General features: G+C 37.6%; 1 protein-coding gene and 3 long non-coding RNA genes across 4 annotated transcripts; 2 read left to right on the forward strand and 2 right to left on the reverse strand.

Annotated features, from left to right (window-relative positions):
- The first annotated feature begins 6294 nt into the window (after positions 1-6294).
- LOC130013252 (uncharacterized) lies at positions 6295-78833 on the forward strand. The gene is made up of 5 exons (XR_008788633.1): positions 6295-6421; positions 16481-16614; positions 19721-19771; positions 35724-35829; positions 78742-78833. It is a non-coding gene; the product is annotated as an uncharacterized LOC130013252 (long non-coding RNA).
- On the reverse strand, positions 43489-44730 carry LOC126825414 (uncharacterized). Its single transcript, XM_050555100.2, has 2 exons — positions 43937-44730; positions 43489-43849 (listed from the first exon to the last, which is right to left on the reverse strand). Exons 1-2 carry the CDS (start codon positions 44723-44725, stop codon positions 43571-43573), a joined length of 1068 nt encoding a protein of 355 aa, XP_050411057.1. The 5' UTR covers positions 44726-44730; the 3' UTR covers positions 43489-43570.
- Positions 60198-61133, reverse strand: LOC126825486 (uncharacterized). The gene is made up of 3 exons (XR_007682011.2): positions 61051-61133; positions 60632-60723; positions 60198-60287 (listed from the first exon to the last, which is right to left on the reverse strand). It is a non-coding gene; the product is annotated as an uncharacterized LOC126825486 (long non-coding RNA).
- A 10453-nt stretch (positions 78834-89286) lies between the features above and the next one.
- On the forward strand, positions 89287-91300 carry LOC130013101 (uncharacterized). The gene is made up of 3 exons (XR_008788454.1): positions 89287-89349; positions 89582-89645; positions 91171-91300. It is a non-coding gene; the product is annotated as an uncharacterized LOC130013101 (long non-coding RNA).
- Positions 91301-144179: the final 52879 nt, after the last annotated feature.

Consider the following 144179-nt stretch of genomic DNA (forward strand, 5'->3'; position numbering starts at 1 on the left):
GTTTATTGTTTTTTAGTTAGTTGTTCATTGAAAGTGAAGTTTTCAGTGGCATGATTATTCCAGAGAATTCCTTACGTATTTCGAATTACTAATTTCCGTGTCATTTTCTGTGATTTTCTTGAAACGCTTGTGATAACTAATATGTTTTCGAATTCTTACAAACTTTTCAAATCTGCTATATTTACAATAGAATGTCAGTAATATATACTGAGCGACATGGAAAACGCATCACTTTTTTTCCCAAATATTTTATTACTAGGTGGTTTTGTATGTATAATATTATGCAATACTATGAACTATTGTTTCACACAATGCTCCCAAACGCAAAAAATATCGGCCCGTGTGCAAAAAAAAAAAAAAAAAAAATTGCATGAGATGCACATGAAAAACCCAATATTCACGTGCAGCATTGTGTGTGAGCCCTTTAAAAACATGTTTTCAACTTAATGTGCAGTACATGAACTGTGAAACGTCAATCTGTCGTAATTTGTTGTTGGACGTGTGAAGGAATCGAGCTAGAGATGCCGAGACTTACTGAAAATCAACGGAATGAAGCCATGGGATTGTCCAGGGATGGCATGTCTACACGTGCTATTGCCAGACACTTCAATTGTCATCAGTCCACTATTGTAAGGTTGGTGGAACGTGTTCGAGTTACTGGATCAACACGTGACCGTCAACGTCCTGGTCCACAACGCGTTACAACCCAGGCTCAAGACCCCTAAACCCGGGTCACTCATCTGCGTGACAAATTCCGCCCAGCGACTCGAACAGGTGCAGCAGTCTTCCGAAGACAAGGACCAGTAAGTGCCAACACCGTAAGACCACGTCTAAGAGAAGTAGGACTCCGTGCACGACGACCTTATGTTGGAGCTATCTTCAGGTGTCGTCACCGTCAGCGGCGTTTGATATGGGCTCAAGGACACCAGACATGGTGAAGAGTAGACTGGCAAAGTGTGCTCTTCAGTGATAAGAGTCGCTTTCATCTTTATCACGCTGATGGCCGTCAACGTCTTGGGGAACGTCTTGCAGACTACTGCGTCTTCCAAACGAATCGATGGGGTAGGGGAGTGTAATGGTGTGGGGAGGCTTCACATTTCATCACCGGACCGCCCTACACATTTGCAGGGGTCGCGTTAATGCTGTAGCCTACCGTGATGATGTCTTGCAACCAATTGTTGTTCCGATGTTTCGAGCGCACCCACAACTTCAGCACTTCCAACAAGATAAGGCACGTCCGCATACCGCCGGTTTTAGTATGGACTTACCTGGCTGCTAACAACATCAATGGCTTGGACTGGCCAGCCATGTCTCCGGACATGGCGCCGATAGAACATGTCTGGGATGAGATTGGGCGCCGTCTGTATCGGAGACCACAGATGCACACTATTGCTGCACGGGTGCGTTGAGATACTCATAGGGTTAAAAAAAAGTTCACCAAGTAATGTTTATAAATATATTCTTGAAGGAGACATGGGTGGCTTCAAATAATGGTATACATAAAAACAAATCGAATGGGCCCTTTCCTAAAACGAATAAAATTTCAAAATACCCTAAAATAGTGAAACTCAGAGACAAAATGCTCAATATATATCAATAAATGTGCATATATCTAGGACATTAGAATTATATATTTTATGTGATGATTACACATTATTAAGTAAGTAATGTTTTATTGCTGAAAGTTACGTAACTTATATCAAATACAATGAATAAATAAATAAATATTTAATGTAAAGGTGATAATGATACAAATAGTACAGAACAAGTTAGAAAAGTATGTACAGTTCTAGGGAAGAATAGCTTCGTGAATAGACTGACGTTTAATCTATTCTATCTATCTATATATATACTATTCAAAAAAAGTAGGGGATATTTGATTTTTAAGTGTTATTAAAGTCATCTAATGAAACTGACGAAGAAACAAATGACAAAATGAAATGAAGTTCTCACATTCATCGATTTATTCCAAATGATCGTTAGACTAAGTAAGGCACAGACTGACCATTATAAGGGTAAAATGATACCCGGGGTCAAACAGCAAAGTTACCACAGCATCACAACCAAGTCAGTAACGGGTAAATCCTCCTCTGTTTGCCAAACAAGCATTGATCCGACGTGGCATACTCCTAATGAGACGTCTAAGGTCATTTTGGTCCAGATTGTCCCATTCCTGTTGCAACGCAGCAGCAAGTTCTTGGACATTGGCAGGACGTTGTTGACGTTGACGTAACCTCTGTCCAAGCATGTCCCAGACATGCTCGATGGGGGAGAGGTCTGGACTCAGTGCTGGCCAAGGTAATGTGGTGATGTTCTGTTGTTGGAGGTAACCTGTAACGATCCTGGCCCTGTGACATCTTGCGTTGTCATCCTGGAAGATGAAACGGCGGCCATGACGTCGTGCGAACGGCACAACATGGACTGCCAAGATGTTGTCCCGGTAGTACTGGCCTGTAACACGCCCTGCAACAACATGTAAAGCCGTTCTTCCAGCAACAGTGATGCCTCCCCACACCATAACAGAACCACCCCCAAATCGATCATGTCTGATGACGTTAACGTCTTGGAAGCGCTCGTTTCGACGACGCCACACCCTCCTACGTCTGTCCAAAAAATCAACAGTGAACCTTGACTCATCTGAAAACATCACATTGCTCCAGCGTCGATTATCCCAGTGTTGACGATCCCTACACCAACGACGTCTTGCCTGAATGTGATGATCTCTCAAACAAGGGATCACGCGAGGACGTCGGGCGCGAAGGTGACCCCTATGCAGTCGATTCCGAATCGTCTGGCCACTCACTCTCACACCAGTGTCTGTTTGAAGACGAGCGCTGATCTGATTTGCTGTGATGACACGATTTCTCAAGGCCAAGGTACGGATAAATCGATCCTGGGCTTGAGTTGTCGACCTGGGCGTGGTCTGTCCTGTACAGATTGTGTATCACGGTATCTGGACCATAGCCTGCTTATGACAGACTGAGAAACATTCATCGTCCGCGCCACAACCGCCTGTGTTGTGCCGATCTGTAGCATGCCAAGGGCACGTAACCTTTCATTTTGGGTAAGCCGACGCATATCAAAATTTGTTTTCTGGGCACTAAAACAATTAAACTGATGTTTCCACCCTGGAATTCAATGCCACAATGACTGTAACATTCAAAGTCAGAGTCGTGCAAATCTTGGGTTGGACCCCCATGATGATCCCAAGCATCACCTGCATTCCATGCGGTAGCTATTGGTGCATTTGGGCGTCACATGTAACTGGAAATGTTTCTTCTGTTAGGTTCTATAGTGACTTTTTTCGTAGTCATTTGCATATTTTAGTATTATGCCCCCAAAATCAAATATGCCCTACTTTTTTTGAATAGTATATTTGTGACTGTCGTTTGTCTGTCTGTCTGTTCGGGGTTGGCGGCTACACTAGGTCTGCCCCGAGTCTGAAATTTGGGGTATAGGGTAAGCTCGGACCGGGGAGTAACATAGGCCAGGTGGCGTTAGTCTACCACTTCCGGTTTCGGAGTTATGACCCCCGAGCGAAGCCGGTCTGTTCGGGGTTGGCGGCTACACTAGGTCTGCCCCGAGTCTGAAATTTCGGGTATAGGGGTAGCTCGGACAGGGGAGTAGCATAGGCCAGGTGGCGTTAGACTACCACTTCCGGTTTCGGAGTTATGACCCCCGAGCGAAGCCAGTCTGTTCGGGGTTGACAGCTACACTTGGTCTGCCCCGAGTCTGAAATTTGGGGTATAGGTCTAGCTCGGACCGGGGAGTAACATAGGCCAGGTGGCGTTAGTCTACCACTTCCGGTTTCGGAGTTATGACCCCCGAGCGAGTCCGGGTATCCTGCTGGTAAATGATAAATGTATATATTTTGCTAATGAGTTTAAAATAACTGGTGATGTGGAGGACATAATATCTATAAATTTTTGGAGTGAAGTGCGATTTCTATAATAAAAAGGAATAAGCTGTTCTCTTAAATCTTTATATAATGGATATAATGTCGCGAACAGTATGTTACTACACATTGTAGCAGTTTTCTCCATAATTTTGCCCCGTTTATAACTTCCCCCTATCCACAGTTTCTTAAAATCGGTATGTACAGATTCTGATGTTTGTTCGCTTCAATAGCCTAATCCCTTCACTGACAGTCCCTCCTTTGTTTTGTTGAGGGAACAAGAGCTGCTGGGCCTCTGAAGCCTTCGGGGGGCGACCGAGGGGAAAGGTGCTGATTTAGTCGCAGCCTTCCCGAGCCCTTCGATGATAGGATTGTCTTTCGCAACTTCACAAATTGCACAATTACAAATTCTGAAAGGCATTTGGTTAAACCTGGTACCCACGGAAGGCAAAACAACTTGAGAGAAGTCAAAAGGCTCCGGTAGATCGTCGATATTATTCTCCCCCTGTTCAATTTTCGGGTTAGAATTTGACATCGTCCACATATTGCTGAGGGGAAACGATATAGTATATTTTGATGCTATCGAACCTTTTCGAAAACACGCAATACATACTTTGTATCTATTTTCCTTGTGTGACAGCGCGTCTTTCGGCATATCTGACAGTAGTAAGTTGGGCTTGTTATTATATAAATGTACAAAATGTAATACTGCAAACAATTATATATAAGTTGGGTCAGCCAGGAAACTTTTGTGATACTCACGCAAGCCAGAAAACATATATATTAACCCGGTGAAGAAGCTATTTTTGGAGAGCAGATTCCGCACCTAAATGTAGACCGCGCCTAGCTGTAGCTCTCATATGACACTATAGGTGAATGGGGGTGTCAGTCCGGAATATTTTATGATATCAACAATTATTATTCCGAATCCCAAAAATCGGACCAGACGTTGAAGGCCCTGGTAAGGCTTCGATTCACAATTCCTATTGTGATATGATATATTTATTTTGGTCAATGCCCCCTAGGCCCTTCGTATTTTAATATATGGCTAAGAATTGACTCTCCGGTAGATAATATCGATTTTGGACAAATAGAATCGTTTTTGAAATGGACTCTGTGTATTCTTTATTGTAAAATTATATGCAGGGGTCGCGTTAATGTTGTAGCCTACCGTGATGATGTCTTGCCGTCTGTATCGGAGACCACAGCTGCACACCATTGCTGCTTTTTTAGATGCTCTTGTCCAAGAATGGAACAATTTGCCCCAGACCTTCTTTCAAACATTGGTAAATTCCATGCGACGTCGCTGCACAGCGTGCGTAAGAGCCCGTGGAGGACACACGCGCTACTGACATCTGTGTCGCTGTGTCGTACTTTTGGTTTTGACCCCTCTGACTTTGTACCGTTGATTACAGATTAAACATCCATAAGTGTACAAATGTATTGTTATTGATGTGTTCCCATTTGAATATTATTCACAATAAGAAGCAAAATAAATAAGATATGTTTACAGGATCATTTTGTTATACGAAAAACTAAGTGATGCGTTTTCCATGGCGCTCAGTATATATTACCCATTACAATGTATCCTCTTTAAGGATGTTTCATAAGTATTGCTTTCTATTTTTTTAAATATAAGAATAAGAACCATCGTCGGTGCCAGATCAATTTATTAAGAAAAATACAATTTCTTAAACTAGATCAGTCGTTTATTGATCTTAGTTGTTCATTGAAATGAAATGAAATGAGGTTTAACGTCCTGCTGTTCTGCTCCGAACTGGGCTAATGAAGACGGGTCTACGCCATACAGTGTGCTATGAGGGAAATTTTGCCTGGACAGCGGCACTACGGCCTACTCTTATATGGAATTCCAACTGTAAAGGGATCTTTTACGTGCATTCCAATGTATACATGGAAATCTCGGTTTTTCGTCTCATCCGAACGACTAGACAGCTGTCGTTGTTAGGCCCTCCGTCCTGCATCACTGACACGGGGTACCCACGCTGGAAAATCTGGATGAACTTTCTCGGCCAATGCAGGGATCGAACACCCGACCTCCAGGCTAGCGAGCCAGCGTCTTACCCACTTAGCCATGTTCATTGAAAGTGAAGTTTTCAGTGACATGATTATTACAGAGAATACCTTACGTATATCGAATTACTAATTGCTGTGTCATTCTCTTTGATTTTCTTGAAACGCTTATCGAATTCTTACAAACCTTTCAAATCTGCGAAAATGTAATGACGCGTACCTCTTATGCTACCAGAATCAGAAATCATTTACCTTTCGTTAAAGCTGACATAAAATGCAATTTCAGATAATGTAACAAGATTTATCCTTCAAATTATTTTGTCAAAATGGTATTTAAGTAAAAGCTGCCATTCATTTGTCCTGATTTTGTTTAAAGCAATGTACATTTTATTATTTAGCTTTAGATGCATGTTCTGCAGCAGCTACCCCATGTGTAAACACATTTACTGTTTTACAATCTTCAACAAGTGCTACTGATGTACATCTCATGTGCGGGTATGTCCACAATAATTTATAACCTTAGTTTTAATGATGGACAATGTGGTATATATTTTTTAATGCTATGTATTATATAGTGTTCTATGAATTAACATAATTAAAGGCAGGGACGTGGTGAGTGGGTTTGTTAGATGAAGGGCAGAATTTTGACCTCGATATTGATGGTTAGAAATTTAGTTATCCCTAGTTGTCTGATGTGTCAAAGACCAAGAAGATATCAATAGAAAGTGATGTGAACTCGTACATGGACAACACCCACAGACGATCAATGAGATAACCATGTGTGCCTGTATTCTGCACAACCTCATTCTTCAAAGGTACTCATTGGCGACAACAGATGTTGACAATGAAGATCAAGTAACACACTACCTTCGGCCTGGTTCATGGAGGGACAGTGAGCAGATGGAAGGTCTGAAGTCTTTGTCTGGACGCTTCTACCAGAAAAGCAAATAACTAAGGGAGTACTTATCCTACTACTACTCATCATCAGCTGGTGCATGGCAAGAGAAATTGGTCAACCCCTGAAATGTGTAGAACTTGAGAGTAGTATCAAAACAGATATCAAAACCCAGTGAAGTTGTGAGATAATGTCTCTATAACAATTTATCAATATTTTAATAAACACTGTTCTTTGCCATTCGATTCATGTGTTGTTAATACCTATTTAGTTCAAAGTGTGTGAACATTATCTGGTCTCGTTGCAATAGGGTCATTGTATACATTTGTTATTGAAAGGTAGATTACAATACTGTTATTTCTCACAGAGATAATATATGATTATATATATTTGATAACAAGAACAAAGTCCAGTAAAAAGTAATAAAACTTTTATTAAAATAACATACAAAATAAAATCAAACTGCAAACTCAACAGTTTTCATAATACGAAATTAAGAAATAGCACCAAGTAAATAAGACTGAACACAAACAGAGCATTCTGAAATGAGATGGAAATCACATGAACCTGGTTATTTATACAAAACGTTGTGAAAACGTGGAGGCCTCTGATTGGTGCGGCGTCTGTGAGTGAAGAAAACCTGCCAATGAGTATATGAGAGTAAACTATGAGCACCAGTGAGTAAATTATAGGGGCGGGAAGAATTCCTGACCACTGGCAGATACCTACATCAACCCATGAGCACCATTGCTGATCTTCTCGTACCAGTGATGAATCTTGCGCACCAATGCGTGACAGTTCGTGACATATTTTCCATTGACACTTGCACGCACCGGGTACGCATAGTTTGCGAAAATGGCACGCCCTGGAGTGCGTGGCATGAGCTTGGACAAATCCAAGGTTTTGGGCAATAAATAATAATAATATAATAATGAGGTTTTATATAGCGTCTACTCCATGTTAACACATGCTCAAAACGCTTTTTGTAATGGCTCTACTGGTAAAACTGTCGAAACAGGAAAGTCTTTAGTGCGGATTTAAATTGATTAAAAGTTTGTTGATTCTTGATCTGTTGTGGAAGTTCGTTCCATAATCCAGGACCAGCTGAACTGAAAGACCTATACCCATATGACTTTAAATTATATCTTGGAACAACTAGTGACTGTTTATTTTGAGAGCGAAGTGATCTAATAGGGCTGTAGTCATATAAGAGTTCAGATAAGTATTGAGGAGCTGCATTATTGCGACATTTATACAATAATGTTAGTGTTTGTATTTGACTCGCGCCTCAGCAGGTAACCAGTGTAAAGAAGCCAGCACATTCTGGATGTGATCAAACTTATGTGTCCTTGTTATTATTCGGGCTGCAGTATTAAGAACCTTTTGGATCTTGGCTAGAAGTGCTTGTGGGATTCCACAGAGTAAACTATTACAATAATCAATCCTTGATAAAATCAGTGATCTCACAAGTAGTTTACAAGCGTCAGCAGTGAGATAGTTTCTGATGTTGCATATACAGCGTAGATGATAGTAGCATGTACGGCATACCTGAGCGTCCATTGTCAGAGAAGGATCAAATATCACTCCAAGGTTTCGAACATTTTTGGAGAAATGTATTTCTGAATTACCAATGGTGATTTTAAGATCAGGTAGTAACTTGAGTTGTTGTGATGAACCTACTAAAAGAGCCTCTGTTTTATCGTCGTTCAATTTTAGTTTGATCGCTTTCATCCACTGTTTAACTGCCAGCGAACAGTCAGTAGTTTTTTGTAAGGCATTTCTGATTAGCATAGGACTAGACACACCAATGAGTTGAGTATCATAGCCATCGATCACAGACCCTAAAGCGGTTGTATAAAGAACAAAGAAAATGGGTCCTAAAACACGGCCTTGCGGTACGCCACAGTCAAGTTTAAACGGTAGAGATTTAGCCTCACCAAGTAGAACTGTTTGATGTCTATTACTAAGATATGATGTGATCCATAAAAGCGGTGTACCGGAAATCCAAAACTGGTTTTTAAGTCTATTGTATAGAATCTGATGGTCCACAGTGTCGAACGCTGCAGATAAATCCAAAAGAGTCAAAGATGCTACATTCCCTGTATCCACTGCACACTGTAGGTCGTTGAGGACCCTCAACACAGTGGTCTCAGTGCCATGGTGGGGTCTGTAAGCAGACTGAAACTTATCCAACAACTCATATTTCGAAATATAGGATTGAAGACGAAGATTGACAGCTCTTTCCACAATTTTGGAAAGGAATGACAGGCTGGATACAGGTCTATAGTTTTTGAAAATATTGGGATCAAGAGACTCCTTTTTTATTAGTGGTCTCACCACCGCCTGTTTAAACACCGATGGGAAACATCCAGTACTTAAACTTAAGTTGACTAATAAAGTAATAACAGGAAGCAGAATGTCTAGAAGTTGAATGAGTAGCTTGGACGGTATCGGATCAAGTGGACATGTCGTTTTGTTGGCGGATTTGATGATCTTTAAAATGTCATTCTGACTAAAACTCTCAAACTCGTTGAGTGACACGACACCAGTCAAGTTCACGGGTGTACACGTATTTGTATCACTAAGGACTCCATGATCAGTAAACTCCTTTCTAATTTTGTCAATCTTCGAGGCAGAGAAAGAGTTTGCCAATTTCTCGCAATCCTCTGAATGTGGCTGAGTGGCTGTGGATTTGGTACCAAGCAATGATTTCATGAAGGAATGACACTTATCAATAGAGTTGACATCTTCAGTCAGTTTTTCAAGACAGTAGCGTGACTTAGCCTCTCTGATAGTTTTAGATACTCTGGCTCTTTCATCGTTATATAATTGCCGATGTACCTCAAGATGAGTAGACCTCCATTTCCGTTCAGCCAAACGACGACTTTTCTTTGCATCGCTTACCTCGGTGTTATACCAGTTAATACCAGGTCGAGGTATAATCTGTCTTGTAACGACAGGATGGTGAGCAGCGTCGTGTTGTACAGGACAGCAAGGTCCTCTGGATCTTGAGGAGGGTTACAAACTAGGTCAGATGGAGCAAGGTCAGCGCGGAAAGAATGGGACGCATAGTTTACGACTGTTTCCCGCGATGGTACGCATAGTTTCCGTCTTGGTACGAACTTTAGCGTACCACGATTGCGTGAAAGTGTCAATGGGGCATATCCCTATAGATACTTAGCGTTCCGATTCAGAGTTATGCCCCATTGACACTTTCACGCAATCGTGACAGTGCCGACCCAAAACCTTGGATTTGTCCAAGCTCATGCCACGCAATCCAGGGCGTACCATTTTCGTAAACTATGCGTACCCGGTGCGTAAAAGTGTCAATGGAAATTATGTCACGCACTGTCACGCACTGAGGGGTACTCAATGTCACGCATTGGTGCGCAAGGTTCATCACTGGTACGACAAGATCGGCAATGGTGCTCATGGGTTGATGTAGGTATCTGCCAGTGGTCAGGAATTCTTCCCGCCACTTGACGTGTGTCACTCATTGGTGCTCACAGTTTACTCATTGATCCTCACAGTCTACTCACTGGTGCTCATAATTTACTCACTGGTGCGCATAGTTTACTCTCATATACTCATTGGCAGGTTTGCTTCACTCACAGACGCCGCACCAGCTGATGATGAGTAGTAGTAGGATAAGTACTCCCCTGTGGGTGTTGTTGCATGGTAGTAGAGAAACACCTGAACCTGAAAGGATAATATAAAATATATAGTAATTACAGATTCAAAGCTATTACAAAGCTATACAAGGTTATAAAACATATCAACATGCTTACCTTTGAGACAAGATCCCAAATGCATTCTCTACAACACGCCGAGCACGAGACAACCGGTAGCTGTCAATGAGCTCCCTTTGATCCAATGAACGGTGTGAGTAGGGTTTCATGAGCCATGTTTTCAGTGCAAAGGCGTCGTCGGCAACAAAGTGGTAGGGGACAGGCCTGTCATCATTGGGTAGGGACGCGGGTGGAGGCAGTATGGCCCTCTTGTTCTCAACAGCTTCATGTAACGTACAGTTGCTTCATGTTCCACCATCAGAAGCTCCACCTTCCGTTCCAACATCAAGGTACAGAAATTGGTACCCAGCATCAAGCACTGCAAGAATCACGATGCTATGAAAGTTCTTGTAGTTAAATTAGAAGGATCCGCCCGAGGGGGGGTTCTTCATAGCAACATGCTTGCCGTCAACGGCTCCAGGACAGTTGTGGTAATTTCATCTGCTACTAAAACCTTCAGCAATAGTCTTCCACTGGTCTTCTGTTCTAGGACAAACTATTACTTCTGGCTTGTAGGCCTTGACGATAGCTTTACATACTTCTGGTAGAAACTTGCATATAGTGCTAAGTTCAACTCTGAAATTGTATTGGAGACTTGCATAGGAATCGCCACTGGCTAAGAAGCGGAGTGTGATTGCCAACTTCAAGAGGTTCTCTCATAAATGTTTTATTCGTCTTCAGGTGTGGGGTCAACTTTTCAATCATCTCTTGAAACAGTTCGGGGGTGATATGTAGGAAGTTCCGGTAACCTCTGCGATCTTCCTTGTGTAGTTCCGACAATAACTGGTCATAATGGCCAATATGTTGTCTCCTTGTCAACCATTGCCCCACCCAGAGTCTCCTGACTTTTCTTTTCTTGCTGCAGGCAGACGTTCTGTCGGTGTCAGGTTTTGATTGTAGAACAATATTTCTAGGAAGATTAAAGCATAAAATAGTTATCATAAATGCATATAAAGAGACTCTAAAAAGGAATACCATAGGGACACCGGAAAATAGGACAGCTAGTGTATATGTTAAAGAGGATTACAGCGAAAGGGTCAGAAATTGCAGGAAGAAACTGGGAGCTTTTTTAATGAAAATAAAAGACGAAAATCCTCACGAGAAGGTATCTTTAAGCTATGACAAACTGATCTAACTTAACCGAGCCTTTGTTTACAATGAAGAACTGAACAGTATTCTGGCTTGTGATGGGAAAGGTGTTCCGCATGAGCTCACCATTGAACAATAGGGGTGTGGCCAAGGCCTGAGTAGTACATCATTTATTAACACTTTTTCACTATTTTCACTAAACATTAACGGTCTTAAAAGGCATGTTAATGAGAATTTTGTACATATGTTATCGCAATGCGATGTAATTAATTTGTCAGAAACATGGTGTAAGCACTTAACTGAGTTCACAAGCCTATTACCAAATCATGAAGCATTCTCACTTGTCAGAGAATACAGGGGTAAAGGTAGATTATCAGGGGGGATTATTGTATATATAAGGAGAAACCCATTGTTCATTTATTCAATCGAATAGAACATAATTTAGATAACGGTATCTATCTTATAGCTAAAACCCCAATAAATGTTACTCTATTCTGTTTTGTCTATATACCACCCGAATCTTCCGTGTATACTAATCCCAACGAGCCAAATGGAATTGTGAACTTAGAGAACAACTTGTTGTCCATAAAATCAAAATATTCGTTCAATGATATAATAATAGCCGGTGATCTTAATTCTAGAGTAGGTTCAGAACAAGACTTTATATTGGACGATTCTGTTGATTATTTATGCTGTAAAGATAATTATGATGTAAATACATTTGATATTATCAGAAAGTCTAAAGACACAGTCGTAAACAAATATGGCATCTCGCTTTTAAATATGTGTCGCGCGTTTGATATTCACATTCTCAAAGGCAGAGCTGGTATGGATAAAGAGGGTAATTTCACATTTATATGCCATAATGAGGAAAGTGTAATTGACTTTGTGATAGTCTCAAATACAATCTATGAACGTATCACCAAATTTGAAATCATGTCCTTTTGTGAATCTGATCATTTCCCAACCCTTTGTGAATTAACCTACAGCACCCACACGATTGATTATGCCATTTCAGAAGAACAGGTTGTCGTTCACAAGAAATTCCGATGAAACAATTCCAAAAAATCTACATTCCTCCAAGCTTTGTCAAACAATGAAAATGATTCCAGACTATTACAAATTCAGTCAAAACTTGGCGATAGCCACATTGATGAGGCGGTAACTAATCTTACCGAAATTTTACAGGATGCAGCAGACTCAATGCAGACCAAACATACGAGTGTCACAAATTCTAAAACTCAACCACATTGGTGGAATCACGAGTGTGATGTTCTAAAGACAGAGAAATACAAGCTTTTAGACATTTTTAGAATTACCAACTCCACAGGTGATCTAAACAATTACAAAAAAGCTAAAAGTAAGTTTAAGTTAGCTTGTTCGACTAGAAAGAATCAACATGAAGTACACAACCCATCACCTATAATCCCGACTAACACTAATGAATTATGGGCAAGCGTTAGGAATTACGTTAAGTCAAGTAACATCAAACCTAGCATAACATCTGCAGATTGGTTTTCTCATTTTGAACGATTACTGAATTCCAACAAATTTAAAACTGATGAATCTCTCGATGAGCTTGCTAAAAAGACGATTGCTGAACACATACCTGTCTTTGACGAGCTTCTGGACTCCGAAATTGGTGTCTCTGGGATACGAAAAGCAACAACTGAACTCAAATCAGGAAAAGCATCTGGACCAGATGGTATACTAAACGAGATGATCAAATGTGCTTTAGAAATTTTGCTACCGACCCTATTATTACTGTTTAATCAAATCTTACAATCTGGCCAATTTCCGATAAGCTGGGGGAGAGGCAGTTATTCAGCCTATTAATAAATCGGGAAGTATTCATGATCCTGGAAATTATCGTGGCATATCTCTTTTATCTGTGATAGGTAAACTTTTTACGAAAATATTAAATACAAGATTAACGAACTGGTGCCTAATTAACGATAAATTATTTGAGGAGCAAAGTGGATATAGAAAAGGGTATAGCACGGTTGACCAAATCTTCACTCTACAAGGTCTTATACAAAAGTACGTCACGAAACCTCGAGGTCGTCTGTATGCCATATATGTTGACTTTTCCAGAGCTTATGATGGAATACAGCACCATAGATTGCAATATGTGCTACTTAAAAACGGCATTAATGGAAAATTGTTCTGTGTCATCAAATCAATGTACCAACAGCTAAAATCATGTATACGAATTGATAAAACTAGAGTCACGGAGTTCTTTAAGTGTAATATTGGTATTAAACAAGGGTGCATGATTAGTCCTTTATTATTCACTTTATTTTGAAATGAATTAGTCGAAAAGTTACGTGTTAGGATGCCAAGGTGTTTTTGTAAACCAATCTATTGACAATATAATATCACTATTATATGCAGATGATATCGCTGCTGTAGCAGATACTGTGGCAAGACTTCAGTTTCAAATTGATTGCATACATAATTTCTGTATAGAATACGGAATTAAAATTAATCCTAATAAAACTAGAATAATTGTGTTCAGACGTGGAGGGGTTATAAAGTCGTACGAACGTTGGTATCTCGAAGGTAAACAAATACAATGTGTCAATCATTATAAATACCTGGGTATCTTCTTTACTCCGAAAATATGTTGGATTCTCGCGACTAACACCCTCGTGCAACAGGCTAGAAAAGCAACGAATATGCTTTATGTTACATTGTTAAATGTGACATTGGTGTAAAACAAGCCTTGTTTTTATTTGACCGAATGATACTACCGATTTTGAGTTATGGTTCATGAGTTATCATAAGATCGACTCCATTGAAAAACTTCATTTAAAATTCCTAAAATCCATCCTGGGTGTAAATTCAGGTGTCTGTAATGCAGCAGTATACGGTGAAACTGGACGATTACCTCTTTATGTACATTATCTGTGTAGTTGTGTCAAATATTGGCTAAAGGTGCTGCATTTACCGGACTCCAGATATCCAAAAGCAGTTTATGATATGCTATATAAGCTAGATCAAGCTGGAAGGTCAACTTGGGCTACACAGGTTAAAAAACTTCTTCATGAATACGGATTTGGATATATATGGAATCAACAGGGTGTATGTCAGTGGTTTCTTATCATCATTTAAACAGAGATTGTCTGATTGTGCTCGTCAAGAATGGGCCAGTGAAATTGGAAGAAAATCGAAACTTGATAATTACAGATTATTCAAATATGATTTACTCTATGAAAATTATTTATCTGAATTGATAATTTATAAATATAGGAGATCTTTAACGAGATTTAGGTGCTCAAACCATGACTTAGCCATTGAAACGGGGCGCTGGGGCAATATAGCCAGGGAAAACAGAATATGTAAATATTGCCAGGTAAATCTCAATATATCTGTAATAGAAGATGAAGTCCATGTTATTGTTGAATGTCCTTATTACGATAATTTTAGATCAAATTTACTCCCAAATATTCAAAATCAGAAACTTTATAAAACGAGTAAGAGTATTTTTATAAACATCATGACAAATAGGAATATATGTAAAAACTTAGCTATGTTTACTCACAATGTTTCCTTGTATCGTAAAAATTTATAAATCAAATGAATTATGTATAATACGGTGATTCTGCTATTTATTTTATAACCTATCTTGTTGTTTTGTTATAGGTTAATATTTATCATTATGTTGTTCACTCTACACATTGCACGGTTAATTATTTGATATTGTATATTTTACCAAATGTATTTAGATGTACTATGGGCCGGAGGCCTAGATTACTGAAATAAAAATAATAATAAAAAAATAATAATTTCCTTCACTTTCATCTTCTTCCAAAAGTAGTAGACCAGCAGCTGCTGTAAGATGTACGTTTTGCAAAGTAAGGTTCCTTTCTTCAAGGTCTCTGGAGTTCATCATTTTGAAGAGTTGCCGACGGAATGCACCATATCCCAATATATTTCCTTTATATTTCTATGAAGCGTGCCAGTGCGTGCCACAAAATGACTCACAAAATGGTCACGCATGCTTAAAACTGAGTACACTAGCGTAACCAATACCTGACAGTACAGGAACTGGCGTATCATAACGCAAGTGCGCGGTCACCTGCGCAAACTGTGCGAAAACTATCCGCAGATATTGCGTACTGTAAAGGGACAATGATGGACGATGCGAGACACATGAGAGACAACTAACATGGTACGAATGCGCAGCAGTGCGGACAGATTTTGCATACTATGAGCAAAGGTTGGTCAGCAACGGCACGAACTATTTGATTGACAGGTGATATCCATCCGTATTGGTAAGCATTAATGATTGCCATTGCGAATTCAAAATGCGTGAAAGTGTCAATGGGCCGAAAATCACGTGAATGTGATAAGATTTTATCGTTTTTAAGTGGTTCATTTTAAATTTGGTATGAGGCACTGGGCTCAGAGATTTTCAGCATTCTATGACCTTCTCTTCCAGAGACATATTATATGTCTGGAAAAGCTTGTGGTCAACATCCAAGTTTTCTTTTCTGTAAAGCTACTGTCTACGGTTTTATTTTGTGTTTGAAACATGGCTGCTGTGTCGTCGTATTTAAAAGCTTCCCGCTGCTATCTTAATGTAATTTAGACGAACATGCTTTTTGGTAAGACTTTTTATCTGTATATTATGAAAGTCTGTAGCCCTACTTGTCTTTAACCTAACCCTTAATATACGTATGTCTTTAACCTAACCCTTAATATATGTATTTGATTATGCAATATCTGGTGTATTCACTTTTACACGCTGACTGGAATATAAATATGATTTCTTTGTAGTGCCGTTGATACTTTATTAGTATGCATTGACACCACAACTTCATTTTGCAACGCAAGTGCAGCAGAACAGCTGAAGTCAACAATCACAACGCTGGTGGAAGAGTACAAAAAAGATCCATTCAACTGTAACCAGTGTACGTATAGTCGGGCAGAACTATGGTAGAACCTGGAAATTGTATACAAAGTTTTTTTTATGGTGTCCTCTTTCAGAATCTGCCGGGTGAACCTCGGTCACCCTTGAGCGTTTTGAGAAATTCAAGATGGCGTCCAATACGGCCGCCACATCAAATAATCCCCAATAGCTACCATAGTTAGGGTGACCCACCATAAATAAATATCTCGACAATTTCGCCACAATATTTATATATATGCCAAGCCTCAAATCAGTTTCACACAATTATAGTCACTAAATAAACGATCATGTTGTACTTAATAAGCTATGACCATTAATCATCTATAAATAATAGACTGAAAACTGGTTCCATGTGTCGTCCATAACATCCAGACACTTTTGAGTAAAAGATAGGTTACGTGCCCTTGTTTTGAAATTAGTCTCGCTTAACCAGTCTATCGACCATTCTAGGGCTGATTGACAGGTCGGGATAATCCAGACTACTTTTTTACGAAACATAACAGAAAGCTAGAACAAGAAATTGAATTTAGAAATGAGCACGTTAGCTAGCTCAACAATTGTTTTAAGAAGCTTGTAAAAGTAAAATGAAACTACTGCTAGTATCATGTTCCTGTCTAACCCGAGTGTTTCTGAGATATTATTTGTACTAAACCAAAAGATGCCGCTCTTAACGGTACAGTTAATGATAAAGCGATTTAAAAAATGAAACGAACGTAATTTCTAAATCTGCTGTAATAACCAAGAAGCTTAATTTTACTGCTATTCAAAATCGTCAACAATAATTTTTTTACGGTTGTAATAGTTGATAGATTTGTAGAGAATTGCACGGGCCATGGCTATTTATAGTATCATACTGTCAGAAAGTTGGCCTCGACACGGCGAATGTGCCCGCTTCAGTGGTAGTCTCGAACTATCAGCGGTTGACTGTATTTCTGTAGGTGCGTGGGTCACACTACCATAGTATTTATTTTAGGATGATAATTTTGGTTTCTGAGGTTAAGGAATACACTAAAATCATTTATTATGTTGTGTGGTGATTAGATGATAGTAAAATCAAACATGCCAGACAATATGCCCCTTTAACTCGTTAGCAGCGGTTGAGGGCGATTATTTCACCGTACCAAACTATATCTAGAGACAAACTATATATTTCTGGTCATAGGAGCGTATGAGGGATATGATAACACCACATTACACCCCTATCAGGGGCTCCAGGGCCACATGTGTCGGTACTGAAAAGGGAGACACAAGCTGTTTATTGAAAATTTAAAAAAACAAATTCTACCCGCAAAACAGAAACATAACCACCACAAAACTAGGTAATATCCAGTTTAATCGTTTAGTCGTGTTTCTGGCTGCAACCTGTGACAGCACAAGCGCAAAATATTGTATATTCTAAGCCATCCCTACCTAGTGCAGCTACAAGCACACGTACTACATGAGCTGCCACTCTTGTATCCACATCTGATGAGCCACATGGCAGACTCCGTCCGGAGCAAGTTTACCGGTTGTAATGTTTTCAATTTAGTGTCCTTCTCCCAGCAATACAGTTCCGGATTAAGTTTAGGTGGATTCCGATCTTCCAGTGAATGCCACTCAATAGCTTTGCGATTACATATTTTTACGTTCGCTACACATGCATAATTCGTTGGAGCTAGACTACATTGTTTAGGTGGAGATGGTGTCGATACATTTCCAGTTTGGGATGTCTATACCCCCAGTGTGTTCCAGTCATCGATTTCCAAAAGCCCGGTCCATATCAAGCTTACAGTGAAATCGCCAATCGAGGAAAGAACAATCGTTGACATTGGTCAAACTACGAAGAAACACATTTCAATTATCATTGAAATCCTGCCAGCTCATGCTCTTACTGGATGTGACACGATTACATGCGGCTACGCCGTGGGGAAAGGAACAGCTTTGAAAGTGGTTAGAGCTTGATTGTATTCTCTCTCACTCGTCGGGGTAATAGACACGCCAATAGAATCATTGCTTACACAGACCACTGTATTTATGTCAGCTTGTTATGGACATGGTTCTAGAAATATGTGTCTGAAACACGCTGGAGGGTGTGGACATTTAAAACTGGAAATGTATCATCATTATTCCCCACCCAAACCATGTAATCTTGCTCAACGATTGATACATTTGCAGAGAAAGTAAAAAGAGCTCATCACCAAGCTATTGTGTGGCGTTCACTGGAAGATCGGAATCCACCGGAACTTGATCTGGAACAGTATTGCCTGGAGAAGGATACCAAATTGAGAACATACAACCGGCCAATTTGCTCCGGAATCTGCCATATGTAGATGCAAGAGTGACAGCTCATGTAGTACTTGTGCCTGTAGCAGCAATATGGATGACTTAGAATATACAGTATTTTGCGCTTGTGTTATCTCAGGTTGCAGCCACAAACACGACTAAGGGATTAAACTGGATATTACCTAGTTTTGGGGAGGTTATGTTCCTGTTTTGCGGGTAGAATTTGTTTTTTTAAATTTTCAACAATCAGCTTGTGTGTCCCTTTTGAGTCCCGACCCATGTGGCCCTGGAGCCCCTGATAGACATGTATATGGTGTTATCGTATCACTTCCATGCACCTATATTCAGAAATATATTATTTGTCTCTAGATATAGTTTGTTTTGGTGAAATAATGGCCCTCAAAGGCCGCTAACAAGTTAAAGGGTCATATTGTCTGGCATTTTGAATATTGCCATCATCTAATCACCCCACAACATAATGAACGATTTCAGTGTATTCCTTGACCCCAGAAATCTACGGTTAGACATCAAAATTATCATCCTAGAATACATACTATGGGAGCTATAGGATGGGATTTGATGTGGCGGCCGTCTTGGACGCCATCTTGAATTTTTCAAAACGCTCAAGTATGACCGAGGTTCACCCGGCAGATTATATAAGAGGACACCCTAGGCTACTAAAATCAATCATAAAAAAAAACTTTGTATACAATTTCCAGGTTGATTTGAAATATTCGGTTTGGTGACCGGACTACTATATAGGCTTTCTTGATAAGAGTTCTCTTCAGCTAAAAGCAGATTCTTTAATTTATAGATTGTTTAATTAATACATTTCTGCTTTACAGTCAAAACTACTACACCGGTGACTTCGACGTCATATCCTTTACTTCCAACTGGTAAGTTGATTTTATTTATCTCATTCACAAGCATGTTTAGTTTTAATTTTATCTCCAGTTTTATACGCCCGTATTTCAGTCTGGGCGCGTTATGCCATAGAATCAGTTTAGGAGCTGGCCCTGCAGTATGTTACGAAAATAGCATCTTTAGCAAACCATATTTCATTTAACACCATATTTAGACCCTATCATGAGCATTTATATCTGCTCAAGACTAAAGTTATTCCATCATTCGGTATTCGCATACAACCCCTTTTGTCTGAGGCTGGTATGAACCTTGAAAGTATTGCGATGCGAACATCCCTTACTTTAGGACTCCACCGTGGGCTATATCTCCTCCAAAGATCGTTTTCGATTTTACGCAACATAAAAAGAGAGATACTAGCTCCATGGCGATTTCGAGAGCTACATAAGGTCTAAATATGGTGATTAGGCTCTAATTTATACAGATGGATCGAAAGCTGGTGATCGGGTAGCTACGGCTACCGTGACACCATTGGCGACCATTTCCCTTCGACTTCCACCTGCTGCTTCCATCTTTTCAGCTGAGCTTCAGGCCATTTTTCAAGCCTTGAATTCATTCAGTCTTCATCACAAGTAAAACACATATTTTCGGATTTTTTGTCCTCTTTACAAGCAATTAATAACTAACAGCTTGATCACCCATTAAAAGCAGACATTTCTTGTCTGCTTTTATCTTACGAGTTAATCAGCAAGGACATTGTTCTTTGCTGGCTCCCCAGTCATATGGATATCAAAGGGAATGATCAAGCAGACTCGGCTGTCAAGTCTGCTTTAGATCTTCCCATATCCGAATTTTTAACACCATTCACCGATTTTTAATCATATATAAATCAATTTGTAACATGGACGGGAAATCTTCCTTTGTTCTTTTCGTTGATTAACTAGACATGTTCAATGTTATTGCTCTCTTTTGCTGGTTTACACTAGTTTTAGTAGAAATCATATAGAGAAGTGGGGTGGGTTTTCTGTGCAATAACAAAAGGCATGTTGATCAGGTGTCAATGTTACAAGTCATTTATAGCACGCTTCATTCATTCATTCGAAAGCCGTAAATATAACTTATATTCGGCCGATGGCAACGGTATTGGGATCTTGCAGACACAAATAAACTTCATCCCATCAAGCCTCTCTAAGATGACTGGCCAAGCTTCTATAGTACGAGCAGGAGAGATGAAGTTGTCTTGTGTCGCTCTCGCATAGGTCATACGTTTTTAACTCACATTTTCATCTTTAAGAGAGAGCCTTAACCAGCATGTGAACACTGTCATGTTCCTATGACAGTGAAGCCCATTTTGATTTAGTTGGAAGCATCTCAAACATAGAAGATCAAAGTATTACCGTTGCCAGTCACTACATCAGTTGTTTGCCCAGCCGGTTCTATATTGTAAAGCGCTAGATTTTTAAAAAGAAACAAATTTTTATAGAAAATTTTTTGTGTATTTAGCTGATTTTCGCTTTCATGTTTTAAATATATATACATAAAGTTTGTGATATTTTTATATATATATATATAAAACGAATGATATCAACTTAGCTAAAACCTCTCCTTTTTTGATTGCTAAAAGCTGGTGAGCCCAAAAGCGTAAAAAAATGGGAAATGGTACTCTGTTAGTGGAATGTGCTAAAGAATCACATGCTACTTCATTATTAAAATCAAAAACATTCCGATCAAAGTTGCACCGCACAGCTTTCTTAATTCTTCAAGAGGTGTTATTCGGTCTCAGGATTTAGAAGGCAGCTGTGAGGAAGAGATGCTTGAAAATCTCGCCTCACAAGGTGTTACATACGTCAAACGTATTTCCATCCGACATAATGGGAATATTATCCAAACCAACACCTATATCCTGACCTTTTATAAACCAGATCTTCCTAGGATGATCAAAGCTCGTTTTCTTGCCGTACCAGTTACCCCTTACATCTCAAATCCATTGCGTTGTTTTCATTGTCAACGCTTTGGACACAGTAAGTAAAAATGTATGTAAGGGGAAAGCGGTGTGTGCTCGATGTGGACAAGATGGTCACGAAAGTACATCTTGTCAACTCGATCAACATTGCATTAACTGCAAAGGGCCTCATTTAGCTTATTCTAGAGAGTGCCCAATATGGAAGAAAGAAAAACAAGTTCAACAGGTCAAAACGGAGAAAAATATATCGTATCCGGAAGCTAGGAAGTTGTGCTGCAAATGCAGTCTAGCCGAAGGCCACTTCTATTGCTAGCCAAACGCCTGTTGAATTTCCAGCCGCGACAGAAGTTTCCTCGTCAAAAGAAACAAAACCTCATATTCTTCCAAAACCCGCAATTGTAACCCTCAGCACTCAGACTGTTAATAACTCCTCTACCAAATGTTGAAATCCACCCAAAACCAACAAGATCAAGGAACGTTCTGATAAAAACGTTCCTCGAAAATTAAATACCTCCCGTAGTAGGAAGGGTGACGAGTATCCTGTCCTAACCTTTAACAGGTTCGGGATTCAGGACAATCTTATGGATGTTGTTGGAAGTACATGACCCCTAACAACATCATAGAAGTCAAGTTAAACCTCCCTGAAAATGGAATTGTCGTGGTCTTAAACATAATTTTAATGAAGTTCAAATTTTAATTCAAAAAGAAACTTTTTTAAAGAATTCAGATATCTTATCTCTCAGACATTTTGTTGCTTATCATCATTTTGCTAATAATGATGGTAGAGCACGCGGTGGTGTTTCCATCGCCCTCAACTCGCCTTTGCAGGCAGTTGCAGTTAGGGTGACTCTACATATTCCTATCACAATCTGCTCTGTATATTTACCACCAAGTCTACATCTGAACCCTAGAGATCTTGATGACCTTGATGCACAACTTTATTATTACGGGAGATTTCAATGGTCATCATTCACTCTTGGGTAGTCTACTCTGATCAATCGGCTTTGGTTGTTTTAGCTCTGTAGAATGTACATTTTACATTTCCAATGCTTTGTTGATTTTTAAACTCAGGAAGTTTACATTTGTGTCCTTAGTACATTCTACAGAGCGGCGGCTAGGGTCAATCGGGTTAGATAAGTATTGAGGCCATGCACCGGATATCACCCAAACCCCAGTCAATAACAAACAGAAACGTCCGAAACTTTTTTATTAACCCATAGAAAAGTTTAAAGGCATGGCCGAGGTTTCTCTTAATTGAGAATTCAGATATCTTATCTCTCAGACATTTTGTTGCTTATCATCATTTTGCTAATAATGTTGGTAGAGCACGCGGTGGTGTTTTCATCGCCCTCAACTCGCCTTTGCAGGCAGTTGCAGTTAGGGTGACTCTACATATTCCTATCACAATCTGCTCTGTATATTTACCACCAAGTCTGCATCTGAAGCCTAGAGATCTTGATGACCTTGTTGCACAACTTTATTATTACGGGAGATTTCAATGGTCATCATTCACTCTGGGGTAGTCCACTCTGATCAATCGGCTTTGGTTGTTTTAGCTCTGTAGAATGTACATTTTACATTTCCAATGCTTTGTTGTTTTTTAAACTCAACAAGTTTACCTTTTTGTCCTTAGTACATTCTACAGAGCGGCGGCTAGGGTCAATCGGGTTAGATAAGTATTGAGGCTATGCACCGGATATCCCCCAAACCCCAGTCAATAACAAACAGAAACGTCCGAAACTTATTTATTAACCCATAGAAAAGTTTAAAGGCATGGCCGAGGTTTCTCTTAATTGAGAGTCCCTCTACAGACCTTTCAATAACCAAGGGCATTGCTGGCTTGGAATTCTCTTGATAGAATGTGCTAAGGAACAGCATGCTACCATGCTGATTAAATCAACATCCTTAGCAGACATACCTATCAAGGTTTCACCTCATAGGTCATTGAACTCCAGTAGAGGCGTAATTCGCTGTCGGGATCTTGAAGGCAGCAGTGAGGAAGAAATGGTAGAATACCTTTCTTCTCAAGGCATGTCACATGTACAAAGAATTAGTGTACTTTGAGGAGAAAAGATGATTCCTACAAACACCTATATGCTCACGTTCAATCGTCCCGACATTCCATAGACTCTCAAGGCAGGCTATCTTAACATACCCGTTGATTCGTACATCAGTAACCCACTACGATGTTATAAATGTCAGAAATTTGGACATAGCAAAACCGCCTGTAGAGGTAAGGACACCTGCGCTCGCTGTGGTCATGATAGCCATGAGAGCACCACCTGCCAGGCGGATTTGTGTTGTATTAATTGCAAGGGTAAGCACTTTGCTTACTCTCGCGAATGTCCAATATAACAAAAGGAAAGAAATAATTCAACAGGTAATGTCTGAGCGTAAAATACCATATTATGATGCTCGAAAGCAAGTAGACTTAACTGCGCTTTCCCGTTCCATCTCAAGGGAAATCTTTTGCAAGCGCAGTAAAAGTATCTACCAAAAGCATCTCTGTTCAGACAGATATAACCTGGCCAAGTAAAGGGAAAATGTCTATCATATCATCAGATCATGATAAAGGGGTATCGAGCGCCTCTCAAACAAAAGAGAGCTCGATCGAAACTATTTCTTTGACTGGCGAGGGTTCGTCCTCCTTGCCTCAATCTGAAGTTGTTGGGATCGTTCCTAACACTTCCTTCCAGAACGGCAAGGTGTCATCTCCCTCGCCTCCCCTTGAAGCTGTCATCCTTGATTCCAGTTCTACTGGATTAGGATCGCAGTCAAAGGGTAATCAAAGGAAGAAAATTTAGCAAAGTTTCGAGAGGGAGGGATCTGTCTCTCTCTATAATAGATATGGGGATGATCTGATGGACGGTATTGCCGTATTGGATGTCCATAAGGACCCACGTGGTAAGCCGTCAAAAAATAAAATTCCCTGACAATGTTAAATTACATTATTCAATGGAAATTTTTTAAATGAAGTCCAGTTATTAATACAAAAGCACAATCTTTTAGCTATTTGTTTACAGGAAACTTTTTTTTACGGAATTCTGACACTTTGTCTTTTAGACATTTTGTTGGTTACCATCATCATTCAGTTGGTGATGATAGAGCTCATGGGGGGGGGGGGGTCTATTATTCTTAATGGAGATATCCTTCAGGGTCAAGTCACCCTCAACTCACCTTTACAGGCAGTTGCGGTAAGAGTGACTTTACATATTCCTATTACGCTCTGTTCTATTTATCTTCCACCAAGTTTACATTTTAATCTCAGAGATCTTGATGACCTTGTTGCACAACTCCCCCTCCCGTTTATAATTACGGGAGATTTCAATGGTCATCATTCCCTCTGGGGTAGTCCAGATGATAACAACATAGCGCACTTCTTTAACATTAATAATTTGTGTTTGTTAAACGATGACTCGCCTACTTATTTACATCCTGCCACAGCTTCTTTTTCTTTCCTAGATCTCACCATTTGCTCTCCGGTCCTGTTTCAGGATTTTACGTGGAGAGTAAATGAAGATCTATGTGGTAGTGACCACTTTCCTATCTTAATTGATAAAAATGGCCCCTCTCCGGTCGAAAGACCGCAGAGGTGGAAGTTGCATAAGGCTGATTGGGCTCTGTTTGAATCTTTGTGTCTGTTCTCTTTTGATGCAAAAGAGTTAGAAGATGCAGATAAGGCCATGGCCTTATTCACGTCAATTCTTCAAGATATGGCTGAGCAGGCGATTCCAAAAACCACGACTGAACCAAAACGTTCCAATAAAGCATGGTATAATGACGATTGCAAATCCGCTCTAAAAGAGCGTGACCGTATCCTGAGACGCTTAAAGAAACACCCTTCCATGGAGAATATTGCGGTATACCAAATGGTCCGGACGAAGGCCCGTAGAACCATGCGTCAAGCAAAGAAGTCTTCGTGGCAAGGTTACGTCTCTAGGATCAATTCCCGTACCACATCCAAATCGGTATGGGCCCGTGTGCACAAAATTGCACGAGATGCACATGTGTGAGCCCTTTAAAAGCCTGTTTTCAACTTAATGTGCAGTACATGAACTGTGAAACGTTAATCTGTCGTAATTTGTTGTTGGACGTGTGAAGGAATCGAGCTAGAGATGCTGAGACTTACTGAAAATCAACGGAATGAACTCATGGGAATGTCAAGGGCTGGCATGTCTATACGTGTTATTGCCAGACACTTCAATTGTCATCAGTCCACTATTGTAAGGTTGGTGGAACATGTTAGAAATACTGGATCAACACGTGACCGTCAACGTCCTGGTCCACAACGCGTTACAACCCAGACTCAAGACCGCTACATCCGGGTCACTCATCTGCGTGACAGATTCCGCCCAGCGACTCGAACAGGTGCAGCAGTCGTCGGAAGACAAGGACCAGTAAGTGCCAACACCGTATGACGTCGTCTAAGAGAAGTAGGACTCCGTGCACGACGACCTTATGTTGGAGCTATCCTCAGGGATCATCACCGTCAGCGGCGTTTGATATGGGCTCAAGGACACCAGACATGGAGAAGAGTAGACTGGCAAAGTGTGCTCTTCAGTGATGAGAGTCGCTTTCATCTTTATCACGCTGATGACCGTCAACGTGTGTGGAGACGTCTTGGGGAACGTCTTGCAGACTGCTGCGTCTTCAAAACGAATCGATGGGGTGGGGGAAGTGTAATGGTGTGGGGAGGCTTCACATTTCATCGCCGAACCGCCCTACACATTTGCAGGGGTCGCGTTAATGTTGTAGCCTACCGTGATGATGTCTTGCCGTCTGTATCGGAGACCACAGCTGCACACCATTGCTGCTTTTTTAGATGCTCTTGTCCAAGAATGGAACAATTTGCCCCAGACCTTCTTTCACACATTGGTTAATTCCATGCGACGTCGCTGCACAGCGTGCGTAAGAGACCGTGGAGGACACACGCGCTACTGACATCTGTGTCGTACTTTTGGTTTTGACCCCTCTGACATTGTACCGTTGATTACAGATTAAACATCCATAAGTGTACAAATGTGTTGTTATTGATGTGTTCCCATTTGAATATTGTTCACAATAAGAAGCAAAAAAAAAAAAGATATGTTTACAGGATCATTTTGTTATACGAAAAACTAAGTGATGCGTTTTCCATGGCGCTCAGTATATTACAGCATATCATCTTTACTGATTCTCTGTCTTCTCTTCCATCAATTAATAATAAACAGCTTGAACACCCATCAGTAGCAGATATTATCGTCTGCTACTATCTTACGAGTTCAACAGCAAAGACGTTGATATAAGGGGGAATGATAAAGCAGATTAAGCTGCCAAAGCTGCTTTAGATCTCCCCCCCCCCACCCCAATCACCCTTTTTAGTACCATATCGCGATTTTAAATCATGTATAGATCATTTTATTTATGGCCGCTGGCAACGGGCTTGGCACAAACAAACTTCATCACATTAAGCCTCTCCTGTCGCTCTCATATAGTTCAAACATTTTTAACAAATATTTTCATCTTAAAACGAGAGCCTCAACCAGAATGTGAACACTGTCAATTTCCTTTGACGGTTAAGCACATTTTGATTGAGTTGAAGCATTTTTACCGTTGTCAGTCATTACATCACATGTTTGCCCAATTGCCCAACTGGGTTTATATAATAAAGCGTTAGACTTTGTAAGACTTTGTTAGACTTTATATATATATTAGAATAGTTAATTAAAGCTGCTCTTTCGTTATATATAATTGAAATTAAAGATGGCAAAATAAAAATTCATTTTTATGCTAACGTTTTCAGACATTTATTAAACAATAATTCAATTAACAATAGTCTATGACGTCACAATGTCATAGTTACATGATAAAATTATTATACAGGCAAGGGTAGTTATTTCTTAGCCTTCAAATATTCAATCCCACCACGGTCTTTATTTTATTTAATTTAATTATTCTCGTATTTAGAATTAAGTTTCGGGTGGTACTTTTCAATAAAATAGCTTTCCTTTGCCTCCAAGAGGTCGTTGTTTTTGCTATAAGTCTATATAAAGGAAAAACACTAAATTTGCCCCCACCACATACTTCAAGATGCTCACTGAGCAGGATCATCCTGTATTTTGGTTGAAGTATGTGCTGTCGATGGAGGTTCATTCTCAAGCTAAGCATTATTTGGGTCTTTCCTATATACCTCCCCTTGCGTCCCCGACACGCTATAAGGTATATTACATAGTTGGATTGGCAATTCATTGCCTGTTTGATATAAACAGTATATCATCATTAATTTTTATGGATGATCCCTCAATGATAATGTTACAGGTTACTCATTTCGAAACTATTGGTATTGAAGCGACTGAATCATATTTAAAAGATGTTATAATCCTACCTAGATTGGAAGGTTGCTTTAGACTGTTGATTATATTTGTTTTTCTCAATATTGTATCCACTGTCAAAAGCCTTGCTGATGTCACAGAACACTGCTCTTGTATACGTTCCGTGATCTATGGCTTGACAAAAAGTGTGAGTTAAGTCAATTAGTTGATAGATAGCGCTATCTCCCTTTAAGAAGCCACTTTGAAACGAAGTTAGTATATTGTTTTCACAAAAGAAGTTAAAGACATGCTTATATATGCATTTTTCGAATATTTTTACAACGATGCTTAATAATGATAGAGGTCTATAGTTTCCGCATTCATGAGGAGATCCTTTTTTGAAAATTGCTACTACATTTGCTGATTTCCAAATTTCGGGGACTTTTTTATGAGAAAGGGACAAATTAAAAATATAGCAGAGTGGTTCGCTTATTTCATTTACAATAGTTTTTAATATTTTCCCACTGATATCATCAGGGCCTTTAGCTTTTGAAGTATCTAAACATAGAATGATATCTTTAACTTCTTTTGGGCTTAGTACGATCTCTGTAAGAGAGTTTAGGTTTTGTTGAAGAACAGGCAAGTTATTAATATTGTCGTTAAGTTTGGATTGGTTAATAAAAAAGTTATTTAGGGCGTTCGCCTTGTCCAGTGGTGTAAAGTGGGTGTGGTTATTTACTTGCAGAGGTGTCAGTTCGTTGTTGACCGCAGGTTTTGACTTCACAAATGAATTAACTAAATTCCACCAATCCTTTGTACCGAAGGTAGCTTTATTGTTAATTCTACCATCTAGTCTCTCAAAATAATCTTTTTTGCTCTTCCGTATTAAAGTTATGTGATCATTTCTAATCTTGCGAAAGTTTGCCCAATCTATAGGATTCCCAGATAATTTTGCTTTTTGTTTTTCCGTCTTTTCATTTTCCTAATTTTAGAATTCATCCATGGTTTATCATTTGGTCTTATTGTTACTAATTTGTTTGGAAAATTCTTTTTGGCTAACTTAATTAACTCACTTGTGAAGTCGAGACACGCTTTTCATCAAATAGATCGTACCAAGCTACATTAGATGCATCCAAGATAAGGTTGTCGTGGTCCATGTTCCCATAATCCCAAATAATTCTTTGAAAGCTTTTATAATGGGGTGAATTAAATGCTAGTCTACTAAAAATCGGACAATGGTCTCTACAAAAATTATCAAGGCAACCGGATTCGACTATAAAATGTTTCGAATTTGTTAGAATTAAATCAATAAGACTATTTTTCCCATAATCATCATGCCGAGATGGTTCTTTGATAACCTGGTTAAGATCTAATATAATCATAGCATTATGTAAAAAAGTATTCTGCTTTGCTTACATATCAATATTAAAATCGCCGTAAATAAAACAATTAGTAACATCATCAGATGCGGCCAAAGTTATAGACTCAACTATAAGGTTATTTATGAGATTTGTGGAATTTGGCGGTCTATAAAACGTTCCTATTAAAAATACATTATTTAAAGTTTTAACTTCTAACCATATAACCTCTATTTCGTCAAATTCTAGATCATGGCGTCTTTTAAAAAGTAGTGAATTTCGAACATAGACCGCGACACCGCCACCATGGTTATTTCTGTCGTTGCGAACAGGGGTGTTATATGAGGGTATAGAAATAGATGATGAAAGGATATTTTTGTCAAGCCATGTTTCACTTACCGATATGATGTCATACTCAGAAAGTTCAGCTGAAATTAAGTCAATCTTGTTTCTAATGCTCCTTACATTCAGGTGTACGACAGATATGTGATTAGGTGCAATAGGGCCAGGGTTCGTTTCAATATCACCAGAGAGCTTTATTAATATAAGTATTAAATATATTTTCAAAAACATATAGTCCTGTATAAAATATCAAATTTACTGATAATACTTCGCCTTTGGAGCCAATGGCGAATTAAAATATGTAATTGAGCAGCAGTTGAGACTAGTAAGGGAATAAGTAAATTTGAAGCTAACGGTACAGTTGAATGGAGTAATTTATTGTTTCCAGTATGTGTATAACGGAACGGCACAAATATATACACACATCAATGGTTTTATATATATACATAACTGAAAATAAATAAAGACGAGCGGTTTCTGACGGCACAGGTTTTGTTTGAAACCCCACTAGGCCATCCCTAAGTGACATTTCCATTTTGTACTATATTTAAATACACGCATATATAGTTAAAGTTGGATATATATAAACACCATGTTAGCTGAAAAAGAACAAAAAATAGTCAATTATATGTAGAATATTACAAACTAATATCAATGATTATACGAATATCATTAACCTGCCAAGTTGTGCGCTATATTAATAATAACAGTAATAATAAATGACAATAACTAAGATATCACCATGTAATAATAACAGTTATAATACATACTAATAACTAAGATATTATGATGTAGTAATAAGAGTTATAATAAATACTAATAACTAAGATATTATCATGTTATACTAACAGTAATTATAATAAATACTAATAACTAATATTGTCAACAGTGATTTAGCAGTTAAAGACAAACTTTACAGTAACCTGAGAATATAATTGCAGCAATAATAGTTCGATATTTGCTTAAGTTTGTCCCAAATAAAATAAACACAATACCTAGATGTAGCCCCATATATGTATAATTGTTTTCAATTCTTCATTTTTATGACATGATGCAATTCATATAACTAAAGCAATGTCTTATAGATGTATGAAAGTTTCCAGCTTAGTAACTTCATTAAAATTTAACAAAGCACGACAGCTATGTCAGAAATTATCTGTCAATAATAGCACAATCTAATACATGAAAGGGTTCATATACTTAGTAGATATGTGAATGGAGTGTCACCCTTGCGGCTTCGTGCATGCATAAAGTCTACCAAACAATTAATAATACATGATGAATAATTTCAAATTACATTGACATATCATTTTTGTACAGATAGATAGAATGATACAGTGGCATGGCCGGTTATGGCAAGGGCAATGCCCCTGGCTTCGTTAACAAAAACATTTCTCTTAAATTAGGAGAGAAACTAATACTTATGTAATAATTTCAACTGACACTGACAAAACAATGTTTTTACAATTGACAATGACATGACATTTTAACAGATGTTTTAAGTACTTGACAGTGGTGTTGCAGGACATGACAACTACAATGTAGCTCACAGTTGCAAGCAAAACAAATTTCTAACAGTACCGATTCACATTGACACAACCTTTTTAACATATAGATATGAATATAATAAAAAAATAAAAAAAATAAAAAAAAATAAAAAAATTTTTTGACAAATAATGATCTTTTTAATTGACAGTAGTATGGCTGGGTGTGTCACTGACAATGTCGTTGACAATTGTGAGCAGAGCAGTCTTAAGATATAACTAATACATGTTAAATATTTTCAATTGGCAATGTCGTGATATTGATGAATTTAACAGTGGCATGACAGGACATGACATGACTACAATGTCGCTCACAGTTTAATACAAAAACAAGTTTTATTAAATTAAAGGAAACCCATTACATGCTAAATAATTTCTACTGGCACTGGGATAATGCTATCTATGTTTGATTAGAAATGAAATGACAGTTTTGACAGATAGTGATCTTCGTGTTTGACAGGGACAATGTCCCCGGCCGGTTATGACAAGGACAATATACCTTTGCTTCGGTAATAAGTCATGTCTGTTAACTTAAGAGAGAGCTAATACTTCTGAAATAATTTCGACTGAAATGGCAAAACAATGTTTTCAATTGACAATGGCATGACATTTTGACAAAATATCTAGGTCCTTGACAAATGGTATGGCAAAACATGGCAACAACAAAGTCGCTCACAGTTTGTAAACAGAACAACGTGTTTCCGACTGACATTGACGTAACTGTTAAAAATCTAATAAATGTTAAATATTTTCAGTTGGCAATGAAATGACAATTTGACAGATAATGACCTTTATACTTGACAGTAGTATGGAAGGATGTGACACTGACAATGTCACTGATAATACATGTTAAATATTTTCAATTGGCAATGAAATGACAATATGACAGATAATGATCTTTATACTTGTCAGTAGTATGGCAGGATGTGACACTGACAGTGTCACTGACAGTTGTGAGCAAAGAAGTCTCTATATAACTAATACATGTTAAATATTTTCAACTGACAATGTCTTAGAAATTTGACAGATAATGATCTATGTATACTTGACAGAGGCATCACAGGACATGACACCCCCATTGTCATGTCAGTTGTAAACAAAGAAGTATCTATTAGCTTAAGAAAACCTAATACGTGTTAAATATTATCGATTAACAATGACATGACAAATATGAAAGAAAATTGCCTAACACCCCCACCCCCTCCCCCAGCGTTATAACAAAAAATATTCTATCAATGTGGATCATATCTATAACATGTAAAATTTAGGTGAACACAATCTGTTACAAGTGTTAATATTGTCTTCATGATGGTAATACGACAGTTCTAATTTAGTACAAATGTAATCTATATAAATCAATCTTATCTGTAAGTAATTTTATTGGTATAATCTTATTGGTATAGTTTAATATTTTGATTTTCAACCGCATGAGAATTATTAATTCCACTTTTGTAGATTAACTTGACAGTTATAGTAATGTCAATTGTTGTTACTTTGTTTTAACAATCTATAATATAATATGCTATTAACAGTGACATGTGGTAGAATAGGGGCTACCAACTTATATGCTTAGTTATTATAAGTGTTTGCTTATTATAAGTATTATCTAATGGCAGGCATATTATCAACCTGACAAATACGTGACATATGACTTGACATGACCTGACACAGTGATGACATGCCAGAGCTTTATAGTAAAAATGATTATCCAACCAATGTGTTTAGCATATTCTAGAACTTAGATTAAGTTTTCTGAAATATAGTCTAGTATAAATTATATTATATTTGACAATAACATGGTAATTATAACCAACAATTATAAGACTACTAATAAACATCTAGTGTTTCGTGTGCGTTAAGTGGGTCGCCAATTTTGTAGCCTGGTATATCGCTTTTCTGGTTAATTCGAATTGGATCACTCCCTTTACCATCCTTTAAGAACTCTCGGAAATAAATCCTTCCATCAAACGTCCAACAACTATGCAGATCTTTGGAGCGATATGCTTTTCTAGCAAGACTAAAAAGATACGATCGTCGTCTTGTCAGATCTTCGTTTATGTAGACTGTAGGATTGTTTGCACGGAATATTTTCAACTTTTTACGATCACTCATAAGTTGTCTTTTGTGTTTGTAGCTAGATAGTCGAACAATAATTTGGCGGGGCCCATTTTCCGTTTCTCCCTTTGTATTATACGGGATTCTCTTTCTCCCTACTCGATGACAATTTTCTATATGACCGTGACCAAAACTAGGACATACACAGTTAATTATTTCAAGGGCAACATCCTCTACATTTTCATCTGCATTTTCACCTACCCTATTTATCCGGACACAATTCCGACGACTGTATTGCTCGAGTTCGTCTGTATCATTGATGATTTTTTGTTCTAGATCCAGTGCACAGCTTAGTAACTGTCCCTTTAAGTCTTCGATTTCCTCTTTTAGGGGTTTAATGAAATCTTTTATATTTTCTTGCAAGAGTTCTTTAATAGAGAGCTGTAGAGCTTTTTGGACATTTGGTAGGCACAAAGCCTCGACAATTTTTTCTGAGATTGAGTCAGCGGTGGAATTTAGAAAAACACTTTCCATGGTATCGCTATCATCAGGTAAAAGAACAGAGGTGGATTCTGGTGTTTGGTTAAAGTTAAAGGTCTTTGGAAGGGTGTTTTCGACTAAGGTTTTAGGGACTGTATTCTCTATATCATTAGGTTTTGATAAGGACGTTCCCCGTAGCTCACTTTGGGTTAACATTGATTTAATTCCTCTTTGTTTTTTAGGTGATTTCATGTTGTAGAGGGATTTTGACATTCTGTAGATAGCCTTCTGCATATACTTTGGAGAAACAGAGTGGAGGCGTTTCTTACCTTTCGGTTTAGAAGAGATTGGAAGCTCGTTTCGACCTTTTTCTAGAAGCCCAGTCAGGGTAGAAGTTGCCGAATTTTCAATATTGCTTTCCTCCTCTAACATTCTGTATATCACACTGTGTTTTCTTCAGCTGTGGTGATGAGGCGATGGTTACACAAACAAGTATGGCGGACTTATCCAAACACACTAGACTGTCTGTTGTTGTTGTTGTTGTTCAGAACACGAAAATAATGCACACACTATATTATTTGAAACTAGTTTGTACGGATGTAATATATTTTGAATTTATAACTATCCATATATGCACGTGTAAAGATCTCTTAGTAATTTTGTCACAAAAGGGACAGAGCGAAGATTCGTGACTACAACCTGTCGGCCATCTTGTCTTTTAAGATATTGATGTGTATCGGGTTTTTTTTGTAATACACATCAGTTTCAATAGAGCCGTTCGCGTGTAGCTTAACTGTCACATCCAGAAAATTTAATGTGGTTTGACTCTGCTCAATTGTAAACTGAATACTGTCATCTATTCTATTTAACATTTTATGAAGCAAATTTAGTGTTTTTCCTTTATATAGTCTTAATAGCAAGAACAACGATCTCTTGGAGGCAAAAGAAAGCTATTTTATTGAGAAGTACCACCAGAAACTTAATTCTAAATAAATTTTTGAAAAAATTTTTTTTTTTTTTTTATCTAAGTCTGGTAGAATGTGGTACCACACAGGCACATAGGTAGGCCTGAGAAGAATTTTTTGACAAAAAATTTTTTTTTTCTATGTCCAATATCTTGTGGAACTCTTGTGGTAAAAAAAACCCACAGACCCAAAACGCTGTATCGAAAATCTTGTGGAATGTGGTACCACACAGGCGTATAAGGAGGTCTGAGAAGAATTTTTGGAAAAAATTGTCCAATTTCTTGTGGAACTCTTGTGGTCAAAAACACCACAGTATAATATTTTGTAGAATATATTTTCCCCACATCTTACAAGATGATAGGATGAACTAGTATTGTTTCAGCGAAATAAAGAGAAAATATTTCATAAATATTTCATTGTCCACATTTCCAAACGCCCCCAAACCTTGCCATGTCTATGTCTCGAAATAATCACCATATGTTTTCGCAATATATCCCGGTTGGAGGTGACGTGCCATTAAACCATATTTTATTTCATTTGTTTGCAGACGGTAGTGCACTAGAATGTCAATAAAAAAAGTCATTAGAGAAGATAGAACAATCCTTTTTCCGATTAAAAAATCGAGAAAGACCTCTTATGAATACCGACACACCTACTCCAAACCTCTTAACTTCCCAGTAACCCTACGAGATTATTAAAGAACCCGATAAACTTACCCCCAATCTGGCAACTATCAATATAAACAAAAACTAAGGCTCCTGTGATATAATTTATATTATACTTATTTGTTTTTACTTAATATTTATTTACGTTATTTATTAACTGATACAACCATATACTTATTTAAATATTGTTTAACTTGTAATTTTTATAACAATATGCTTTGAGTGGGCTACTCTAGAATTTTTTAAACTTGTGCCAGATCCTTTTGATATGTGTCAATAAACTGTGATTAAACTAAAACAGTATTAAAAATTTCCACTATTTCAGAAATGCCATCTGGTGTGGAACATTGTGCTGCGGGGGCAATGTCGTGTATTTTGAAATTCCAGAATGACGAAAGGTCTGCTAATGGAAACGTAGATGTTGTTTGCATGTAGGTTAATCTATATAGTTATATTCTAGTTTTCATTTCACACTCAAGTAAGAGGTTACTGGCTTAGTTTTTTTTGTGGTATAGTAGCTGATGACCAAAATCTGGCATTAACGCGACAACACTACCTTTTTCAGAATGTATTTGTCATTATTTTACTGTCCATTTACCATACATATTGAGGCCTAAAAAATTTCTGCAAACTTCTTTTTCTGCCGTTTAATTGTATAGTATGTTATCCTCAATTTTCCCAAAACCGCCCTTTCAAATCCCCGGTTGTACGTGACAAGGTTTAGGGTTACCTGTTCACCTCGTGGGTTTTCTCCCATTGCTAAAGATCTCTAGGCGCGGACGAATTATTGAAATAAAATTAAACCATATGTTAGTCCCGAAATGATCTAATCTGTGTTGGGCGGACGTTAAACCCATCTCTCTGTCTGTCTGTCCCTCTCTCTCTGTCTCTCTCTCTCTCCCCAAAAACCGTCTAACCTTTCGATCCAGAAATAACAACCGGTCCCTAAAGTCAAGTTGGCCGAAAATAAGCTGGCAGACAATGCGACGGGTTGCCAGTTGATGATACCCTGGTGTTTATCGGGTAATCCAGTATTTTTATAGTAAGATTGGTTGCCTATACTTTCCAATGTGAAGCCTCCCCACACCATTACACTTCCCCCACCCCATCCATTCGTTTCAAAGACGTAGCAGTCTGCAAGACGTTCCCCAAGACGTCTCCACACACGTTGACGGCCATCAGCGTGATAAAGGTGAAAGCGACTCTCATCACTGAAGAGCACACTTTGCCAGTCTACTCTTCTCCATGTCTGGTGTCCTTGAGCCCATACCAAACGCCGCTGACGGTGATGATCCCTGAGGATAGCTCCAACATAAGGTCGTCGTGCACGGGGTCCTACTTCTCTTAGACGACGTCTTACGGTGTTGGCACTTACTGTTCCTTCTCTTCCAACGACTGCTGCACCTGTTCGAGTCGCTGGGCGGAATCTGTCACGCAGATGAGTGACCCGGATGTAGCGGTCTTGAGCCTGGGATGCAACGCGTTGTGGACCAGGACGTTGACGGTCACGTGTTGATCCAGTAACTCGAACACGTTCCACCAACCTTACAATAGTGGACTGATGACAATTGAAGTGTCTGGCAATAGCACGTGTAGACATGCCAGCCCTGGCCATTCCCATGGCTTCATTCCGTTGATTTTCAGTAAGTCTCGGCATCTCTAGCTCGATTCCTTCACACAGATTGACGTTTCACACTTCATGTGCTGCACATTAAGTTGAAAACATGCTTTTAATGGGCTCACACACAATGCTGCACGTAAATATTGGGGTTTTCATGTGCATCTCGTGCAATTTTTTTGTGTGCACACGGGCCTATATGTTTTGCGTTTGGGAGCATTGTGTGAAACAATAGTTCATAGTATTGCATTATATTATACATACAGAACCACCTAGTAATAAAACATTTGGGGAAAAAAAAGTGATGCGTTTTCCATGGCGCTCAGTATATATATTTTGAAAGTTTTTGTTACATAAAGGTTTGAAAACTGAACGAGCCTGTCTTATTCCTACAGTGACGCTTATTATAATTTTAGCAAAACACCGTTACACGCCCTTCCGAAGTTCCGTTTACCGGTGGCTCGTGATCAGCCAGGAATTGATCACTGGTGGCAGAGATGCCAAACTCCCCATACCCCAAACGCGGTTACCCCTTCAAGGAAACGTTACAATTACGTAAAAATGTAAAATTCTGGAAAGATATTAATTGTAATTCGTATATATTAGATGCTATTGAAAATGGTTATAAGATTCCTTTTAGTGATGTTCCAGATTTTAAGTTCTTAAGAAATAATAGATCTGCCTTAGATAATTCAGATTTTGTAGAAGGGGCTATTAAAGATCGAGAGAGAGAGAGAGAAATGGGGTTTAACGTCCACTCAACACAAACTAGGTCACTTCGGGACTAACACATGGTTTAATTTTATTTCAATAATTCGCTTGTGCGTAGGGGTCTTTAGCAGTGGGAGGAAACCGGAGGACCCGGAGAAAACCCACGAGGTTGGACAGGCGACCCTACTCCTTGCCACGTACAACCGGGGATTCGAAACCACGCCAGTTGACTCAATGACAGACTTTATGGTACAGCGCGCACGTGCTAACCATTCAGCCCCCCCCCCCCCTAAAGATTTAGAGGTAAGGGGTCTGGTGAGTAGATGTCAAGTTCCTTCAAGAGATGTTAATCCACTATCAGTGTCTATTCAGAGCAATGGTAACAAAAGGTTAATTGCATCAGAACATAATCATGATGTATTTTATTCTATATAGATATTGGAGTGTGTGTTTGATATCACGTATTTTGAAATATGTGGTTGAATGTAAAGCTTATGGTACAGCGAGTTTTTGGCCTTTGATTTGTCCGAATGGTTACAAGTTTATATCTGTTATTAAAGATTGGGTTGATTACCACGTACAAAAGAGTTTTATACGGAAGCCCATTAGGGTCAATTAAATGAAAAAAAAATTCTGACTATCTTGTAGTTACAAGATAGGCTATCTTGTAGTTACAAGATAGCTATCTTGTAATAATTACAAGATAGGCTATCTTGATATTACAAGATAGCTTACAAAATAACTATCTTGTAATTACAAGATAGCTATCGTTATTATAAGATAGGCCAAAATCACCATTATTCACCAGCATGGACGAGAAATTAGAGCAATTCTTGTACAATAGGGGACTCACTAAACGAGAAATGGAGATAATGGTGGAGGAAAAGGTAGAGATATAATGCGTATTTTCAAGTATTTGTCTAGTATTGGTATTTGTCGTTTCATTTTATCGATGGGTGTGGAGCAGTTGACGGAGTGGGAGTTACATCATTACAATCGATGATGCTAGAAGCACATATTTTAATATTAATGTAATAGAATGTATACGAAGTGATTTATATTCAATTCTTAAATTCTTATTGCAATTTATAATCAGTTATGTTAGTTGAAATACTTGAACTGTCCAAATTGAACGGCAGTCGTTTCCGCCTGCTCAGGCCACACTACAAGTTTATTTTTAAATGATAAGTTTCTCGTTTTTTAACCACCCATTACTAATTACTTCCACATTGTCTTGTAGGATATTTTTGTCTTTGTTCGATGCAAATCGCACCCGAAACCGTAGTGTACAGATTTCAAAATTTTTATTGCGTCTTTAATATTGGATATTAGGATCCTATAATTTCACAGCATAATAACAACATCAATATTAATTGAAATGGGCCAATATTGAATTCTAATTCGTGATTTTAATTTCGAATATTATGGAAAATATTGAGTAACAGGTTTAGCTCCTTCAAATGGTCTAGGCTTTAGGGAAATTCTGCACAAATTGTCCTTATTAATTTCGTGCGTGTTAATATAGAGAAAAGCGTAATGAGGCGGCTTTTTCCTTTGACCTTCTCGTGCACGGCGGTGTCGCGATATGATTAACTGGGCATATTTTTATTTATTGCATACTTTATGGTCCATCCAAAATCTTTATCTTCTGACATTGTGTTTATAAATTAACAGAGAAGCCATAGAAGCAGCTGATGATAGCCCACTTGCTAGATTTATTTCAAAACAAGGCGATAGAATAGCGGTAAAGCAATTTTGTTCTTCAAAGCCTAAAACAGACAAAAAGCAGAAACTTCTGGACGCTTTAAAACAAAGACTTTGCGATCAAGGTGAAAGCAGATCGACTTCTAAAATGCCAAAAAACGATGTAAGTGTCCGTTTGAGTGGAAATACCCACGCTTCTAAAAAATCCCGGAAAATAGAAATAGGGTGGTTAAATTACCATAAAGAGGATGATGTTTTCAAACAAATACGGAAACTGTCAGGAGGCGGGACGAGGAAGGTTGATATATTAAAAACTGCAACAAAATCTGACATCATTGAAAAGGCCAAACAGCTTTTTTTGTTGATGGCAAATCAAAACTTGGCAGAATTGAAGATTTTGAGATTTCTCTGAAGAGGAAGTTAATACCGAAGATACAGTTGGTAAACTTTATGAACAAACTGGTATGAATATTTTACGTTTTCACATGACAACAAAGGCTAAAGAGGATAGTCAAACTGGAATAGGGACAACATCGCCTAAATTTACCTCTAAAAAGAGACGCGAGAGAACTTCATCCAAATTTCCTGTGATAGCGGATGATGATGTATCCACCAAGACACAAATAACTACCAGTATCACCAACAGTAAATGCATCTAGTTCAACAAGTATTGCAAGTTCTCTGCCAGATGTTATTGATGAATTAGAATTTTTCGAGTCTCCTTTCCATTGGGATGGAGGATTTAGGAATGAAAATATTACAACAGAGAGTATGACTGCAAGCACCTCTATCACTTGTTCACAAGAGGAACCTAGCCCAATACATTATCAAGATGAAGATGTTTCTTTTGAGTTCCAGTCATCACTCCCAACAGCAGCTGGTTCACAACTGCCACCAACATTAGACTTTTTAAGTGACGACGATTTGGCCCAACCCGAAGACCGTTCCACGCCGGAACCACCAAATTCACATGAAATGACCATACGCAGGGGTTCCACATCGCTTTTTGAGATAATTTCTTATTTTAAGGATCCGGAAATAGCCACCAAACGTATCACTGTTAGTAGGGTGCTGCCGAATGATCAAATGGAAATGGCAATGGACACTGGTGGGGTGATAAGAGACATGCTAAGTGAATTCTGGGAGCATGTTTATGATATGTGTACAGTGGGGCGCGAGGCAAAGGTCCCTTCCCTTCGACATGACATGGGGACGATAGAATGGCAGGCAGTTGGGCGTTTATTGCTGTATGGCAATAACACAACAGGATACGGGCCTGTAAAACTTTCAAGAGCATTTGTTCTTTCCATTATTTACAAACAAGAAGTAGAAAGTTCTACTTTGATGGATGATTTCTGGCATTTCATAGCTGAACCAGACAAAGATGTTTTTCAACAGGCATGTGAAACCTTTCAGTTAGTGGACATTGATGATTTGCTAGAAAGCTTAGATTCGTATGATTGTAGAAATCGCCCAACAGCAGAAACCATCAAACCTATACTCCTTGAAATTGCGCACACTCTTCTTGTACAAAAGCCCACTTTTGTAGGTAACTGCATGAAAGAAGAATTGTTGAAAGCAAAAGTTGACCGTAATAAAATAGACGAAATATACGGGACTATTACGCCTACAGCTAAAAAGGTCATAGGATTACTCCGATTTCCTGAAACCATGAATGCCATTGAGAATGACGTTGCTAAGGATCTCAAAAGATATATAAAAACCATAGATATCGGAAAACTAGGCCAGTTCATGAGATCCTGCACAGGGTCTGATCTCATGACAGTTAAAGAAATAACAGTTGAGTTCACAGCTTTAACAGGGTTAGAACGGCGACCTACCGCCCACACATGTGGTTGCGTGCTTCAACTGCCAAGAGCATATGAAAGTTTTATGGATTTCCGATATGAATTTGACAGCATACTCAGCCATAATATTTGGATCATGGATATAATATAATATTGTTGATAAATGATAACATATCTTACAAACAACTTTTAATTACACACAGTATTATATTGTAGTAGTTATTTGATTCGTGTACACGGGCACAAAGAAAGTAGCGTGCAGTATAATTTTTGTTTTATTCAACAGAACTGTTTAGGGTTATCAATATAAGAGGACTTTATTAACTATTTAAATTTTACATGCATACAGCAAATGAAAAGGTTGCATTAATTTTGATTTATGTTAGTTACTCATTTCGTACTTAGAATTTGTTAATAAAGTGCTGATTTAAATTCTTCACATGGTCTAAATAGCCAAGAGGTGGCATCGTCTAATCTAGCTGTCATGATTTCAAATCCAGACTAGTCAGTTTACTCTTCATGCATAAGTTACATGCTGTTTTTGCCTCATATAGAAATTTGGAGGGAAGGGGTGGGACATATTCCTGAAGCATTGGCCCGAGAAATCCCTCTCTGGCCATTGCTGGATTGGCTTCTGATACTTGAGCTTTTGAGGGAGTGTGACTATTCGTCCCGTTCAATCAAATATATCCCAAGTACAGCAACTTGGCAGCCCTTCGTTTCATCTGGGGTCTTCCTTAAAACTTTGGACAGTGATTTAAGCTATTAAAAACGATGGAAGTATTGTTCGTCTCCAAACAGAATTGTTTACATTGTATCCATTTTGATGGCTTGGTTCGTCACACAATTAGTTTTTTTTGCAATATTCTGCTATCCACTGGTTAATTGGGTGTAATAAAATCGTGAGTCATGACGTAACGTTATGTAAACATTATTTGGTCCAATTTGGGACTCTGTTTAAAGCCTTATGATATTGTTACGTAGTTAGCTATTGGTTGTTAATAGGACTAATGACCAGTCATAATTTAGAACAGAAATTAGCTTCCATTACAGCAGTGTTAAGTGGGTTTAGCTCTAATCAAACGAAACACTGCGAGGAGTATGAAGGTGGGGCTGAAACTAGATTTATGTCGAGCATAGGCTATGCAAATTGTTATTGGGGCCTTTGCCTACGTTGTTTCCCAAAATCACACTTTGGGACATTCTTACTTCCATTGTATATGTTGCCCCTGGCTTAGTTCTGATTTCCCACGAACATGTGGGAACACCTATCATTCCCGGCAAATGGATGTAACAAAAGGGTGGACCCAGCCTAACTCATGCATATTTATTCTAGCCCTTGAAATATATATTGCGTTTTTAGACATTGAGAGAGAGAGGGAGGGAGAGAGAGCGGTTTAACGTCCACTCGACACAAACTAACATTTGGTTTAGTTTAAATTCAATTATTCGCTTGCGTGTAGGGGACTTTCGCATTGAAAGGAAGCCGTGGGACCAGAAAAAAAAACCACGGGGTTGGACAGGTGACCCTACTCCTTGCCACGTACAAGTGGAAATTCGAAGCCATGCCGTTTGACCCAATGACAGACCTTGTGATCAAACGCGCACGCGTTAACAGTTCGGCCACCCACCTCCTGCGTTTTTATATTATAATGAAAAAATTGGATTTTATGTCATATTTTTTTGCTCCATCCGAGGTAATGGGTTGTGCTATGGGGTAAATGTTGCTCAGAAATCGGCAATACGGCTCGCTCTTACGGGTATTTGGTTTGTTTTGTACCATCCGAAGAACTATGCACTGTTCCTTGTCATCAGCCTCCCCCAATCCCCACAGGGCCCTGCACAACTGACACTAGGAAACCTCGCCGGAACTTTCTTGGTGACCCTAAGCCTTCGAGGTTAGCGACCCAGGTTTAGTATTGTGATTTGGGGATTTTTATAACATTTTCTATGATGTATAAGCTGGTTGTATATTTCTTGTGTCCCAACAGGTCAAGCAAATGTAATATATAAAAACACAAGTAAACTTAGAAATCTGAAGCTTGAAATGTAGATTTTATCTTCATATTTATGTTCAAGTCTAGCGGAGCGATGCGAAACAATTTTCGTAATAGCTTTCTTAGGTTGGGACTTTATTGACAAATGATTCAGCCAGGTAGGCCTAACCGATAATGTGTATTAGTAGAGTACTTTGGCTATTTTAATCCCTTCCGTTTGACAACAAAGACTTTTGGAAATAATAACTTCGTTTATTTAAAGCACAAAATAGGATATAAATCAAGTATTGCTTAATTTAAGTCTAAATCTCTGTAAATAGCCATTCGCAGATTTCTATAAAGCTGTACGGCTCCTTGGCGATCCGATGCGGGGTGCCAGTAGTTCTCGTACATGTTCAGCAATATCCTCGTCACATATGATACCACCCCGAAATCTACATTCTCCAGCACAAGCATTCATCATATGTTCACTGACTTCGTGAAGGTAATTATTTGTGCCGTACAGCGCTGGTAATGAATACATGACCAGTGGCCTAACATGTGGGCAGTTCTGGTTCTTTGTAGGCCGTATTTGATGGGTATTACAGGTTTTTGACATTTCATCGAGATCTTCCTGAAAGAGAAACGAAAAGCATATAATCAATAATAACCATCAATAATTATGACTATCGTCATTGTAATCTATCGGGGCATTACTCACCTGCAGTACATGAAGAAAACAAAATTGAATAAGACATTTATCAAGAAAATAGCCATCAAACATTCCATCATCAGCCAAAGAACCCAATACATCCATCCATGACTGGACACATTGTTTTCGAACCAGGTTCCAAAACATTTCAATTCTTTGGTTTGCAGTACTTCTTCCATAAATAAATGATTTTCTTTCCGTCATAAAATATTGCATGTGTGCCACATGTTCATTCTCAGTACAACGATACCCTCTCATCAAAAACGGACACCCTTTTCTTTCACGGACTGATTCGATAAAATATCCAGCAATAACTTTTGGATCATTGCTAGTCTGAAATACATTGAGCCATATAATACACCTGGAAAATCTGTCCATACAGCCATTGATACACAATCCGTATCGTTTTAGTTTGTCGTCGGAATCCAGATGCCACAGATAGTTTGGCCCTTTGGCGTAGTATTGTCTTCTCTTTAAGCGTTTAGACAAACGCAGCTGTACACCAACAGGGTCAAGGATTTGCAATAAAGTTTGAACTGTGTGTCTCGAAATGTTTAACCCATTATGACGGCACTGTAGATGCAGCCAACGGTATCCTCCGACCTGCCCCCCAGTTACATTCAGTTTGTTTTCTATGAATAAAACAACTCGGAGAAGATCAGAATAGTTCTTTCTTCTGTGCAACCGATTCACTCGCAGAATCCTTTTCAATGTACTCAGACTAATTATAATGGAATGGGCCTGAGCCAACATTGACAATATGTGGCTATATTTTAACCCCAAACTGAAGTGAAACATACAAAGTCTGGATCTGTCATCCATTTCCGATAACTGAAAAATAAAATAAAACATATTGTATACAAAACCGTCTATTCCTATCCACCAGTTCATGTTACAGACATAGTGGTACCATTTTCGCCCCCAGTCGGCGTAATATATATACGTTATTAAATAGTGGTGCGATTCTCCTCCCCAGTTGGCGTAATATACTATTCAAAAAAAGTAGGGGATATTTGATTTTGGGGGCATAATACTAAAATATGCAAATGACTACGAAAAAAGTCACTATAGAACCTAACAGAAGAAACATTTCCAGTTACATGTGACGCCCAAACGCACCAATAGCTACCGCATGGAATGCAGGTGATGCTTGGGATCATCATGGGGGTCCAACCCAAGATTTGCACGACTCTGACTTTGAATGTTACAGTAATTGTGGCATTGAATTCCAGGGTGGAAACATCAGTTTAATTGTTTTAGTGACCAGAAAACAAATTTTGATATGCGTCGGCTTACCCAAAATGAAAGGTTACGTGCCCTTGGCATGCTACAGATCGGCACAACACAGGCGGTTGTGGCGCGGACGATGAATGTTTCTCAGTCTGTCATAAGCAGGCTATGGTCCAGATACCGTGATACACAATCTGTACAGGACAGACCACGCTCAGGTCGACCAAGGGCGACAACTCAAGCCCAGGATCGATTTATCCGTACCTTGGCCTTGAGAAATCGTGTCATCACAGCAAATCAGATCAGCGCTCGTCTTCAAACAGACACTGGTGTGAGAGTGAGTGGCCAGACGATTCGGAATCGACTGCATAGGGGTCACCTTCGCGCCCGACGTCCTCGCGTGATCCCTTGTTTGAGAGATCATCACATTCAGGCAAGACGTCGTTGGTGTAGGGATCGTCAACACTGGGATAATCGACGCTGGAGCAATGTGATGTTTTCAGATGAGTCAAGGTTCACTGTTGATTTTTTGGACAGACGTAGGAGGGTGTGGCGTCGTCGAAACGAGCGCTTCCAAGACGTTAACGTCATCAGACATGATCGATTTGGGGGTGGTTCTGTTATGGTGTGGGGAGGCATCACTGTTGCTGGAAGAACGGCTTTACATGTTGTTGCAGGGCGTGTTACAGGCCAGTACTACCGGGACAACATCTTGGCAATCCATATTGTGCCGTTCGCACGTCGTCATGGCCGCCGTTTCATCTTCCAGGATGACAACGCAAGATGTCACAGGGCCAGGATCGTTACAGGTTACCTCCAACAACAGAACATCACCACATTACCTTGGCCAGCACTGAGTCCCGACCTCTCCCCCATCGAGCATGTCTGGGACATGCTTGGACAGAGGTTACGTCAACGTCAACAACGTCCTGCCAATGTCCAAGAACTTGCTGCTGCGTTGCAACAGGAATGGGACAATCTGGACCAAAATGACCTTAGACGTCTCATTAGGAGTATGCCACGTCGGATCAATGCTTGTTTGGCAAACAGAGGAGGATTTACCCGTTACTGACTTGGTTGTGATGCTGTGGTAACTTTGCTGTTTGACCCCGGGTATCATTTTACCCTTATAATGGTCAGTCTGTGCCTTACTTAGTCTAACGATCATTTGGAATAAATCGATGAATGTGAACTTCATTTCATTTTGTCATTTGTTTCTTCGTCAGTTTCATTAGGTGACTTTAATAACACTTAAAAATCAAATATCCCCTACTTTTTTTGAATAGTTTGAGCACTTTGTCTCTGAATTTCACTATTTTTAGGGTATTTTGAAATTTTATTCGTTTTAGGAAAGGGCCCATTCGATTTTTTTTTATGTATACTATTATTTGAAGCCACCCATGTCTCCTTCAAGAATATATAAACAAACGAACAACATGGCCGCCAGTAGTTAGACTCCTCTTTGTGAGCTTTAATAATTAGTGAAAGTGATTAAATAACACATAATAACTAAGGTATTGAGATAAAATCCATACACCCTGAAGTGCCTGGAGTAATCAATATATAAAAGTAATAGGAAAGGGCCCATTCGATTTTTTTTATGTATACCATTATTTGAAGCCACCCATGTCTCCTTCAAGAATATATAAACAACCGAACAACATGGCCGCCAGTAGTTAGACTCCTCTTTGTGAGCTTTAATAATTAGTGAAAGTGATTAAATAACACATAATAACTAAGGTATTGAGATAAAATCCATACACCCTGAAGTGCCTGGAGTAATCAATATATAAAAGTAATAACTCATATTGAATTAAAAGGACCTTTGAGAGAAAATCTCCATCGACTGTGAAAGCTTGCTTTGTGAGCAGCCACCTTTGTTGTTTATGTTTTGTGATTTCTTTGACTGACTCAAGTTTAACAGCCAGACCCTAAACTAAAGGCAAGCAACATCAACTTATCAGTGGTATCATATACTTTATTACTATTAAATCATTACTATCAATATCAATCAAGACAGGAAAAGAAAGGGTTCCACTTCCCCATTTCAAATCCAAATAGACTTACTCTTGGCTACTGGTGTTAAAAGCTGTAATTTAAAAAAAAGTAAACTCCAGCAGAGTACAATTACCAACTTCATGTCTGAAAACATTGAACCTAACAACAACTACGAATATTTAGAAACCACTATGAGTGACGCGGAATCCCCAATAAATGACAAGCCTGAAAACTCCATCCCTCTTTCATCCACTCCAGTCCCTGATGAGGCTTTTTACCAGCACACTAAATGCAGTTACCCTGGAATTATCCAGAGGATTTGGGAAACCAGAGGTCCAGAATGCCATCCGACCTATGATAAGACTTATTCTGAGAGGAGAGATGGATAAATATATTGCTCCCTTACGAAAGGAAATAAATGAACTAAAATATGAGATTTCGTCTGTCACACTGCAGCTAAATGGCATGTTAAATGAACGATGTGATGACTTGGAGCAATATGGTAGGCGAAACTGCATCCGGATAAGTGGTATTGCTGAAACAACAAACGAAGTAGTTGAAAATAAAGTAATCGAAGTCCTCAAAAAAGTTATCCTAGCCATAACACCCACTGACATTGAAAATAGTCACAGGGTTGGTAAACCTGTCATGGGAAACCCCAAAAAGGTTATTGTTAGACTGTCTAGTTATAAAACTAAAGTATAAATTATGCATGGCAAGAAAGTCGTTAACTCAGCAAAAGATAACATATATATAAATGAGGACTTAACACGGTACAGAGCTCATATCTTTAAAGACACTAGAAAATCATTCAAATCAAACTTAATCAATGGATGTTGGACTCGTCACGGAAAAATCTTTATCCGTGAACGAAAACCTGATGGAACAGATGGTTCTATAAAACGTATACACAGTATAGTTCAAATTCCTGGTTATAAGTCATCGGCAGAGGAACTACTTCACTTCAACTTGAGCCAAAATATCCAAAGTGAACCGGAATCAACAGCTGTTTAATTAATCTTGTGATCCACCAGCTAGCTCCCCCATAAAATACATAGTTAATATTATTAAGCTTTCATATGTATTACATATGAAAGCTTATTGTTTCTGTTAAGATTATTATTACTATTATTATTTTTTTTTGTTTTTTTTTTGTGTTTTTCCTGCAAATCTTATATCTCAGAATCTAACCGTGGGATCTTTCTGAAACTTTGACCTACCCCCCCAAGAATGGGTGGTGGCTTTGGAATAGGTATGTTTTCAAAACGTTTTACACATCCGAAATCACCGAATTTTACGAACGAATGCATTTGACCTACATTGCCGTAACTTTGTGACTTTTTGACCTATTTTACTAAAAAAAAATTCGTCGCTGTGATTTCGAACCGGAAGTTAAAATCAACTTGACAACTTCTTTAATAGTTGCACCATTTTCATGAAATTCAGTATATAAGTAGATCTTACTGATACAACTTGAAAAATGTCATTAGAAATTTTCCATATTATCTCCCCTTGATGAAATTAGGGATCAAAGTTTAAAAAATAAATCAACGAAATATAGGTCCGATTGCCTTGAAATTGTATTTCTTTACTAGTTACGACACTACTGATTCGTACACAAAAAATGGAGTTTGTAGCCCAAACCGGAAGTGCCACCATCTTGAAATGAGAAATATCGCTAAGGCTTTTTTGATATTTTACTTACAGACAAGGGGATTATATTTTCTAAATCCTTGTAGGCAGTAGAATTTTGATTCAGGTCAACTGATGGACGCCATTTTGAATTGAAAATGAAAAATAGTGAAAAATCCACATTAATGGGCTTGAAAACATACACAATTGGTCGTGACTTAAAGAATGTGTCTCCTATTACCGAAATTATTACATTTCAGGATAGCCTGGATCATGGTCGGGTGTTTGGTATTTGAATGTTTCAAAAATTCGAATTTCTCCTTTGATGTTTTCCGTGCCGACAAGGTTGTTTTCGAGTTTAGCTGGTTTTGAATTCGCGCATGCGCTACACAGGAACCAACGGTACCATGAGTACTAAATTCCCGCGAGCAACTTTTCACGTTGGTACCTAGGTACCCTGAAAATTACAAGGTGATACCTGCATTCGTTCAAGTCGTTTGTTCTTGTCACCTGCCTTTCCTCGTTACGGCTTCCATGAGGAGAGAAAAGTGGAATATCGCCGTGACACCAGCACCGATTGTCCGAAAACCATGAAATTTGGACACAATACGCCCATTACCACCCCGGACTCTGTGCTTTACCCCCATTTTGATACCATTAAAAAAAAAGAGTTTTAGCAAAAAAACGATTTTCGGAATTTAATATTGGTTTTAACCCTCCAATACCCAGACATGATATAAGCTTACATATTATTATAATCCCTATGAAATATTTTAATTATTTACTGCTATAATATGAATTATCACTTATTCCCCGTTAAATAAATATCGGTCACCGGGTGCAGCTGTATAACTTCAAGGACCCTGGCCTCAAGTCAATTTACGGCTTCTATGATGGGGAAAAAAGTGGAATTTCGCCGTGACACCGGCACCGATTGTCCGAAAACCATGAAATTTGGAAACAATACGCCCATTACCACCCCGGACTCTGTGCCTTACTCCCATTTTGATCCGATTAAAAAAAAAAGAGTTTTAGCAAAAAACCGATTTTCGGAATTTAATATTGGTTTTAATTAATTTTGAAATTGCAAATTCAAAGAGATTTTATCGCCTCTTCCTTATGTGATAGGTATTGGTACTATACACATTATTCTTAAAAGACAATTTTTTAAAATGACCGTAACGATGTATCGACACTAGAAACCGAAATCGCCTATTTTGACTGCTGATGCATCCTTCCGGTGGTCCAAATCTCTGGAATTTCTAGCGGTTGGCTGCGCCGCGATGATATTTATCACATATTAAATTGAGAAAATCCTCAGATATCAAGAACAATAAAAATTCGATAAAATACGGCAATTTTTTAAGCAAAAAACCTTTGATTGTTGGGGGTGGGTTTTGAATTTATTTTGAACGTTCTCGGAATCCAACACTTTTCTATTTTTAATATGTGATAGCTAGAATCCCAAATTTGAAGGCAATCGGAGCACAGGATCGTTGCCTGGGTAGAGCAAATCAACCCGGTCGCGAAAATTTACTCATACTTCAAAGTGATTATCATGTTGTGTTATGATCGCCATGTTAGATCAATCTTAGTCCCTGATCCACCGTCACCTACCAAACCACTCCGAAATATACCCAAAATCCCAAAATCGACCGTAATTTCTTTTTACTTCGCGCATGCGCCACGCTGGAACCAAAGGTACGTTGGCTACCAAATTCTGGCGAGGAACTTTACACGTTGGTACCTAGGTGCACTGAAAACTTCAAGGCGATACCTGCATTCGTTCAGGTCGTTTGTTCTTGACACGGTTCCTGCCGTTCGTTTTTTTCCGCCATTTACGGCTTCTGTAAGGGCGAAAAAAGTGGAATTTCGCCACGACACCGGCACCGATTGTCCCAAAACCATGAAATTTGGACACAATACGCCCATTACCACTCTGTGACTTACTCCCATTTTGATCAGATTAAAAAAAGGAGTTTCAGCAAAAAATAAACAACCGATTTTCGGAATTTAAATTTGATTTTAATTAATTTTGAAATTCCAAATGCAAAGGGATCTTATCGCCTCTTCCGTATGTGATTGCTATTAGTACTATACACATTATCCGTAAAAGACATTTTTTTAAAATGAGCGCAACACCAAAAACCGAAATCGACTATTTTGACTTTATCATACATTAAATATTATATGCCATCGGTTAATTTTTATACGCCCACATTGAAATGTGGCCGTATATTGTCGTCGCCGCCGTCCGGACGACTAAAGTTAATATCCGATTACTTTAAATTTATACACAGTGTTTAAGGTCATGAGACGAAGACGCCTATTGATTTTCAGCGATTTCCGATAATTACTGTCAGAATTATGGTCCTTGAACACTTCAAAAAATCTTGTGCACGCTCTAGAGGTTAAATTCAATATCCGATTGACTTTAAATTTATACACAGTGTTTAAGGTCATGAGATAAAGAAGCCAATTGATTTTCAGCGATTTCCGATAATTACTGTCAGAGTTATGGACCTTCATCACTTAAAAAAAATCTTGTGGATGCTCTAGAGGCCAAAGTTACTGTCCGATTGACTTTAAATTTATACACAGTGGTTAAGGTCATGAGACGAAGTAGGCGATTGATTTTCAGCGATATCTGATATTTACTGCAAGAGATGTGGCCCCTGATCACTTCAAAATATCTTGTGGACGCTCTAGAGGCCAAAGTTAATATCCGATTGACTTTAAAGTTATGCGCAGTGTTTAAGGTCATGACACGAAGATGCCTACAGTATTGATTTTCAGCGATATCTGATATTTACTGTCATTTCCGATAATTACCGTCAGAGTTATTGCCCTTGATCACTTTAAAAAATCTTGTGGACGCTCTAGAGGCTAAATTCAATATCCGATTGACTTTAAATTTATACAGTGTTTAAGGTAAGAAGCCAATTGATTTTCAGCGATTTCCAATTGAATCCTTTGAAAATCACACCTAACTCTAAAACTAAAGGCAAGAAACGGGCCGGTTTACATTGAAGCACAACTAATTCCTGTCCTGCGTACTCTGTATATAATATACGGTTTTCTAAATATGCCTTGGATGGTAGCCACAAGTCGACAATTTTTGTTTTGTATTTTTCCCATTTTGTTCATAAGGTAAATGTAATTTTTGAGATACCTGATGACATTTATACTTATTGTTTCAATAGATTCTAATAAACCCCTTTGCAGTTAATATGAAAGCTTTCATATCTGCTATGCAGATCTAGTTATTATTATTATTATTTTTTTTTGTGTGTTTTTCCTGCAAATCTTATATCTCAGAATCTAACCGTGGGATCTTTCTGAAACTTTGACCTACCCCCACAAGAATGGGTGGTGGGTTTGGAATAGGTATATTTTCAAAACGTTTTACACATCCGAAATCACCGAAATTTACGAACGAATGCATTTGACCTACATTGCTGTAACTTTGTGACTTTTTGACCTATTTTACTAAAAAACAATTCTTTGAGTACCTTGAATCACTTACTTCAAATCTGCTATTTCGGATTTTCGAATTTCAAAAATTCGTCGCTGTGATTTCGAACCGGAAGATAAAATCAACTTGACAACTTCTTTAATAGTTGCACGATTTTCATGAAATTCAGTATGTAAGTAGATCTTACCAATACAACTTGAAAAATGTCATTAGAAATTTTCTGTATTATCTCCACTTGACGAAATTAAGGATCAAAGTTTTAAAAAAAATCGACGAAATATAGGTCCGATTGCCTTGAAATTGTACTTCTTTACTAGTTACGACACTATTGATTAGTACACAAAAAATGGAGTTTGTAGCCCAAACCGGAAGTGCCACCATCTTGAAATGTGAAATATCGCTAAGGCTTTTTTGATATTTTACTTACAGACAATAGGATTATATTTTCCAAATCCTTGAAGGAAAGCCCATAAAATGTAGGCAGCAGAATTTTGATTTATGTCAACTGATCGACGCCATTTTGAATTGAAAATGAAAAATAGTGAAAAATCCACATTAATGGGCTTGAAAACATACACAATTGGTCGTGACTTAGAGAATGTGTCTCCTATTATCGAAATTATTACATTTCAGGATAGCCTGGATCATGGTCGAATGTTTGATATTTGAATATTTCAAAAATTCGAATTTCTCCTTTGATGTTTTCCGTGCCGACAAGGTTGTTTTCGAGTTTAGCTGGTTTTGAATTCGCGCATGCGCTACATAGGAACCAACGGTACCATGAGTACTAAATTCCGGCGAGCAACCTTTCACGTTGGTACCTAGGTACCCTGAAAATTTCAAGGTCATACCTGCATTCGTTCAAGTCGTTTGTTCTTGTCACCTGCCTTTAGTCGTTTTTTTTTCTGTCAATTTACGGCTTCCATGAGGGGAAAAAAGTAGAATTTCGCCGTGACACCGGCACCGGTTGTCCGAAAACCATGAAATTTGGACACAATACGCCCACTACCACCCCGTAATCTGTGCTTTACCCCCATTTTGATCCCATTAAAAAAAAAGTTTTATCAAAAAAACGATTTTCGGAATTTAATATTGGTTTTAACCCTGTAATACCCAGACATGATATACATATTATTATAATCCCTATGAAATATTTTAATCATTTACTGCTATAATATGAATTATTACTTATTCCCCGTTAAATAATTATCGGTCACCGGGTGCAGCTGTAGAACTTCAATGACCCTGGCCTCAAGTCAATTGACGCTTTCTATGAGAGGAAAAAAAGTGGAATTTCGCCGTGACAACGATTTTCGGAATTTAATATTGGTTTTAATTAATTTTGAAATTGCAAATGCAAAGAGATTTTATCGCCTCTCCCGTATGTGATAGGTATTAGTACTTTACACATTATCCTTAAAAGACAATTTTTTAAAATGACCGCAACGATGTATCGACACTAGAAACCGAAATCGCCTATTTTGACCTTTTTTGACTGCTGAGGCATCCTTCCGGTGGTCCAAATCTCTGGAATTTCTAGCGGTTGGCTGCGCCGCGATGATATTTATCACATATTAAAAGGAGAAAATGCTCAGATATCAAGAACAATAAAAATTCGATAAAATACGGCAATTTTTAAGCAAAAAAACTTTGATCGGTGGGGGTTGGTTTTGAATTTATTTTGAACGTTCTCGGAATCCAACACTCTTCTATTTTTAATATGTGATAGCCAGAATCCCAAGGTACATTCTGTGCAAATTTGAAGGCAATCGGAGCACAGGAACATTGCCTAGGCAGAGCAAATCAACCCGGTCGCGAAAATTGGGTCATTCTTCAAAGTTATTATAATATTGTGTTATGACCGCCATCTTAGATACACCGTTACATACGAAACCACTCCGAAATATACCCAAAATTCCAAATCGACCATAATTTCTTTTGACTTCGCGCGTGCGCCGCGCTGGAACCAAAGGTACCATGACTACCAAATTCCGGCGAGGAACTTTTCACGTTGGTACCTAGGTGCCCTGAAAAATTCAAGGCGATACCTGCATTCGTTCAGATCGTTTGTTCTTCACATGGTTCCTGCCGTTCGGCTTTTTCCGCCATTTACGGCTTCAGTAAGGGCGAAAAAAGAGAAATTTCGCCACGACACCGGCGCCGATTGTCCGAAAACCATGAAATTTGGATACAATACGCCCATTACCACCCCGGACTCTGTGCCTTACTCCCATTTTGATCCGATTAAAAAAAAAAAGAGTTTTAGCAAAAAAACGATTTTCGGAATTTAATATTGGTTTTAATTAATTTTGAAATTGTAAATGCAAAGAGATTTTATCGCCTCTTCCGTATGTGATAGGTATTGGTACTATACACATTATCCTTAAAAGACAATTTTTTAAAATGACCGTAACGATGTATCGACACTAGAAACCGAAATCGCATATTTTCACCTTTTTTGACTGCTGAGGCATCCTTCCGGCGGTCCAAATCTCTGGAATTTCTAGCGGTTGGATGCGCCGCGATGATATTTATCACATATTAAATTGAGAAAATCCTCAGATATCAAGAACAATAAAAATTCGATAAAATACGGCAATTATTTAAGCAAAAAACCTTTGTTGTGGGTGGGTTTTGAATATATTTTGAACGTTCACGGAATCCAACACTCTTCTATTTTAACTTCGCGCATGCGCCACGCTGGAACCAAAGGCACGTTGACTACCAAATTCCGGCGAGGAACTTTTCACGTTGGTACCTAGGTACACTGAAAACTTCAAGGCGATACCTGCATTCGTTCAGGTCGTTTGTTCTTGACACGGTTCCTTCCGTTCGTTTTTTTCCGCCATTTACGGCTTCTGTAAGGGCGAAAAAAGTGTAATTTCGACACGACACCGGCACCGATTGTCCCAAAACCATGAAATTTGGACACAATACGCCCATTACCACTCTGTGACTTACTCCCATTTTGATCAGATTAAAAAAAAGGAGTTTCAGCAAAAAATAAACAACCGATTTTCGGAATTTAAATTTGGTTTTAATTAATTTTGAAATTCCAAATGCAAAGGGATCTTATCGCCTCTTCCGTATGTGATTGCTATTAGTACTATACACATTATCCGTAAAAGACATTTTTTTAAAAATGAACGCAACACCAAAAACCGAAATCGACTGTTTTGACTTTATCATACATTAAATATTATATGCCATCGGTTAATTTTTATACGCCCACATTGAAATGTGGTCGTATATTGTGGTCGCCGCCGTCCGGCCGGCTAAAGTTAATATCCGATTACTTTAAATTTATACAGTGTTTAAGGTCATGAGACGAAGAAGCCTATTGATTTTCAGCGATTTCCGATAATTACTGTCAGAATTATGGTCCTTGACCACTTCAAAAAATCTTGTGCACGATCTAGAGGCTAAATTCAATATCCGATTGACTTTAAATTTATACACAGTGTTTAAGGTCATGAGTTGAAGAAGCCAATTGATTTTCAGCGATTTCCGATAATTATTGTCAGAGTTATGGCCCTTCATCACTTAAAAAAAATCTTGTGGATGCGCTAGAGGCCAAAGTTAATGTCCGATTGACTTTAAATTTATACACAGTGGTTAAGGTCACTTAAGTAGGCGATTGATTTTCAGCGATATCTGATATTTACTGCCAGAGTTGTGGCCCCTGATCACTTCAAAATATCTTGTGGACGTTCTAGAGGCCAAAGTTAATATCCGATTGACTTTAAATTTATGCGCAGTGTTTAAGGTCATGACACGAAGAAGCCTACAGTATTGATTTTCAGCGATATCTGATATTTACTGCCATTTCCGATAATTACCGTCAGAGTTATTGCCCTTGATCACTTTAAAAAATATTGTGACGCTCTAGAGGCTAAATTCAATATCCGATTGACTTTAAATTTGTAGTGTTTAAGGTAAGAAGTCAATTGATTTTCAGCGATTTCCGATTGAATCCTTTGAAAATCACACCTAACTCTAAAACTAAAGGCAAGAAACGGGCCGGTTTACATTGAAGCACAACTAATTCCTGTCCTGCGTACTCTGTATATAATATACGGTTTTCTAAATATGCCTTGGATGGTAGCCACAAGTCGACAATTTTTGTTTTGTATTTTTCCCATTTTGTTCATAAGGTAAATGTAATTTTTCAGATACCTGATGACATTTATACTTATTGTTTCAATAGATTCTAATAACCCCCTTTGCAGTTAATATGAAAGCTTTCATATCTGCTATGCAGATCTAGTTATTATTGTTATTATTTTTTTTTATTTTGTGTTTTTCCTGCAAATCTTATATCTCAGAATCTAACCGTGGGATCTTTCTGAAACTTTGACCTACTCCCCCAAGAATGGGTGGTGGCTTTGGAATAGGTATGTTTTCAAAACGTTTTACACATCCGAAATCACCGAATTTTACGAACGAATGCATTTGACATACATTGCTGTAACTTTGTGACTTTTTGATCTATTTTAGTAAAAAACAATTCTTTGAGTACCTTGAATCATTTACTTCAAATCTGCTATTTCGGATTTTTGAATTTCAAAAATTCGTCGCTGTGATTTCGAACCGGAAGTAAAAATCAACTTGACAACTTCTTTAATAGTTGCACGATTTTCATGAAATTCAGTATATAAGTAGATCTTACCGATACAACTTGAAAAATGTCATTAGAAATTTTCTGTATTATCTCCCCTTGATGAAATTAAGGATCAAACTTTTAAAAAAAATCAACGAAATATAGGTCCGATTGCCTTGTTATTGTACTTCTTTACTAGTTACGACACTACTGATTCGTACACAAAAAATGGAGTTTGTAGCCCAAACCGGAAGTGCCACCATCTTGAAATGTGAAATATCGCTAAGGCTTTTTTGATATTTTACTTACAGACAAGGTGATTATATTTTCCAAATCCTTGAAGGAAAGCCCATAAAATGTAGGCAGTAGAATTTTGATTTAGGTCAAATGATGGACGCCATTTTGAATTGAAAATGAAAAATAGTGAAAAATCCACATTAATGGGCTTGAAAACATACACAATTAGTCGTGACTTAGAAAATGTGTCTCCTATAATCGAAATTATTACATTTCAGGATAGCCTGGATGATGGTCGAGTGTTTGGTATTTGAATATTTCAAAAATTCAATTTACGGCTTCCATGAGGAGAAAAAAGTGGAATTTCGCCGTGACACCGGCACCGATTGTCCGAAAACCATGAAATTTGGACACAATACGCCCATTACCACCCCGGACTCTGTGCTTTACCCCCATTTTGATACCATTAAAAAAAAAAGAGTTTTAGCAAAAAAACGATTTTCGGAATTTAATATTGGTTTTAACCCTGTAATACCCAGACATGATATAACCTTACATATTATTATAATCCCTATGAAATATTTTAATTATTTACTGCTATAATATGAATTATCACTTATTCCCCGTTAAATAAATATCGGTCACCGGGTGCAGTTGTACAACTTCAAGGGCCCTGGCCTCAAGTGCATGGGACCAACTCTACATTTTCTGAAATGTCAATAAAAGCCCTGGAATGATTTCATTTTAAAAAAATAATCAGAAAGTAAATCTATTTTTATTTATATGCTATTTGTTGCCAGAAAATATATTTTGTTACTAGTTTAATTCAAATTTAAAAATAAACAATATTTTTTCTGAAAATCAATGTCGAAATTTAGTGTATCATATATGATACAATGGGTCTGAGGCATATTTTATTGATATATAGAAATTAATGCAGTGTTCTCATTATGTGTTAAAAGAGTGCCAGTAATGTCTCGAAATTCAGCCATTTGTGCATTTAGTATATCAAGTATATGCGTGTATTACAAATCTCTGATTTGAGTGATTTGTGTACACCCCGCTCCCCCCCCCCCCACTTGTGTCACTATCATGTACATATCAATTCTGCTGCCAACCCACCCACGCGAACATGACTAAATTATGAAACATTGTCTAGTCGTTTGTATGTTACGACAAAACGAGGCCAGTGTGGCTCATTTGTGCAGAACGGAAGGCCTTGCAAGGATTAGTGTCTAGTCGTTCGGATGGTACGAAAGCCCGAGGTCAAAGTGGTTCCCCGTTGGCAGTGGTGAAGTATGGAAGGCCTAGCAAGGATCTGTGTCTAGTCGTTTCGATGCGACGAAAAACGACCGTCCCCTCGTCCATGGTACAAGGATTAGTGCCTAGTCGCTTGGATGGTATGAAAAACAGAGGTCCCCGTTCTCTCCCTTTGTCCGTGGTTCTTGACCGAATGCCCGACAACTAACTTTGCGTGCAGTTTTTTGGGTAGGACGAAAAATTGAAATCCTGTGTGCATATTGGCGTGCACGAAAAATAACCCTTGGAATTTTAAGCACCCACCCCACCCTCGAACAACGCTTAACATAACATTTTGTTTTCACTACCTACATTGTAAAAATTTTTTGATTTCAGTAGTGAAATGACTACAAAAAGGTTACTGACCTATGTATAGCTCCCTTAATTTACACATAAACTGACCTAAAACTGCACTGCACATATAATAAACCAATTCCATTGAAATAAAGGTGAAGTCGTACCGCATAATTATATGATTTGATGAAACCCAACTGCTACCTGAAGTTTCTCGCCTATCGAAGTTATAATATCCGCCGGTGTCATGGCGGCTCGCACCTTATAAGAATCATTGCTTTGAAAATGTAGAACGCATAAAACAAAGAAAAACTGATCGGTAACTAGTTTAGTGGTCCAGTCTTCACTATAATTTGTGATAGAATTACTTATTTAAAAAAAACTGAATGATGTAAAAATAAAAGTGGTTGGAGTGCCCAAGTTTAGATTTGTCATTGATTTCATAAAGGTGTTAGGATACTGTGTGATTCAACATGGCGGCCGAGGGGTTTAATATGATATAAGTACGAAATACATGTACATGTAGTACCAAATGGTTTATATGTATGAGAGTTAAGGTTAGGACTAAATTTCTTGGGGAAGTAGGAGGCGACTAGTATGTGCCTCTCTTTAGTGGACCGATGTAAGATTGCCCATTGTTTTAACTGGACGGGTAGGCCTATTCACCTTCAGTTATGTGTCAATGTCAAATAAGCGGCTTCTTATCAACACGGTCGGCTCTGGGCCGGTTTAATTCTACGTATCTCTCGTAGCTGAGAGAAAAAAGATTTTTTAGCCGTGAGAATATCTTCCGTCAGAGTGGTTGTTGATTCATAGATTTTAATAACCCCTTTTGCAGTTTATATGAAAGCTTTGATATCTGCTATGCAGATCTAGTTATTATTATAATTATTATTATTAATTATTATTATCAACAGCTGTTTAATTAATCTTGTGATCCACCAGCTAGCTCCCCTATAAAATACATAGTTAATATTATTATTATTATAATTATTATTAATTATTATTATTATTATTATCATTATCAATACTATCTTAGTTTATATCCCTTATACTATATGCTATTGTTAACCGGTGTGAAATGGCTAGTCCCAAGTAAATTATAACTAACTCGCTCTCTGATTAGATAAACCCACAGGCCAAATTATATCGGTTCATCCCAAACTCTATTAATCAATCATGCAATTGATTTATTCTGTTAGCAAGTAAAATAATCCAATCAATAACTTGACAGTCACCAACTAGACTGACCTTCTTAAATCACAGTAGACCCTACTACTATGGTAATACATGTACCTCTAAATATCATGAATTAATTAAGCCATAATGATCTACAAATTAAGAAAATTAATTGAGATGGCCGAATGGTTGAACCACATATCCACCTTACTAGCACCTGATCAAACCAAGAGCGCAACAGCCAATGAAAGTTGTTTTTTGTTGTTTTTTTTACCAGCACTTAAGCATACCTCAAAAGACGAGCATCATAACTTACCAATCTTGTCTCCAAGTATTCATAAATTGTCCACAAATAGTCCCTACTCTCTTGTTTTCAGGCCCTTAATCAAAGCTAGTATGCTTAAACCATGACTTATCTGAAACAAATTTACACTGTACGAATACATGAATGAACTATGACTCCTTTGTATAATATGCATACTGGTATTTCCTGTACCCAGGCCAAATTAGATTGCCTGTTTTGAATCACATATTGTATTATCCATTATGGTATAACCTCTAAGTATCGTTATTTAATTAAGCCATAATAATCTTTAGTTAAAACATAATAATTGTGATCCACCTTACTAGCATCTGCTCATATCCAAAAGCACAACAGCTAATGCAAGCTTTTATAGGAATTAGCAATCTTGTATATCCGATTTAAAGCCACTAAGTATGATTCATGATTCACCCCAAAAGAAGAGCATCATAATTTTACCTAAACAGTCTCTCAGTAAGGTGTAAACAATGGTTCTACACCATCATCTTCATCCCTCCATTCAAAGATACTATGTTCTAACCTTGATTTATCTGAAACCAAGTTAAACTGCGTGAATTTATGAAAGAAATATGGCTTCCCTGTATAATTTCTCTATACAAGCATTAACAAGACCTAATCAGCTCGCACATTTCAAATCAGGTTCAACTTCCTTTTATGGTATAACCTTTAAGTATTGTTATTTAACTAAGCCATAATAATCTTTAGATAAAGCACATTAATTGTGATGACTGTAATACATCAACCTTCATATCCACCCTACTACCATCTGATCAAATCCAACAGGTCGACAGCTAATGCAAGCTTTTAAAAGGAACAGGCAAATTCACTTATCCCTAAAAAGGAGCACCATACCCTACCAAACGTGTCTCCAAGTAAGGTGTTATCATGACTTTCTATGGGACACAGATAATCAATCGGCTAACGATAAAACAAATTCTTCTGTACTTTATTGCAGAACCAATTTTACCGTGAAAACTACAATAAAACATAAAACAACCTCTAAGTACATGTAAACAATGTAAACAAACATGGAGACAAAGCATAAGTTAACTATGATAAACAAACCAAGTTGCCATTATGTAACAGTTGACTTAATAATTTAACAGTATTTCTTGTGGCAAGACCAGACGACATGACCAAATTGAGACGACCAACTTGTGAAATACAACTTGATTTACAATTACTTTCTTTTAAAAGCTATCTATCTGATTTAAATTGTTAAACATATAATTATATTGAACACTTACACCATGCAGCTCTTATCATATCTTATCATAGTTTAAAACTAATGTGTTGTAATAACAACACATACTGAAACAGTAAAACAGTCAAAACATGTGTTTTTCAAAAGATGGAGTCCACAAAACATTCTCTCCAAGGGAGATTACTCCAACCTACAATTTCATCATACTAGGATTAAGACCAGTAATTTTCGTCATATGCACTACACTTCCCGCCTGACAATGATAATTTGTCACTTATAAAACTTACATAAAACATTTACATTTGACAAATAAAACAACATATAATATTAACAGTTAATATAAAAGCTTTACTAGCTTACACTGAAAATGTTCAAATAGTCTTAATTTGATATTCAGTAGATTTATATTAAAACAGTTACTGTTCACTAACCGAAACTATCAATTCACTAATGTGACGAGTGCATACCGCGGTTTTACCATCTTTGCATACGCGAACCTGTACTTTTCGCACAATGTCATCGTTACTCTTTAATGCATTCACGACTATACCCATAGGCCATATGTTACAATGGATATCCTTTTCTCTGAGTAGAACAATATCATTCTCCATAATATTTGGTTTGGATTCTAACCACTTTCGTCTTTGCTGAAGACAACACAAAAATTCCCCTTTCCACCTTGTCCAAAACAAATCTGATAGAAACTGAACTCTCTTCCATTGTGCTTTAAACATGTCTTTGGTATTGAATTCACCTATGTCAAACGATGGACATGAACCGGATTTTTGTGTTAGTAACATGTTTGGTGAAAGAATGAACGGTTGTTCGGAATCACAACTAACTGGTACTAATGGTCTGGAGTTAACTACAGCAACTTCAGCAAAGAATGTAACTAATACTTCATGTGTAATTTCTCGATTACCATGTTCCAGCATAATACCATTTAAAACTTTTCTCACAATTTCTATCATACGTTCCCATACGCCACCCATATGTGACGCATGGGGCGGATTGAATAACCACTTACAGCCTCTGTTGAAAAGAAAGTTGCTTACTTTCTGGTCTTCGACATTACACAACATCGATTTTTAAAGGATCTGTTACAGCCCATGGACCAAACGTGTCTACACCCACTGAGCTGAATGGTGGACCTGGGATCAATCGATCGGCTGGCAAATCGGCCATTCTTTGTACCTCTAACTTGCCACGTAACTTTTTGCAAGTGACACACTTGTACAATAAAAAGCGAATAATTTTCTTGCCTCAAATTATCCAAAAACCTGCGTCTCTTACGGCTCCTTCTGTGAAGTGTCTACCTTGATGTTTTGTATTTTCATGATATTGCAAAACCAATAATTTGGCCACATGACTCTTTCCTGGAAGAATTATCGGATTTTTCTGACTAATGTTCATGTCCGAATTATTTAGACGACCACCTACGCGTAAAAGTCCGTTGTCATCTAAATATGGATTTAAATCCCGAATACTGCTTTTCTTGTTAACATGTTTCTTGTTCTGTCGACACTGTACCTCACTTGCAAAATGTTCATTTTGTACAGTTTTGAATACAAAAATCTCGGTGTTCTTGTATTCATCAAGTTTATGATTAATAGTAGAAGTTATTTTAGATCTACCATTCTTAAAGTGTTTCACAAATGTTCGCAATACCATAATAGCACAAACTAGTCTCTTCAATGAAGAGAACTTTGAGAATCGATCTGAACCTAAACAGTCTTGTTCTTGAACTTGAGTCTTATTGGTTGTAACTTGAATCAGAGGAAATATTTCATTGTCGCGAGAACCAAAGTATTCGCGATTCTTGAGCTTTAGCGATTGGTCCATTTAACCATAGACTTTCCTGTAGATCAGTGGGATTTACGAAACGTGTGCCTTGATCTGCAGGATTTAAGTTAGTGGGTATGTAGTTCCACTGTTGTGGTAAGGAAACATGTCTAAAACGTTCCACCCAGTTAGAAACATAGACATAGAATCTACGTTTTTTTTATTGTTAATGTAGCCTAAAACCACTCTACTGTCACTGAAATATGTGAATCCACTTAACGGTATCGCTAACTCTTCTGAAATGATCTTAGCTATATGGGTTGCTAACAAGGCAGCACATAACTCGAGACGAGGCACAGTGTTACAATTTAGAGGCGCGACCATACTTTTTCCAAGAATGAATCCATGATGTTCCTTTTTACTCTTATCAATGCCCTTGATATATGCCACTGCCGCAATAGCTGACTCGGATGCATCACAATACACCAACACCTGTTTTTTCTTGAAGAGAATTCAGACCATCAGCACCATAGCATCTTGGAATACTGACATCATTCAGTGCATACAACGAATCCCTCCAGTTATTCCATTCACCGAGAACGTCTGGTGACAACTGTTCATCCCAGTCGGGGTTGTTCCTTAACAAGTTTCTGAGAATAATCTTTCCCTTGACAGCAATCCGAGTGGATCATATAATCCATTTATGATGGATAGAATACTACGTCTTGTAGACGGTTTATCTTGTAATGAAACCTTGTACACAAATTTGTCACAGTTCATCCCAGTCGGGGTTGTTCCTTAACAAGTTTCTGAGAATAATCTTTCCCTTGACAGCAATCCGAGTGGATCATATAATCCATTTATGATGGATAGAATACTACGTCTTGTAGACGGTTTATCTTGTAATGAAACCTTGTACACAAATTTGTCACAGTTCAAATCCCAGACCAGTCCTAAACTAATCTTCACTTAGATCCATGTCAATTAAATCTTTCGCCAAGTCCTTGGAATCAAATTTAGTTAAGAATTCCTTGCTGTTCGAAGCGAACTTGTGAAGTCGAATGTTTCCGTTACACCATAAAGTTTCCTTACTTTTATTCAGAACCGCAGAAGCTTCGGCTTCGCTTGAAAAGGACGCAAGTCCGTCATCTACGTAAAAGTTATTTGAAACAAAGTTTTTTACTTCAGGATCTGCGTTTTCAACAGCCTTCCGTAACTCGTAGTTTGCAACTGAGGCTGAAGGTCGATTTCCGAATACATGAACACACATTTGATATTCTATAAGTTCATTACCAAAGATATTGTCCTTGTACCATAAAAATCGTAAATATCTTCGGTGCTCTGGTATCGCATAGAAACAATAGAACATATGCTCGATATCAGCTGAAACAGCAATTTTTTCCTGTCTAAATCGTAGTAAAACGCCGATTAGGTTATTTGTAAGATCAGGGCCTGACACCATAACTTCGTTAAAAGAAATGTTATGAAAACTTGCTGATGAGTCGAATAATCCTCTTATCTTATCTGGCTTTTTGGAATGATATACGCCGAAGAGTGGTAGAAACCAACACTCCTCATTTTCTTGTATAGGTGGCGCTACTTCTGCATGACCTTTATTTAAAATACCTGTCATGAAGGTCATCATATGGTCGCGTTTGATAATATCCCTGTGGAGATTCTTATCTAATATTTTAGCTCTCTTCTCGGCTTGTACCTTGTTGTTCGGAAGTCGCGATCTTAAAGTCTTAAAGGGTAATGGTGCTGACCATTGGCCTCGAGAGTTCATTTCAAATTGTTTGTCCATTAATTTTAGGAACGTCCTGTCTTCGTGTGAAAGTCCTACCTTGTCATCATCTGGAGTTTGATCAAAAATTGAAGAATCTTCAATCGTACACGTCACTGACTGTTTGCATGGGTCTAGTAAGGTGGGTCTACCATTACTAAGGATATTTATCTTGTTCACTTTAATGTCTGTTGACGCATGTACCTCTCCAACACATACTTCACCAATGATCACCCACCCCATTGGAAGGCGCTGAGCAAATGGAGCATTTTCACTGCCTATACGTTGATCTGACACCTGATGTACGGCGGGCAAGTCTCTACCGATAAGCAAAGATATGTCACAGCCATCTTGTATTGGTGGAATGAAACATTCCAGTTCACATAAATGTGCATACTGTTTAACTAAATCTTGGCTCGCTATCTCTTCTTTGGAATTTGGAATATTACTGCATTCGATCACAGAAGGTAAATCAAATGTATACGAGCCATCAACAGACTGAATAATCAGCCCATCAGCTTGTCTACCAGTTGTCAAAACATTACCCACACGTGAAGACAATTTATAGTTAATTATTTTTGAATCACATTCATGGAATTGATTCAAGAGTTCTGGTGTTGCCAGGGTTCTATTACTATGGTCATCAAGTATGGCATATACAAGTTTGTGGTGATTTGGGTCTTTACCGCTGAAAACTTTCGCTAAAACAAAATTTGCGCAAGATCGTCCGACCGAGTTATCTTTGCATACTTGAGTACATTTAGTAGATACTGTTTCGGTATGCTCCCCGCCATGCTTGACTGTAGGTTTATCAAAATGGTTACTGTCAGTTGGTACATTATATTTAGGTAAGTAGTCATAATGCATGCCTGTGGAATGTCTGTCACTGCCACAATCATTACACTGGATAGCAACAGGGCACTTGTAACCCCTGTGCTCCTTTGAATCAATACACCTGAAACATATATCATTATCTTTGACAATCTTCCTTCTATCTTCAATTGATTTGTCCTTAAAGGCTACACACGTATTTAAAGAGTGGTGGGCATTATGCAATGGACACCTAAACTGAGACCGTGGAATATGCCTATCAGTCTTTGGTTCTAAAACAGCTGTTTTATGTACAGCTACCTTGAAAGATGGTTTATGATACTCTTTACGGGGAAGACAAGTCAAGTTTTCTTCAAATATAAAGGCTGGATCATTCATGGTCGTTGCAAGCTCATACAAGAACTCAACGAAAAAGCTGAACTGAGGGTAAGTCACTTGGTGCACTTTTTTGTAATTAATTGCCTTACTTCGCCACTTGACCTGTACAAAGGATGGAAGCTTCAGCGGGATAGGATTCACGCCTGCTGAGGCATCATAGTAACTTAAAAGATTGCTATAATTAGTGTCACTTTTCAGCGATAGAATCTCATCACAATGTGTCAGCGAGTTCATAAATTTTGACCCTATCTCTGGTTGTAACCTTGGGAAAGTTAGCAAGTTTATTTTTGATAGATGATTCTATCATTTCTGGGCTTCCATACCTTTCATTGAGTCTTGCCCTCATAAATTTTAGACCAGCAGCTGGATTCCTTGAGTTGGACGTTTGGCATGTTTTTTGGTCTTTCTTTAAGAGATAACGAGAAACATCTTCAACAATGTTTAGTTTTCTTGCATGATATGTCTCTTGTTTGGTTTTCGGTACCTACACAACTATTAGTGGATACATCATGAAAATTTGATTTACGATTTGTTTGAGTAAATGTCATAACTTGAAGTTCAGCTTCCGCTTCGTCTACTTCCATTTTTGATTGAAGTATTTTTCGTGCAGTTTCTAGTTCAACCTGCTCTTTCTTATGAAGCATTTCTTGCTCTACTGAACGTTTTTGTAAGTCAGTTTCTTGTTTCACATAATTAAACTTAAACCTTACTTTGGCTGTCTCTGCCTTCATCCGTTGCTTTGCTAATATACTAGAGGAAACTGAACTAACGGAACATTTTTTGATGTGCCATGTGAACTTTTACCTTCACTTTTATTTTCCCATAAAAAGTTTGTTACTTCATCGAAAACTTGTTCCAATTGTGTACGAAGTGAGTTAAAGACATAATTGTGACCTGACAGTTCTTGCTCACTTTCAGTTGTCTTAATTCTTATTAGACATTCTTTAAATTGCTCAGATAATTCACCATAAATTCTGAACGCAGACTTGAGTTCCTGTGTTACAGACGGCTGCAGGGACTTGTCTTGAATTCCGGATTTAACATGTTTAAATAGTTCATTAATCTTGTACTTTTGTTTCAGTAATTTAGATTTGTATGTTTGTACTGTTTCGTGATATATACTTTGAGACTTGTCAGTGAGTTTGTGTACTTGTCTAAGTTCATATCCACCAATCGCCTGGTCTGCTTTGTCTTGTTCGTCCATGTTTACTTGTTATCGGTCTTGTTATGGATCTTGTTATGGGTACTTGTCTTGTTACTTGTCTGGTAAGAAAGGCGGTGGTTTTTCATTATCATGACTCTCTATGGGACACAGATAATCAATCGGCTAACGATAAAACCAATTCTTCTGTACTTTATTGCAGAACCAATCTTACCGTGAAAACTACAATAAAACATAAAACAACCTCTAAGTACATGTAAACAATGTAAACAAACATGGAGACAAAGCATAAGTTAACTATGATAAACAAACCAAGTTGCCATTATGTAACAGTTGACTTAATAATTTAACAGTATTTCTTGTAGCAAGACCAGACGACATGACCAAATTGAGACGACCAACTTGTGAAGTACAACTTGATTTACGATTACTTTCTTTAAAAAGCTTTCTATCTGATTTAAATTGTTAAACATATAATTATATTGAACACATACACCATGCAGCTCTTATCATATCTTATCATAGTTTAAAACTAATGTGTTGTAATAACAACACATACTGAAACTGTAAAACAGTCAAAACATGTGTTTTTCAAAAGATGGAGTCCACAAAAACATTCCGGAGGGCCTGACAAGGACAGCTGTCTAGTCCTTCGGATGAGACGAAAAACCGAGGTCCCGTGTATACATTAGAATGCACGTAAAAGATCCCTTTGGAATTCGATATAAGAGTAGGCGATAGTGCCGCTGCCCGGGCAAAATTTCCCTCATAGCACACTGTGTGGCGTATGCCCGTCTTCATTTCATTTCATTACAAAAACATTCTCTCCAAGGGAGATTACTCCAACCTACAATTTCATCATACTATGATTAAGACCAGTAATTTTCTTCATATGCACTACAGATGTCCACAATTGTTTTATACCCCTGTCGTCTTCACCCCTTCAACCATAACCACTCTGTCCGAAGTATTATTTACCTGAAATTAATTCAAACTATATGATTTTATGAATGAAATATGATTCTCTTGTAGAAAGTGCCATAGTATTATCTCCATGACAGTCGAAAACTTAGCACACTTAATGATCATATACATGTACTGTTGACTAATATGACGCCAAACCCAATCAGCAGGAACAAATTACTATAGTATAGTTCCTTATAAGCTTCTTATAATTGCTTGCTTTAATTACTTGATACTATAGAAACTGTTATTACTAGCATTATGAAAACAAAAATGTATTTTGTACTTATCTTCATGGCAAAGTGTATTTCAGCTGTATGTATATTTGTAATTGCACTATAATACTTACATCTCTGTCTTATCTTCTGCTCTAGAAGTAAACCGGTGCAAACCGGTGAACTTTAACTCAATAATACATGTACATATTTTCTACTGATTGAATCAAAATGCAAACTAAGTTTAGACCCAATATTGGGTAATGCTAACCTAATAACAATGACCATCTTACTAGAAAATGTTATAGCCTGATTTTGGGGGCATAATACTAAAATATGCAAATGACTACGAAAAAAGTCACTATAGAACCTAACAGAAGAAACATTTCCAGTTACATGTGACGCCCAAACGCACCAATAGCTACCGCATGGAATGCAGGTGATGCTTAGGATCATCATGGGGGTCCAACCCAAGATTTGCACGACTCTGACTTTGAATGTTACAGTCATTGTGGCATTGAATTCCAGGGTGGAAACATCAGTTTAATTGTTTTAGTGACCAGAAAACAAATTTTGATATGCGTCGGCTTACCCAAAATGAAAGGTTACGTGCCCTTGGCATGCTACAGATCGGCACAACACAGGCGGTTGTGGCGCGGACGATGAATGTTTCTCAGTCTGTCATAAGCAGGCTATGGTCCAGATACCGTGATACACAATCTGTACAGGACAGACCACGCTCAGGTCGACCAAGGGCGACAACTCAAGCCCAGGATCGATTTATCCGTACCTTGGCCTTGAGAAATCGTGTCATCACAGCAAATCAGATCAGCGCTCGTCTTCAAACAGACACTGGTGTGAGAGTGAGTGGCCAGACGATTCGGAATCGACTGCATAGGGGTCACCTTCGCGCCCGACGTCCTCGCGTGATCCCTTGTTTGAGAGATCATCACATTCAGGCAAGACGTCGTTGGTGTAGGGATCGTCAACACTGGGATAATCGACGCTGGAGCAATGTGATGTTTTCAGATGAGTCAAGGTTCATTGTTGATTTTTTGGACAGACGTAGGAGGGTGTGGCGTCGTCGAAACGAGCGCTTCCAAGACGTTAACGTCATCAGACATGATCGATTTGGGGGTGGTTCTGTTATGGTGTGGGGAGGCATCACTGTTGCTGGAAGAACGGCTTTACATGTTGTTGCAGGGCGTGTTACAGGCCAGTACTACCGGGACAACATCTTGGCAGTCCATGTTGTGCCGTTCGCACGACGTCATGGCCGCCGTTTCATCTTCCAGGATGACAACGCAAGATGTCACAGGGCCAGGATCTTTACAGGTTACCTCCAACAACAGAACATCACCACATTACCTTGGCCAGCACTGAGTCCCGACCTCTCCCCCATCGAGCATGTCTGGGACATGCTTGGACAGAGGTTACGTCAACGTCAACAACGTCCTGCCAATGTCCAAGAACTTGCTGCTGCGTTGCAACAGGAATGGGACAATCTGGACCAAAATGACCTTAGACGTCTCATTAGGAGTATGCCACGTCGGGTCAATGCTTGTTTGGCAAACAGAGGAGGATTTACCCGTTACTGACTTGGTTGTGATGCTGTGGTAACTTTGCTGTTTGACCCCGGGTATCATTTTACCCTTATAATAATCAGTCTGTGCCTTACTTAGTCTAACGATCATTTGGAATAAATCGATGAATGTGAACTTCATTTCATTTTGTCATTTGTTTCTTCGTCAGTTTCATTAGGTGACTTCAATAACACTTAAAAATCAAATATCCCCTACTTTTTTTGAATAGTATATTAAAGAAAATGAAATTGTTACCAGTTTTTCTTTGTAGAGTACATGCTAACAGCAATGAGAGAGAGAGGGAGAAATGGGGTTTAACGTCCACTCGACACAAACTACGTCATTTCGGGACTAACACATGGTTCAATTTTATTTCAATCATTCGCTTGCGCGTAGGGGTCTTTAGCTGTGGGAGGAAACCGGAGGACCCGGAAAAACCCCACGAGGTTGGACAGGCGACCCTACTCCTTGTCACGTGCAACCGGGGAATCGAAACCCCGCCAGTTGACTCAATGACAGACCGTATGTTATTAAAGTCACCTAATGAAACTGACGAAGAAACAAATGACAAAATGAAATGAAGTTCACATTCATCGATTTATTCCAAATGATCGTTAGACTAAGTAAGGCACAGACTGACCATTATAAGGGTAAAATGATACCCGGGGTCAAACAGCAAAGTTACCACAGCATCACAACCAAGTCAGTAACGGGTAAATCCTCCTCTGTTTGCCAAACAAGCATTGATCCGACGTGGCATACTCCTAATGAGACGTCTAAGGTCATTTTGGTCCAGATTGTCCCATTCCTGTTGCAACGCAGCAGCAAGTTCTTGGACATTGGCAGGACGTTGTTGACGTTGACGTAACCTCTGTCCAAGCATGTCCCAGACATGCTCGATGGGGGAGAGGTCGGGACTCAGTGCTGGCCAAGGTAATGTGGTGATGTTCTGTTGTTGGAGGTAACCTGTAACGATCCTGGCCCTGTGACATCTTGCGTTGTCATCCTGGAAGATGAAACGGCGGCCATGACGTCGTGCGAACGGCACAACATGGACTGCCAAGATGTTGTCCCGGTAGTACTGGCCTGTAACACGCCCTGCAACAACATGTAAAGCCGTTCTTCCAGCAACAGTGATGCCTCCCCACACCATAACAGAACCACCCCCAAATCGATCATGTCTGATGACGTTAACGTCTTGGAAGCGCTCGTTTCGACGACGCCACACCCTCCTACGTCTGTCCAAAAAATCAACAGTGAACCTTGACTCATCTGAAAACATCACATTGCTCCAGCGTCGATTATCCCAGTGTTGACGATCCCTACACCAACGACGTCTTGCCTGAATGTGATGATCTCTCAAACAAGGGATCACGCGAGGACGTCGGGCGCGAAGGTGACCCCTATGCAGTCGATTCCGAATCGTCTGGCCACTCACTCTCACACCAGTGTCTGTTTGAAGACGAGCGCTGATCTGATTTGCTGTGATGACACGATTTCTCAAGGCCAAGGTACGGATAAATCGATCCTGGGCTTGAGTTGTCGACCTGAGCGTGGTCTGTCCTGTACAGATTGTGTATCACGGTATCTGGACCATAGCCTGCTTATGACAGACTGAGAAACATTCATCGTCCGCGCCACAACCGCCTGTGTTGTGCCGATCTGTAGCATGCCAAGGGCACGTAACCTTTCATTTTGGGTAAGCCGACGCATATCAAAATTTGTTTTCTGGTCACTAAAACAATTAAACTGATGTTTCCACCCTGGAATTCAATGCCACAATGACTGTAACATTCAAAGTCAGAGTCGTGCAAATCTTGGGTTGGACCCCCATGATGATCCCAAGCATCACCTGCATTCCATGCGGGAGCTATTGGTGCGTTTGGGCGTCACATGTTACTGGAAATGTTTCTTCTGTTAGGTTCTATAGTGACTTTTTTCGTAGTCATTTGCATATTTTAGTATTATGCCCCCAAAATCAAATATCCCCTACTTTTTTTGAATAGTATATAAATCTGATAAGGAAATGCAAAAAAGAATACTTTGAGAAAATTGACGCAAAAATTAATGATAAAGAAAACTTTGGCACTAAAAAATGGTGGAACCTAATAAACGCATATACTAAGACACAGGCTGCATCTTCAAACGAGCCATCCCCCCATTAACAGTTGGAAATGATACAATGTTTACGCCCACTGATAAAGCCAATGCCCTTAATATTATTTTCATTCAACAAACTGAACTGCCAAGTACTAACAAAACTCTTCCACCCCCCACCCCCCCAAATGAATACTAATAGCCTAGACTCGATTGTACCAACCTCTGGAGAAGTTAAGGACATACTAAATAGCCTAGATACACCAAAAGCCTCAGGTCCGGATGAAATCAGTTCAAAAATTTTAAAATATATAGTAAATGAAATTAGTAATCCCGTATGCCAACTTTTTCGTTTTTCGCTAGATACACACACTATTCCAAACTTATGGAAATTTGCAAATGTCATGGCTATTTTCAAAAAAGGACACCCAACTGACTGCAGCAATTACAGACCGACCCATCTCACTCCTCAGCATTATTATAAAAAATATTTGAGAAAATATTATATAAACACGTCTTTAACTTCTTCAAGGATAATTCAATTCTAACAGCACTTCAAAGTGGCTTTCTTCCGGGAGATTCAACTATCTTCCAATTAATAGATCTAGATCACTTCTTTTGTCAAGCCATTGATCATAACAAATATACCAGGATCGTCTTTTGTGACATCAGCAAGGCTTTTGACAGAGTCTGGCAACGTTGTGAAACCACCCCTTTTAATGAACTCAATAGGAATAACGGAAGTAACTGAACCTAAACACCTCGGACTTATCTTTCAAAGCAATTGTAAATGGAACAGCCACATTAATAGTATAATTAGCAAAGTATCAAAACTAGTAAACAGTCTTCGCTCCCTGAAATATCGTTTAAATAGAAAATCGCAACATACCCTATATTCTTCCTTCATTCTGCCGCACTTTGATTATGCCGATGTTATATGGGACGGGTGCACTGACTACTTATGTAATAATCTCGAATACCTTCAGCTTGACGCACTACGCATTATTTGCGGGGCAGTTAAAGGTACTAGCCATGCTTACCTCTACGCGGAATCTTGGTTTATTCCACTCAAAGAGAGACGAAATCGACATAAATTAAAACTACTTTACAAAAGCATCAATAACCTAACCCCTCCTTATCTTAAGAATCTCGTAAACCTTGAACCTACAAACAAATATTCCCTTCGTAATGCAGACACATTAAAAGAAATTCGATGCCGTACTGACATTTTTGCTAAATCATTTATCCCATTCAGCATAAGAGAGTGGAATAAACTCAGTACTCCTGCAAGGAATTCTAGAACTCTGAAAATTTTCTTCGATCATCTATCCAAATATGATATTAAAATTCCTTCGTTTTATTATAACGGTCTGCGGAAACCTCAAATAATTCATTGCAAATTACGACTTCGATGCTCTGACCTGCAGAGTCACAAATTCCTAAGACATGTTGCCGACAGTCCCGCGTGCCTCTGCGGGCATATATTTGAAGATCCCGACCATTACCTTCTGCGATGTTCCTTACATTCAAATGCACGAACAGAAACCATAGACAAATTACAACATAATTTTAAAAATATAAACTGTCTTTTATTTGGTTCCACAACCTACAGTCTTGACGTTAACACTAATATTTTTAACCAGGTCCATAAGTTTATAGATATGTCAAACAGATTTTAAACTCGATCAATTAATATTTATCGTCTATTTTATGTATAATTTTGGTTAATCTCTCTAATGTTGCCTATTATTAAAAATTCTTACTATAGTTGTATATGTATAATTATTAATTACTATATATACTGTACATTTTCACCCATTATATTTTATTTTGCTTATATAATAGGTATGTGTTTGCCATTATAACTATGTATATACACACATTTTTGTATTAATGATATATATACAAATTATTTAGGGAGAGGGGTTTTATATGGAAGCCTATAACTACCATTCATAATTTCTACTTTTCGCCTCTTCAGAACACGAAAGTCGAAAAGTCGAAAAGTAGAAGTTACGACAAAATGTGAGGCGACAAGACGGTATACAAGCCAAAATCAACTCGAAAATAGGAAATTAAGAATTTGCTCAACTTTCAATCACTGTTTATGAGAAATATCTTTGATGCAGAAACACAAAACTTTGCACATAGTTTCTTATTGATGTATTTGATGCATTAAAACAACAAAATTATTATAAAGGGCTATATTTTAGTTACAATAAGGTGAACAAGTTTGAGTAAATTTGTGAACTCAGGGCCTGAATCTTCAAACACTTGAGAAAACTATTATAGATGGGTGACCAGATCACAGACATGAATGCCCTTCAGACATATTAAAATACTGGCTTATCCGTGAAGATCTATCAGTAGAAGTTGGCTTAATCTACAAATGTGATCGATTAGAGTTATGCTTAATTATTTATATTTTTTATATATACTCTTAAAGAAAAGTAGGGGATATTGAAATGCAAATACCTATACAGGTTGTGATATGACACTTGACATGCTTTGAGACTATGTTCACAGATGAAAATTTATCGCCCCAACAGAACCACTGAGCTGCACGTGCGACACACAATAGCGCCATACATGTGGGAGGGGTTCATTGTAAAATTTGACACTACAAGGAAGGGTTGATGAAAACTGCCGCGTGCTGTTTGCTTTCCTATCGGTTCTTGCATAAGGTTTACTGTTTAGCGTATCTTTGCTTTAGTGTGTTACGTTTAATTTGCGATGAGACGTCTTCAACATGATGAACGTCTACCTGCTATCGGCATGCTTTAAATGGGTTCTACACAGCGAGCAGTAGCCAACATGCTTAATGTGCCAGAGTCTGTGATCAGCAGACTGTGGGGAACCGGTGCCAACAAACACACAATGTTGATGATAGACCTCGTTCAGGTCGTCCTAGGGCCACTACACAAGCCAAGGATTGATACATTCGTACACAGGTCCTGCGAAATCGAGGACAAACGGCCAATCAGCTTTCTGTAAACTTGTACCAATTTACAGAATTCGAGTTACACCCCAAACGATTAGAAATCGGCTACATGCAAGCCCATTTGCATGCGCGACGACCGCGTGTTGTGTCTCCATTAACTCACCAGCACATGGCAAACAGGCGTCAATGGTGTAGGCAGCGTAGAAATTGGGGTAATCGTCGATGGGCGCGTGTAATGTTCTCAGATTTACTCTGGATTTCACCGATAGGCGCGCTCGCGTTTGAAGGCGTGTAAATGAGCGTCATGCTAACGTTAACGTCAGACAGCATGACAGATTCGGCCGGGGGTCTGTTATGGTGTGGGGAGGAATCACCATGACTGGCAGAACGGACTTACATATTGTTCAAGGAAGGGTCACTGGTGTGTACTACAGTGACCATATCCTGGCACCGATAGTTCTGCCCTTTGCTCAACGTGCAGGTCGACGTTTCATCTTTCAAAGTGATAATGCCCGTGCCCACCGCGCTCCTGTCGTGAATGACTACCTCCAGCGTCATAATATTGTTCATATGCCTTGGGCAGCCATGAGTCCTGACCTTTCCCCTATAGAGCATGTCTGGGACATGGTCGGGAGACGTGTTCGTCGACGTCAACGTCAACCGACAACACTGCAAGAATTGGCCGTGGCACTGCATGTCACGACGAATTGCTGAATTTCTGGGGACTGGTGGAGCAATTACTCAATATTAAGACAAAAATCACAAACGTCCATTTTCACTTTTGACAGCGTATCTCTTTGCGAGTGAAATGGGGCCGTCAAATAAGCCGCCCATATGAACTGTTTATGTTCATGTGTAGGCAATTGACCTGTTATTAACATACACTGGTTATCTCTAATAAAAACAGCAGTGCATTTCCGCAGTTTTGCATTGTTTGTGAATATTCCCTACTTTTTTTTTGAAGAGCATTATAATATGATTTAGAGAGTGTTCACATTCGCTGATGGCAATATTGTGCCTATTTTCAATCATCTAGGCCTTGGTCCAATTAGTGATGACGCCAAACGGAATAATATACATTAAGGTCAAAAAGAACTGCGAATCATAAAAAAAACTCGCCTACCTCTCTTAATGTGGCGTGCTAAGACTAATGCGATGATTTAAAAGCTTTTGACCCGATTGAAGGCTTTCTACAATTCCCTTTCCACACTTAAATACAACAACAAATGTGAAATCTTCTGAAATCTCGATCAAAACTATCGCTCCTGTTATCTATAAGTATTGGCAATGGGTCGCACACTAAGCAGTGTTCGAGAACTCCTGATGCCACTTCTTACTCGTGGAATTAACATACCTAACTAACTTTCTATTATAATTCTCGATTACTTGAATAATACCAAAAATAATTTACCATTGTACGCAACAGGTTTCATTATTTTGAGAAAACAAATAATTAATCAACATTTTCCTGTTATCTCATTTTACTGGTTTCATTTATATTTATCTATTGTGCTTCTAGCATGATGTATTGTGTCCAACTGTAGTCCTTTGAACAAAGTGACTGTGGCGATAAGTCGATAACAATCAATGGATAATATCGCAAGTCTATTTTGTCGTATGATTGCGCTAATAATGTCGTGTTGTCGTGCTATGCAAAGATTTTACATGGCCACTATCAGTCACTATATTGTGGACTACTGGTTTTACAGTTTAGTTCACTCGATTCAGTCGTCTGGGGGAGTCACTTAAACTAAACTCTGCATCATTATCGTTATCCAACAGCTAAATGGTATACAACGCCTAGCAAGTTTCGTTATAGTAGTAGTAATGGTAGCAGTGATGTTTTTAAAGAGTCACTGCCAACTTTGTTGACCTTGTGATACCGAGCGCCATGGAAAACGCATCACTTTTTTTCCCAAATATTTTATTACGAGGTGGTTTTGTATGTATAATATTATGGAATACTATGAACTATTGTTTCACACAATGCTCCCAAACGCAAAAAATTATCGGCCCGTGTGCAAAAAAAAAATGTACGAGATGCACATGAAAAGCCCAATATTCACGTGCAGCATTGTGTGTGAGCCCTTTAAAAGCATGTTTTCAACTTAATGTGCAGTACATGAACTGTGAAACGTCAATCTGTCGTAATTTGTTGTTGGACGTGTGAAGGAATCGAGCTAGAGATGCCGAGCCTTACTGAAAATCAACGGAATGAAGCCATGGGAATGTCCAGAGCTGGCATGTCTACACGTGCTATTGCCAGACATTCAATTGTCATCAGTCCACTATTGTAAGGTTGGTGGAACGTGTTCGAGTTACTGGATCAACACGTGACCGTCAACGTCCTGGTCCACAACGCGTTACAACCCAGGCCGCTACATCCGGGTCACTCATCTGCGTGACAGATTCCGCCCAGCGACTCAAACAGGTGCAGCAGTCGTCGGAAGACAAGGACCAGTAAGTGCCAACACCGTAAGACGTCGTCTAAGAGAAGTAGGACTCCGTGCACGACGACCTTATGTTGGAGCTATCCTCAGGGATCATCACCGTCAGCGGCGTTTGATATGGGCTCAAGGACACCAGACATGGAGAAAAGTAGACTGGCAAAGTGTGTTCTTCAGTGATGAGAGTCGCTTTCATCTTTATCACGCCTATGGCCGTCAACGTGTGTGGAAACGTCTTGGGGAACGTCTTGCAGACTGCTGCGATTCGATGGGGTGGGGGAAGTGTAATGGTGTGGGGAGGCTTCAATTTCATCACCGGACCGCCCTACACATTTGCAGGGGTCGCGTTAATGTTGTAGCCTACCGTGATGATGTCTTGCCGTCTGTATCTGAGACCACAGATGCACACCATTGCTGCTTTAGAAGCTGCTCTTGTCCAAGAAGAATGGAACAATTTGCCCCAGACCTTCTTTCAAACATTGGTTAATTCCATGCGACGTCGCTGCACAGCGTGCGTAAGAGCCCGTGGAGGACAAACGCGCTACTGACATCTGTGTCGTACTTTTGGTTTTGACCCCTCTGACTTTGTACCGTTGATTACAGATTAAACATCCATAAGTGTACAAATGTGTTGTTATTGATGTGTTTCCATTTGAATATTGTTCACAATAAGAAGCAAAATTAATAAGATATGTTTTCAGGATCATTTTGTTATACGAAAAACTAAGTGATGCGTTTTCCATGGCGCTCATTATATATACAACTTTGCCATGTAAATTTAGTTTTAAAATGACACCTCTTTCTAAAGTCTTCGACAAAAGAATTATTTAGTGAAAACTATATGTAACTATATTTATACGTAATTTCTGTAAAGCTCGAATAAATTAGAAATCTAATCTCTATCGTGTTCACAAGCTCGGAAAAAACTATCGCGCTCACCATGTTTTCGCAAAATGGCGACATAACTCTAAAAATATAAATCCGATTTTGCCGACTACAAATGGGGATCCTCGTCTTGGCATAATACAGTCTGTCATATTTGTACGCATAACATCATGTGTGTCGCCGTGGTAAAGTTCCAATATCCTGCAATTCCCCTTTAGTCTTTAGGCAGTATTGCTATCGGTATACACATTAACTTGTATGTGCTCAATTTTTATAGTGCTGTTGATGAAACGATAACATGTATAAAGAATGTCAGTGATAGTTGTGATCCTATAGCAGCTGCAGATGTTATACAGAGTATGAACGGTGCCATTTTACAGTATACACAATCACCACACAACTGCACATTAGGTAAATCATCACTTCTATATATATCCCATTGTTAGGCATTCCGAAATACATGTTAAAGCTATCACTTCGTGGAGCTGTAATAGTAAGTGTGTTGTGCTTGATGCAGGTGATGTATGCTGAGACAAGTTTTACGATCGTCACCAGAAGAAAAAAAAAAGTTTGATCAAACATGTTATTATACACTGAAAAAAAAACTTGTGTTGAAACAACGCAAACTTGTGTTGTTTTCAACACAAGTTAGGTGTCTCTATTTAACAACATAAAGTTGTGTTGAAACAACACAAACTTGTGTTGAAACTTGTGTGAAAATCTATACAATATTTGGGATGAAATTTCTGAAACTTGTGTGGTTTCATACACACTTGTGTATAACCATCAACAAAAACTTGTGTTGTATTTTCCCCCAATTTATATCTAGTATAGCAACCTTTCCCATGCAGCACCTTTACGTTTGCTCTGTTTAACCTGTAAAGTTTGATAAATGAGGTAACAATATTTTTTGGTTAAATTATTATTTATTCATAAAATGATAGGAAAAAGTAAATTAATGCGGCCAAATCAAAACTAAATAGACATTTGGAATACTAACAGAAAAACAGAGAAATAATTCTAATACAAATAAAATTATGTTATATAATGACCCCCCTCCCCCTTTCCCAATCACAAAATATAAAATAGCTATTCAAATTTTTCTTTACCCTAAAACAAGAACTGAGAATATAAGGATATGTACACAATATCCCTACCCCATGGTACCCTGCCCTTTTCTAGTCTATTCATTTTTAAATGATAGATATGTAACTGCTCTCTGGTCACTTTCAGCTATCAGTGCATTCCTTAGTTAATCCAGTTCATAAGATGATAAAGGCAAGTGATTTAGTGATAGTAGTTTCTGTTTATAGTTTATTCTATTTTCTTGATGAAGATTGGTGTATTGAATGTCAAATTAAAAAGAAATTTTTATGAGATAAATTGCTCATGATACGAAAATTGTGTATAATCAGACTTTTGTCTCTTTCATTATCATGTATTTTAAAGGGTTTTACGTTGGAATTTGGAATGCTAGAGGCGCCCTAAACAGCGTTCTCGGAATTTCCAAATTTCAAAATTTTCTAGAGGCCGTGGGGAGACTCCCCCACCCGGACCCCCACATCTTTTGGTACCCTGGCCCTCGCGCCGTTCCGGTGCCCCTGCCCTACCCAAAAATATATAATTCAAATATATCTAAATTTAAATAAATCCAAACCAAGCACTAATAATATTAATTATGCACTAAACTGAAATACTTTCAAAAACTGAAAAGTGCTACAAGGTCATATTACAAGGGATTTGTGGTACATCTAGAAATAACTAGCATACACAGAAAACTAACAAAAGAAAAATGCACTATTTTGCAGGAGTAATAAAATGACGTAGAATCCATTCCTCATTTAAAAAAACCCAAACAAAATGAATATTTTGTATATAAAAGGAGCAAAGCATCAAAATTACAGGATTGCAATAAAAAAAAATATCTGAGAAAATGGCAAATATTAAATAATATGTACAAAATATTTATATACAATCATAAGTCATAAGCAAGAGGGGGGGGGGGCACAGTGGTTCAGTGAGTATAAGACGTTGGCCGAGAAATTTAATCCCGATTTTCCGGCATAGTTCCCCCATGTCAGTAGTGTAGGACATGGCAAGAGAAAATTGGGTACAACCCCGGAATCGAAACCACCCCCATTGCGTTCACTTTAAAGAATCCTTGACAATTGAATTATTTGACTCGGTGACAGACCTTGTGATCCAATGTGCGCGTGTTAACCATTCGGTCCTCTTGGGTTCCCTTTAAAGAACCTTTGACAGTTAAAATATTTGTTATAAGAGTAGCTTGTAGGGCAGAATCACCCTAATAACACAGAAAAGTAGGATATTAAACTCTATTTCATTACATAAGCAAGGGAAAGTCACCTTAATGTAGGTCAAGGTTGTTTGTAATTTTGGGTGTATTTGATCCACATTTGGTTTCTAGATAATGCCTATTAAATACTTTATGATTTCCGACCAAATTCTAAGTGATTTATATGTCAATTTACTTTCTATATTATACATAAATTTCTGAAGAGAATTAAAATCTAATTGCGTTTGCTTGGGTTCTCTTGTTGTTATCATACAATTTTGCCCTGCACCGCGACACTAAGGCCTACTCTTATATCAAATTGCAACTTCCAGGGGATCTTTTATATGCATGCCAATGTGTACAAGGAACCAGTTTTTTTGTTCAATCTGAACGACTAGTCCTTGTGATGCCCTTCGCCCAGAATTTTCTTCTTATCCAACCCGCGACCTTAAAATATGCGAGCCCGTAAGATTCTATCTGTGCACATACATGTACCTGTACAGTTTTACTAAATAATTCAAAATAATAAAATGAAATAGAGGTTTATGTCACATCAGCTCAAACCGGGCTATATTGTGCCAAACACATTATGGTGAGATTCCAAAATACCGTAACAACAATCTTTTCTATTAGAATTGAACACTCACCCCCAAAAAACACCTATGAGAAATCATAGGTCCTCCAATCATCATTTCTGCAGCTCTTTCTTCTCCCAATTTTTTTTTTTTTTTAATTATTTTATTATATGATGTTTGATTTGGTAACTGAAAAAAATGAATAAGTGACATGTAATTAAGTGTTTAAGATACCTTACCATATACAAACTGTGTGATATGAAATTGAAACTAAAACATCTATCTAAACGGAATTTTAGATTTCAAAATAATGAAATGAAATGGAGTTTTATGTCACATCAGCTCCAACCGGGCTATATTGTGCCAAAATACCATTACAACAATCTTTTCTATTAGAATTGAACACGTACCCCGCAAAAACACCAATCAGAAATCATAGGTGCTCGAATCATTATTTCTTCAGCTCATTCTTCTCCCATTTTTTGGTTTTTTGACTTATTTTATTATATGATCTTTGATTTGCTATGGCATCTAATATACAAACTGTGTGATATGAAATTAAAACTAAAATATCTATCTAAAACCATTTGAATCCTTAACTTAAGATCTTACCTAAGCTGTGAAAATCTGTTTTAATAACCCTTGTTTGCCATGTGACTGGACTGTCAGGGTAATTAGAAGAGAGCCATGTGGATTCCCTGTCTAGTCGTTTCGATGGAACAAAAAAACGAGGTCCTATGTACACGTGTATGTAATCGATCCCATGATAGTTGGAATTTGTAGGCTGTAGCACCCATGTCACAGTTCGACTGCCAGTTTGTGATACTCTTACATTTTTGGTCTGTGCATGCCCCATCGTTGTTTTTTAGGGAATCAAGTTTTTTTTCAAGTAAAGCGGTGGACACACTACCCGAATGATGCGGCCGAATCGTTTGTCCAAATCAAATGGCGCAGAATTGAAGCCGGATGAGTTTCGGCTGAATGAGTGGACACTCTAGACGATTGCATCACCTTTCACGCCACATGATTGAACATATGTTTTTAAACAATCACGCGACTTCTCGATATGAATAATGAGTGGTGACTGGCTAATCAATTCTAAAATTAAACGAATGCTTCGGCGAAGCGGACACCCCAGTCAAATTCGGCCGAATATATAAAACATGTTTGATTCGGGCGAATGTCAGTGTCCAACGCTGAAGATTTAAGTCTTTACTTTCTTTATTTGCAAATATCATATTTGAAATAGGCCATACTGTTATGTGATTCCCCACTTGAATGTGATAGGAATAGGGTCGCTTGTAACGCCGTGTGGGTTTTCTCCGGGTCCTCCGGTTTCCTCCCTTTGCTAAATACCCTTTCGCGTAAGCAAATCATTCAAATAAAATTGGAACATATTTTAGTCTAGCGCCAGTAAGTATAAAAAAATCTATCCAACAAACACCAACAACAACTCTAGGTTTATGCAGAATTAATATAACACAACATACAAAGATGGTAATAGAATGAGACAGTGCTCAGGCAAAGGGCGGAAGCGGAAGAAGACTACCTGTCCTACTTGATTCTAGGACATGGATATAGCATGGACCTACTTGATCGACCAATTTAATACAAGGACATATATTGCATAGTTTTTGTCAAGTGAACCTTTAACTCCATTTCCGATCTCCCTCTCTCTCTACTGGATATTACTACCTAATAAATACTTTTCGTGGAACTGTATCTTTACATACAATAACAATTATTGAGCATTATTAAAAAGATATATATATACTATTCAAAAAAAGTAGGGGATATTTGATTTTGGGGGCATAATACTAAAATATGCAAATGACTACGAAAAAAGTCACTATAGAACCTAACAGAAGAAACATTTCCAGTTACATGTGACGCCCAAACGCACCAATAGCTACCGCATGGAATGCAGTTGATGCTTGGGATCATCATGGGGGTCCAACCCAAGATTTGCACGACTCTGACTTTGAATGTTACAGTCATTGTGGCATTGAATTCCAGGGTGGAAACATCAGTTTAATTGTTTTAGTGACCAGAAAACAAATTTTGATATGCGTCGGCTTACCCAAAATGAAAGGTTACGTGCCCTTGGCATGCTACAGATCGGCACAACACAGGCGGTTGTGGCGCGGACGATGAATGTTTCTCAGTCTGTCATAAGCAGGCTATGGTCCAGATACCGTGATACACAATCTGTACAGGACAGACCACGCTCAGGTCGACCAAGGGCGACAACTCAAGCCCAGGATCGATTTATCCGTACCTTGGCCTTGAGAAATCGTGTCATCACAGCAAATCAGATCAGCGCTCGTCTTCAAACAGACACTGGTGTGAGAGTGAGTGGCCAGACGATTCGGAATCGACTGCATAGGGGTCCTCGCGTGATCCCTTGTTTGAGAGATCATCACATTCAGGCAAGACGTCGTTGGTGTAGGGATCGTCAACACTGGGATAATCGACGCTGGAGCAATGTGATGTTTTCAGATGAGTCAAGGTTCATTGTTGATTTTTTGGACAGACGTAGGAGGGTGTGGCGTCGTCGAAACGAGCGCTTCCAAGACGTTAACGTCATCAGACATGATCGATTTGGGGGTGGTTCTGTTATGGTGTGGGGAGGCATCACTGTTGCTGGAAGAACGGCTTTACATGTTGTTGCAGGGCGTGTTACAGGCCAGTACTACCGGGACAACATCTTGGCAGTCCATGTTGTGCCGTTCGCACGACGTCATGGCCGCCGTTTCATCTTCCAGGATGACAACGCAAGATGTCACAGGGCCAGGATCTTTACAGGTTACCTCCAACAACAGAACATCACCACATTACCTTGGCCAGCACTGAGTCCCGACCTCTCCCCCATCGAGCATGTCTGGGACATGCTTGGACAGAGGTTACGTCAACGTCAACAACGTCCTGCCAATGTCCAAGAACTTGCTGCTGCGTTGCAACAGGAATGGGACAATCTGGACCAAAATGACCTTAGACGTCTCATTAGGAGTATGCCACGTCGGGTCAATGCTTGTTTGGCAAACAGAGGAGGATTTACCCGTTACTGACTTGGTTGTGATGCTGTGGTAACTTTGCTGTTTGACCCCGGGTATCATTTTACCCTTATAATAATCAGTCTGTGCCTTACTTAGTCTAACGATCATTTGGAATAAATCGATGAATGTGAACTTCATTTCATTTTGTCATTTGTTTCTTCGTCAGTTTCATTAGGTGACTTCAATAACACTTAAAAATCAAATATCCCCTACTTTTTTTGAATAGTATATTAAAGAGGGAGAAATGGGGTTTAACGTCCACTCGACACAAACTACGTCATTTCGGGACTAACACATGGTTCAATTTTATTTCAATCATTCGATTGCGCGTAGGGGTCTTTAGCTGTGGGAGGAAACCGGAGGACCCGGAAAAACCCCACGAGGTTGGACAGGCGACCCTACTCCTTGTCACGTGCAACCGGGGAATCGAAACCCCGCCAGTTGACTCAATGACAGACCGTATGATACAGCGCGCGCGTGCTAACCATTCGGCCATCCAACCCCCCTAACAGCAATGACTGAAAAAAAAAAAAACTATAGTAAAGAGAAACTTCAGAAGACGGGTGCTAGTTCTGAATCTAATTTACACATTGTTATTTAAAAATCAAAGATGGCGGCCAATTGCCCCCGGGTATGAAATCAAGACAGATTCTTACCTGCTGGTCGTAGTCTTTTTTTTGCAATTATAAGTATTTGAACAACGGGTGTAGCACCGAATAACTAATATTAATTAAGCACGGTTTCAGAAAAATTAAAACAGATTCATTAGATTGCTGAATTACCGGAACGCTTAAATTTTCCTTGTCCGCCATTATAAAAAAAACCACACTTTCGGTGCAATGGTTCTGAATCTGACTTGTTCGTTTTAAACGAAATAAATTATTAATACATGTATACATAGAAGCAATATATCGATGCTAAATTAAATACACGGTTTTATTTTTTGTGAAAATTTACAAACCTGCGGTCTGGTATTCTATGTGACCATTATAATTTTCAAAAATATGAGGGCTGAAGCACTCTGTTGATGCTAACTTCACTACTTGCGAAATGTAGCGTACTACATTCAGATATCTAACTGAATGTCACTGACATAATATGAGATACATCTGGACGATCAATTAAATTTGATTGGTTACTTTTCAGTTAACCAATACTGTCCAATTTCGATTACATCAACCAATTACAATATTTAGAGTTTTACTCATTTTTTTCCAATGCAAATTGAATCAATTTTCGAAAACACCAGGGTGCTGAAAATCACATGTACTCTATATATTCCTTTGATCTATCAGTTTATTGGGCCAATACAGACAACTTAAAGGGACAATAACACTCTTGCTGGCTTGACAGCTCGAGAAAATAAATAATAGCCTTATTCTAAGTACTAGATGTTTAAGTGTCCTACCTGTTGTGTAAATTATCCATTACATCCTATTTTACTTGTCCAGAGGGTTCGAAAATATTTTTAAATCATTTAGTGTGTGTTAAGATGAAATTTGTATCACCAATTAATTGGAATATTGTAATATAGTACAATTTGTTGACCAGAATAAAAATTGGGACATATTATTCAGTTACAACATTTAACACCAATTAAAATTAACATTAAAGTCTGTCTGACAATTGTCTGATTAATTAGTACTGACACTCTTCCAGTCAAAAACAACACTTAATTTTCGGGATTTGAATTAAGCCTTTTATTACTTTTCTTAAACTTGTGGACTCCCGAATTCAGATTTTGTATGGAGTTTATTTTTAAAGAAAAAAAATCGTTGACGGTACAAATTACTTGTGTTAATGATATGAAAAAAACACACAGGATTTTATAAATCTACTCAAGTTTGTGTCATTGCAATGCAAAACAACACAAACTTGTGTAGATTAGTTTTAACGCAAGTTCTTTTCAGTGTACGTTTTGGAAGGTATTCCATCTCCTAAACTGCCTGGAGGAAACACTGAACCAGCAAAGTAACATACAAATTGTTAGTAGAAGATTTAATGGGATTATGTCGTTTTCTGGCTTCAAATATTATATAAATTATTATTTACATGACAAGACCATAATCAACTCTCTGGGTCATCGTAAGGCCGATATATTGGGTGGATTAGAAAACCCGCTCCATTTAATAATTTTACATTAAACTGGATAACCGAGACATAGTTTATTATTGTATCAAAATTGTCAAAATTTCAAACACTCATCATTTGACTGAAATTTTCAATATTTCATTTTTCATTATCTATTTTTGAACTCTATCAATGACGGACAGCTCTTCATCTAAATCTTACATAATGCATCGTTCCAATTATGTTTTAAATATGTGTATTGTTGAAATTTTAAATATTTTAATTTTTTCATTATCTATTTTTGAACCATGGTAGCAATGACAGCTCTTCATCTAAATCTTACATAATGCATCGTTCCAATTATGTTTTAAATATGTGTATTGTTGAAATTTTCAATATTTTAATTTTTTCATTATCTATTTTTGAACCATGTTAGCAATGACGGACAGCTATTTATCTAAATCTTACATAATGTATCGTCAAAATAGTTATTTCACAAATAACCACAGTTCCAATTATATATTAAATCACGAATATGCGTGTCGTGTGCGAGGTAAGGTTTACTTACTATTTCTAAAGCCCTTTATACTAATTTCAATTTGTTGTGTTTATACCAGAGGTTATTTGCCTCTACTGGCGACCGTTGCATAAGAAATTCAGCGTCTGAAATACAGATACAAAGGGTGTTGCATGCATAGTAGGGAGTGTCTATTCTTCTGCAATACCTGACGTCGCTATCTGCGGAACAAAATATATCTCCCTGGTATTGTTTTCATGACTTTCCGTTCTTTAGTGTATAAACACAAATATATCCCACAAAGTGTGCGACGTACAATCCACTCCACGAACCTCTCCAATTACAGATAATAAAGTAGAGAAACTAGACGGCTGTCCTGGGGAATTAGCCAATTGTACGATCATATTGAATGAAGCCAAGAAAGAAGGAAATAGATCACTAGCCTGTCAGTAAGTACTGATTTGTATTATTTTATCCTGCAGGAGAATCGAAAGCTTGTAAGTTTTTCAGTCTTTATCATTAAAACACACATCCATTTTTAAAAGACAATGTTGGTGTCCACAAATTTTACATAATATGTGATATAACTGTTTAAACACATTCCAGATACGATTTTAACATGTAGATCGTATCTACAGTTGAAGAAGAAAATATGATAAGATGATATCTGTTTGAAACAAGCTGTTCATAAAATAAATTGACTGTCATGAGATCAGAGAAAGCGCGAAAAATAGAAACGTCCGCATTGCTTGTTTCGCGTACATCGTTCTTTGAAGCTGCCGTGTAATTACAAAAGCCTAACTATTTTTATCTATCACAAGGTCCTCAACTCGCTTAACTCCACACGTTGTGTACTTTTTAACTATATTACATCAATGGTAATTATTGGACGTAATACATTTACACCCTCTAAACTCAACCATTCCCGGGATATTGGAGATTTAAGATTTCCATGACGGCCGTATTGGATTTATGCTAATTACTCGAAAACCTATCTTTTTTTATTTTTGAAGATTTGCGTTTGGGAGACCTCCATGGACACGTCTACCAGATTTCGTGGGAAAAATATTATGTTGCAATTTGTTCTAGGTTATTTATTACCTTTACCGGACTATTGCCTTGTTTTGTGTATATTGTTCTTTGAAGCTGTCGTTTAATTACAAACGCCTAACTATCTTTCTTTGGTGTTGATCGCCTGTACCCGAATTCAAACGAAAATAGACCCTTTTACAGGTGACCATGTTACTTTGTATTATCATCAAGATTCCTCCCTGTTTTTTAGCATGAACACAGGGGGGTTGGATGGCTAAATGGTTAGCGTGCGCGCGCTGTATCATAAAGTCTGTCATTGAGTCGACTGGCGTGGTTTCGAATCCCCGGTTGTACGTGGCAAGGAGTAGGGTCGCCTGTCCAACCTCGTGGGTTTTCTCCGGGTCCTCCGGTTTCCTCCCACTGCTAAAGACCCCTACGCGCAAGCGAATTATGTAAATAAAATCAAACCATATGTTAGTCCCGAAATGACCTAGTTTGTGTCGAGTGGACGTTAAACCCCATCTCTCTCTCTCTCTCTTTAGCATGAACAAGCAATACAAGCTATGTATGAAAGATAATACAGCATCATGTGATGCAAGTCTTCAGCCAACAATTGATAAAAATGTAGCAGATGCCGATGCTGTCTTTCAAAACAGAAAATACTTTTGTGATGAAAGTAAGTAAATAAAATTGTATTTATTAAAAATCATGATTTTAGCTTATAGTGTATCTTGAACTATGGGTTTTATTGACTTAACCAACTCTATAATGACCGCCTTTATCCAAAAGGACTTGGTAATGATCTGACTGATTGTGATACTGGTTTTGTCGACTGTTATGATAAACTGAAAGTTATTGGTTTAACAGCTGTATCGTCCACTGAAGTCTGTCCGTAAGTATAACCATTTTTAGTATAAAGCGAATGGTGTAAAATAGACGATCATGGTAAGTATACTTTTCGTTCATGGTAACATTAAAATACCGGATAATCTAACCAATGGCCTAGATATACTCAGATGTTGACAATTCATCATTAAAATTTGATAGAGACAACGTTGACTAAGTGAGTAATGCCAAGAAAGTTCCCATAGATGTCCGTCTTCACTAGCCCAGTTTGTGAAGAAGAATAGGATTTAAATCCAACTTCAATTCACCATGCCTGGTTACATCTTGGAACGAGTCCTTAATTTAATCTGTTATTTCAGTGTTGCTGACGACTATAAGAATTGTGTAGATGAAATGGTTGGAAATTGTACAACAAAGATAAAAACTTTATATTTAGAAACAACAAATATTACCTGGTCCAGTTTTAAAGAGATTCCATATTTATGCGATGACGGTTTGTTATCCAGTTTTTTCTATACGGAATGGGTGTTTTATGTTATTTCAATATAGTTTAATCCCCCAATTAAACCGCCTGCTTAATGTTTAATGAAAACCATGCATTTTTATTTATATATTAACTAGAAAACTGGCAATTTCGGTCAGAACTCTGTAATGGCAACCAAACTTTAGTTTAGTAGGCTTACTGCTGTTCTCTGTGTGCTATAATAGAATATAATTATTTTCAGAGGATGCCTGTTTCGTCGTTTTTCAATCTTGTAATCAAACCAGATCAGTCCAATATGGCTGCGAGTGAGTATAAAATTGCTATACGTAATAAATCCTAAGGGGTAATCATAGACAGCGAGTCCATAAAAATATAGGCGATATCAAGTAAATAGTAAGTGGGCTTCCTAAGTGGAAAACTGAATAATTAGGTGTACATGACAAAGTAAGCATACTCTGTCCCGAGTACGATTACCAAGATGTAAAGCAGTATCAAGAGCCTCGGATAATAAACATTCTATTTTAGGCGCGCGAACCCGTCGTACATTATAGAGTATTCACGGAATATATCTCAATAATCTCTACAATACTACCATGCAACTTTTTGAATGTGCTTTTGACTTTAGCATTGTCTTAGTAGTAATTAAGATGTTGGCAATATACCACATAAGCTGGATCTTGGGGTATATTGCATATGAAAGGGCACTTAATAATCAAACTCATCCCCTTTGCCATATAACTGGCAGCAGGTCGACCAACCTGAAAATATAACCCACCAAATGTTTTTGATGGATTATAATATATATTAAAATATGTGTAGATTCAGAATCTGTATGATGCCACCCTGGTTTGAAGGTGTGTCTATAAGAATTCGACGAGCTAAATCCAATGAACGTGGTCGGGTATCCCTCTCAAAAGTGACAGCTAATTAATTTTGGCGGGAAAGTCACAACGCATCTGGTGCTCGGGATAAATTCCAATATGACTGCTATATTCAAAATGTCGGCCACGTTTGACAGGAAACTTTGATGTTAGTAATGTAATGATGTAATACTTCAAACTATAAACGTAAATATGGTTCTCAAATACGACATAATAGCTAAGTTTAGGGGACCATGAAAGAAAATAGTAATGTAAACACTTCTGTATCAAAGGACTAAGAGCAAGGCAGGATAGGCGTTAACAAGATACACTGCCCCTTGTAATCTTATAAGAACACAAATTCTTCACAGCCAAACCCAATCCACCACCAGACCATAGTGAGTTGACAGCAAATGTTTTCGCCATTTTGAATATAGCGATCATATTTGACATTTTTTAGTCGTAACATATTTTTATGTTTATATCTGAATTATTTGACCCCGGAAACCTATATTGCAATATATCTCCCCCCCCCCCCCCGCCCCCAATATGAGGAAATTTATGATTTTCTCGCCAAAACGAACCCCGGTTTTGAAATTGGCCCCCTAGCAGAATTAGCCGTCACGTGAGGGTGTGATACATTGGTCACAAATGTTACTTAACTAGATTTCCAGACAATTCCCCATGGCGGCCATCTTGAATATTTGAATTTTCCCAAGAATGACAGGATGGGATCATCCGGATTCTGAATCTACATATATTGAAGATATATAATCCATCAAAAAACAACGTGTCGAAGCATTATCGGTAATTTAATTGGTCTCATCATATTTAGTGTGCGAAATCACATCATCAATATACTTCATCAATATACTTACAATTAAGTATGATAATATTACCATATTCATTTACTTTGTAGACATCCACATCTTTGTATTGTTGATGTATATTTCATTTATTCACATGACAGCTTAATTGTTCAACACAATACTTGTTTAAGTGGTATATCTCCACTGTGCGATGCTGATCCTCTAGCAAATTTAACAGCATACTTGAATACAATGAATGAAGTCATAAGATCTACTGATCCACGTGGATGTAAGTTACAACTAAACAAAGGCTAACTTTATACTTTATGACTAGATGGTTACTTATTATACTCATACACTTTCGCGTGTGCGAACATATCGTCGCCCCTGTCTGCCCGTACGTCCATTGACATTTTGTGGAAACTTAAGATAAATGTTTATATCACAAAGATCTTGCATTTTCGCACAGATCGTATTGCCCCTGATTGTACGAAAATCTCGTACATAGCCTTTCAAGCATACTGTCATAAAATGTTATTATCACAAAGATCTTCCATTTTCGCACAGATCGGGGGTCTCGGTGGCTAAGTGAGTAAGACGCTGGCTCGCTAGCCTGGTTCCTCCGTGTCAGTGATGCAGGACGGAGGGTCTGAAAAGGACAGCTGTCTAGTCGTTCGGATGGGGCGAAAAACCGAGGTCCCGTGTACATACTGGCGTCCACGTAAAATTCGATATAAGAGTAGGCCGTAGTTCAGCTATCCTGGCAAAATTTCCCTCATAGCACACTGTATGGCGTATGCCCGTCTTCATTAGCCCACGTCGGAGCAGAACAGTAAAAGGTTAAACCCCATTTCATTTCATTTCATTTCATTTCATTTCATTTTTTCGCACAGATCGTATTGCCCCTGATTGTACGAAAATATCGTACACAGCCTTTCAAGCATTCTGTCATAAAACCTTTACCAATAAAACCGTCTCTTGGGTGTGAAGTTTTGAAAAACGATCGCTCTTGTTTCTAATTTAAATATTCGTGTCATCATGGACACAAATTTATCAATGAAAAATCCTACCAGTTATTTTTGCAAAACATGTTATTACCACACCAAGAACATTATAAGTAGGTCATTTTATAACAGCAGATGCTGCAGGAACTCTGGTACGGTGTGTCATACTTTCTCGTCTAGACTACTATAAAAGTCTGTTATCTGGAATAACCAATTAAATAAAAAGAACAACTAAAACGCCTTCAGTGGTTACACGATTCATGGGCAAAGGATTGTGACCACATATCGTCTGTTTTATCCTCTCGTCATTCGCTTCGTATCAGTGAACGTTTTGAATTTTAATCATTGTGTTTAACATACCAGGCAATTCACCTGTGTATTTCTTGTTCAGGGACATTTACCGTTTAGGAACCTTCGACCAGGAAATGTTTTTCAGCTACAATTACCAACTTAAAATTTAAAAACATTTGGCGCAAGATCATTTTCATATCTGCCGGTTCTCATTGGAATAACCTTCCTACTTACTTGAAACAGGACCCACCCTTATTAACTATCAAAACGTCACTGAAGACTTATCTGTTTCAACGTTATGTTTAGTATTGTGTTGTAAATATTGCTTGAATTGTAGAGAACTGAAGTCTTTCCATCCGCTATGAGTATAGGGTGGGACGATTTACCCAATACCACCCAATACCACCCAATACCACCTCAATATCACCACATACTACCCAATACTACAACATAATGATGCAAAATAGACATATCATTTGATTTTTTTTCAAAAATAGAGAGTTACATCGCGGGAAATGTACTTCAAATGCGATACCGATGTCTGGCTGTTCCATTTGCCTCCCTCTACCACCCCAAAAAAGCCAATAATAACCCAATACTACCAAATACTACCCAATATGATCAAATAACAACCTAATATTGTCAAACAACAGCACATTAGTATAATTACTGCAACGAATATTCGATATTTTGCAGAAAATTGAAATTGTTACACAGTTATCTCCCTTTACAACCGGTAAATGAATGAAATGGAGTTTAACGTCCTACTGTTCTGCTCCTAACCTGGGCTAATGAAGACGGGCATACGCCATACAGTGTGCTATGAGGGAAATTTTGCCCGGACAGCGGCACTACGGCCTACTCTTATATCGAATTCCAACTGCCAAGGGATCTTTTACGTGCACTCCAATGTGTACACGGGACCTCGGTTTTTCGTCCCATCCGAACGACTAGACAGCTTTCCTTGTCAGCCCCTCCGTCCTGCATCACTGACAAGGGAGAACCACGCCGGAAAATCTGGATGAACTTTCTCGGCCAATGCAGGGATCGAACACCCGACCTCCAGGCTAGCGAGCTAGCGTCTTACCCACTTAGCCACCAACCGGTAAATAGATTTTAGAATGCTACTCTGATTATTCATCTTCTTTGCCTTTGCAATTGATTTCCGAGACGACAAAAATAAAATAAGAAAAACAAGTATGGCGATATACCATATTTTATTCCCAAAATGACCCATCTGTCTCATACCACTTGATAGGGTCGTCTGTCAAACAAGATGGGTTTTCTTGGGTCCCCCAGTTTCATCTCACTGTTAAATATCCCTTCGCGCAAGCGAGTTAAGGAAAAAATATTGAACTATATGTAAGTCCCGAAATTACCTAGTTAGTGTCGATTGTTTGTATCTATTTTAAAATTAATGCGTTAACAAAATAATTACATAATGTTTATATTCATTTTTTCATGTCAACTATTAAGTTATTGCGTATTTACTGACTGCACGATGTTTTATTTTAAAATTAAGGAAATTCCACATGTTTCTTTCCAGTGTGTAATTCTCGACGCGAAACATCTCAGTTCATCAAAACTATCATTTGCGGCCTGTTTACAGCTCTGTCGGTTTCTTTGATAATATAAATAAAACAGAACTTGATTACCCAATCAACAATCTTAACCCCGTTTATTAATTGTTAAGTCAGGTTGAATGTATATACGAGTAGAGCATTACACATTGTGGGAGGAAACTGGAGACCGTGTCTATTCATTTAGGTGGTAATGTATCGAAGCCTATAACTACCATTCATAATTTCTACTTTTCGCCTCTTCAAAACACGAAAGTCGAAAAGTAGAAGTAACGACAAAATGTGAGGCGACAACACGCTATACAAGCCAAAATCAACTCGAAAATAGGAAATTAAGAAATAACACACAGCGATAATAGCGCCCCTCGTTTTTTCCTAATTTCTTATTTTCGACTTGCATTTTGGCTTAGATACCGTCTTGTCGACTTTCGACTTATTCATATTTTTGTATTTATTGATGTCAGTAAGAAGGCGCCAACACGCTATACAAGCCAAAATGCAACTCGAAAATAGGAAATTAAGAAATAACACACAGCGATAATAGCGCCCCTCGTTTTTTCCTAATTTCTTATTTTCGACTTGCATTTTGGCTTGTATACCGTCTTGTCGACTTTCGACTTAGTCATATTTTTGTATTTATTGATGTCAGTAAGAAGGCGCCAACACGCATACCAAGCCAAAATGCAACTCGAAAAGTAGAAATTAGGAAATTAACACACCACGCTATTAGCGACTTTTCGACTTTCGCCTCGGAAGTTGTTGTAGTCCCAGTTTTCCAGGTCGCATTTGAATACGTGTAATCACGGCTCACACTGTATTTCATTCTTTTCCGTCAAAATGGATAATAATTTTTATATAAAAAAGATGTTCATATTTTTTTCCCGCCAACTGGGATATTTTATCTGCCAAAAATGTCTGATAAAAAAAACACACCTTAGGCTACAACAATTTAATGTATTATATAGGCCTATTATAAAACAAATATCCCTTACCGATATATACAATATACAACAACATACATGGGGTTTGGGTGGTCTAGTGGTTTAACACGTGCGCGTGGGTATACAGTGTGGAATAGCGCTATACAATGTCCGTCACCTAGACTTCATGTCAGTTTGACGTTATATACAATGTCACCAAGACAATCATTTGTCACCAAGACAAGAAAATACACATGTCACCAAGACCATCATTTGCCATTAAAGACAAGAAAATTTTTTATGTCACCAAGACCATCATTTGTCACCAGGACAAGAAATATTCACCTAGGATTCTTACAACCACGTTTAAAATTACACAGATCAAACATTAGACATGTCGCTTACTCCCTACTATACAGCAACTAACACATTCAGAATAGCTTCTTAAATACTCTGACTCAAACTAAAACTCACACACAGCATGATTTCAAGTCATAATGAACATCACTCATGGCTTTATAATTGACAACCAGAACAACTTTTTAAATTCAATGCATTTATTTCAGTCTGGATAATCAGTAAACAATCTATAGCAGTAAACAAGCTTCTTAAATACTCTACCTCAAACTAAAACTCACACACAGCATGATTTCAAGTCATAATGAACATCACTCATGGCTTTATAATTGACAACCAGAAGACCTTTTTAAATTCAATGCATTAATTTCAGTCTGGATAATCAGTAAACAATCTATGGCATTAAACAAGGTCAATGCGTACATTAAAGAGACAGTACCCAACTTTATAAAGGGGCAATACCTCACTCAAAGCATGATTTTGTGACAATACGATTTTCATGAAATTGGAAATGCAAGTAGATCTGGTTCATCCAACTTCAACGATGTCATTAGAACATTTATAAGTTATCTCCCCTTGGAGAAATTAAGGATAAATTTTTTTTTAAAAAATCGACAAAATATAGGTTAGACTGCCTTGAAATGTTTTTTTCTGTACTAGCTAAGACATTACTGATGCGTAGACAAAATATGAAGTCTATCGATCTAACCGGAAGTGCCACAATCTTGAAATGTGAAAAATCACTAAGGCTTTTGATTCGAATTGAAAAGTGGCATTTTCTCCCCTTGGATAAATTAAGGATGAACTTTTTCAAAAAAATCGACAAAAAAGTAGGTCAGATTGCCTTCAAAATTTATTTCTGTACTAGCTATGATAGTACCGATGCGTACGTATAATATAGAGTTTTTCGATCGAACCGGAAGTGCCACCACCTTGAAACGTGACAAATCCCTAGGCTTTTGCGATATTTTACTTACAGACAAGGGAGTTACATTTTCTGAATCCTTGATGGAATGCCTAAAAACGTTCAGAGCAGAATTTTAATTTCGGTCAACTGCTGATCACCATTTGGAATTGAATGTGAAAAACAGTGAAAAATCCACCTTAACGGACGTCAAAATAAACACAATAGGCCGTAGTTTGGAGAATTCGTCTCCTATTTCCGATAAGAATAATTTTCTGAATAGCCGAGATCAGGTTTGAATTTTTGTTATTTGAAAATTTCAAAGTTTCGAATTTCGCCTTTGACCATTTACGCGCTGACAAAGTTTTTTACAGGACAATTTATGTCCTTAGTTTTCAAAATTTACAAATTTAACCTGAATATTCGAACAACGGAGGTCAGTCTGATTCCAAAAATATAACTACCATTCAAAGTAATCTCATTTAATTTTTCCATATTTTCCATATCTCATTTTTTATTTCTTTCCCGCCATTTTCATTTCATTTTCTCACCCGTCCCGATTTTAAACGGCTTGATACATTTTTCTGAAACTTCTGGAACGGGATGTTATTCCGATCACAGCAATACAAGTCGTAGTTATTTCCCTTTTATTTTCAGATTATTTGTTTGCCCGGGTGCAATGTTTCTTGCTATATTTAGACCTGTAACTTCGCGAGTTTTTGACCGATTTTGATAATTATTTTTTCTATGTCCTTTTTCTTTTAAGATACTTGATATAATCCATGACACGTGACAATGAATATGAAAGCTTTCATATCTGCATGGGACAGTAGTAGCATATCTAGTTAAGCTTTCATATGTATTACATATGAAAGCTAATTGTTTCTGTTAAGATTATTATTAAGCTTTCATATGTATTACATATGAAAGTTTATTGTTTCTGTTAAGATTATTATCAAGCTTTCATATGTATTACATATGAAAGCTTATTGTTTATGTTAAGATTATTAAGCTTTCATATGTATTACATATGAAAGCTTATTGTTTCTCTTAAGATTATTATTAGTATTTTTTTTTGTGTCTTTCCTGCAAATCTTATATCCCAGAATCTAACCGAATGGGTGGTGGCTTTGGAATGAATATATTTTCAAAACGTTTTACTCATCCGTAATCACCGAATTTTACGAACGAATGCATTTGACCTACGTTGCTGTAACTTTGTGACTATTTGACCTATTTTTTTCTTTGAGTACATATAAACATTTACTTCAAACCTGCAATTTCGGATTTTTGAATTTCGAAAATTCGTCGCTGTGATTTCGAACCGGAAGTTGAAACCAACTTCACAACATCTTTAATAGTTGCACGATTTTCATGAAATTAAGTATGTAAGTAGATCTTACCGATGCGACTTGAAAGATATCATTAGAAATTTCTAAATTATCTCCCCTTGATGAAATTAAGGATCAAAGTTTTAAAAAAAATCGGATTTTCGAATTTCAAAAATTCATCGCTGTGATTTCGAACCGGAAGTTAAAATCAACTTGACAACTTCTTTAATAGTTGCACAATTTTCATGAAATTCAGTATATAAGTAGATCGTACCGATACAACTTGAAAAATGTCATTAGAAATTTTCTATATTATCTCCCCTTGATGAAATTAAGGATCAAAGTTTTAAAAAAAATCGACGAAATATAGGTCCGATTGCCTTGAAATTGTATTTCTTTACTAGTTACGACACTACTGATTTGTACACTAAAAATGGAGTTTGTAGCCCAAACCGGAAGTGCCACCATCTTGAAATGTGAAATATTGCTAAGGCTTTTTTGATATTTTACTTACAGACAAGGGGATTATATTTTCCAAATCCTTGAAGGAAAGCCCATAAAATGTAGGCAGTAGAATTTTGATTTAGGTCAACTGATGGACGCCATTTTGAATTGAAAATGAAAAATAGTGAAAAATCCACATTAATGGGCTTGAAAACATACACAATTGGTCGTGACTTAGAGAATATGTCTTCTATTACCGCAATTATTACATTTCAGGATAGCCTGGATCATGGTCGAATGTGTGGTATTTGAATATTTCAAAAATTCGAATTTCTCCTTTGATGTTTTCCGTGCCGACAAGGTTGTTTTCGAGTTTAGCTGGTTTTGATTTCGCGCATGCGCTACACAGGAACCAACGGTACCATGAGTACTAAATTCCGGCGAGCAACTTTTCACGTTGGTACCTAGGTACCCTGAAAATTTCAAGGGGATACCTGCATTCGTTCAAGTCGTTTGTTCTTGTCACCTGTCTTTCGTCGTTTTTTTTCCAAGTCAATTTACGGCTTCCATGAGGGGAAAAAAGTGGAATTTCGCCGTGACACCGGCACCGATTGTCCGAAAACCATGAAATTTGGACACAATACGCCCATTACCACCCTGGACTCCGTGCTTTACCCCCATTTTGATCACATTAAAAAAAAAAGAGTTTTAGCAAAAAAACGATTTTCGGAATTTAATATTGGTTTTAATTAATTTTGAAATTGCAAATGCAAAGAGTTTTAGCAAAAAAAGATTTTTGGAATTTAATATTGGTTTTAACCCTGTAATACCCAGACATGATATACATATTATTATAATTCCTATGAAATATTTTAATTATTTACTGCTATAATATGAATTATCACTTATTCCCCGTTAAATAAATATTGATCACCGGGTGCAGCTGTACAACTTCAAGGACCCTGGCCTCAAGTCAATTTAAGGCTTCCATGAGGGGAAAAAAGTGGAATTTCGCCGTGACACCGGCACCGATTGTTCGAAAACCATGAAATTTGGACACAATAAGCCCATTACCACCCCGCACTCCGTGCTTTACCCCCATTTTTTAGCAAAAAAACGATTTTCGGAATTGAATATTGGTTTTAATTAATTTTGAAATTGCAAATGCAAAGAGATGTTATCACCTCTTCCGTATGTGATAATTATTAGTACTATACACATTATCCTTAAAAGACAATTTTTTAAAATGACCGCAACGATGTTTCGACACTAGAAACCGAAATCGCCTATTTTGACCTATTTTGACTGTTGGGGCATCTTTCCGTACGTGACAAGGAGTACATCGCCCGTCCAACCTGTGTGTTTTTCAGGATCACCCGGTTTCCTCCCACTGCTAGACCCCTACGCGCAAGCGAATTATTGAAATAAAATTGAACCATACGTTAGTCCCGAAATGACCTAGTTTGTGTCGAGTGGTCGATCAACCCCATTTCCCTCTCTCAATTTTAGCACTCCTAACTGTAAAACTAAATGCAAGGAACGGGCCAATTTTAACCCTGTAATACCCAGCATATCAGATATGCACACCTGCATGATATACATATTATTATAATCCCTATGGGATATTTTAATTATTTACTGTTATAATATGAATCATCACTTATTCCCCGTTAAATAAATATCGGTCACCGGGTGCAGCTTGTACAACTTCAAGGACCCTGGCCTCAAGTGCATGGGACCAACTCTACATTTTCTGAAATGTCAATAAAAGCCCTGGAATGATTTCATTTAAAAAAAATAATCAGAAAGTAAATCTATTTTTATTTATATGCTATTTGTTTCCAGAAAATATATTTTGTTACTAGTCTAATTCAAATTTAAAAATAAACAATATTTTTTTCTGAAAATCAATGTCGAAATTTAGTGTATCATATATGATACAATGGGTCTGAGGCATATTTTATTGATATATAGAAATTAATGCAGTGTTCTCATTATGTGTTAAAAGAGTGCCAGAAATGTCTCGAAATTCAGCCATTTGTGTATTTATTTATCAATTCTGCTGCCAACCCACCCACGCGAACATGACTAAATTATGAAACATTGTCTAGTCGTTTGCATGTTACGACAAAACGAGGCCAGAGTGGCTCATTTGTGCAGAACGGAAGGCCTTGGAAGGATTAGTGTCTAGTCGTTCGGATGGCACGAAAACCCGAGGTCAAAGTGGTTCCCCGTTGACAGTGGTGAAGTATGGAAGGCCTAGCAAGGATCTGTGTCTAGTCGTTTCGATGGGACGAAAAACGCCCGTCCCCTCGTCCATGGTACAAGGATTAGTGCCTAGTCGCTTGGATGGTATGCAAAACAGAGGTCCCCGTTCTCTCCCTTTGTCCGTGGTTCTTGACCGAAGGCCCGACAACTAACTTTGCGTGCATTTTTTGGGGTAGGACGAAAAATCGAAATCCTGTGTGCATATTGGCGTGCACGAAAAATAACCCTTTGCATTTGGAATTTTATGCACCCACCCCACCCTCGAACAACGCTTAACATAACATTTTGTTTTCACTACCTACATTGTAAAATTTGTTTGATTTCAGATGACTTAGCCCAGGTTTTTCACAGTGAAAGATTTTGAAACTTGACATGCATGTTTATAACCCAAAGATATGGTTCCTTTCGATATTTGCGCATATCGAATCGTAACTTCATGAATTATGGTCCCTGATTGTAAGAAAAATCACTTTATATTTCGCGTTTTCTCTATCTATCTCTCGGAAATGGAATATGGAAATACACAAGCTAGCTAGTGTATTACAGGGTGGTGGTGGTGGTGATGAGGTCTTCTATTTGCAATGATTTTTTGACTACAAAATATACGCTCTAACTCATTACTCAAACTATAGCAAAAAAGCAAGACCGTAAACCCCATTTTATATATTCTTATAATAGCAACGCACTTCGGGATTAACTTAGAAATGGTTCCACTACTGATGTCTTCCGCCTTACTCCTGCCACAGTTGTGGTTTGTCCTACGGAGTTCCTTTCCGCAAGTTTTTTTTAGTCAAATGACTACAAAAAGGTTACTGGCCTATGTATAGCTCCCTCAATTTACACATAAACTGACCTAAAACTGCACTGCACATATAATAAACCAATTCCCATTGAAATAAAGGTGAAGCCGTACCGCATAATTATATGATTTGATGAAACCCAAATGCTACCTGAAGTTTCTCGCCTATCGAAGTTATAATATCCGCCGGTGTCATGGCGGCTCGCACATTATAAGAATCATTGCTTTGAAAATGTACGAAATACATGTACATGTAGTACCAAATGGTTTATATGTATGAGAGTCAAGGTTTGGACTAAATGTCTTGGGGAAGTAGGAGGCGACTAATATATGCCTCTCTTTAGTGGACCGATGTGAGATTGCCCATTGTATTAACTGGACGGGTAGGCCTATTCACCTTCGGTTATGTGTCAATGTCAAATAAGCGGCTTCTTATCAACACGATCGGCTCTGGTCCGGTTTAATTCTACGTATCTCTCGTAGCTGAGACAAGAAAGATTTTTTAGCCGAGAGAATATCTTCCGTCAAAGTGATTGTTGATTTATAGATTCTAATAACCCCTTTTGCAGTTTATATGAAAGCTTTGATATCTGCTATGCAGATCTAGTTATTATTATTTTTTTTTTTTTTTTTGTGTTTTTCCTGCAAATCTTATATCTCAGAATCTAACCGTGGGATCTTTCTGAAACTTTGACCTACCCCCCCCCCCCAAGAATGGGTGTTGGCTTTGGAATAGGTATGTTTTCAAAACGTTTTACACATCCGAAATCACCGAATTTTACGATCTACATTGCTGTAACTTTGTGAGTTTTTAACCTATCTTATTAAAAAAAAATTCTTTGAGTACCTTGAATCATTTACTTCAAATCTGCTATTTCGGATTTTCGAATTTCAAAAATTCGTCGCTGTGATTTCGAACCGGAATTTAAAATCAACTTGACAACTTCTTTAATAGTTGCACGATTTTCATGAAATTCAGTATATAAATAGATCTTACCGATACAACTTAAAAAATGTCATTAGAAATTTTCTGTATTATCTCCCCTTGATGAAATTAAGGATCAAAGTTTTAAAAAAAATCAACGAAATATAGGTCCGATTGCCTTGAAATTGTATTTCTTTACTAGTTACGACACTACTGATTGGTACACTAAAAATGGAGTTTGTAGCCCAAACCGGAAGTGCCACCATCTTGAAATGTGAAATATCGCTAAGGCTTTTTTGATATTTTACTTACAGACAAAGGGATTATATTTTCCAAATCCTTGAAGGAAAGCCCATAAAATGTAGGCAGTCGAATTTTGATTTAGGTCAACTGATGGACGCCATTTTGAATTGAAAATGAAAAATAGTGAAAAATCCACATTAATGGGCTTGAAAACATACACAATTGGTCGTGACTTAGAGAATGTGTCTCCTATTACCGAAATTATTACATTTCAGGATAGCCTAGATCATGGTCAAATGTTTGGTATTTGAATATTTCAAAAATTCGAATTTCTCCTTTGATGTTTTCCGTGCCGACAAGGTTGTTTTCGAGTTTAGCTGGTTTTGATTTCGCGCATGCGCTACACAGGAACCAACGGTACCACGAGTACTAAATTCCGGCGAGCAACTTTTCACGTTGGTACCTAGGTACCCTGAAAATTTCAAGGGGATACCTGCATTCGTTCAAGTCGTTTGTTCTTGTCACCAGCCTTTCGTCGGGTTTTTTTCCAAGTCAATTTACGGCTTCCATGAGGGGAAAAAAGTGGAATTTCGCCGTGACACCGGCACCGATTGTCCGAAAACCATGAAATTTGGACACAATACGCCCATTACCACCCCGGACTCTGTGCTTTACCCCCATTTTGATCCCATTAAAAAAAAAGAGTTTTAGCAAAAAAACGATTTTCGGAATTTAATATTGGTTTTAACCCTGTAATACCCAGATATGATATACATCTTATTATAATCCCTATGAAATATTTTAATTATTTACTGCTATAATATGAATTATGACTTATTCCCCGTTAAATAAATATCGGTCACCGGGTGCAGCTGTACAACTTCAAAGACACTGGCCTCAAGTCAATTTACGGCGTCCATCAGGGGAAAAAAGTGGAATTTCGCCGTGACACCGGCACCGATTGTCCGAAAACCATGAAATTTGGACACAATACGCCCATTACCACCCCGGATTCTGTGCTTTACCCCCATTTTGATAACATTAAAAAAAAAAAGAGTTTTAGCAAAAAAACGATTTTCGGAATTTAATATTGGTTTTAATTAATTTTGAAATTGCAAATGCAAAGAGATGTTATCACCTCTTCCGTATGTGATAAGTATTAGTACTTTACACATTATCCTTAAAAGACAATTTTTTAAAATGACCGCAACTATGTATCGACACTAGAAACCGAAATCGCCTATTTTGACCTTTTTTGACTGCTGAGGCATCCTTCCGGTGGTCCAAATCTCTGGAATTTCTAGCGGTTGGCTGCGCCGCGATGATATTTATCACATATTAAAAGGAGAAAATGCTCAGATATCAAGAACAATAAAAATTCGATAAAATACGGCAATTTTTAAAGCAAAAAAACTTTGATCGGTGGGGTTGGGTTTTGAATTTATTGTGTATGTTCTCGGAATCCAACACTCTTCTATTTCTAATATTTGATGGCTAGAATCCCAAGGTACATTCTGTGCAAATTTGAAGGCAATCAGAGCACATTTGCTCATTCTTCAAAGTGATTAGCATATTGTGTTATGATCGGCATGTTAGATCAATCCGAGTCCCTGATCCACCGTCACCTACCAAACCACTCCGAAATATACCCAAAATCCCAAAATCGACCGTAATTTCTTTTTACTTCGCGCATGCGCCACGCTGGAACCAAAGGTACGTTGACTACCAAATTCCGGCGAGGAACTTTTCACGTTGGTACCTAGGTGCACTGAAAACTTCAAGGCGATACCTGCATTCGTTCAGGTCGTTTGTTCTTGACACGGTTCCTGCCGTTCGTTTTTTTCCGCCATTTACGGCTTCTGTAAGGGCGAAAAAAGTGGAATTTCGCCACGACACCGGCACCGATTGTCCCAAATTTATGAAATTTGGACACAATTCGCCCATTACCAATCTGTGACTTACTCCCATTTTGATCAGATTAAAAAAAAGGAGTTTCAGCCAAAAATAAACAACAGATTTTCGGAATTTAAATTTGGTTTTAATTTATTTTGAAATTCCAAATGCAAAGGGATCTTATCGCCTCTTCCGTATGTGATTACTATTAGTACTATACACATTATCCGTAAAAGACATTTTTTTAAAATGAACGCAACACCAAAAACCGAAATCGACTATTTTGACTTTATCATACATTAAATATTATATGCCATCGGTTAATTTTTATACGCCCACATTGAAGTTAATATCCGATTACTTTAAATTTATACACAGTGTTTAAGGACATGAGACGAAGAATCCTATTGATTTTCAGCGATTTCCGATAATTACTGTCAGAATTATGGTCCTTGACCACTTCAAAAAATCTTGTGCACGCTCTAGAGACTAAATTCAATACCCGATTGACTTTAAATTTATACACAGTGTTTAAGGTCATGAGATGAAGAAGCCAATTGATTTTCAGCGATTTCCGATAATTACTGTCAGAGTTATGGCCCTTCATCACTTAAAAAAGATCTTGTGGATGCTGTAGAGGCCAAAGTTAATGTCGGATTGACTTTAAATGTATACACAGTGGTTAAGGTCATGAGTCGAAGTAGGCGATTGATTTTCAGCGATATCTGATATTTACTGCCAGAGTTGTGGCCCCTGATCACTTCAAAATATCTTGTGGACGCTCTAGAGGCCAAAGTTAATATCCGATTGACTTTAAATTTATGCGCAGTGTTTAAGGTCATGACACGAAGATGCCTACAGTATTGATTTTCAGCGATATCTGATATTTACTGCCATTTCCGATAACTACCGTCCGAGTTATTGCCCTTGATCACTTTAAAAAATCTTGTAGACGCTCTAGAGGCTAAATTCAATATCCGATTGACTTTAAATTTATACAGTGTTTAAGGTCATGAAATGAAGAAGCCAATTGATTTTCAGCGATTTCCGATTGAATCCTTTGAATATCACACCTAACTCTAAAATTAAAGGCAAGAAACGGGCCGGTTTACATTGAAGCACAACTAATTCCTGTCCTGCGTACTCTGTATATAATATACGGTTTTCTAAATATGCCTTGGATGGTACCCACAAGTCGACAATTTTTGTTTTGTATTTTTCCCATTTTATTCATAAGGTAAATGTAATTTTTCAGATACCTGATGACATTTATACTTATTGTTTCAATAGACTCTAATAACCCCCTTTGCAGTTAATATGAAAGCTTTCATATCTGCTATGCAGATCTAGTTAAGCTTTCATATGTATAACATATGAAAGCTTATTGTTTCTGTTAAGATTATTAGGCTTTCAGACTTTCGTCTGAAAACCTATTGAGATTACTAAAATTATTATTATTATTAGGCTTTCAGACTTTCGTCTGAAAGCCTATTGAGATTACTAAAATTATTAAGCTTTCATATTACATATGAAAGCTTATTGTTTCTGTTAAGATTATTATTGTTATTTTTTTTTTGTGTTTTGTCCACAAATCGGATTTCTCAGAATCTAACCATAGGATCGTTCTGAAACTTTTACCTATCCCCCCAAAAATGGGTGGTGGCTGTTGATTAAATATATTTTCAAAACGTTTTACGAATCCGAAATCACCGAATTTTACGAAGGAATGCATTTGACCTACAATGCTGTAACTCTGTGACTATTTGACCTATTTTACTAATTCTTTTTTCTTTGAGTATCTTGAAACATTTACTTCAAATCTGCAATTTCGGATTTTGGCATTTCGAAAATTCGTCGCTGTCATTTCGAACCGGAAGTTATTACCAATTTCACAACTTCTTTAATAGTTGTGCGATTTTCGTGAAATTTAGAATGTTAGTAGATCTTGCCAATGCGACTTCAATGATGTCCTTGGAAATTTTCTAAATTATCTCCCCTTGGTGAAATTAAAGATCAAAGTTTTCAAAAAAATCGACGAAATATAGGTCAGATTGCCTTGAAATATTTTTTTCTGTACTAGCTAAGACAGTACTGATGAGTACACAAAATATGGAGTTTGTCGAGCAAACCGGAAGTGCCACCATCTCAAAATGTGAAAAGTCCATACGGCTTTTGCAATATTTTACTTAAAGACATAAGAGTTACATTTTCTGAATGCTTGAAGGAAAGCCTAAAAATCTATCGGTTTAGAATTTTGATTTAGGTCAACTGATGGACGCCATTTTGAAATGAAAATGAAAATTAGTGAAAAATCCACATTTATGGGCTTGAAAACATACACAATTGGTCGTGGCTTAGAGAATCTGTCTCCTATTACCGAAATTAATACATTTGAGGATAGCCTGGATCATGGTCGAATGTTTGGTATTTGAATATTTCAAAAATTCGAATTTCTCCTTTGATGTTTTCCGTGCCGACAAGGTTGTTTTCGAGTTTAGCTGGTTTTGATTTCGCGCATGCGCTACACAGGAACCAACGGTACCATGAGTACTAAATTCCGGCGAGCAACTTTTCACGTTGGTACCTAGGCACCCTGAAAATTTCAAGGTGATACCTGCATTCGTTCAAGTCGTTTGTTCTTGTCACCTGCCTTTCGTCGTCAATTTACGGCTTCCATGAGGGGAAAAAAGTGGAATTTCGCCGTGACACCGGCACCGATTGTCCGAAAACCATGAAATTTGGACACAATACGCCCATTACCACCCCGGACTCTATGCTTTACCCCCATTTTGATCCCATTAAAAAAAAAGAGTTTTAGCAAAAAAACGATTTTCGGAATTTAATATTGGTTTTAACCCTGTAATACCCAGACATGATATATTATTATAATCCCTATGAAATATTTTAATTATTTACTGCTATAATATGAATTATCACTTATTCCCCGTTAAATAAATATCGGTCACCTGGTGCCGCTGTACAACTTAAAGGACACTGGCCTCAAGTCAATTTACGGAGAGAGAGAGAGAGAGAAATGGGGTTTAACGTCCACTCGACACAAACTAGGTCATTTCGGGACCAACATATGGTTTAATTTTATTTCAATAATTCGCTTGCGCGTAGGGGTCTTTAGCAGTGGGAGGAAACCGGAGGACCCGGAGAAAACCCACAAGGTTGGACAGGCGACCCTACTCCTTGCGTCAATTTACGGCTTCCATGAGGGGAAAAAAGTGGAATTTCGCCGTAACACCGGCACCGATTGTCCGAAAACCATGAAATTAGGACACAATACGCCCATTACCACCCCTGACTCTGTGCTTTACCCCCATTTTGATCACATTAAAAAGAAAAGAGTTTTAGCAAAAAAACGATTTTCGGAATTTAATATTGGTTTTAATTAATTTTGAAATTGGAAATGCAAAGAGATTTTATCGCCTCTTCCGTATGTGATAGGTATTGGTACTATACACATTATCCTTAAAAGACAATTTTTTAAACTGACCGTAACGATGCATCGACACTAGAAACCGAAATCGCCTATTTTGACCTATTTTGACTGCTGGGGTATCTTTCCGTACGTGACAAGGAGTAGGTCGCCCGTCCAACCTGTGTATTTTTTCAGGATCACCCGGTTTCCCCCCACTGCTAGACCCCTACGCGCAAGCGAATTATTGAAATAAAATTGAACCATACGTTAGTCCCGAAATGACCTAGTTTGTGTCGAGTGGTCGATCAACCCCATTTCGCTCTCTCAATTTTAGCACTCCTAACTCTAAAACTAAATGCAAGGAACGGGCCTATTTACAGAGGTCACAATTTTAACCTACATGCACACCTACATGATATACATATTATTATAATCCCTATGGGATATTTTAATTATTTACTGTTATAATATGAATTATCACTTATTCCCCGTTAAATAAATATCGGTCACCGGGTGCAGCTGTACAACTTCAAGGACCTTGGCCTCAAGTGCATGGGACCAACTCTACATTTTCTGAAATGTCAATAAAAGCCCTGGAATGATTTCATTTAAAAAAAATAATCAGAAAGTAAATCTAGTTTTATTTATATGCTATTTGTTGCCAGAAAATATATTTTGTTACGAGTCTAATTCAAATTTAAAAATAAACAATGGGTCTGAGGCATATGACCGTAAACCCCATTTTATATATTCTTACAATAGCAACGCACTTCGGGATTAACTTAGAAATGGTTCCACTACTGATGTCTTCCGCCTTACTCCTGCCACAGTAGTGGCTTGTCCTACGGAGTTCCTTTCCGCAAGTTTTTTTTAGTCAAATGACTACAAAAAGGTTACTGGCCTATGTATAGCTCCCTTAATTTACACATAAACTGACCTAAAACTGCACTGCACATATAATAAACCAATTCCCATTGAAATAAAGGTGAAGCCGTACCGCATAATTATATGATTTGATGAAACCCAACTGCTACCTGAAGTTTCTCGCCTATCGAAGTTATAATATCCGCCGGTGTCATGGCGGCTCGCACATTATAAGAATCATTGCTTTGAAAATGTAGAACGCATTAACACAAAGAAAAACTGATGGGTAACTAGTTTAGTGGTCCAGTCTTCACTATAATTTGTGATAGAATTACTTATTTAAAAAAAAACTGAATGATGTAAAAATAAAAATGGTTGGAGTGCCCAAGTTTAGATTTGTCGTTGATTTCATAAAGATGTTAGGATATAGAACGTTAAATACTGTGTGATTCAACATGGCGGCCGAGGGGTTTAATATGATATAAGTACGAAATACATGTACATGTAGTACCAAATGGTTTATATGTATGAGAGTCAAGGTTTGGACTAAATGTCTTGGGGAAGTAGGGGGCGACTAGCATGTGCCTCTCTTTAGTGGACCGATGTGAGATTGCCCATTGTATTAACTGGACGGGTAGGCCTATTCACCTTCAGTTATGTGTCAATGTCAAATAAGCGGCTTCGTATCAACACGGTCGGCTCTGGGCCGGTTTAATTCTACCTATCTCTCGTAGCTGAGAGAAAAAAGATTTTTTAGCCCAGAGAATATCTTCCGTCAGAGTGGTTGTTGATTCATAGATTCTAATAACCCCTTTTGAAGTTTATATGAAAGCTTTGATATCTGCTATGCAGATCTAGTTATTATTATTATTATTATTATTATTTACAGCGGGAGCCTATTTCTCCATGATCGAAAACAGATATCGATCTAGGGTTCAATTTTCTCTACGGAAACCATGTGGTGGTTACTCGATAAAGTACTTTTGAAACTTCTGCGCAGACCGGAAGTGGCCGAATTTTGAACGGGAGCAATAAATCAAAAATCGGCCGTGGTTTCGCAAATTCTTTACCTACTGTAAAACAATTCACATTTTTGGAAACCCTGAATCTTTTCCGAGACAATGGCTTTCTCACATTTTTCAATTTCGAACATTCATCTATGGCTTTTGTCGTTCGAATTTTGAAAATTTAAATTTTTACAAAAAACTTTTTTATTAATGAATATCTTTTAGTCGTGTTTTACACAAAATTAACGAGTCATCTGACTTGGGCAAAAATGTGATTTTTTTTGTCTCAGTAATTTTCCTTGGCCGCCATTGGCTAATTCAGTTTTTCAGTCCTAGATTAATTATTTATTGCTCGATTTGTATAAAACAAAGTTCACATACTCCATTGTCTCAATTGTCATTTTTTTGGTTACCAATAGAGTTATCTGTCCGCACCGGAAGTGGCTTAATTTTACCAAAAACTACAATTTTGACAGTTAGGTACCATTTTTCGAAAGCAAATATTATTTTTTTAAAAAACTGATATAACTAAAAGAGCGTGCCCTTTAAAGGCGCACAAAATGTTGGGAACAGTTTTTTTAATTTCGATTTCATTTTCGAGCAAATTCGATTAAGAGGTGAAAAAAGGTGTAAAATTGACCTATTTACAACCCATTCAGGCTTTTCAGATTTTCAGATATTTCTACGTAACTTTTATAAACTTGTAGCTATAATCTATACGAAGAAAATGTATGTTAAAATTAGTTTGTAATATAAGCAGTTACCTAGAAATGGGCAATTTTGCATAAGTCACTATTTTCGTTATTTTGCCTGTAAAATAGTCAATTATTATTGGATTTTCACAAAAGTGACACCATTTGATTCAAAAAGCAAGTATTCGTCGTATCAAATTGATTACAATTTAAAACTGATAGCCGGCAGTGACGACATTTTGTCAAAAAGTGCATTTTTAACTTTTAAAATCAATATTTTTTTCAAACAAGAATTATTTAATATGTATTAATAATTTTAATTTTTTGTTTACATTCACATATTAATATAATCCATAAGGTCATATATATTTTACAAAATTGTTTCTAACTTGTTCAGTTGGGGAGAAATAGGCGATTTTCAACAGGTCACTTTTCAAGGTTTTTGGTCCATAAAAGTGTCAATTATTATTCGATTTTCATAAAATTTTCACTGTGTGATACCTGATGCCATTTACAATGTCATACAAGTAATTTAAGATTTTCATTATCACCGGAAGTAACGTCATTTTGGCAAAAACTGTATTTTTAGCCTTCAAAACAGATATTTTATTCAAATGAGTCTAATTTGTAATGTTTTTAAAATTATGATATTTGATTCCAATCAACAAATAGATTAAACCCATACGATCATACAGATACCAGAAAATGGTTTCTAACTTGTACGGTTGCAGAGAAATAGACGGTTTTATACAAGTCACTTTTCAAGGTTTTTGGCAATTATTATTCGATTTACATAAAATTTTCACCATGTGATGCCTTATGCCATTTCTGATTTCATAAAACTAATTGGACATTTTCATTATCACCGGAAATACTGTACACTTACATGTAACAAATGTATAAAATGAATTGATATTGCTGGATTTGGTTGATTCGGCGTCCATTTTATTTGATGTGTGCAATGCTTATGTGGAAACCTGTTTAATGGTTTCATTGGTACCGGAAGTGACATATGTTTAGGGTAACGTGGCACCGGTGAAACCGTAGTCATATAAATATATTTGATATTAAAAAAAAACCAGTTAAAATCGGTGCTCTTGCAAAAATCGTGATTTCACGGTCGGGTGTGACCGGATTAAAACACCTAAAGTATCGTTTAGTAGCTCGATGAATGGGCTATTGTATGACACACTTCCTGTCGGATTTCTGAAAGCCGGTTCAGTGCTGCTTGCCGGTCTAGTTATTATTATTATTATTATTATTTTTTTTTTGTGTGTTTTTCCTGCAAATCTTATATCTCAGAATCTAACCGTGGTTTCTTTCTGAAACTTTGACCTACCACCCTCAAGAATGGGTGGTGGCTTTGGAATAGGTATGTTTTCAAAACTTTTTACAAATCTGAAATCACCGAATTTTACGAACGAATGCATTTGACCTACATTGCTGTAACTTTGTAACTTTTTGACCTATTTTACTAAAAGAAAATTCTTTGAGTACCTTGAATCATTTACTTCAAATCTGCTATTTCGGATTTTCGAATTTCAAAAATTCGTCGCTGTGAATTCGAACCGGAAGTTAAAATCAACTTGACAACTTCTTTAATAGTTGCACCATTTTCATGAAATTCAGTATATAAGTAGATCTGACCGATACAACTTGAAAAATGTCATTAGAAATTTTCTGTATTATCTCCCCTTGATGAAATTAAGGATCAAAGTTTTAAAAAAAATCAACGAAATATAGGTCCGATTGCCTTGAAATTGTATTTCTTTACTAGTTACGACACTACTGATTCGTACACAAAAAATGGAGTTTGTATCCCATCTTGAAATGTGAAATATCGTTAAGGCTTTTTTGATATTTTACATACAGACAAGGGGATTATATTTTCCAAATCCTTGAAGGAAAGCCCATAAAATGTAGGCAGTAGAATTTTGATTTACGTCAACTGATGGACGCCATTTTGAATTGAAAATGAAAAATAGTGAAAAATCCACATTAATGGGCTTGAAAACATACACAATTTTTCGTGACTTAGAGAATGTGTCTCCTATTACCGAAATTATTACATTTCATTATAACCTGGATCATGGTCGAGTGTTTGGTATTTGAATATTTCAAAAATTCGAATTTCTCCTTTGATGTTTTCCGTGCCGACAAGGTTGTTTTCGAGTTTAGCTGGTTTTGAATTCGCGCATGCGCTACACAGGAACCAACGGTACCATGAGTACTAAATTCCGGCGAGCAACTTTTCACGTTGGTACCTAGGTACCCTGAAAATTTCAAGGTGATACCTGCATTCGTTCAAGTCGTTTGTTCTTTTCACCTGCCTTTCGTCGTTTTTTTTCTAAGTCAATTTACGGCTTCCATGAGGAGAAAAAAGTGGAATTTCGCCGTGACACCGGCACTGATTGTCCGAAAACCATGAAATTTGGACACAATACGCCCATTACCACCCCGGACTCTGTGCTTCACCCCCATTTTGATACCATTAAAAAAAAAAAAGAGTTTTAGCAAAAAAACGATTTTCGGAATTTAATATTGGTTTTAACCCTGTAATACCCAAACATGATATAAATATTATTATAATCCCTATGAAATATTTTAATTATTTACTGCTATAATATGAATTATGACTTATTTCCCGTTAAATAAATATCGGTCACCGGGTGCAGCTGTACAACTTCAAGGACCCTGGCCTCAAGTCAATTTACGTCTTCCATGCGGGGAAAAAGGTGAAATTTCGCCGTGACACCGGCACCGATTGTCCGAAAACCATGAAATTTGGACACAATACGCCCATTACCACTCTGTGACTTATTCCCATTTTGATCAGATTAAAAAAAAGAGTTTCAGCAAAAAAACGATTTTCGGAATTTAATATTGGTTTTAATTAATTTTGTAATTGCAAATGCAAAGAGATTTTATCGCCTCTTCCGTATGTGATAGGTATTGGTACTATACACATTATCCTTAAAAGCCAATTTTTTTAAAATGACCGTAACGATGTATCGACACTAGAAACCGAAATCGCCTATTTTGACCTATTTTGACTGCTGGGGCATCTTTCCGTACGTGACAAGGAGTAGGTCGCCCGTCCAACCTGTGTGTTTTTTCAGGATCACCCGGTTTCCTCCCACTAGTAGACCCCTACGCGCAAGCGAATTATTGAAATAAAATTGAACCATACGTTAGTCCCGAAATGACCTAGTTTGTGTCGAGTGGTCGATCAACCCCATTTCGCTCTCTCAATTTTAGCACTCCTAACTCTAAAACTAAATGCAAGGAACGGGCCTATTTACAGAGGTCACAATTTTAACCCTGTAATACCCAGCATATCAGATATGCACACCTACATGATATACATATTATTATAATCCCTATGGGATATTTTAATTATTTGCTGTTATAATATGAATTATCACTTATTCCCCGTTAAATAAATATCGTTCAACGGGTGCAGCTGTACAACTTCAAGGACCTTGGCCTCAAGTGCATGGGACCAACTCTACATTTTCTGAAATGTCAATAAAAGCCCTGGAATGATTTCATTTAAAAAAAATAATCAGAAAGTAAATCTATTTTTATTTATATGCTATTTGTTGCCAGAAAATATATTTTGTTACTAGTCTAATTCAAATTTAAAAATAAATAATGGGTCTGAGGCATATTTTATTGATATATAGAAATTAATGCAGTGTTCTCATTATCTGTTAAAAGAGTGCCAGAAATGTCTCGAAATTCAGCCATTTGTGTATTTAGTATATCAAGTATATGCGTGTATTACAAAGCTCTGATTTGTGTGATTTGTGTACACCCCGCTCCCCCCCCCCCTCCTCCTCGTGTCACTATCATGTACATATCAATTCTGCTGCCAACCCACCCACGCGGACATGACTAAATTATGAAACATTGTCTAGTCGTTTGTATGTTACGACAAAACGAGGCCAGTGTGGCTCATTTGTGCAGAACGGAAGGCCTTGAAAGGATTAGTGTCTAGTCGTTCGGATGGTACGAAAACCCGCGGTCAAAGTGGTTCCCCGTTGGCAGTGGTGAAGTATGGAAGGCCTAGCAAGGATCTGTGTCTAGTCGTTTCGATGGGACGAAAAACGCCCGTCCCCTCGTCCATGGTACAAGGATTAGTGCCTAGTCGCTTGGATGTTATGCAAAACAGAGGTCCCCGTTCTCTCCCTTTGTCCATGGTTCTTGATCGAAGGCCCGACAACTAACTTTGCGTGCAGTTTTTTGGGTAGGACGAAAAATCGAAATCCTGTGTGCATATTGGCGTGCACGAAAAATAACCCTTTGCATTTGGAATTTTATGCACCCATAACATTTTGTTTTCACTACCTACATTGTAAAATTTCTTTGATTTCAGATGACTTAGCCCCAGTTTTTCACAGTGAAAGATTTTGATGAAACTTGACATGTATGTTTATAACCCAAAGATATGGTTCCTTTCGATATTTGCGCATATCGAATCGTAACTTCATGAATTATGGTCCCTGATTGTAAGAAAAATCACTTTATATTTCGCGTGTTCTCTATCTATCTCTCGGAAATGGAATATGGAAATACACAAGCTAGCTAGTGTATTACAGGGTGGTGGTGGTGGGGATGAGGTCTACTATTTGCAATGATTTTTTGACTACAAAATATACGCTCTAACTCATGACTCAAACTACAGCAAAAAAGCGGGACCGTAAACCCCATTTTATATATTCTTGCAATAGCAACGCACTTCGGGATTAACTTAGAAATGGTTCCACTAATGATGTCTTCCGCCTTACTCCTGCCACGGTAGTGGCTTGCCTTACGGAGTTCCTTTCCGCAAGTTTTTTTAGTCAAATGACTACAAAAAGGTTACTGGCCTATGTATAGCTCCCTTAATTTACACATAAACTGACCTAAAACTGCACTGCACATATAAACCAATTCCCATTGAAATAAAGGTGAAGCCGTACCGAATAATTATATGATTTGATGAAACCCAACTGCTACCTGAAGTTTCTCGCCTATCGAAGTTATAATATCCGCCGGGGTCATGGCGACTCGCACATTATAAGAATCATTGCTTTGAAAATGTAGAACGCATTAACACAAAGAAAAACTGATCGGTATCTTCACTATAATTTGTGATAGAATTACTTATTTAAAAAAAACTGAATGATGTAAAAATAAAAATGATTGTAGTGCCCAAGTTTAGATTTGTCGTTGATTTCATAAAGATGTTAATATATAGAACGTTAAATACTGTGTGATTCAACATGGCGGCCGAGGGGTTTAATATGATATAAGTACGAAATACATGTACATGTAGTACCAAATGGTTTATATGTATGAGAGTCAAGGTTTGGACTAAATGTCTTGGTGAAGTAGGAGGCGACTAGTATGTGCCTCTCTTTAGTGGACCGATGTGAGATTGCCCATTGTATTAACTGGACGGGTAGGCCTATTCACCTTCAGTTATGTGTCAATGTCAAATAAGCGGCTTCTTATCAACACGGTCGGCTCTGGGCCGGTTTAATTCTACGCATCTCTCGTAGCTGAGAGAAAAAATATTTTTTAGCCGAGAGAATTTCTAATAATCCCTTTTGCAGTTTTTTATGAAAGCTTTGATATCTGCTATGCAGATCTAGTTATTATTATTATTTTTTTTTTTTTTTTTTTTGTGTTTTTCCTGCAAATCTTATATCTCAGAATCTAACCGTGGGATCTTTCTGAAACTTTGACCTATCCCCCCCCCCCAAGAATGGGTGGTGGTTTTGGAATAGGTATGTTTTCAAAACGTTTTACACATCCGAAATCACCGAATTTTACGAACGAATGCATTTGACCTACATTGCTGTAACTTTGTGACTTTTTAACCTATTTTACTAAAAAAAAATTCTTTGAGTACCTTGAATCATTTACTTTATATCTGCTATTTCGGATTTTCGAATTTCAAAAATTCGTCACTGTGATTTCAAACCGGAAGTTAAAATCAACTTGACAACTTCTTAAATAGTTGCCCGATTTTCATGAAATTCAGTATATAAGTAGATCTTACCGATACAACTTGAAAAATGTCATTAGAAATTTTCTGTATTATCTCCCCTTGATGAAATTAAGGATCAAAGTTTTAAAAAAAATCAACGAAATATAGGTCCGATTGCCTTGAAATTGTATTTCTTTACTAGTTATGTAGGCAGTAGATTTTTGATTTAGGTCAACTGATTGACGCCATTTTGAATTGAAAATGAAAAATAGTGAAAAATCCACATTAATGGGCTTGAAAACATACACAATTGGTCGTGACTTAAAGAATGTGTCTCCTATTACCAAAATTATTACATTTCAGGATAGCCTGGATCATGGTCGAGTGTTTGGTATTTGAATATTTCAAAAATTCGAATTTCTCCATTGATGTTTTCCGTGCCGACAAGGTTGTTTTCGAGTTTAGCTGGTTTTAAATTCCCGCATGCGCTACACAGGAACCTACGGTTCTATGAGTACAAAATTCCGGCGAGCAACTTTTCACGTTGGTACCTAGGTACCCTGAAAATTTCAAGGTGATACCTGCATTCGTTCAAGTCGTTTGTTCTTGTCACCTGTCTTTCGTCGGGTTTTTTCCAAGTCAATTTACGGCTTCCATGAGGGGAAAAAAGTGGAATTTCGCCGTGACACCGGCACCGATTGTCTGAAAACCATGAAAATTGGACACAATACGCCCATTACCACCCCGGACTCTGTGCTTTACCCCCATTTTGATAACATTAAAAAAAAAGAGTTTTAGCAAAAAAACGATTTTCGGAATTTAATATTGGTTTTAACCCTGTAATACCCAGACATGATATAAGCTTACATATTATTATAATCCCTATGAAATATTTTAATTATTTACTGCTATAATATGAATTATCACTTATTCCCCGTTAAATAAATATCGGTCACCGGGTGCAGCTGTACAACTTCAAGGACCCTGGCCTCAAGTCAATTTACGGCTTCTATTTGGGGAAAAAAAGTGGAATTTCGCCGTGACACCGGCAACGATTGTCCGAAAACCATGAAATTTGGACACAGTACGCCCATTACCACCCCGGACTCTGTGCCTTACTCCCATTTTGATCCGATTAATAAAAAAAAGAGTTTTAGCAAAAAAACGATTTTCGGAATTTAATATTGGTTTTAATTAATTTTGAAATTGCAAATGCAAAGAGATTTTATCGCCTCTTCCTTATGTGATAGGTATTGGTACTATACACATTATCCTTAAAAGACAATTTTTTAAAATGACCGTAACGATGTATCGACACTAGAAACCGAAATCGCCTATTTTGACCTTTTTTGACTGCTGAGGCATCCTTCCGGTGGTCCAAATCTCTGGAATTTCTAGCGGTTGGCTGCGCCGCGATGATATTGATCACATATTAAATTGAGAAAATCCTCAGATATCAAGAACAATAAAAAAATTTTAAGCAAAAAACCTTTGATTGTTGGGGGTGGGCTTTGAATTTATTTTGAACGTTCTCGGAATCCAACACTCTTCTATTTTTTATATGTGATAGCTAGAATCCCAAGGTACATTCTGAGCAAATTTGAAGGCAATCGGAGGACAGGAACGTTGCCTGGGTAGAGCAAATCAACCCGGTCGCGAAAATTTACTCATACTTCAAATTGATTATCATGTTGTGTTATGATCGCCATGTTAGTTCAATCTGAGTCCCTGATCCACCGTCACCTACCAAACCACTCCGAAATATACCCAAAATCCCAAAATCGACCGTAATTTCTTTTTACTTCGCGCATGCGCCACGCTGGAACCAAAGGTACGTTGACTACCAAATTCCGGCGAGGAACTTTTCACGTTGGTACCTAGGTGAACTGAAAACTTCAAGGCGATACCTGCATTCGTTCAGGTCGTTTGTTCTTGACACGGTTCCTGCCGTTCGTTTTTTTCCGCCATTTACGGCTTCTGTAAGGGCGAAAAAAGTGGAATTTCGCCACGACACCGGCACCGATTGTCCGAAAACCATGAAATTTGGACACAATACGCCCATTACCACTCTGTGACTTACTCCCATTTTGATCAGATTAAAAAAAGGAGTTTCAGCAAAAAATAAACAACCGATTTTCGGAATTTAAATTTGGTTTTAATTAATTTTGAAATTCCAAATGCAAAGGGATCTTATCGCCTCTTCCGTATGCGATTGCTATTAGTACTTTACACATTATCCGTAAAAGACATTTTTTTTTAAAATGAGCGCAACACCAAAAACCGAAATCGACTATTTTGACTTTATCATACATTAAATATTATATGCCATCGGTTAATTTTTATACGTCCACATATTGTCGTCGCCGCCGTCCGGACGACTAAAGTTAATATCCGATTACTTTAAATTTATACACAGTGTTTAAGGTCATGAGATGAAGAAGCCAATTGATTTTCAGCGATTTCCGATAATTACTGTCAGAGTTATGGCCCTTCATCACTTAAAAAAGATCTTGTGGATGCTGTAGAGGCCAAAGTTAATGTCGGATTGACTTTAAATGTATACACAGTGGTTAAGGTCATGAGTCGAAGTAGGCGATTGATTTTCAGCGATATCTGATATTTACTGCAAGAGATGTGGCCCCTGATCACTTCAAAATATCTTGTGGACGCTCTAGAGGCCAAAGTTAATATCCGATTGACTTTAAATTTATGCGCAGTGTTTAAGGTCATGACACGAAGATGCCTACAGTATTGATTTTCAGCGATATCTGATATTTACTGCCATTTCCGATAATTACCGTCAGAGTTATTGCCCTTGATCACTATAAAAAATCTTGTGGACGCTCTAGAGGCTAAATTCAATATCCGATTGACTTTAAATTTATACAGTGTTTAAGGTAAGAAGCCAATTGATTTTCAGCGATTTCCGATTGAATCCTTTGAAAATCACACCTAACGCTAAAACTAAAGGCAAGAAACGGCCCGGTTTACATTGAAGCACAAGTAATTCCTGTCCTGCGTACTCTGTATATAATATACGGTTTTCTAAATATGCCTTGGATGGTAGCCACAAGTCGACAATTTTTGTTTTGTATTTTTCCCATTTTGTTCATAAGGTAAATGTAATTTTTCAGATACCTGATGACATTTATACTTATTGTTTCAATAGATTCTATTAACCCCCTTTGCAGTTAATATGAAAGCTTTCATATCTGCTATGCAGATCTAGTTATTATTATTATTTTTTTTGTGTGTTTTTCCTGCAAATCTTATATCTCAGAATCTAACCGTGGGATCTTTCTGAAACTTTGACCTACCCCCCCCCCCCAAGAATGGGTGGTGGGTTTGGAATAGGTATGTTTTCAAAACGTTTTACACATCCGAAATCACCGAATTTTACGAACAAATGCATTTCACCTACATTGCTGTAACTTTGTGACTATTTGACCTATTTGACTAAAAAAAAATTCTTTGAGTACCTTGAATCATTTACTTCAAATCTGATTTCGAACCGGAAGTTAAAATCAACTTGACAACTTCTTTAATAGTTGCACGATTTTCATGAAATTCAGTATATAAGTAGATCTTACCGATACAACTTGAAAAATGTCATTAGAAATTTTCTGTATTATCTCCCCTTGATGAAATTAAGGATCAAAGTTTTTAAAAAAAATCAACGAAATATAGGTCCGATTGCCTTGAAATTGTATTTCTTTACTAGTTACGACAATATTGATTCGTACACAAAAAATGGAGTTTGTAGGCCAAACCGGAAGTGCCACCATCTTGAAATGTGAAATATCGCTAAGGCTTTTTTGATATTTTACTTACAGACAAGGGGATTATATTTTCCAAATCCTTGAAGGAAAGCCCATAAAATGTAGGCAGTAGAATTTTGATTTAGGTCAACTGATGGACGCCATTTTGAATTGAAAATGAAAAATAGTGAAAAATCCACATTAATGGGCTTGAAAACATACACAATTTTTCGTGACTTAGAGAATGTGTCTCCTATTACCGAAATTATTACATTTCAGGATAGCCTGGATCATGGTCGAATGTTTGCTGTTTGAATATTTCAAAAGTTCGAATTTATCCTTTGATGTTTTTCGTGCCGACAAGGTTGTTTTCGAGTTTAGCTGGTTTTGATTTCGCGCATGCGCTACACAGGAACCAACGGTACCATGAGTACTAAATTTCAAGGTGATACCTGCATTCGTTCAAGTCGTTTGTTCTTGTCACCTGCCTTTCGTCGTTTCGTCGTCGTTTTACATTTTAAGTCAATTTACGGCTTCCACGAGGGGAAAAAAGTGGAATTTCGCCGTGACACCGGCACCGATTGTCCGAAAACCATGAAATTTGGACACAATACGCCCATTACCACCCCAGACTCTGTGCTTTACCCCCATTTTGATCCCATCAAAAAAAAGAGTTTTAGTAAAAAAACGATTTTCGGAATTGAATATTGGTTTTAACCCTGTCATACCCAGACATGATATACATACTATCAAAGACAATTCTAAGAGGAATAATATTTATTGGCAATAATGGTCACAGCCCAATAGTACATTTCAATATATTAAATCATTTATTAGAGTTTATCTATTTCATAATTTAAAAGTTCATCACATTTTCATTTTACTTTGTCAAATCAAAACTGTTCCACTAAATCTTCCATGTATATCTGATCCATGTAATCAATTCAATATATCTGTTTCAATTCCATAATTTATCAATCTACTCATTCATAAAACTACATTGGTCGCCGACAGATGGTCATAAAGGCAGGCCAATCCATGCATTTATGGGATACCTTATAGTTCAGTTTGATTCTGGGAAGCAGAAATCAGACTGAGATATCCGATGACGTCGAAAATATTCTGGATTTGCAGCTGAGTATGCCATATTGACAGTGATAACAGAGTCATCACTGTCAAACGCCACAAACGTGGGAACTTAGCTGCGAGCTGTGACCAAGCGGTATCAAACTTCCGAAATATTGCTTAAATTTAGCTCATTTAACTTTTCTACATAAAATATAATTAGAAAGGAACATATTTACAATTAAAAAGAACTGAACTAAACGACTTGTGTCAACTTCGTGTACCTGATCATGGCGATTAAGGATAACTTTCATCAGTCGATCCAGATAAGAAATATTCTAAGGCCCCTTGAAGTGTACTCAAAAATATTTCATATGCTAACGGAGATAGATGTACCCCGTCCTCTGCGAAAAAGATTTTATCACGGCAGATGTCTGGGTATCTAATGTAACGGCCACCATGTTTTATAATGTATCCGGAGGACGAACTATTAATGCGCTTTCTAGAAGTGTCCATAGCATGACCATTAGACGAATAACGCCAACGTAGGCGAGGCAAAATTTGTGACCAGATTAAAGTAGTGTTTTGCAATTTGGCAGCTATATTTGCCAATGTCTCTTTTATTTCATTCCGGGGAAAGCCGACTTTAGTTTCGCCAATATCGTTCCCAGAAACATGCAAGACCAAATAGTTTGGGGCAGGTTCATATTTCAACATAATGTCAATTAAGCCAGAAAGATCTTTCCATTGCATACTACGACGAGACTGCCACCAAATTTCCACATTTTGTCGTTTAAGGCCTAAACTAGTTCCACCAGGCCGTGATCTAGACGCGATAAATGCATCCCTTATAATCGACGATCCAGACTGAATATAACGCTGAAAACACGATGTAAGAAAGCATAAATAGTATTTGATTATGAACGTATATAAGCTGTATAAGCTTTTGATTTCCAACGTCCTAATTCCTTGATGTCTGATTCTGAGAGACCACTCAGAAAGCCGTTGGATGCAGAACCAATCCTAAATGAGTGAGATGTATAACGAGTGTGATCAATGCCTAAAACCGTCAATGACTTTTTTAAAATAGCTGAAAATTGATACCCTGTTAGTGGACTACCATCAAAATGGGTAAAGATAATCTCGGAACCTGGGGGGCGTTGATCAGCATAAGAGGACAACAAAGACACAGGACACGTAGGGTCTCCCCTCTTTCTATTTAGAGTAATTTTGCTTCCAGTCCCAACTTGATCAGTTTTTGAAGATTTGAGAAAAATTATAATGGCATCGGGAAAAAAGGATATGTCCGCTAGCTTTAAATAATGTCTTTGTGATTTCCTTTTGTCATAGGTTAATTCCCCTACCCTAAAACAGCCATGGAATGCAATAGAAAATGCCGCAGAGAATAAAAACCTCTCAAACGTTGAGAAACAGACCATGCGTAATGAAGAAATCATGTCTGATAGTAAGTCTTTTGTAATAGGTAAACGGGTATCCCTGGACACCCCTTTGATCCTATTATAGCCCCCTAAGACTTTCTTTACCATAAATGAAGTTGTAGGGTCGTCCAAATTATTAATTTTACTATAAAACCCCAACCCCGACACGTAACATTTGGCATACACCCAAACGAAACAAGTAAACAATAAAGGAAGCTATTTCTTGAACAGTCAGAGGCCAGGAATTTTCAATACCAAACCACTTTCGAAATTCATGAAATGAACTCATGCCACAGTTATAGGTGTTTAATGTATTATGAGCAACTGAATTTATTAAGAGTTGGTAAATTCCGCTTTTGAAATTGCCTCCAGAAAAGAAACCGGAAAAGGTTCGGGAAATTTGCGTGCCATCGGAACCAATTCTCGGAAGCGCTGTTCCTGAAAACGTGAAAGACTATCAGCTATGTTAATCTTAGATGACTCTATGTACTTTGCCTTAACTTGAATCTTGTTAATCAGGAGTTCTAACACCAGAGGACGCAAAAGATGCATTACTCGTGGGGATTTCGATGACTGTTTGTTGATGATTGACACAAGCGCGGAATTATCAATGTTTAAAATGACACAGTTCTGTTTTAGATACTTTTTCCAAGTCAGGAATGCTAACACAACCGGAATCAACTCTAAAAATGTCATGTCCCGAATTAAGTCCTTGTTTGACCAACTGACAGGCCATCTAAATTGGATCCAGCGACCATTAAATTATGCCCCACAACCCAATTCTTTGTTTCCAGAACTATCGGTAAATAACTGTAACTTGTTGTTTGACAGCCATTTTTGGTGTGAAATGTAGCTAATTCCATTAAAGTTTTCAAGAAATAATTGCCAGATCCGAAAGTCCTCTCGAAGGGTACGGGTTACCCTGATTGTATAATAGTGTTTTGGGTTTTTACACTTAAAAGCAGCAATGACGTCATAAAAACGTCTGAGGAAAGCCCGAGAACATGGGATGGCTCTGGCACAAAAAGACATCAAACCTTTAACCGCTTTTAAATCTGCCAATTTTACATTGCGTTTCGACAAAATGTCTAGTAACAGCGCTGATAATTTAGTAAGCTTATCGTCAGGGATTTTTACCTCTAACGTACTGGTGTCAATGTCAAGACCCAGAAAGGTAAGTTGGGTTGTGGGACCTACCGTCTTTTCTTCCGCTAGAGGAACCCCAAGAGAGTAACAAATATCAGCGAAATAGCTCATTAAAGTTTGGCAGTCGCTTAAATTAGATGGACCTGCAAATAGGAAGTCATCCAGGTAATGATCTACGGATTCAAGGCCAGACTTAATCACCAATACCCACTGAAGGAAACTGGAAAATGTTTCGAAAAGGGCACAGGATAACGAGCACTCCATGGGGAGACATTTGTCGATAAAATAAAATCCACGAAAATATATGCCAAGTAGGTCAAAATCACCTGGGAAAATAGGTAATAAACGAAAAGCAGACTTAATGTCCATTTTTCCTAAAAGTGCACCCTTGCCCAAAGTAGCTATCATGTTTACCACATTATCAAAAGAAGAGTATGATACACTGCTATCTTCGGGGTCAATAAAATCGTTTATACTACCACCAGGGGGATAAGACAAATGTGTGATAAGCCTATAACCCCCAGAAAGCTTGGGCACTAATCCGATTGGGGAAACTTGTAAATAAGAAATTGGTTTGAATAAAAATGGTCCAATCATTCTACCGGCCTTAACTTCTTTAATTAATTTTACCCAACTTTCAACCTCTAGTGTTTTAGAAGATTTAAGATTATGTGAAATACGGGTCAGACGTGGGCCTTGAAATTTTAATCGAAATCCATCATTGAAATCTGATCTCAACAATTCGGCGTCTTCATGTTTGGGATAGGAATTAAGTAAACCATTTAATACTGCAAGGTTTATAGGTGTCCAACCCTTGGACCATAGATCTGTTATAAAACAAACAAAAATCGTGAACTACTTACTATGACAATAAAATATAACGTTAAAGATGGAGTTTGAAATATCTACTAATTATAACGCGGGATGCCCGAACCTTTGGAAAATGGGGCTCTAACTTGAGGACGTGAAAATCTGTGGTTAACAGTTGTTGTGGGATATCTTGGGAAGGATTGATAAAGAGGGGTTGCCGGCCGAAAACCTGTACCTCTACCGGGACTGAATTTGGTGGTATGAAACATTTCAGCTGAACATGAAATTAATGGATGATTCCTAACACAGCGCAAACATCTATTCTGGTAAGAACAATATGCTCTAAGACATTGCCCATTATAATTATAGGAATAGCATAGTCTGTTATTTTGAGTAGAACTATTAAAGGTCGTGGAGTTTGAAAGGGAAGCCTTAGCATCACCCAATTGATTTACACAGTTGATATATATGAGCCACAATTCCGTATCTATGACAGACCATGGACCGGTGGGGTGTTTTGCTTTGCGCAGACGATATTGTTCGTCATATAACTTCCACCCTAAATCATTTGCCCTTTTTGATGCCATTCGAATAACTTGCATATATTTCAGCAAGTCTGGGTATTTGTCTTTATGTATCGAACAATAGATGCTCATAAAAACTATAAAAGCGTCTGACCAAACTTCGATCGTCGTAATTTTTGATTCAGGTTTAGACGGCTCAAGAAAAAGCTGACCCTGCTGGATTATAACTCGTTTCCCACGAGCAACTGGAGAGGAATGATCTAAAAGAGTAGCTAGATCAACATATTCTCCTTGCACAATTTTTGTTTTAATTTGTTGCGAGACACTGGCTGCAATGGTGTCACCGACACCTTGAATTTGAGGAGGGCAATCTGAATTTAGTGATAAATTTATATTACCGGACGGTTCTGACACAGCCAAAGGCTCTATGGTGCCGTGAGGCTCTATCAAGCTGTCAAGTGTGGGGATACCAGACTCTGGTGTTGATTTCCCCCTCCCGTCGTCGGCCTTCTTCTTTGATTTGGTTACTTTTGGACGTTTAGCGGCGGGTACGGCACTCGATCCTTGTACAGAATTTACAATTCTTGCGGTGACTGTCGTGCGCTTCCTGGTTCTTAACATTTTGCCTGAAACTCAATAGAGAATGGTACACGTAAAAAGAGAAATGGAAAACTTGAAATGCATTAATTCAAATACCAAGGGAATGACCCTTTAATGCTGACATAGATAAATTAATATACTTTGTTGATACTTATGATACTTATACCATTAGGATATTAGCAATATAAATACAAATATCTTGTAATGCACAGACCAGTCAATTGGTGCAAATCTAACACCTGTCATGCAGCTAACAAAATAGGAAGATTAGGCCCACTCGAATCAAATAATTATGCTAGAAACTTAACTAATCCTAAACTGTTACATTGCTAAATAAACAATACAATTTGAAATGAAATGAAATGGGTTTTAACGTTCTACTGCTCTGCTCCGACTGGACTAATGAAGGCGGATATACGCCATACCGTGTGCTATAATGTCAATCATGAGGGAAATTTTTCTAGGACAACAGCGCTAGGCCTACCCTGGACTAATGAAGACGGACATACGTACGCCATACCGTGTGCTATAATGATGAGGGAAATTTTGCTAGAACAACGGCGCCCGGCGCTAGTCCCTTATATTGACTTCCAACTGTAAAAAGGGAACTTTTACACTCCAATGTGTACACGGAACTGAAACACTACAAACAAATAAACGTCCACATTTCGCCATGCATGCATCTTTTCATTTAATGGGATGGCTTATTAAAATTCATTTCAACAAAGAAAGATAATGGATATAAATATAGCACAAAATTTTACCGACCTGAATCCTGAATCTTCTTACTACAGCGTTTAACAGCGTTTTATCGAAAATGGTGGTTACTTTTTAACAGCGTTTTACCGAAATTGGTGGTTACTTAAAGAGTACAAGAGAAAACATCTCTAGCATTTATAAGCTTCGCTTTGTAAATATCAAAAGAACTGGTAAACGATATACTTGTCTGGCATGTACTTCGTCAAACATAAAATGAACGCAGACGGCAACCACGTGACGTCGACGTCATTTAATTACCGTAACTATCGAATCGTAACTTCATGAATTATGGTCCCTGATTGTAAGAAAAATCACTTTATATTTCGCGTGTTCTCTATCTATCTCTCGGAAATGGAATATGGAAATACACAAGCTAGCTAGTGTATTACAGGGTGGTGGTGGTGGGGATGAGGTCTTCTATTAGCAATGATTTTTTGACTACAAAATATACGCTCTAACTCATTACTCAAACTACAGCAAAAAAGCGGTACCGTAAACCCCATTTTATATATTCGTACAATAGCAACGCACTTCGGGATTAACTTAGAAATGGTTCCACTACTGATGTCTTCCGCCTTACTCCTGCCACAGTAGTGGCTTGTCCTACGGAGTTCCTTTCCGCAAGTTTTTTTTAGTCAAATGACTACAAAAAGGTTACTGGCCTATGTATAGCTCCCTTAATTTACACATAAACTGACCTAAAACTGCACTGCACATATAATAAACCAATTCCCATTGAAATAAAGGTGAAGCCGTACCGCATAATTATATGATTTGATGAAACCCAACTGCTACCTGAAGTTTCTCGCCTATCGAAGTTATAATATCCGCCGGTGTCATGGCGGCTCGTACATTATAAGAATCATTGCTTTGAAAATGTAGAACGCATTAACACAAAGAAAAACTGATCGGTAACTAGTTTAGTGGCCCAGTCTTCACTATAATTTGTGATAGAATTACTTATTTAAAAAAAACTGAATGATGTAAAAATAAAAATGGTTGGAGTGCCCAAGTTTAGATTTCTCGTTGATTTCATAAAGATGTTAGGATATAGAACGTTAAATACTGTGTGATTCAACATGGCGGCCGAGGGGTTTAATTTAGTACCAAATGGTTTATATGTATGAGAGTCAAGGTTAGGACTATAATGTCTTGGGGAAGTAGAAGGCGATTGGTATGTGCCTCTCTTTAGTGGACCGATGTGAGATTGTCCATTGTATTAACTGGACGGGTAGGCCTATTCACCTTCGGTTATGTGTCAATGTCAAATAAGCGGCTTCTTATCAACACGATCGGCTCTGGGCCGGCACGATCGGCTCTGGGCCGGTTTAATTCTACGTATCTCTCGTAGCTGAGAGAAGAAAGATTTTTTAGCCGAGAGAATATCTTCCGTCAAAGTGATTGTTGATTCATAGATTCTAATAACCCCTTTTGCAGTTAATATGAAAGCTTTCATATCTGCTATGCAGATCTAGTTATTATTATTAAGCTTTCATATCTATTACATATGAAAGCTTATTGTTTCTGTTAAGATTATTAAGCTTTCATAGGTATTAAATATGAAGGTTTATTGTTTCCGTTAAGATTATTATTATTATTATTAAGCTTTCATATGTATTACATATGAAAGCTTATTGTTTCTGTTAAGATTATTATTATTATTAAGCTTTGATATGTATTACATATGAAAGCTTATTGTTTCTGTTAAGATTATTATTATTATTATTATTATTATTTTTTTGTGTGTATTTCCTGCAAATCTTATATCTCAGAATCTAACCGTGGGATCTTTCTGAAACTTTGACCTACCCCCCCCCCCCCAAGAATGGGTGGTCGGTTTGGAATAGGTATGTTTTCAAAACGTTTTACACATCCGAAATCACCGAATTTTACGAACGAATGCATTTGACCTACATTGCTGTAACTTTGTGACTTTTTGACCTATTTTACTAAAAAAGAATTCTTTGACTACCTTGAATCATTTACTTCAAATCTGCTATTTCGGATTTTCAAATTTCAAAAATTAGTCGCTGTGATTTCGAACCAAAAGTTAAAATCAACTTGACAACTTCTTTAATAGTTGCACCATTTTCATGAAATTCAGTATATAAGTAGATCTTACCGATACAACTTGAAAAATGTCATTAGAAATTTTCTGTATTATCTCCCCTTGATGAAATTAAGGATTAAAGTTTTAAAAAAAAATCAACGAAATATAGGTCCGATTGCCTTGAAATTGTATTTCTTTACTAGTTACGACACTACTGATTCGTACACAAAAAATGGAGTTTGTAGCCCAAACCGGAAGTGCCACCATCTTGAAATGTGAAATATCGCTAAGGCTTTTTTGATATTTTACTTACAGACAAGGGGATTATATTTTCCAAATCCTTGAAGGAAAGCCCATAAAATGTAGGCAGTAGAATTTTGATTTAGGTCAACTGATGGACGCCATTTTGAACTGAAAATGAAAAATAGTGAAAAATCCACATTAATAGGCTTGAAAACATACACAATTGGTCGTGACTTAAAGAATGTGTCTCCTATTACCGAAATTATTACATTTCAGGATAGCCTGGATCATGGTCGAGTGTTTGGTTATTGAATATTTCAAAAATTCGAATTTCTCCTTTGATGTTTTCCGTGCCGACAAGGTTGTTTTCGAGTTTAGCTGGTTTTGAATTCGCGCATGCGCTACACAGGAACCAACGGTACCATGAGTACTAAATTCCGGCGAGCAACTTTTCACGTTGGTACCTAGGTACCCTGAAAATTTCAAGGTGATACCTCCATTCGTTCAAGTCGTTTGTTCTTGTCACCTGCCTTTCGTCGTTTTACGGCTTCCATGAGGAGAAAAAAGTGGAATTTCGCCGTGACACCAGCACCGATTGTCCGAAAACCATGAAATTTGGACACAATACGCCCATTACCACCCCGGACTCTGTGCTTTACCCCCATTTTGATACCATTAAAAAAAAAGAGTTTTAGCAAAAAAACGGTTTTCGGAATTTAATATTGGTTTTAACCCTGTAATACCCAGACATGATATAAGCTTACATATTATTATAATCCCTATGAAATATTTTAATTATTTACTGCTATAATATGAATTATCACTTATTCCCCGTTAAATAAATATCGGTCACCGGGTGCAGCTGTACAACTTCAAGGACCCTGGCCTCAAGTCAATTTACGGCTTCTATGAGGGGAAAAAAAGTGGAATTTCGCCGTGACACCGGCACCGATTGTCCGAAAACCATGAAATTTGGACACAATACGCCCATTACCACCCCGGACTCTGTGCCTTACTCCGATTTTGATCCCATTAAAAAAAAAGACTTTTAGCAAAAAAACGATTTTCGGAATTTAATATTGGTTTTAATTAATTTCGAAATTGCAAATGCAAAGAGATTTTATCGCCTCTTCCGTATGTGATAGGTATTGGTACTATACACATTATTCTTAAAAGACAATTTTTTAAAATGACCGTAACTATGTATCGACACTAGAAACCGAAATCGCCTATTTTGACCTTTTTTTGACTGCTGAGGCATTCTTCCGGTGGTCCAAATCTCTGGAATTTCTAGCGGTTGGCTGCGCCTCGATGATACTTATCACATATTAAAATGAGAAAATGTTCAGATATCAAGAACAATAAAAATTCGATAAAATACGGCAATTTTTTAAGCAAAAAAACTTTGATGGTTGGGGGTGAGTTTTGAATTTATTTTGAACGTTCTCGGAATCCCACACTCTTCTATTTTTAATATGTGATAGCTCGAATCCCAAGGTACATTCTGTGCAAATTTGAAGGCAATCGGATCACAGGAACGTTGCCTGGGGAGAGCAAATCAACCCGGTCGCGGAAATTTGTTCATTCTTTAAAGTTATTATAATATTGTGTTAAGACCGCCATCTTAGATACACCGTCAATTACCAAACCACTCCGAAATATACCCAAAATCCCAAAATCGACCAAAATTTTTCTTTTGACTTCGCGCATGCGCCGCGCTGGAACCAAAGGTACCATGACTACCAAATTCCGGCGAGGAATTTTTCACGTTGGTACCTAGGTGCCCTGAAAAATTCAAGGCGATACCTGCATTGGTTCAGGTCGTTTGTTCTTCACATGGTTCCTGCCGTTCAGTTTTTTCCGCGATTTACGGCTTCAGTAAGGGCGAAAAAAGAGGAATTTCGCCACGACACCGGCGCCGTTTGTCCGAAAACCATGACATTTGGAAAGAATACGCCCATTACCACCCCGGACTCTGTGCCTTACTCCCATTTTGATCCGATTAAAAAAAAAAGAGTTTTAGCAAAAAACCGATTTTCGGAATTTAATATTGGTTTTAATTAATTTTGAAATTGCAAATGCAAAGAGATTTTATCGCCTCTTCCTTATGTGATAGGTATTGGTACTATACACATTATCCTTAAAAGACAATTTTTTAAAATGACCATAACGATGTATCGACACTAGAAACCGAATTCGCCTATTTTGACCTTTTTTGACTGCTGAGGCATCCTTCCGGTGGTCCAAATCTCTGGAATTTCTAGCGGTTGGCTGCGCCGCGATGATATTTATCACATATTAAATTGAGAAAATCCTCAGATATCAAGAACAATAAAAATTCGATAAAATACGGCAATTTTTTAAGCAAAAAACCTTTGATTGTTGGGGGTGGGTTTTGAATTTATTTTGAACGTTCTCGGAATCCAACACTCTTCTATGTTTAATATGTGATAGCTAGAATCCCAAGGTACATTCTGTGCAAATTTGAAGGCAATCGGGGCACAGGAACGTTGCCTGGGTAGAGCAAATCAACCCGGTCGCGAAAATTTACTCATACTTCAAAGTGATTATCATGTTGTGTTATGATCGCCATGTTAGATCAATCTGAGGCCCTGATCCACCGTCACCTACCAAACCACTCCGAAATATACCCAAAATCCCAAAATCGACCGTAATTTATTTTTACTTCGCGCATGCGCCACGCTGGAACCAAAGGTACGTTGACTACCAAATTCCGGCGAGGAACTTTTCACGTTGGTACCTAGGTGCACTGAAAACTTCAAGGCGATACCTGCATTCGTTCAGGTCGTTTATTTGTGACACGGTTCCTGCCGTTCGTTTTTTTCCGCCATTTACGGCTTCTGTAAGGGCGAAAAAAGTGGAATTTCGCCACGACACCGGCACCGATTGTCCCAAAACCATGAAATTTGGACACAATACGCCCATTACCACTCTGTGACTTACTCCCATTTTGATCAGATTAAAAAAAAGGAGTTTCAGCAAAAAATAAACAACCGATTTTCGGAATTTAAATTTGGTTTTAATTAATTTTGAAATTCCAAATGCAAAGGGATCTTATCGCCTCTTCCGTATGTGATTGCTATTAGTACTATACACATTATCCGTAAAAGACATTTTTTTTAAAATGAGCGCAACACCAAAAACCAAAATCGACTATTTTGACTTTATCATACATTAAATATTATATGCCATCGGTTAATTTTTATACGCCCACATTGAAATGTGGTCGTATATTGTTAATATCCGATTACTTTAAATTTATACACAGTGTTTAAGGTCATGAGACGAAGAAGCCTATTGATTTTCAGCGATTTCCGATAATTTTGTCAGAATTATGGTCCTTGACCACTTCAAAAAATCTTGTGCACGCTCTAGAGGTTAAATTCAATATCCGATTGACTTTAAATTTATACACAGTGTTTAAGGTCATGAGATGAAGAAGCCAATTGATTTTCAGCGATTTCCGATAATTACTGTCAGAGTTATGGCCCTTCATCACTTAAAAAAAATCTTGTGGATGCTCTAGAGGCCAAAGTTAATGTCCGATTGACTTTAAATTTATACACAGTGGATAAGGTCATGAGACGAAGTAGGCGATTGATTTTCAGCGATATCTGATATTTACTGCCAGGGATGTGGCCCCTGATCACTTCAAAATATCTTGTGGACGCTCTAGAGGCCAAAGTTAATATCCGATTGACTTTAAATTTATGCGCAGTGTTTAAGGTCATGACACGAAGATGCCTACAGTATTGATTTTCAGCGATATCTGATATTTACTGCCATTTCCGATAATTACCGTCAGAATTATTGCCCTTGATCACTTTAAAAAATCTTGTGGACGCTCTAGAGGCTAAATTCAATATCCGATTGACTTTAAATTTATACAATGTTTAAGGTCATGAGATGAAGAAGCCAATTGATTTTCAGCGATTTCCGATTGAATCCTTTGAAAATCACACCTAACTCTAAAACTAAAGGCAAGAAACTTGAAGCACAAGTAATTCCTGTCCTGCGTACTCTGTATATAATATACGGTTTTCCAAATATGCCTTGGATGGTAGCCACAAGTCGACAATTTTTGTTTTGTATTTTTCCCATTTTGTTCATAAGGTAAATGTAATTTTTCAGATACCTGATGACATTTATACTTATTGTTTCAATAGATTCTAATAACCCCCTTTGCAGTTAATATGAAAGCTTTCATATCTGCTATGCAGATCTAGTTATTATTATTATTAATTTTTTTTGTGTTTTTCCTGCAAATCTTATATCTCAGAATCTAACCGTGGGATCTTTCTGAAACTTTGACCCCCCCCCCCCCAGAATAGGTGGTGGCTCTGGAATAGGTATGTTTTCAAAACGTTTTACACATCCGAAATCACCGAATTTTAAGAACGAATGCATTTGACCTACATTGCTGTAACTTTGTGACTTTTTTTACCTATTTTACTAAAAAAAATTCTTTGAGTACCTTGAATCATTTACTTCAAATCTGCTATTTCGGATTTTCGAATTTCAAAAATTCGTCGCTGTGATTTCGAACCGGAAGTTAAAATCAACTTGACAACTTCTTTAATAGTTGCACCATTTTCATGAAATTCAGTATATAAGTAGATCTTACCGAACCAACTTGAAAAATGTCATTTGAAATTTTCTGTATTTTCTCCCCTTGATGAAATTATGGATCAAAGTTTTAAAAAAAATCAACGAAATATAGGTCCGATTGCCTTGAAATTGTATTTCTTTACTAGTTACGACACTACTGATTCGTACACAAAAAATCGAGTTTGTAGCCAAAACCAGAAGTGCCAAAATCTTGAAATGAGAAATATCGCTAAGGCTTTTTTGATATTTTACTTACAGACAAGGGGATTATATTTTCCAAATCCTTGAAGGAAAGCCCATAAAATGTAGGCAGTAGAATTTTGATTTAGGTCAACTGATGAACGCCATTTTGAATTGAAAATGAAGAATAGTGAAAAATCCACATTAATGGGCTTGAAAACATACACAATTGGTCGTGACTTAGAGAATGTGTCTCCTATTACCGAAATTATTACATTTCAGGATAGCCTGGATCATGGTCGAGTGTTTGGTATTTGAATATTTCAAAAATTCGAATTTCTCCTTTGATGTTTTCCGTGCCGACAAGGTTGTTTTCGAGTTTAGCTGGTTTTGAAATCGCGCATGCGCTACACAGGAACCAACGGTACCATGAGTACTAAATTCCGGCGAGCAACTTTTCACGTTGGTACCTAGGTACCCTGAAAATTTCAAGGTGATACCTGCATTCGTTCAAGTCGTTTGTTCTTGTCACCTGCCTTTCGTCGTTTCGTGTCGTTTTACATTTTAAGTCAATTTACGGCTTCCATGAGGGGAAAAAAGTGGAATGTCGCCGTGACACCGGCACCGATTGTCCGAAAACCATGAAATTTGGACACAATACGCCCATTACCACCCCAGACTCTGTGCTTTACCCCCATTTTGATCAATTTACGGCTTCCATGAGGAGAAAAAAGTGGAATTTCGCCGTGACACCGGCACCGATTGTCCGAAAACCATGAAATTTGGACACAATACGCCCATTACCACCTCGGACTCTGTGCTTTACCCCAATTTTGATACCATTAACAAAAAAAGAGTTTTAGCAAAAAAAAGATTTTCGGAATTTAATATTGGTTTTAACCATGTAATACCCAGACATGATATAAGCTTACATATTATTATAATCCCTATGAAATATTTTAATTATTTACTACTATAATATGAATTATCACTTATTCCCGTTAAATAAATATCGGTCACCGAGTGCAGCTGTACAACTTCAAGGACCCTGGCCTCAAGTGCATGGGACCAACTCTACATTTTCTGAAATGTCAATAAAAGCCCTGGAATGATTTCATTTAAAAAAAATAATCAGAAAGTAAATCTATTTTTATTTATATGCTATTTGTTGCCAGAAAATATATTTTGTTACTAGTCTAATTCAAATTTAAAAATAAACAATATTTTTTCTGAAAATCAATGTCGGAATTTAGTGTATCATATATGATACAATGAGTCTGAGGCATATTTTATTGATATATAGAAATTAATGCAGTGTTCTCATTATGTGTTAAAAGAGTGCCAGAAATGTCTCGAAATTCAGCCATTTGTGTATTTAGTATATCCAGTATATGCGTGTATTACAAAGCTCTGATTTGTGTGATTTGTGTACACCCCGCCCCCCCCCCCTCCTACTCGTGTCACTATGAAACATTGTCTAGTCGTTTGTATGTTACGACAAAACGAGGCCAGCGTGGCCCATTTGTGCAGAACGGAAGGCCTTGCAAGGATTAGTGTCTAGTCGTTCGGATGGTACGAAAACCCGAGGTCAAAGTGGTTCACCGTTGGCAGTGGTGAAGTATGGAAGGCCTAGCAAGGATCTGTGTCTAGTCGTTTCGATGGGACGAAAAGCGCCCGTCCCCTCGTCCATGGTACAAGGATTAGTGCCTAGTCGCTTGGATGGTATGAATAACAGAGATCCCCGTTCTCTCCCTTTGTCCGTGGTTCTTGACCGAAGGCCCGCTTTGCGTGCAGTTTTTTGGGTAGGACGAAAAATCAAAATCCTGTGTGCATATTGGCCTGCACGAAAAATAACCCTTTGCATTTGGAATTTTATGCACCCACCCCACCCTCGAACAACGCTTAACATAACATTTTGTTTTCACTACCTACATTGAAAAATTTGTTTGATTTCAGATGACTTAGCCCCGGTTTTTCACAGTGAAAGATTTTGATGAAACTTGACATGCATGTTTATAACCCAAAGATATGGTTCCTTTCGATATTTGCGCATATCGAATCGTAACTTCATGAATTATGGTCCCTGATTGTAAGAAAAAATCACTTTATATTTCGCGTGTTCTCTATCTATCTCTCGGAAATGCAATATGGAAATACACAAGCTAGCTAGTGAATTACAGGGTGGTGGTGGTGGTGATTTTTGACTACAAAATATACGCTCTAACTCATTACTCAAACTACAGCAAAAAAGCGGTACCGTAAACCCCATTTTATATATTCTTACAATAGCAACGCACTTCGAGTTTAACTTAGAAATGATTCCACTACTGATGTCTTCCACCTTACTCCTGCCACAGTAGTGGCTTGTCCTACGGAGTTCCTTTCCGCAAGTTTTTTTTTTAGTCAAATGACTACAAAAAGGTTACTGGCCTATGTATAGCTCCCTTAATTTACACATAAACTGACCTAAAACTGCACTGCATATATAATAAACCAATTCCCATTGAAATAAAGGTGAAGCCGTACCGCATAATTATATGATTTGATGAAACCCAACTGCTACCTGAAGTTTCTCGCCTATCGAAGTTATAATAACCGCCGGTGTCATGGCGGCTCGCACATTATAAGAATCATTGCTTTGAAAATGTAGAACGCATTAACACAAAGAAAAACTGATCGGTAACTAGTTTAGTGGTCCAGTCTTCACAATAATTTGTGATAGAATTACTTATTTAAAAAAAAACTGAATGATGTAAAAATAACGCAGAGTCCTATCTGTAGTCTGTGGCGTGAATCCAAAAGGAAAAGGTTTGAAATAATATAAGGGGTCCAAAAATGGCCTCAATCTTTGAAAAATGTTGAAAAATCGTTAAATTATTGAAAATGTTCTTTTATTTATCTTTTTTACAAGAAACTACTGAATAGATGTTTCTGACACTTCTGTGACAGAAAGTTAAGTATCTAAACAAATTGTTAAAACTATCTCGACAATGATCCAAAAACCGGAAGAAGTCGAAAAAATATCCGATATTTTTGAAAAAAAAACGTAAAAAGTAAAAAGTGGTGATCTTGTGAAAAAGTGATTACTATGCCAGATTTCACCGAATCAAAACAACTAAAGTATCATTGTATATCCTGATCAATGGACGATTTTATGACATCTAAATGGTAAAAAATTTGCTGGTTAGGCAATACATTATGGGACGCTGAAAACCTTGTAATTTCCTTTTTGGAGCCTATTCAGACGCTTTTATTTCGCAAACTACTCTTAATTCATTTCATAAACTTCTGTTACTTGGAGTCCTAGGGTGGTCTAGCCTCAATATATACTCATGTCCAAAAGAAAGTATACGCTGTGCATTTCATACTGCATCAACCAAAGTCGTTTTTCCATTCTATGCGGTATTTGGGTACAATTTCAATTTGTTTCACCTTTTGTTGCTTAGAAATGTTGAGTTTGGATGCAAGAGACAAGCTCAGTAATGTTTTATCAATTGTTTTTAATCTAAACAAAACTTAGACATATTTTTAGTGTGTATACTTTCTTTTGTACATCAGTATAGTATAAAGGTTCCAAAAAGGGCCCCAATCTTTGAAAAAAAAGTGGAAAAATCGTTATATTTGTATATGTACTATAAGGGTATTAGGGAGGTAACTATCTCTAAGCACGGTGGAATCCGGCTACTAATTATTAGTCTCTATCGTCCAGAAAAATATTCTACGAATATTAGTCTGGATCCGTTGTCAATATTTGAGAAAAAGTGGCTAGATAATCCGGTCTTTTACATTATCCAAGGGAGGTAACTCCTCTTAAAACCAGATGTTTACGCCCACGAAATTAATTTAAGAATGTCATTTCAAAAAATCCATTTGATTGCATGCCAGTTCAATATCAAACATTAAATTTTTTTTGTAAAAGTTCTCTCTTCATTGGCCATATCTATGCTTTTAAAATTAATCCTAATTCGTCTTCACGATTCATGTTTGTTTATATCTTTGCAAGAATTATGGGATTTATTGTGGGAAGGGGCGCAACTCTTAGTTGACTTTGCCTAAAGAGACTGGATAATCAACCACATTAAAAACCAAACTCCCGGTTACGCATGGGTTTTCTCCCACTAGATAATCCGGTCTTTTACATTATCCAAGGGAGGTAACTCCTCTTCAAACCAGATATTTACGCCCACGAAATTAATTTAAGAATGTCATTTCAAAAAATCCATTTGATTGCATCCCAGTTCAATATCTAACATTCAATTTTTTTGGTAAAAGTTCACTCTTCATGGGCCATATCTATTCTTTTAAAATTAATCCTAATTCGTCGTCACGATTCAGGTTTGTTTATATCAATGCAAGAATTATGGGATTTATTGTGGGAAGGGGTGCAACTCTTAGTTGACTTTGGCTAAATCGGCCGTGGTTTCGCCTATTCTTTACCTATTTTAAAACAATTCACATTTTTGGAAACCCTGAATCTTTTCCGAGACAATGGATATCTCACATATTTTAATTTCGAACATTTATCTATGGCTTTTGTCGTTCGAAATTTTAAAATTCAAATTTTTACAAAAAACTGTTTTATTTATTAATATTTTTTAGTCGTGTTTTACACAAAATTAACGAGTCATCTGACTTGGGCAAAAATGTGATATTTTTTTGTCTCAGTAATTTTCCTTGGCCGCCATTGGCTAATTCAGTTTTTCAGTCCTAGATTAATTATTTATTGCTCGATTTGTATAAAACAAAGTTCATATACTCCGTTGTCTCAATTGTCATTTTGTTTGTTATCGATAGAGATATCTGTCGGCACCGGAAGTGGTTTATTTTTACCAAAAACTACAATTTTGACAGTTAGGTACCATTTTTCAAAAGCAAATATTATTTTTTTTAAAAATTGATATAACTAAAAGAGTGTGCCCTTTAAAGGCGCACAAAATGTTGGGATCGTTTTTATTAATTTAGATTTCATTTTCGAGCAAATTCGATTAAGAGGTGAAAAAAGGTGTAAAATTGAAATATTTACAACCCATTCAGGCTTTTCAGATTTTAAAATATTTCTACGTAACTTTTATAAACTTGTAGCTATAAACCATACGAAGAAAATGTATGTTAAAATTAGTTTGTAATGTAAGCAGTTACCTAGAAATGGGCAATTTTGCATAAGTCACTGTTTTCGTGATTTTGCCTGTAAAATAGTCAATTATTATTAGATTTTCACAAAAATGACACCATTTGATTCAAAAAGCAAGTATCAAATTGATTACAATTTAAAATTGACACCGGAAGTGACGCTATTTTGTCAAAAAATGAATTTTTAACTTTTAAAATCAATATTTTTTTCAACCAAGAATTCTTTAATATGTATTAATAATTTTAACTTTTGGTTTATATTCACATATTAATAAAATTCATAAGGTCATATAGATTTCACAAAATTGTTTCTAACTTGTTCAGTTGCGGTGAAATAGGCGATTTTCAACAGGTCACTTTTCAAGGTTTTTGGTCCATAAAAGTGTCAATTATTATTCGATTTTCATAAAATTTTCACTGTGTGATACCTAATGCCATTTACAATTTCATACAAGTAATTTAAGATTTTCATTATCGCCGGAAGTAACGTCATTTCGGCAAAAACTGTATTTTTAGCCTCCAAAACAGACATTTTATTCAAATGAGTCTGATTTGTAATGTTTTTAAAATTATGATATTTGATTTCAATCAACAAATAGATTGAATCCATACGATCATACAGATACCAGAAAATGATTTCTAACTTGTACGGTTGCAGAGAAATAGACGCTTTTCTACAAGTCACTTTTCAAGGTTTTTGGTCTATAAATGTGGCAATTATTATTCGATTTACATAAAAATTTTCACCATGTGATGCCTTATGCCATTTCTGATTTCATAAAACTAATTGAACATTTTCATTATCACCGGAAGTACTGTACACTTACATGTAACAAATGTATAAAATGAATTGATATTGATGGATTTGGTTGATTCGGCGTCCATTTTATTTGATGTGTGCAATGCTTGTGTGGAAACCTGTTTAATGGTTTCATTGGTACCGGAAGTGACATATGTTTAGGGTAACGTGGCACCGGTGAAACCGTAATCATAAAAATATTCGATATTAAAAAAAAAGTAAAAAAACCCCAGTAAAAATCGGTGCTCTTGCAAAAATCGTGATTTCACCGTCGGGTGTGACCGGATCAAAACGCCTAAAGTATCGTTTGGTAGCTCGATGAATGGGCTATTGAATGACACACTTTCTGTCTGATTCCTGAAAGCCGGTTCAGTGCTGGAAACCGGAAGTAGTCGAAATAATGATAGATATTTCGAAAAAAATGCAAAAAATGGGTGTTTTGGGGAAAAACTTGATTTCTCCGTCCAGTATCAATGGATTAAACGAATTAAACTTTCGTTGAGTGGCCCGAGGAATGAACTGTCAAATGATGCCAAATTTATACGGATACTGTTACCAAGCAGCAAAATATGACAAGCAGAAAATCAAGTATTTTCTGATTTGGAGCGTTTTTGGACGCCTGTATCTCGAAATCTTAACCGCAACTTTTTTTTTAACTTTCTCTATCGAGAGTCCATTCGATAGTCTTGTGCATTATGCCATCCAATAATACTTTGAAATGTCAGGAATACGATAAAAAAGGGACTGAAAATCGAAAAAAGTCGAAAAATCGTGAAATTTTTCAAAATGATCTATTACTTTATTATATTATTTAAACAAATTTTTACAAAAAGATTACAGATTCGGATAGCTGACCTAATTACGATTCTAACGATGTATAATATGTATTGAGTTATTGAAATTTAATTTTCGATATTTTGACATTTTTGCATTTTTGGCATCTTTGAACATAGGATTTCTCAGGATCATTTTATCTGATCAGATAATGTAATATATCATTACAGAGACCTGCCGCTATTTAATTGCCCAAACTGGTTATTAAAACTCTTCCGACAATAATCTCCATACCGGAAGTATTCAAAAAATAAAAAAAAAGGTTAAAAAATTGTCTCTCTTGCGAAAAGCTGGATTTCTCGGTCAGATATTACCGGACCAAAAGAAGTAAAGTGTCTTTGGATAGCCCCATTAATGGACTATTATATGGCATCTCAATGGTACGATTGTTAGAAAATAAATTGTGGTACGCCGAAAATCTAGTATTTTCCGTTTTTGGAGCCTTTTTAGACGTCTTTTTCTGGAAAACGACAACTCTGATTTTTCTTATACTTTTTTAACGCAGAGTCCTATGGGGGGCTATGGCGTGAGTCCAACAATAAAAGCATTGAAATAACATAAGTGGTCCAAAAAGAGCCTCAATCTTGGAAAAAAGTTGAAAAATCCTTAGATTACTGAAAATGATCTTCTAATTTTCTTTCTTTGGAAAACAGCTGAATGGATTATTCTGAAACTTCTTGTACAGAAAGTAAGGTAACCAAACAAATTGTTAAAGCTATCCCGACAATGATCCAAAAAACGGAAGTAGTCGAAAAAATTTCGGATATTTTGAGAAAAAAAAAAGTAAAAATTTAAAAAATGGAGATCTTGCGAAAAAAGTGATTACTATGCCAGATTTCACCGAATCAAAACAACTAAAGTGTCATTGGATAGTTCGAACAATGGACAATCTTATGAGATCTAAATGGTAAAAATTCGCGGGTTAGGCAATATATAATGGAACGCTGAAAATCTATTATTTTCCTTTTGGGAGCCTATTCAGACGCTTTTATTTCGAAAACTTCTCTTATGTCCTTTCTTAAACTTCTGTGACTTAGAGTCCTAACGGTGGTCTATGGTGTGAATCCAAATATAAAAGCCTCAATATAGAATAAATGGTCCAAAAGGACCACAATCTTTGAAAAGAAGTCGAAAAATCGTTATATCTGTAAATCTGCTTCTAATGGTATAAGGGAGGTAAAACTGTACAGTGGATCTTTCTGAAACTTCTGATACAGGAAATTAAGTTCCCATACCACTTGTTAAATCTATCCCGATAATGATCCGTAAACAGGAAGTAGTCAAATAAATATTCGATATTTAAAAAAAAAATGACAGTAAAAAAAATCGGTGCTCTTGCAACAATCGGGATTTCACCGTCGGGTGTGACCGGATCAAAACATCTAAAGTATCGTTTGGTAGCTCGATAAATGGGCTATTGTATGACACACTTCTTGTCTGATTCCTGAAAGCCGGTTCAGTGCTGCTTGCAGGTCTAGTTATTATTATTTTTTTCCGCTGCAGCCTATTTCTCCATGATCGGAAACAGATATTGGTCTTGAGCCAAATTTTCTATTGGAAAACCATGTGGTGGCTACTCCATAAAACAATTTTGAAACTTCTGCGCAGACCGGAAGTGGCCGAATTTCGTGCGGTGCATAAATATTAAAAAACGGCCGTAGCTTCGTCAATTCTGTACCTATTTTCATACAAATGACATTTTCAGAAACCCTGAGTCTTTTCTCGGACGATAGCAGTTGAAAATTTCGAAATTTCGAAACTTCGTCGCTGACTTCTAGCGTTCGAAAAATGAAAATTTTTGTTTAAAACACAATTTTTGTTATTTTTCAAAATTTTCAAATTTGACCTACATTTTTGGATACCTGAAAACAATCCGATACCAGAAATATAAGTTTCATTCCGAGTTATCGCCCTTTATTTTTCGATTTTTTTCCAATTTTCTGCCCATTTCCCAACCCTTTTATTTTTGGGAAAGGATAAATCGATAGTTCTGAAATTCCTGGAACATAAAGCTATATAGTCAGACCGCTGCATAAAGCAATTTCAAAAACGATCCGGAAACCGGAAGTAGTCAAAATAATGATAGATATTTCGAAAAGAAATGCAAAAAATGGGTGTTTTGGGGAAAAACTTGATTTCTCCGTCCAGTATCAATGGATTAAACGAATTAAACTTTCGTTGAGTGGCCCGAGGAATGGACTGTCGAATGATGCCCAATTTATACGGATATTGTTACCAAGCAGCAAAATATGACAAGCAGAAAATCAAGTATTTTCTGATTTGGAGCGTTTTTGGACGCCTCGAAATCTTAACGCAACTTTTTTTTTAACTTTCTCTATCGAGAGTCCATTCGATAGTCTTGTGAATTATGCCATCCAATAAGACTTTGAAATGTCTGGAATACGATAAAAAAGGGACTGAAAATCGAAAAAAGTCGAAAAATCGTGAAATTTTGCAAAATGTTCTATTACTTTATTATTTAAACAAATTTTTACAAAAAGATTACAGATTCGGATAGCTGACCTAATTACGATTCTAACGATGTATAATATTTATTGAGTTATTGAAATTTAATTTTCGATATTTTGACATTTTTGGCATCTTTGAACATAGGATTTCTCAGGGTCATTTTATCTGATCAGATAATGTAATATATACTATTCAAAAAAAGTAGGGGATATTTGATTTTGGGGGCATAATACTAAAATATGCAAATGACTACGAAAAAAGTCACTATAGAACCTAACAGAAGAAACATTTCCAGTTACATGTGATGCCCAAACGCACCAATAGCTACCGCATGGAATGCAGGTGATGCTTGGGATCATCATGGGGGTCCAACCCAAGATTTGCATGACTCTGACTTTGAATGTTACAGTCATTGTGGCATTGAATTCCAGGGTGGAAACATCAGTTTAATTGTTTTAGTGACCAGAAAACAAATTTTGATATGCGTCGGCTTACCCAAAATGAAAGGTTACGTGCCCTTGGCATGCTACAGATCGGCACAACACAGGCGGTTGTGGCGCGGACGATGAATGTTTCTCAGTCTGTCATAAGCAGGCTATGGTCCAGATACCGTGATACACAATCTGTACAGGACAGACCACGCTCAGGTCGACCAAGGGCGACAACTCAAGCCCAGGATCGATTTATCCGTACCTTGGCCTTGAGAAATCGTGTCATCACAGCAAATCAGATCAGCGCTCGTCTTCAAACAGACACTGGTGTGAGAGTGAGTGGCCAGACGATTCGGAATCGACTGCATAGGGGTCACCTTCGCGCCCGACGTCCTCGCGTGATCCCTTGTTTGAGAGATCATCACATTCAGGCAAGACGTCGTTGGTGTAGGGATCGTCAACACTGGGATAATCGACGCTGGAGCAATGTGATGTTTTCAGATGAGTCAAGGTTCACTGTTGATTTTTTGGACAGATGTAGGAGGGTGTGGCGTCGTCGAAACGAGCGCTTCCAAGACGTTAACGTCATCAGACATGATCGATTTGGGGGTGGTTCTGTTATGGTGTGGGGAGGCATCACTGTTGCTGGAAGAACGGCTTTACATGTTGTTGCAGGGCGTGTTACAGGCCAGTACTACCGGGACAACATCTTGGCAGTCCATGTTGTGCCGTTCGCACGACGTCATGGCCGCCGTTTCATCTTCCAGGATGACAACGCAAGATGTCACAGGGCCAGGATCGTTACAGGTTACCTCCAACAACAGAACATCACCACATTACCTTGGCCAGCACTGAGTCCCGACCTCTCCCCCATCGAGCATGTCTGGGACATGCTTGGACAGAGGTTACGTCAACGTCAACAACGTCCTGCCAATGTCCAAGAACTTGCTGCTGCGTTGCAACAGGAATGGGACAATCTGGACCAAAATGACCTTAGACGTCTCATTAGGAGTATGCCACGTCGGATCAATGCTTGTTTGGCAAACAGAGGAGGATTTACCCGTTACTGACTTGGTTGTGATGTTGTGGTAACTTTGCTGTTTGACCCCGGGTATCATTTTACCCTTATAATGGTCAGTCTGTGCCTTACTTAGTCTAACGATCATTTGGAATAAATCGATGAATGTGAACTTCATTTCATTTTGTCATTTGTTTCTTCGTCAGTTTCATTAGGTGACTTTAATAACACTTAAAAATCAAATATCCCCTACTTTTTTTGAATAGTATATCATTACAGAGCACTGCCGCTATTTAATTGCCCAAACTGGTTATTAAAACTTTTCCGACAATAATCTCCATACCGGAAGTATTCAAAAAA

This window comes from Patella vulgata, chromosome 6 (genome assembly GCF_932274485.2).
Source record: "Patella vulgata chromosome 6, xgPatVulg1.2, whole genome shotgun sequence".
NCBI lineage: Eukaryota > Metazoa > Mollusca > Gastropoda > Patellidae > Patella > Patella vulgata.

Bases quoted from the DNA above. Each gene is read 5' to 3' on its own strand.
- LOC126825414 (XM_050555100.2), bottom strand. From the start codon at position 44,725: ATGTTTCACTTCAGTTTGGGGTTAAAATATAGCCACATATTGTCAATG. The intron at 43,850-43,936 runs GTGAGTAATGCC...TTTCTCTTTCAG, and splicing joins GTTTTCTTCATGTACTGCAG to GAAGATCTCGATGAAATGTC.